The sequence below is a fragment of the Hemitrygon akajei genome, chromosome 5 (genome assembly GCF_048418815.1).
Source record: "Hemitrygon akajei chromosome 5, sHemAka1.3, whole genome shotgun sequence".
In the NCBI taxonomy this organism is placed as follows: domain Eukaryota; kingdom Metazoa; phylum Chordata; class Chondrichthyes; order Myliobatiformes; family Dasyatidae; genus Hemitrygon; species Hemitrygon akajei.
In genome coordinates, this window is record NC_133128.1 from 49,922,030 (window position 1) to 50,066,208 (window position 144,179).

General features: G+C 41.1%; 3 protein-coding genes across 4 annotated transcripts in view; all 3 read left to right on the top strand.

Moving 5' to 3' along the window:
• Nucleotides 1-4,096: 4,096 nt before the first annotated feature.
• On the top strand, nt 4,097-56,221 carry efhc2 (EF-hand domain (C-terminal) containing 2). Its single transcript, XM_073045510.1, has 16 exons — nt 4,097-4,145; nt 4,295-4,443; nt 4,639-4,827; nt 6,682-6,832; nt 7,163-7,386; nt 11,929-12,180; nt 15,833-15,940; nt 16,041-16,179; nt 31,929-32,094; nt 33,254-33,396; nt 34,875-35,071; nt 36,247-36,380; nt 41,105-41,302; nt 46,476-46,568; nt 49,987-50,089; nt 55,892-56,221. Exons 2-16 carry the CDS (start codon nt 4,402-4,404, stop codon nt 55,982-55,984), a joined length of 2,232 nt encoding a protein of 743 aa, XP_072901611.1. The 5' UTR covers nt 4,097-4,145; nt 4,295-4,401; the 3' UTR covers nt 55,985-56,221.
• A 15,728-nt stretch (nt 56,222-71,949) lies between these two features.
• LOC140727300 (heterogeneous nuclear ribonucleoproteins A2/B1-like) lies at nt 71,950-77,250 on the top strand. 2 transcript variants are annotated; one of them, XM_073044559.1, is made up of 2 exons: nt 71,950-71,988; nt 76,100-77,250. In XM_073044559.1, exons 1-2 carry the CDS (start codon nt 71,950-71,952, stop codon nt 77,009-77,011), a joined length of 951 nt encoding a protein of 316 aa, XP_072900660.1. In that variant the 3' UTR covers nt 77,012-77,250. The 2 variants fall into 2 exon arrangements, with proteins under 2 accessions (XP_072900660.1, XP_072900662.1); XM_073044561.1 differs by lacking the exon at nt 71,950-71,988 and having other exon boundaries at nt 76,045-77,250.
• A 32,529-nt stretch (nt 77,251-109,779) lies between these two features.
• Nucleotides 109,780-144,179, top strand: part of mao (monoamine oxidase) — a 301,102-nt gene continuing 266,702 nt past the window's right edge. Inside the window, exon 1 of the mRNA XM_073045512.1 lies at nt 109,780-110,213. Within this exon, the coding sequence (XP_072901613.1) occupies nt 110,165-110,213 (49 nt within the window). The 5' untranslated portion in view covers nt 109,780-110,164. The remainder of the gene's footprint in view (nt 110,214-144,179) is intronic.

The window sequence follows — 144,179 nt, forward strand, 5'->3', positions numbered from 1 at the left end:
TAGGAAAGATATCAATAAATTAGAGAGAGTGCAGAGACGATTTACTAGGATGTTACCTGGGTTTCAGCACTTAAGTTACAGAGAGAGGTTGAACAAGTTAGGTCTCTATTCATTGGAGCGTAGAAGGTTGAGGGGGGATTTGATCGAGGTATTTAAAATGTTGAGAGGGATAGATAGAGTTGACGTGAATAGGTTGTTTCCATTGAGAGTAGGGGAGATTCAAACGAGAGGACATGATTTGAGAGTTAGGGGGCAAAAGTTTAAGGGAAACACGAGGGGGTATTTCTTTACTCAGAGAGTGATAGCTGTGTGGAATGAGCTTCCTGTAGAAGTAGTAGAGGCCAGTTCAGTTGAGTCATTTAAGGTAAAATTGGATAGGTATATGGACAGGAAAGGAGTGGAGGGTTATGGGCTGAGTGCGGGTAGGTGGGACTAGGTGAGATTAAGAGTTTGGCACGGACTAGGAGGGCCGGAATGGCCTGTTTCTGTGCTGTGATTGTTATATGGTTATATGGTTACAATAAGTGTATGGGACATTGGAAAAAATGTTGAATTTCCCCATGGGGATGAATAAAGTATCTATCTATCTATTTATCTATCTAGACCGGCATGGATTAGAATAGAACTAGATAAAATAGGAGAAAATACACCAGAAGATTTTATATATAAATGGGAATCTAAATGGATACGGGAGAAGAAAGAATCTCCTATATTAAAACATTTGATTGACTTATGGAATAAGATAAATGTTGATGATAAGACAAAGAAATCTTTATTAGCAAAGAGATCTTTAATTCAAAATAGACATTCCTTTTACAATGGATAATCAACTTTTATATAATTGGTTTCAAAAAGGGATTAGATATATAGGAGATTGTTTTGAAAGAGGTATATTAATGTCATTTGATCAATTAAAGAAAAAATATAAAGTATCAAACAACACTCTTTTTTGTTACTTCCAATTAAGGGCTTATTTAAGAGAAAAATTAGGTCAAACAATGTTATTGCCGAAATCTAATGAAATAGAAATGTTAATACAAAAAGGAAAAACTAAAAAATTTATTTCTTGTATGTATAGCTTGATTCAAAAACAGGCAATTAAACAAGGAGTCCATAAGTCAAGACAAAAATGGGAAAGTGACTTGAATATTAAAATTGAAGAAACAAATTGGTCAAGACTATGTCTTGATAGTATGACAAATACAATAAATGTCCGGTTAAGATTAGTGCAATATAATTTTTTACATCAATTATATATTACACCACAAAAAATAAATAAATAAAATCCAAATTTATCTGATCAGTGTTTCCGATGTAACCAAGAAATTGGTACTTTTTTACATTCTACTTGGTCTTGTTCTAAAATTCAACCTTTTTGGACAAATTTAAGAGTTTTATTGGAACAAATTATTGGAACACAACTTCCACATAATCCAATATTATTTTTATTAGGCGATATTGAAGGGATAAAATCGAAACCCAAATTGAATAAATATCAGAAAGAATTTATAAAAATTGCACTGGCAGTAGCCAAAAAGGCTATTGCAGTTACTTGGAAATCGGATGCATACTTAAGTATAGATCGTTTGAAGAATGAAATTTCCAGCTGTATTCCACTTGAAAAAATTACTTATAATTTAAGAGATAAATATGAAACATTTATGAAAATTTGGCACCCTTATTTACAAAAGACAGGATTAAATATATAGGTGCTCTGAAGATAAAATAATTGGTTATTTGGGGAAATAAATAAATATATATACTAAAGTTATTACGAACTCCGTGGAGCATGTGGGGATCTTCCGACATCCAGGCACTCTTTCTTTCTTTTTCTATAGGGATGTTAGGGGAGAGGGGCTAAGGGGAGGGGGGGAAGGGTATTTTTTTTTCTTCTTTCTGTAATTATCTGAAAACTCAATAAAAATAGTTTTAAAAAAAAAGAAACTGCAAATGTGCCAGAAAACAAAATTTCCCATGGAGGAAATGAATGTATATCACCAGATCTCATGCCTGAGTTCACATATTTCTAACTTAACCTCTGTGACAATTAGACTTAAGTTTTCTTTTAAACATACATGTAATATATTGTTTGGAAATAACTTCCATTAGTGTATCTTTCCCTGGTCAGTTCCAAATAGAAACTTCCAGTTCTATGTTCTGAGGTATAATTTTAAAAGAGAAGATTACAATCATAGCTGCTACCACAAAACAAAACCTTGCCTCATATTTATTCTCCTTGTGTCATATGCTGATTCACGTAGACTTATACACCTTCCTTTCCCTACAGATGCTGCTCAGCCTTCTAAGTTCTTCCAGATTCCAGCATCTGCAATCACTTGCACCTCTTTTTAAGTTCAAGTCAAGTCTAGTTTGTTGTCATTTAACTACATACATACATGTATACTGCCAAACAAGACAACGTTTCTCCGAACCAGGGTGTGAAGCACAGTAGTACACATAACACATAATAACTTAACAAAGTAAGAATTGAATCTACAGATGAATTACACATAGTTAAACAAAGTAAAGTGCATAAATCAAATATTGTAGGGTACAGTACAAATTAAAAGGTGACACTTTGAATGCAATGCGGCAGGGAATTCAGAAGCCCAATGGCCTGAGGGAAGAAGCTGTTTCCCATCCTTACTGTTCTTGTCTTTATGCATCGGAGTCTCCTGCCTGATGGTAGAATGTCTCTTCCAATATTTTATTAATTTTCTACATAGAAGAATACAGAGTACAATAAGATATATAAGTAAAAAAGGGATTAAATATTATCAAATACTTGGAATCTCATTACCCTATATTCATGTAAATTAAATTAAATTGTAATAATGAAATGTGATAATTTTATTATACAAAAAAATCTAATCCCACTACCAACACTGAAGCTGTTTGGTAAAGAAAGAAAAGAGGGAAAAATCCTTATCATATAGTGAAATATGTTATTAGCCAACATCTGTACTTTAAGAGCAAATCAAAGGTTTTGAAAATAGTTCAAAAATGGTCCCCACAACATTTGAAAGTCTTGACTAGATTTAGAAATTGAACAACAGATCTCTAAATTTAAGCATGACATAATATCATGTAACCATTGAGCATGAGTAGGTGGAACGACATCCTTCCATTTAAGCAAGAGCGCCCTCCTAGCTATAAGAGAAATAAAAGCCAAAATGTGCAAATCAGATGTCTCCAAAATAATATCTTTTCCTACAACAATACCGAACAAGGCAGTCAAAGGGTTAGGCTTAAGATTTACTTTGAAAAGTACAAAGAAAGTTTGGAATACTTGCTTCCAGGATTTTTCAAGACTCGGACACGTCCAAAATATATGAATTAGTGAAGCTTCTCCATTGTTACATCTATTACAATAGGGAGATATATCCAAATAAAAATGAGATAGCTTATCTTTAGTCATGTGGGCCCTATGAACCACTTTGAATTGTAGGAGGGAGTGGCGGGCACATAATGATGAAGTGTTACCCAATTTAAAAATTCCATTCTAAGTTTCCTCAGAAATTGAAATGTAGAATTTCAAGGAGGATGCTTGGATGGATGGGTGGGATCCTTGATAATACTAAGTGCCCTGTGTACGCAGCAATCCAGATAAACGTACCCGATGGATGGCAGGGTGAACCCTATGATCCTGTTGACCTTTCTCACAGTCCTTTGTAGGGACATCTGGACCAGTGCTCTACTGCTCCAGTACCAGTTGGAGATGTAGCTTATCAGGACCCTCTCAGTGGTGCTGCTGTAAAATTCAATTTAGGTGGGGGAGGAGGAATCTCGCTTTCCTCAATCTCCTCAGGAAGTGGAGGTGCTGCTGTGACTTCTTGTTCAGGGAAGTGATATTGAGGGAGCAGGTGAGGTCGACGGCGATGTGAACACCCTGGAACTTGGTGTACTTTCCTCCCTCTACCGAGCAGCCGATCGCATACATCTATGCTCTCTCTCATGTCATCTTCCCTGTTCTCTTTTGTCTAATTACGTCCGAGGGACGCTTCTTCTTCAATAATGCTCTCACCCCGCGAGAGTGACAAGAAGCCTCAGTTCTTAAAACAGAAGAGATTCTGCAGATGCTGCCTGAATTGGGATCAAGTATTTTGTGTGTGTAGCCTCAGTTTATGGCCTCCTCTACCAACAATGTAAGTCTATTCGACTTCTAAGGAAAAGCTTGTGAATTGAGTTTCAAACGTAAGCAGGTGAACATGGGGTAAAACGGTCGCAGAAGCAGAGTTTCCAAAATCGAGTTTTAAAACTTCTTTTCCTTAATGGCGGCATGTTTGTTTCCTAGCAACACGAATACCTGCTCCTGGACACGTCAGCGTCACCGAGGCAACGGCGGAGCCCGATAACACTGTGCTCACCCTTCGCTCAGCTTCTCCGCTACTGGATAACAGTATGACTTTACCACTTTTACCGGGGAACACCTTCAACAGGAACGTGAGTAATGAATACCGAACGCTTTACGAATTATTTTGTTCATTAAAACTTATATTAGAACTGGGTTCCCCTACCTTGCGGGGAACCCAAATGCACAACATGGACATCTTTTGGGATGCGGGACCTCTTGCTGCCATAAATTTTTTTTAGTTTCCCTGGACGCTAATGCTAATAACTATTTCCCCCTTATTATAGTTAGGAAAAGAAAAGTTTCATAAATCCCATCACTTCGATTTTCCAAATGACGTCCCAATGATGGTGGGAGAGGAAAAGCCTGGAATTGGTGGGGAGCCATTGCTTGGTCAGAAGTTGAAGCCCAAGTTCAGTGTATTCCCAAAGGGACAAGGCAGCGATGCGCCATCGTGGGTCGCCTTTGATAAGCAGGTACGTTTCAAACCCATACTAGTTTCATTTGCGACTAAAACAACCCTTGCTGAAAATTTTACTCCGTGATATTCGCCCTCAGCAGCACTTCCAGTGCCCGCTTCCTCCATAACGGCATTGGTAGTAAAAACTGTAGTTAATACGCTGCCACCATTATGTTTTGTTCACTGAGCTTGAACACCTTGCCATTCAACTCCTCACATTCAAACCTTTTAGTTTAAACCTTGAATTAACTGGGTGTATAGGTCAAATGACTTCCTTTCCTTATTCAAAGCAACTCCTCAATTCCTCAGACTCTGCCAAGTTTCGCTCTGCACCTTTGACGTGCTTCATGGTAAGAGCCATGACTTGTCCCTACTTATAATGAAGAATGATCATTCTCTGATATATTGGAGGATTTGCAGTACTGACAGAAGCATCACACATTTATTTCCCTCCAATAAGTATGTATACTGTATGCAGATTAGAGTAAAACAGTCCAGCAAAAATCCTGAACAGCTTTCCCTTCATGTTTTCTTTGCAGAAAATAATGTGTTATGTTCTTTCTACATTTGCCATTGCTTTATTTCACTCTGACATATTCGTAGTAACAGAGTGTGTCTATCTGCAAATCACTGCACTGCCCCCCCAACAAAATCTGACTTTTAAAATTTCTTCTATTTGTTGATTTGTTATAAGAAGCAGGCTATGATAGCAAAGCCAGTGTTTATTGTCCACCTTGAAAAGATGATAGAAGGCCACATTCCTGAATTATTGCAATCTTTCTAGAAAATGGTGCATGTTTATTGTTTACAAGGGAATTCCAGCATCGATGAGGGTATGACAACATATTTCTGTGTGAGTATGGTGTATGATTTGAGAAGAAAGGGAAGTGGCTGTTCCCCTGTGTGCCTGATGTCTTCATCCTCTGGTGGTAGAGGCATTTGGACTAGCCTAGCTGAGTAACTACAGTATATCACGTCTGCCATTCCTGGGTGCCATCACATAAAGCTTTAAACATACATTCCTTTCACATTCTTTGATATGACCTTGAATTAATTATGTTATATCATTCTTTTAGAATAGTGATAACTTCTATATTTTCATTGGCATGGGTAAATCCATTATTCAGTCCCTACTTGAAATAAAGATTTCTCCGCACCCACTTCATACCCCTCCCCATTGGCTTCCTCTTCATACCTTCTTCTAAACTACTAAACCAGACCCAATGTATAAGAGGCCTTTGCATGAGATGTTGACTTTAACTTACCCTTCTGTCTATGTACCTTGGCTTTTACTGTGGCTAATCTACTGCTGAAACGTTTATTCATGCTTTAGCCACTTAACTATTTAGTAAACTGCATCTTTGTTACCTTCTCCTATCTTGTACCAATTTACACTCAACCATCAGGTAAGTCCTTGCTGACATGCTTTTCTTCTAGCTTCTAGTATGTTACGTTATCACTTTTGAGTTTTTCACTTCCTTCATAGACTCTTGTCCATCCTTTCTGACAATCTTTGCTGGTCCTTAGTCCTCATGCACTTTGGGCATGTTTTTAGCTCTCCATGTCTCACTTTCTGGAATCTTCTCCTTCATGAGTTTCCACCTTTTAAATGATCTTTGAACCAACTTTTTCACCAATGAAGGAACAAGATTAGGCCCTTCAGGCCTGTTTTACCATTTAATTGTATCATGCCTAATCTTACCTCAACTTCATTTCTCACTCTTAATAGCTCATTAAACTCTTAGTTAATCTCAAAATAAATGAAAATTTTCACAATCTCCATGGGGAGAATTTAGATTTCTACTATCTTATAAAACAGTATTTGAAGACATTGGATTCAGAACCAATTAACTGTGTGCTTGTCTAATAGGTACTTTGCTTTAAAGCCTATTTTCAAGAGAGTGTACAGGAAAGAAGAGAAGAACAGTATCGAATAAGAAAGTGCAAAATTTACTTTTATTTGGAAGATGACACAATACAAGTTATTGAACCAGAAGTAAAAAACAGTGGCATCAATCAAGGTACTGAAGTTTAGTCAAGTCTGTCACAGATGCTATTTTATCTGTGAAATAAAAATGGTGGCCAAAGAGACTGCAGCAACAAGTATTCTGTAATGATTTAAACCAGCTACTCAAACTAGGCAAGCAGAATTAAGATAACTTAAGTTTTATTTTAGTTATCCTGTCTAAGTTCAGCCAGGCCATTGAAGTTATCAGGAGCAAGTAATTGCTTAGACTGTAATTTAAGTGATCCAGAATAATAATTGAAGAGAGCTTAAGCATTACAAGTCTAAAATAGAGAAATAGAACAGAACAGGGCAAACTTCAGTTATGCTTTTATTGCCTTTTTAGGAACGATAATCCATCGTCATCGTATTCCTCTTCCACCTCCATATGATGATCAGTTCTACACAGTGGATCATTTCAATCTCTGCCAAGAAATTGTTTTCTATTCAAAGACATTCATGATTGTGGACTGTGATCAATTTACTAAAAACTTCCTCTGGAAAATGGGTGTCAAACTGAACCCCCCAGGCTGCATTCCTGAAGATCCATATATTTCAAAACGAGAGCAAGTAAGACCAACTTTTTATACAATGATTGCAAGAGTATGTTTGAAAAGAAAACCAACCAGCTATGTCAATAATTCTATTGAACAATATAGGTTGGAACAAAATTTCCAATGACTCTTAAACTGTTACTTTTGATGCTATTGTGTTTGATTTGACTTGATAGAGTGAATAAGAATTTCAACACAAAGCCAAGGAAGTTTTGTTCTATTTTGACACTTACATTTTTTTCTTTTGCTTTAATAAATTAAAATATATTTTAACAACTGTGACAAAATAGATTTTCTCACAATTTGCTACCAATGGGTGATGCAGCTTTTTTCTATTATAATTATATTTCTCTTCTCCCTTTAAATTCAACCAATCACTGCAGTACAGATATTTGGGTAATGGAAATTTGCCATTAAAGAATTTACAAGTCATTTTCCCAAAATTTTGAGATACGGAATAAAATCCACTCTTAGAAAAGCTATGTGAAAAAGTAAATGAGTGCAAAATTATTTATCGTTCGTCTCATCTTTCTTGATGCATGCATAGATGATGCAGTTTAACTTAATGGAAAAATTAAAGTATGGACCAATTTTTTTAGGAATACAACTCCATCACTCCCCACTCCCCACTGCCACCACAATGCTACACAGGAATTGTAGGTAGTTAATATGCCTTACACTTTCTATATACTTGAATCTGAAAAATTACTCCTGTGGAAGCCTTGTATCAATTGGATTTTCTCTCTTCCAGATTGCTGGGTTTAACAGCACTTCATTCCACTTCCACTCCAGTTCAGTTAAGACACTAGATGAAACAACCAGTTATAGAATGTGGAACAGTACGGTATAGGAACAGACCTTTGACTTGTGCAGGTCATGACTAAAATGCTGGTATTTATATAAATCAATAAGAAACAAACTTAAGTAAATAGAAATAAATGGCTTGGCATTCCTAGATTACAGTTTACTTCTGATAGCTGAACCTTTATTATATCCCCAGCCTTCCCCTTGAATCCCATTTTACCTAATGCTCATATGTGCAAGATTCAGTCTTTCCCTTAATTTTGCTTGCAATCCATGAGTCTGTTATAGAGTCAAAAAGTTATAGAACACTGCAGCACATAAGCAGTCCCTTTGGTCTATTTAGTCCATGCCAAACCATTAACCTCCCTAGTCTCATCAATCTGTATCTGGACCAAAGCCCTCCATACCCCTCCCATCCATGTATCTATCCGAATTTCACTTAAATTTTCAAGTCAACCCTGCATCCACCACTTGTGCTGGCTGCTCATTCCACCCTCTCACCACTCTCTGAGTGAATATATTCCCCCTCATGTTCCCTTTAAACATTTCACCTTTCACCCTTAACCTGTGTCCTCTACTTCTAGTCACACCTAACCTCAGTGGAAAAAAGCCTGCTTGCATTTACCCTGTCTGTATCCCTCATAATTTTGTATTGCTGTATCAAATTTCCCCTCAATTTTTTACATCCTAGGGAATAAAGTCATAGCCTATTCAACCTTTCCCTGTAACTCAGGTCCTCAAGTCCCAGCAACATCCTTGTAAATTTTCTTTGCACTCTTTCAATCTTAATTACATCTTTCCTGCAGGTAGGTGAATGAAACTGGACACAATACTCCAAATTAGGCCTCACCAACGTCTTATACATCCCAACACTTGTCCTCAATACATTGATTTATGAAAGCCAATGTGCCAAAAGCTTTCTTTACAACCCTATCTACCTGTAACACCACTTTCAAGGAATTATGGATCTGTTTTCCCAGATTCCTCTGTTCTATCACACACCTCAGTGCCCTACTGCTTACCATGTAAGACTTACTCCGGTTGTTTTCAAAGTACAACACCTCACAGTTGTCTGCATTAAATTCCATCTGCCAAGTTTCAGCCTATTTTTCCAGCTGGTCCAGATCCCACTGCAAGCTTTGATAGTCTTCCTCACTGTCCACTACATCCTCAGTCTTGGTGTCATCTGCAAATTTGCTTTTCCAGTTTACCACATTATCGTCCAGGTCATTGAGATAAATGACAAACAACAAATAGACCCAGCACCGATTCCTACAGGTACCCCTCCAGTCAGAGGGGCAACTATCTATAATCACGCTCTGGCTTCTTCCATGAAGCAAATCTCTAATCTAATTTACTACCTCATCTTGAATGCCAAGTGACTAAACCTTCTTGACCAGTCTCCTATGCAGGACTTTGCCAAATGGTTTGCTAAAGTCCAAATTCACTGTCTTGCCTTCATCCATTGAATTATCATGTCACACAGATTTCACATGGATTTTGTTTGAAGTAGGTGAACTCAGTTGGAATGCAAGGGCAGAATGACAGGTAGTTTTGAGATAGTCAAAATATCATGTTTGTAATTCTACTCCTGCACATAGAAGGGATGTGCACAGCTACAATAAATCTTGACTTTAATAGCCTATTATTACTTTGTGTCAAGGCTCACACAAAATAATTCTATTGTATTAAAATGCCCGAGTATTGACATCTTGCAAAAATATCATGGTAATACCTATAATATAAGAGCTTTTAGGAGAGGAAGAGGACTAGTATCTGTCAAATGAACACATATTATGTTTAGAACTCTTGAGTAAATGAACATCAAGTGAAGTCTTCAGCAAATGAGTATCAAGTGGATCTCTATAGCTAACCTCGTAAAAAGATGGCAACCATGTCAAAATTTATGAGTATTTCTGATTCAGAACTCTGTAAGATTGTAACAAAGAGTAAGCAGTCTACTTGCTGTCTTGACCCTTTTCCTACTGCACTTCTTAAGGACTCTATTAATAGTGTATTCAAATCTTTTAGGAAAATTATTAACACATTCCTTGAAACTGGGGTTTTTCCAGATACCTTCAAAATTGCAGCAGTCAAATCCCTACTTAAAAAGCCAATCCTTGATTTTGATGTACTAGCTAACTGCAGGCCTATAACAAATCTTCCCTTCCTGGTCAAGATTCTTGAGAAAGTCATTTTCATACTCAATAACTTTTTGAATGTGAACAATATTCGAGAAGAGTTTTAGTCAGATTTTAGAGCAAACTACAGCACGGAGACAACCCTTACCAAAATTACCAGCAACTTTAGGCTGAGGGCTGATGGCATCAGTTTTAATTCTTCTAGATCCAAGTGCTGCCTTCGATACAATTGGCCCCAGTGTTCTCCTAGATTGCCTAGAGAAGTAGGTTGGTCTCTCTGATGCTGTCCTTAATTGGTTTTGCTCATATATCTTAGATAGAAAATTTGTTGACTCTCTTGGAGGTCATATTTCTAAGAGATACAAGTTACCTTTTGGTGTTGTTCAGGGAAGCTGTCTTGGGCCCCTACTCCTTTCCTTGTACATGCTCTCCTTAGGGGACGCCATTAGAGAGCATAAACTTGCTTTCTACACTTGTACAGATGACACAGAATTGTATATTTCAGTTGAAACTGATGACGATAACACCCTATCTTCTATGATTTCTGGTATGGCTGCAATAAACAAATGGATGAGCAATAATTTCCTAAAACTAAATGAAGACAAACTTTTTGTTGATCCCATAGCCAAAAGAGATAAACTTCTTGATAAACTTGGGAACTCACCTTAGCTTGTAAAACAGAAATAACAAGCCTTGGTATTATCTCGATTCAGATAAGGAAGTGACCAGAGCAGCATTTTTACACTTCAGAAATATTGCAAAGGCATGCCTGTTTCTATCACAATGATGCTGAAAAACTACTTCACACCTTTGTATCAAATGGACTAGATACTGCAGTGCACTTTTTACTTGCCTTCCAATGCAATCTATTGATAAACTCCAATTCATTCAGAATGCTACTGCAAGACTTTTAAGTAAAACCAGGGTGAGCGAGCATATCCCTCCCATCCTGTCTACTCTGCGTTGGATCCTGTATCTTTCAGAATGGATTTTAAAGTTCTCTTTTTTGTTTTTAAAGTTCTTAATGGTATGGGACCAGAGTATAACACAGAATCATTTTTATTCTACAATCCTGCTCAAACTCTCAGGTCGTCTTCTACCCATCTCTTAAATTTTAACAGTCTCCCTTAAAGGATAATTTGTAGTTCAGCTATTTTGAATTATGCTCTTTAACTGTGGAATTCAATACCTAAAACTATAAGGGATGCAGACTCAGTTGACAATTGTAAGTGCCAGCTTAAAACCTTATTTATTTGATCTTGCTTTTAACTAATATCTTTTTGTCCTTTATTGTCATGTTTATTTTTATTTCTATCTTTATTTTCATGTTTGCAGTTTATCCCACTGCAAAGTACTTTGAACTACATCGTCTGTATGAAAAGTGCTCTATAAATGCTATTATTTTTATTAATGTGCTGGACAACTTACAGCAAAATTTTTTGTTTTAACCTCAGTGCACAATTAAAGAAATGAAATGTGTAAAATGGCATAAATTGAATGTATCCTTAAACACCAATGTAAAGAAAGTTAATTTTGAAGAGTCTTTATTATAGTCTCCAGGAAGGCTTTCTCACTGGTTTTTATTCATTGTGTACCTTCTGTATTTCTTGCAGATGGAGAAAAACATGCAACCTCTCCGGCCATATGAGAAAACTGATACACTTAAGCAGTTTCTAGACCATGATAAGCATGTTTTACGATTTTATTGCTACTGGGATGACAGAGAAACTCAGTTTGGAGACTTCAGAGAGCTTGTTCTACATTATTACCTAGCAGACAACACTATTGAAATCCGAGAGGCTTTCCCCCCAAATTCCGGCAGAGATGCCGTTGATGTGTTTCTCAACCGAAACAAGCTACCAAAGGTATAAACATAAAAAGTAGTCGACAGTGCTGGAAAATGGGCACAAGTTTGTAAAAGTGCATCAAGTTCAGACTGTTTATAAACTTTATTATGACTGTCCAGAGCTAATCACATTCATTAGTTCCTCAGTAGTGTGTCAAGTTTCTATAGCAGCCAATAGTTGAAGCTAACCTGGAGTATCAGTAGCCAACTTTTGCAACTCTGAAAAGGCACACATTTTAGGGCTTACAAACTACTGGAGATGAAAGTATTGGTGATTGCAACTTTCTTTAGCAGCCATGGCACATCACAGGAGAGAGCAAGTGTTGTGCTTTGCCAATTCTACAAAGGGACACTGATGAAAAGTAGAGAGGAAATAAAATGTCCGCTATGCATTGAAATATCTCCAGGCACATTCTGCAAATGCAGTATGAGTGAATTATTGTCGAGATGGAAGTGAAGAGCCCAAGCAGTATAATCCTGGAATGACTGTCTAAATGTTAAATGACCTTATGAATGTGGTCAGAATCAAACATTATATCCATATTGTATCAATAGTTTTCAAAGTGGCTCACTCAGTTACAATCAATAATTTCTCTCAAAAGAACTTTTGAAGGCAGAAAGGTAGTGCAGTGATTAAATTACTGCACTCATCCAATTCTGCAGAGTAACTGAAAATGATATGCTGAGTTCAAATCCCAACAGGTAGCAATAGCATAAGAAGTGGAAGAAGGAAGTCGGACATATAGACAACCCAGTTCTGGTTTTATTGATTGTAGCTGATTGTAGTTCCATGATGAATTTCTATCTACTATTTAAGTCTATGTTACCTTCATTGTATTGCTAACCAGACAATCTGGTCAAAAAATAATAGCCACCACAATATCAATATTTCACATAGAGTCAACATTCTATGTGCCATACATATGTCAAATAAAGTCAACAACTACCACGGAAACACAGCATGTCAGACAGCATCTGTGGAAAGAGAAAAGAAAATGTCCTTTTTTCAAACACATGCAAATTTGTACATTCCCTAAGGGCTGGACTCTGAGACTCTTTGACAGTTCTGGTACTTCTATGCATTTTGTTGTATTAGAAAGATTAATTTAAAAATCTGGAATTTCAAAAAAAAACATTTTCTTACAACGAATTAAGCAGAATTAGCTTCACATGCTCGATTTCCTCCCCTACTGCCCGTATTTGGCCTTACCCAGATAAATTTCCAGACCCATAACAAGGTGGTTCATTTTTAGCCATCCTTTGAAACGGCAAACCTTTCAGCTGTGTGAAAATTACTATAGCTGGATAAGAATTCCTATATCCTTCTCAGGGGTATTTAGAAGTGTATAATATACTTCTTTAAATTTACATGTGGTGAATCATCAACATGAGGGATCCACAGCCAAAAAGTGAGTACATGTTCCAGTTCTGCTCTATAGGACACTGATGAGGATTTAAATGAAGACATCTAATGGTGAAGTCTGAAAACAGGCCCATAAGAGGGTTGGTTGTCCATCAGGTTTGCCACACAGCCTGCATTCAATTACAAAGAATATGGCCAAATTCATCAGCAACTTTTCATAAAGGTTAGCATAAAATTAGTTGACCATTCCATTAGTACATAAATGGAGACATCATGCTAGTTCCTCAGTCCAGATATCATGCTACCTCAATTTCTTTTGCAATACAAGGAGTAACGGTGTGAAATCAGTTGTTGAGTCAGTCGTCTTCATGACTCTGGATATAAATATTCAGAACAGGTTGTGACAGTAATCCAGAAATCTATGCTGAACTGCCACACTTAGCTATTTGCAGAGCTAGTTTGGTATACTTTCTTGGGATCAAAGCAGTCATTGCTGTCAGTCCAGAGAAGAGCCACTGAAAATCAACCTCTATAGCTTTCAGTGGCCTACTCTACTCCGTGTAGACAACCTTCCATGTGCAGCTAATGAACAAATACGGCAAAGGAGCATTAGAGTGGATTTAGTGTTCTGTTTTTCAAATAACTTGGATGACCAAAGGTTGTGCTGGTGCACAGATATTGGAATTCAGTGGTGAATTCTATCATCATTGTCAGCCTTTGCTATGACATATATGGTAAATGATCCACTGAATTGTCGGAGTGTGGCATTGTACAGTTCCTACAAGAGCTATACTCTCATCTGCTCCAGTGAATAAGTGGATCATGACTTGGAATCCAGTCGCTGAACATGTGTACTGTAGCTCAGGTTAGAGTATTGCAGGTTCTGGAATGGAGGCAGCAGCTCCAGCAGAAAATTTGTTTGCAGTGAAGTATATTATTATGGTGAGAAGAATTTTTAAAAAAGGTGTTGGAGCAGTTACACTGTCATACTTCCTTTTAAAAACTGATACAATATTACTGAAACTCTACTATTGTTTGGCATCACTCGTGAAGTCAGGAATGGTGGAAAAACTACGGTCAGAGCCTGACAGCTCTGGATGTATTTTATTAAATGATTTTAAAATCCCCAAACCTAATAAAGTTAACTGAAAACATAGAACATAAAACAGTATAGCATAGTATAAGCCCTTCAGCCCATGATGTTGTACCAATCAGTTAGCCTACACAAAGATCAATCTACCCTTTGCCTCCCACATAGCCCTCCATTTTTCTGTCATTCATGTGCAGAACTAAGAGTCTCTTAAATATCTCTGATGCATCTGGCTCTACCACTACTAGCTGCACAATTTACACACTTACCACTCACCATGTTAAAAACAACTTATCTCTGACATCTACCCATACCTTCCTCCAATCACCTTAAAATTATGTTCCTTTGTATTAGCTATCACACCCTGGGGAAATGTCTCTGGTTTTCCATGTGACCTATGCCTTTTATCATCTTGTACACCCCCGTCTCTCATCCTCTTCCCTAAAGGGAAAAGCCTTAGCTTGCTCAACCTGTCCTTATAAGATGTACTCTCGAATCCAGGAAGCATCCTGGTAATTCTCCTCTGCATCCTCTCTAAAGCTGCCACATCCTTCCTATGATGAATGATCAGAACTGAACACAATACTCAGTGTGGTCTAACCAGAGTTTTATCGAGCAGGAACATTACCTTGTACCTCTTGAACTCAATCCCATGTCTAATGAAGGCCAACACACCATACACCTTCTTAACCATCCTATCAACTTGCATGGTATCTTTGATGGATCTATGGACATAGACCCCAAGATCCCTCTGTTCCTCCACACTGCTAAGAATTATTCCATTAAACCTGTATTCTGCCTTCAAATTAATCTTCCAAAGTGCATCATTTCATTTTTACTTTCCAGATTGAACTCCATTTGCCACTTCTCAGCCCAGCTCTGCATTCTGACACTGTGCTGTCATAACTTACAGCAACCTTCTACACTATCCACAACACCACCAACCTTTTTGTGTCATTTACTTTTCTTGTTATTGTTGTGTAGCTGATTACTTTCAGTGAAAGTGCTTGCAAAGTTTGTTAATTCCTAATTAATGATTAGGTTATTGTTTTTGCCCATCTTTGGTTAACCACGATTCCTCTTTCTGTTAGATTAGTGATATTATTGGCTCACCAGTAAATCTAGATTGAACTGTTCTCATGTTAGAACTGTACTTAGAAGACAAGAAAAAGTAAATTTTACTTGATAATGTCTTGAGCATTCTATCTTTGTTGAAAGAATATTCCAGATCGATTATATCATCCTGGTGAGATTACAGACCGAACACTACTGAACACCTTTGGACCAGTGGGGCCTGGAGGCCGTTATATTCTGGATAGTCTTAAGGTATCAAAATCAATATTTCAAGATTTATCAACTACAATGCCTTTTAAAAAGATTCTAAATTATTGACATATTGATTCACATTTATAATTATATTTTCTAGACGGGACATGTGCAGCAAGAGTTCTACAAGGATTGTGACTTGATGATTGGGACAGTGATAAATGTCTGGGGACGGAAGGTGGTTCTCTGTGATTGTGATGGATTTACAAAAGAATATTACCGGCAAAAGTATGGCATTGGTGAGCAAACTTTTATTTTCACCTTCATTTTGATTTATCTTCTCTAGTATCTCTCTTGCACTACTTCCATTGGGAAGGCAGTAGGCAGGCAGGATATGTATATTGTTTATTATATATTATAATAATAATTTATTATATATATTGTTTTGTCTCTCAGCCATGATAGCTGCAGAATTGTAGTAAAAATTTGAACAAATCTCTGATGCCTGTAAGGAGTTTTTAAGTTCCTCTCGTGACTGTGTGGGTACTCCATGTTCACTCCTACAGTCCAAAGGTGTAATGGTCGGTAGGTTACTTGGTCATTGTAAATTATCCTGTGAACCTATTCCATGCTGTATCTCAATAAATTAATAAATTGTTTTATAGCTAGTAAAGACTATGTTTAGAGAGGAAATACAGTTCCTTTCAAAAGTATTCTGCCATCAATCCTGACTAGATTTTACAGTAGGGATGGTGTGACTTGGCTGATGCACAGTATTAGATTTATACCATGAGTTGAGGCCAAAAATTTCCACTTTAGTCTCAGCCGATGACAGGATAGTTTTCCACATCTGTACAGTATCGTACAGTGACACTTTTCAGAGTCTTTATGGGAAAGGATTTGCTTTTTTTTAGCAGTATGTATAGCATAAATCCAATACTGCACATCAGCAAGGTAACATCATCCCTACTGTAAAGTATGGTGGAGGTAGCATTGTGCTATGGGGATGATATTGAGCAGCAGGGACTGGAAATCTGGTCAGGATTGATGGGAAGATGAAAACTGCTAAATACAGAGAGATTCCGGATTTAAAAACCTGCTAGCTTCTGTAAGAAAGCTTAAACTGGGGGGGAAGTTTGTCTTTCAGCAGGACAATGACCCAAAGCACCCTGCCAGAGCAACCATGAAGTGGCTTCAAATGAAGAAAATTGATGTCCTTGTGTGGCCCAGTGAGAATCCTGACCTTAACCCAATCAAATATCTCTGGCAAGACTTCAGTATTGTCATCCATTGCCCATTCCTAACTACCTGACACACCTTGAACAATTTTGCAAGGAGGAATGGGCAAATCTTACTCCACTACATTGTGCAAAACTACTAGAGACTTAGCCAGAAAGACTACTGACTGTAATAGCTATGAGAAGTGGTTCAACTGAGTACCGAGCAAAAGGGGGGGGATGAATACTTTTGAACTGCTGGCATTGAAGTTTTTGAACAATTAGTTTATCATGCTTTACAATTTTTCCTGTTCTTTGGGCTGTGTTGTGAAAAAAGGAGCAAGCGATTCACAAATAAAAACTCGCAGTTAAATGGTCAAAATCCCTGGTTGTAATACTCATTTACGTGAACGAAGGGTTGGGGGCTGAAGGTTTTCAGGGCACCACAAGTCTTATCATGAATTGCATGATGATTACCAGAATTTTACTGCATGAAGCAGCTTATGCTGACACTTTCCAATTGTAATGCCCTGGTTTCACAATCAAGCTGAGAATATCAGTCTGAATCTTATCAGATTTGTAATCTTTGTACATACTTTATGACAATTATATCACATCTATTTTTGGATGCTTATTTACATACTGCCAGCTTTGTGCTGTGTTGACTTTAATGGATGTGAAATAGGGCAGATGTAAAATAGACTTCCAGGCTGCACTTGCCAAGTTCCTACTGGGAGGATTAAGTAAAATCATGGGCCTAATTTACAATGCAATGCAAGGGAGAAATTATAAACAAGTTCTGTTATTCCAAGCAAAAATAGCAAATCACTGTGACAGTGCCTTGTTCCTCTTAGAAACTAGGTGGTATTGATAACTAGGGTACAATAAGCCTACTCTTCACTAAGGAATGGTGCTGACTAGGAAGAAAGTGTGAATGGACCCAAATGCAAGACACAGGAACTGAAGTACTAGGAACAGGATGGGACAAAACTAAAGGACGGGACAGGTCACAGACAAAGCTAGGGAAGCAGGAGCAGGATGAGGGACTGAGAACAAGGATCCTGGGTGTGGACTCTGAGCCCGAGACTGGACAAGGACCCTGAACCTGGGTCTTGACTCAGGCTCGGACCCCAAACCAGGCAAAGACGTGACAAGGCCTGGGTTCTGGGGTCTTGAGGCTTGAGGCTTGGGGTCTTGGAGCTCGAGGCTTGCATAACTCAGAGGCTGGAGCTTGGAGGTAGACTAGGAACTGTACATCAACATAGTGCCAGGACTTGCCCTTTGACAAGCCGGGACTCATCTTTAACAAGACACTAACATGAGACTGGACAGTACATAGACATAGAGCTGGGACTTATCCTTCGACAAGCTGGGACTCAACTTCCACACCAAGGAGGGGCAGGACCATCCATCAGGTAATGGCAGAACAGCCTGACTTACCCGACGAAGGAAAAGACAAGACAAGCCAGATCCCCCCGCAGGGCAACGGCAGAACGGCCTGACTTACATAGAACATAGAATAGTGCAGCACATTACAGGCCCTTCAGCCCACAATGTTGTGCCGACCCTCAAACCCTGCCTCCCATATAACCCCCCACCTTACCCCACGGGGCGAGGACAGGAAGAGACAAACATCAAAGAACAACAGACAGTTCCATCTCTGCATCGGGGTTGCTCCGAGTCGCAGTTACGGCCAGCAACCTTGGCTGGCTATGGAAACAACCAGATCCCTACCTAGCTCAGAGTGGCTGACGGTCACCCAGCTGGCCCGGGAAACGGCCGACTCCATACCGCAATGACAGCTCCGACTACCGACAGCAAGGCTCCAAGAAGCAATGGTTCTCCATCCCAGCCTAAAGATGGTAAGTGGCCATTCTAGCCTTCCACCAGACATTTACTCCCAGGGAAGCTTGACAAGACAACCCCCAACCACACTCAATCCCAGGGCCACATATTCCCAGCCCCAGGATGAGCATCAGGTGCTTATGGTTAAGTCCGACTGAAACAAGGGACCCGGAGTCCAGAGTCCACGGACCGGACCATGACAGAAAGTGGATAGTAGTGAAACAAACTGTACCTATACGTCTGCTGTCAATACAGTAAAGCTGTTACTTTTATATCAATGTATTTATTTCTCTGACTTGTGTACAGTTAAGGCAAGATCGAGAATTCATTGAAATGTCCCAAGGAAATTAACTTAAATGCTTGTACATGTCAAGGTAGCACAGCCTGACAGTTCTTTGCTTCTTTCTTAGAAACATAGAAAATAGGTTCAGGAGTAGGCCAGTCGGCCCTTCGAGCCTGCACCGCCATTCAGTATGATCATGGCTGATCATCCAACTCAGAACCCTGTACCTGCTTTCTCTCCATATCCCCTGATCCCTTTAGCCACAAGGGCCATATCTAACTTCCTCTTAAATATAGCCAATGAACGGGCCTCAACTGTTTCCTGTGGCAGAGAATTCCACAGATTCACCACTCTCTGTGTGAAGAAGTTTTTCCTCATCTCAGTCCTAAAAGGCTTCCCCTTTATCCTTAAACTGTGACCCCTCGTTCTTGCTTCCACTCTGATTTTGTAGATCCTAGGTGATTGATGAGGCCTATTTGTGAACTGCAGACTGGGTGGGGAGGTATGGATGGCTTGTGAAGTGGTATGGTTTTTCCACCATTTACACCAGGTTGCTGTGTGGTCCCATTGTATGAGTCTCAATGTCACCCTGAATGTTCCTTTTGCATTTTAACCAGCTAGGGTTTCTGACAACAAAGATGTTGCATTTTTCAAGGAAGCTTGAAGCTTGGAGAATATCCTTAGATCCTTTCCCCTATCACCCTTCCCATGAATGTTGATGAACAAGAATGTTGACATAGTAGTCAATGAAATGGAATTACATTTCCCCACTTCATTGCCTGCCTTGCTTCTGTTTGAATTCAAAACATAGAAGCATATAGCAATCAGAGTAGCACTGTGGCAAAATGGAGAGAGCCATTTAAAAGTTGGAGCCCTGTTACCAATTGATGTAGGAATATGGAGTGGATTCTGGTTAACTGGGACACAGCAGGTCAAGTACATTTTGGCCCAATTAAGCAGCTGCTCCAATGAGCTGAAGTTTCATGGAAATAGCTAAAAAGATACTTAAAAAAAAGACAAACAACTGTTTAACTGAGTCATGAATTATGTATTTAAATGAAATACAGAATGAATTAGAACAAACACTATCAATACTACTATAGTATTATAAAACTGTGTATTGGTTCCTATTAGGTATCAACAGAGTAATTAATTTAGTATACACTGATATGGTCTTTTGATTAACTGTGAATGAACAAGAACAGCATAGACACCTCGTGCAGATAATAGATGACCTTCATACATTGTTTGCTTCTTCCTAATTTTAAATTTCATTGTAACACTCGATGATTGATACCTTCAAATTCTTCTTAGTTCCTAACTTACTGAAGTAGTGGAATCGTTTCATTTTCATTTCTGGCTGTTTCTGGCATCTCCAAGCCTAAATACTTGAAACCACAGTGAGCAAACAGTTCTGAATTACCTTACTGCTTATTTCTCGCCAGCTATCAGTATCAAAGATCATTGCTTTTCAACACAACCACATGCAAATGACACCATTTTTTAAAAAAGCTATTTGCTCTAAGCACAGTGTAGTGTCTAATGGCCACACAAGTGCATGCGACTGCCATTAGTTAGAAATTGTTCGGCAACGGTTTCCTGTCCCAGTTAAGGAGCATAGCGTCCCAAATGAATGAAGGGAGTCCTGCCTATTTTCTCAGTTAGTTTTTGCTCTTTAAGAGTTGTCCCATGTAAGTGCATGCCCCAATTAACCAGTAGCACAATTAACTGGAATCCACTGTTTGCAAGGGTCAGGGATGTCTCGGATTGGGTCCATGGAATTCTAAAGTGGGAGAGTGAGCAGCCAGCAGGGTTGGTACATCAGCAACCACGACATAGGCGAGGAAGTCCTAAAGAAAGATCTTGGGGAGCTAGGTAGAAAGCTGAAAAACAGGACCTCTAGGGTAGTAATCTCTGGATGACTGCCTGTGTCATACGCCAGAGAGGGTAAGAATAGGATGATTTGGCAGATGAATTTATGGCTGAGGAACTGATGCAGGGGGCAGGAGTTCTTATTTATGGATTATTAGAGGGAAGGTACGACCTGTACAAAAAGGACAGATTAACTCAGAACTCAAGGGGGGACAATATCCTTGCGGCAGGTTTGCTAGAGCTGTTTGGCAACTAATTTGTCAGGGGGATGGGAACCAGAGTGATAATGCTGAGGATGAGGTAGTTGGTTTACAAACAGAGACAGTGTTTTGTGAGACTGCTAGCAAGGAGAGGCTGATGATAGGGAAAAAAATTGCAGTCAACAGGATGAGTTACAATGTAAAAGGCGGACAAAATCAAAAAGGGTGATTACAGGACTGAAGGTGTTATATTTGAATGCATGCAGTGTACGGAATACAGTAGATGAACTTGTAGCACAGCTACAGATCGGCATGTTATGACATTGTGAGCATCACTGAATCGTGGCAGAGGAGGTAGCATGGCTCTGTCGGTAAAAATGATGAGTGTTTGATGGCTCTGGGCCTCTACTCACCAGAATTCAGAAGAATGAGGGGTGACCTCATTGAAACCTATCGAATGTTGAAAGGCCTCAATAGAGTGAATGTGGAGAGGATGTTTCCTATGGTAGGGGAGTCCAAGACCAGGAGACACAGCCTCAGAGTAAAAGAGTGTCTTTTTAGAACAGGGATGAGGAGGAAAGTCTTTAGCCAGAGAGGGGTGAACCTGTGAAATTGATTGCTACAGGTGGCTGTGGAGACTAAGTTATTGGGAATACATAAGGCAGAAGTTGAAAGGTGCTTGATTAGTCAGGGCATGAAAGGATATGGGGAGAAGGCGAGAGATCAGGGTGGAGAGGGAAATTGGGTCAACCAGACAATCGGTCAAATGGCCTAATTCTGCTCCTATATCTTATGGTCTTAATTGTTGCAATTATATATTAGATCAATGCAGACAGACATTTAATGAAATATTGGGTGCTTGGAAAGTGCCTGCATATTTGAAAGAGACTCAAGATCAAATACCCTGTTGAGTTGCATTAACATGATTGGTACATCAGCTGTGCAGTGCTTGATTTATCTTTCTATTTAGTTCTCCAGTTTCTATTTCTCTCATGCTTTCTATCAGCTCCATCAAATGCATCATTGGAAAAAATTGACTCCTTCCTGAAATGAGTTCCAAGAATTTCTATCAGAGCACACTGCTACCAGTGTACCTCTATTATGCTAGGTTCAGCTGATATATTGATGTACAGGTTAATTTTTAAAGGTTTAAGCCACTTAACAAATAAATGTTCATCTGAGTCACTACGTGACATTACAGTGTAATGTTTGGGCTATATAAATAAGCTGGTAGCATGAACTAGCAGTGATACCATCAAAGAGAATGGGCACACTTATTCATATATTGTAGATCCTTTGCCATTTTCAGAGCTTCCTTGCTTTTCTAATACAAAAGCTGGAAAGCTGAGTTTAAAGGAATTTTTGCTAACAAAAAACAAAATCATACTCATACTTGATATTTTGGAAAACAGCACCAACATGTGCTGGTGACATAATCCAAGAAGAGGTATTCAGTGTAGGGGATATCATTGACCCTCCTGGTTTTGAATTTCCCTGAAATCAGTGAGCAACCCTCAAAGAATCCTCACAATTTGACCACAAATTGAAGATGCAAGGTAATCAAAGTACAATTTGGACACGAGTCCTATCTTTAGAACCTTTTACATCAACCTGGCTCCTCAATTCCTCATTTCTCTGACTGGGACTGACTGGACTGGACTGGACAGGCACTTCCTGGCAAAGTACTGGAGAGTTTAACATCGGTAGCTGAGCGAAGGGCGCTGAGTAGGCTACGGTCAATTATGGAAAACTCTGAACATCCTCTACATAGCACCATCCAGAGACAGAGAAGCAGTTTCAGCGACAGGTTACTATTGATGCAATGCTCCTCAGACAGGATGAAGAGGTCAATACTCCCCAATGCCATTAGGCTTTACAATTCAACCGCCAGGACTTAAGAACTTTTTAAAAGCTATTATTAATGCTTTTTGAGATAGTGATTTAGATGCATATCATATTTTTTACTGAGTTAAGTATTGTATGTAATTAGTTTTGCTACAACAAGTGTATGGGACATTGGAAAAAAAAGTTGAATTTCCCCATGGGGATGAATAAGGTATCTATCTATCTATCTAAAAAGAAAGAGCTTTCTTTTCTTTCATGGGTTACCTCATTGTCTTTTTAACTTTCATCCAGTGGTCAGTTGGTGGCGCTGTTGGTCTTAGAAGGACTATATAGACATAACTACAGCGTAATCTCAACAGAACACTGGTGTCTGGGGAATAATTTAAACATTTTAAAAATAAGATACCCATGGTATAATTGAAACTAATATTTACTCAGGTTCCATCTTGGGACATAATAATACCAGTGGTAATTCCAAAGCCACATATTGCAAGGTTGCATTGCACAAGAAAAAGAGCATTGAATGGCCTTTTCAATTTTTAGATTAGACTAGACAACTGGGTGACCCGATGGGGCACCCTTTGAGAGAAAGGTAGTGCAGTCTGATGTGATGTGCTTTGGAAATTAAAGAAGAAAAACTCAGTTAATTAAAGAATAAAGATGCGTGGCAAGACAAAGATGGCTCCTCATTTAATGAAGGACACTTTTGATGACAACATTTCTGGTTGATTTGCCATCCTTCAAGAGTACTCTAACGTTTTCATTTCTTTTTCCCTGGCTTAAAGCCACATACAGCTGACCATGCTGGAATACCAGTTTCCCCAGATAAATCAACACATTCTCCATTGTTTGGCCTTGCGCCTTATGTATGGTCATAGCAAAGCATGACTGTATCAGGAACGGGCTGTGCTGAAGAGGGACATCTTCCCCTTCTGATAATTGAGCATTATTCCTGGGATCATGACAATGTCATTATTGAATGCACCAATGTTTATCTCTGCTACGATTAGATTGTCATGCAGTTCTTCCACCATCATTCGCGTTCCATTGCAAGGCCTTGGTGGATCCAAGTTCCTCATTGAAATGATGGGAGATCCCCTCTTCAATTCCAGTTTATATGGGGACAATCCTGAGAGTTCGACCGAATCAAGGAAAATGAGTGGCGTTAGCTCCTTCACTTACGGCATTGAAGCAACAGTATTCTTTCATGATTCCAGGGAAGCGTCTAATGCATGTGAAGTTCATTTTTCGCATCATTTCATTGAGAGGAACCAAGATAGAATTCCTCGAGAACAGTTCTGCAGGATTGTCGAATGTCCGGTAGATGAAATCAATGCATTCTTCCATAGTTTTTGCTGGCAGAATCATATCTTCAGGTAATTCGATTTCATTGTTTTCATTTTTCTCAATCTTGTCTTCTCCAACATCCAAAAAGAACTCAGAATATCATCCTTCGCCCTCACTCAATCGCATGTTTCTCTTCAATTGAAACTTGATGAAGCTTCTCCATAAGTAGGATATTTTTACGCATGAATTCTCCACATCAGCATCATTTCTGCATTTCACAACTGGTAGAAGCTGATGGAAATCGCCACAGCAAATGGTTAAAATACCCCCGAAGGCTTCATTCTTGCCACATACATCACGAGGAGTCCGGTCCACGGCTTCGAAGCTCTCCCTCCTAATCATGGGGCACTCATCCCAGACAATAAGCCTCGCATTTTGGAGTAAATTTGCAGTATTGGTGCTTTTATTGATGTTACAAAGGGCATCTTCATTGACTTTGAGGAGTACTTTGACTCTTGAATGCGCTGTCCTACCACCAGGCGTCAATGTTACTGCAATACCTGATGATGCTACAGCAATAGCAACACCTCCATCTCCCCGAACTTTAGCGAGGATCAAATTGATGATAAATATCTTGCCCGTTCCTCTTGGTGCATCAGTGAAAATCATTGAAGAGAGATTCCTTTCCAAGCAGTCGCATACATATTCATATACTTCTCTTTGCTCTTTATTCAATAGGGGCTCCTTCTGTGAAACAAATTCCTGCTGTTCGTCTCTGTTGTATTGCAGTTCACGCAATAATTCCAGATTGCCAGCACTTTGAGTAATTGTACTGTTTTTGGTGTTGGCAAGTTATATTCTTAAAGTGTTTTGCCCAAGTTCTCAAGTTTCTCTTGGAAATACAGAAGAGCTTGTCCATGATGCCTCTCATCGATCATGATATCAGGATCATTGATAGTTCTCATCTCCATTTGTAAGAAATCTTCAGGCATTTCATTCTTGAAATGGTTCCATAATTGCTGTGGATTGTCGATTTCAATGTTTGTTAGCAAGACAACAAACAAATCTCTCATTGCTCTGGGTATTCTTGTTCTCTCTGCTTCTTCTATAGTTTGCTGCCAATGATCATCAGCTTGCAACAATCCTCTCTCTCTGCAGACAGCTTTGAATGATGGAAGGGTATCTCCATGATGTGTTTTCAATGATTTGAAAGATACTGGTCCCTTTATGTGATGAAGAAGTTGTCTCAAATAGTGGAGGTCACTACTTCGTGGAGAAACGGTATACACTCGACCCAGAACATTTGCTTCAAAAATCCCGGAGTACTCCTCCACTCTATTCCCCATTCTCCTTCTTTCCGATCTCTTATTAGTGCAAGTGTAGAATCTGGGAATATCCGCATAGTACAGGTTTCTTGCAAATGGATCGCGAGTGCAGATCCATGAATTCCGTTAAAGTGGTTCTTGCCATATCAGTAGTCAGTTGCACAGCAGCATTATCTCAAAGAATACTTGATGCTGTTGGGGAAGGTGCACTTGAAGGTGAACAACAGCTGGTTCCCTCTTGTGAATTGGAAATCCAAATATCGATCCGACAGCTTCAGAGGGCCCGATATAGCTGCCTATCAAATACTGTGTGATTTTTGTCATCTCTATTCACTGCAAAAACCACCTGATCACTCAAGGTGGAATCGGCCATGTGAGCCTCGTGAGGCGCTGCTGAGGCTGGCCGTACGCGTGCATCGTGGTGTCGTGTCGCGTCCCGATTTCCGTGATGGCGGATCGGCTCTCGGGTCACGACGGGGCAATTGATTTTGGCAAATGAACAATTTTATACAAATATATAACCCTGAACTTTGCCTGCATTCTGTAAGTTAGTGCATTTTAAGTAGATTTAGCCAAAAATAGAGTCGCTGTAATGCACCGTTTGCGCTAATTGGAGGTGACAAACAGAGCATGAGAGTTTTAGTATTATATAGATTCCATGTTGAATTTTTATTTACCTGTATCATGCTGAAACCTTGAGTAGCAAAGCATCCTTTTGACACCCTTTGTTGTTTGGGGTCGACCGCGGATGTTGTGTCCCAGCTGTCTATGTGATATGCAAACCAGGGTGGTATGATATGGAGAGCAAACCGTTGCCCTGGTAGCAGGCCCACCCAAAAGTGCCAGTAACTCACCTTTGCCCCTTCTCCTGTCGGTTGAAATGGATCTGCTGGGCTTAGTAGCTAAGATACATGTGAAGACCAAGATCTGGACTTGGTCGTTAGATGCTATTTGAGGTGCACGCAATTTGGAGACTACTCCCACCACCATCCCTGGCTAGAACAACCTTAAGGAACCAGCATCCTACTAAAATATTGTTTTCATAATAACAGGTTAACAAACTGCTTATAGGAAATTGTGAGTACAAATACCTGCTCCTCTTTGGTGACTACAGGTGGCAACACCATGTAATTAATGTTCCTTCGCTCAGAATATTCTTTGTATAAAAACACATTGAATTTTGCCTCGAATGAACAAACGAGATGGAAATAAATAAAGCTTACACAAAGTCACTTAAAATATCTAAAGAAAAATTCTGAGATTTTAAATGATTATGCTGTTAATATCAAAACCTGTTGCATTTAATCAGAATCAAGTTTATTATCACTGGTGTGTGTTGTGAAATTTGTTAACTTAGCAGCAGCAGTTCAATGCAATACATAATGTAGAAGAAAAAACATAAAAATAAGTAAGTAAATCAATTACAGTATATGTATATTGAATAGATTAAAAATCATGCAAACACAGAAATAATATATATTAAAAAATGAGGTAGTGTTCATGGGTTCAATGTCCATTTAGGAATCGGATGACAGAGGGGAAGAAGCTGTTCCTGAATCGCTGAGTGTGTGCCTTCAGGCTTCTGTACCTCCTACCTGATGGTAACAGTGAGAAAAGGGCACGCCCTGGGTGCTGGGGGTCCTTAACAATGGACGCTGCCTTTCTGAGACACTGCTCCTTGAAGATGTCCCGGTTACTTTGTAGGCCAGTACCCAAGTTGGAGCCGACTAAATTTATAACCCTCTGTAGCCCCCCCCCCCCATATCAGAGTGATACAGCCATTCAGAATGCACTCCACAGTACATCTATAGAAGTTTTTGAGTGTTTTTGTTGACATACAAATTCTCTTCAAACTCCTAATGAAGTATAGTCGTTGTCTTGCATTCTTTATAGCTGCATCAATATGTTGGGACTAGATTGGTCCTCAGAGATCTTGACACCCAGGAACTTGAAAATGTGCACTCTCTCCACTTCTGATCCCTCTATGAGAATTGGTTCATGTTCCTTTGCCTTACCCTTCCTTAAATCCACAATCAGCTCTTTTGTCTTGAGTGCAAGGTTGTTGCTGCACCACCACTCCACTAGTTGGTATATCTCACTTCTGTACACTCTCTCATCTCCATCTGAGCTTCTATCATCATTTAAAGAGACTTCTTATAATGTACTGAATACAATAAGAGAAAATGCTACATATATTTAGCTGATAAGGCAACAACTATGGCAGGGGTTCCCAATTTGGGGTTCACGGAGCCCTCGGTTAATGTTAAGGCTCCAGGGTGTAAAAAAGGTTGGGACCTGGGATGATCTATGGAGGCAGAAACAGTTTCAAACTGATGACATTTCATCAAAAGTGGGAATAGTTGAGATGTAGGATTATTATCTGAAATCATAAAGTGAAATATTGTTTATCCTGACAACCTGAGATAAAAGGAAAACACCCTAGAACTGTCCTTTACTCAAATTACTGTTTCAGATTAATAAGCAGAGTATAAAACAGTAGGCTGTACACTGATTTATTTCATGGCCTCACATGTGTCCAAACTTTTGGCCTGAGTAAAGATATAATGAAAGCACCACATGCCACATTGTGTAGAAAATTCATTGGCAATTTTACATCATATTTACTGTTGCAAATCTTTTGCTGTAGAATGTGTCCAAAATACAAATAATGTATTTTGAATACTTCATTACTAATTTTTAAGTTCAAATTTTTTTTGTGCTGAATATTGGAAAACAGTTGTTATTTGTGTTCCACAACCCATTATAGCTTCTTGTTATAGCAGTCTGCAGAAACATACCTTTGGTTCATTAGTACAGCATGCAGCACTGGTATCTTGATGAGTTTAATGCTAATTGTTCTTTGGCACGATGGCTGAAACAAATTGTTTATTTGATAATATTTTCTCAGTGATATTAGAATCTAATAGAAATTATTGATAATGGTTAACTAAATTGAGGAAGTCATTGTTTAGTGCAGAACCAGATTATTCAATTGTCAAGTTTCCTATATCTCTGTAATAACAAAGAACAAAGAACAATACAGCAGAGTACAGGCCATTCGGCCCACAATGTTGTGCCAACCCTTAAACCCTGCCTCCCATATAATCCTCCAGCACAAATTCCTCCATATACCTGTCTAGTAGTCTCTTAAATTTCACTAAGTGTATTTGCCTCCACCACTGCCTCAGGCAGTGCGTTCCAAGCACCAACCACTCTAAGTAAAAAACCTTCGTGTAATATCCCCCTTGAACTTTCCTTCCCTTACCTTAAAGCAGGGGTGTCAAACTCATTTTAGGTCACGGGCCGGATTGAGCAAAATGCAGCTTCATGCGGGCCGGATCAGTCGGACGCGTGCGAACGCAGCTTTCGTTGCCTCTGTTTTTTAAGCTTGCTCTCATGTGTCTCAGTCTCTGCTATAACTACAAAGTGTTTCACTTTACAAATTTCGTTTCTTATGAAGAAGACTGCCGAGCAAGACTGCTGAATAAACACTAAAAACCCTGAAAACCTGGTACCTGAATAAACTCAGCATTAGCCATATCATACGCCATAGGCGCTTCGATTACTGGGGCCAGCTTTAATAGTAATTAGATATTATCTCGCGGGCCAAAGATAATTCCACCGCGGGCCTTGAGTTTGACATATATGCCTTAAAGCCATGTCCTCTTGTATTGAGCAGTGGTGCCCTGGGAAAGAGGCGCTGGCTGTCCACTCTATCTATTCCTCTTAATATCTTGTATACCTCTATCATGTCTCCTCTCATCCTCCTTCTCTCCAAACAGTAAAGCCCTAGCTCCCTTAATCTCTGATCATAATGCATACTCTCTAAACCAGGCAGCATCGTGGTAAGTCTCCTCTGTACCCTTTCCAATGCTTCCACACTCTTCTAGTAGTGAGGCAACCAGAACTAGACGCAGTACTCCAAGTGTGGCCTAACCAGAGTTTTATAGAGCTGCGTCATTACCTCACGACTCTTAAACTCTATCCCTCGACTTATGAAAGCTAACACTCCATAAGCTTTCTTAACTACCCTGTCTACCTGTGAGACAACTTTCAGGGATCTGTGGACATGTACCCCCAGATCCCTCTGCTCCTCCACACTCCCTAGTATCCTGCCAAGTAATGTATGTCAATATTTGCTGATGAACCAACTTTTTTTTTCCCTAATTCCATTGAGACCAATATTTACTTTGGAGGTGATGTTTTAGTTTTTGCAAATGAGAACTTAAAAGGAAGGACTAGGTACTGTGCAAAATAACTGTAGTCACCTGCAAACTAGCTTAAGGAGGGTCATTTTGTTGCCTTGTATAGTGGCTTCATTCAGAAAATTATGTTCATTTATGACTACCTCTGGAACAAATTTGGAATGAGATTGCTTCCTTCCATGATGAGATCTGTAGTGGGTTGATTGTTGATGATTGTGTAATATTTAATTCCATTCACGACTCTTCAGCAAATGAAGCAGTATATACCTGCATTGCATCAATATCCAAAGGCATGGGCTGTGAAATAGCATGTATCTAGAACATACATTTTACAAAAGTACCATGCAAAGATTATTTCCAACAACAGAAACTCTAACTACATACCCTTGATATTCATTGGCACTACCATTTGCTAGGCCCCACTATCAAATTTTCTAGGGGTGGAAAATTGCATGTGTGTGCAACCATTGACCAGAAACTTACACTATAGCTTAACACAATCCAAGACAAAACTGTCCATTTCCTTGGTAACCTATCCACAACAATCCCAGCTCATTAACATGCCGTTACGGCAGTATATACTATTTCCAATAGTTATCCATCAAGGTTGCACTAACAATACTTCCCAAATCCCGAACGAAAAGAAGAATAAGTGCAGCAAGATCATAGGAAAGGCACAAACTGCTGGTTCCTTCCAAGTTGAATAATATGACTCAGAAATACGGCATAATGCATCATTGTTGGCCCTGAATCCTGAAATACTACTAAGAAGAAAGTCGCCACCAGAAAGACTGCAGTTGCTGTGGTCGTGATCTTTAAGTGATAGTTCTCAATTCTGACCATCAATTGCCACAATATCCTTTTGAATAACATTTATTGTTTTATTCAGCCTTTCTCTTTGCACTTCTGTCCACAATCTGTGAGTATTTACATTTACTACCCCCAACACCACCCAGCTCATCTGAGACTTGTGTCAATCATTCTCAGTCCTCACTCTTTATTGGTTTTCTCCACCTCTCCCTAGCTCTCAAACTTAAAACCTACTTGATTCCTAAATTTCTTACTTCTAATGAAAGATATTGATGGTACCACCTGATGCAATTGAGCTCCATGGTGATGAACTAAAACAGTAACCATTTCAATTGGGACTGGATGGTTGTTGAAATTATGTCTCAGTGAGAATTTTGAATGTGTTATCCACTGGCACCAGTTAATCACAGTATCATGTTCTCAGAGTGAGTTTGCCAGTTTATCCCCCAATGGGAAGCATAGCAATGTGTAGAGGTGTGCAATTTTGTGTGCTTGTGTATGTGCATAAGCATATTCGTGTGTTGGGAGGTCAGTGTATAAGAACAAACAAGTTAACATTTTTACATAGCAGCACACACAAAATGCTGGATGAACTCCGAGGCCAGGTAGCATGTGGTGAAGCAAATAAACTGTCGACGTTTCAGGCAACGATCCTTCATCAGAACTGGAGAGAAAGGGAGAGGTTCCTCCTGCATTTTGTGTGTGTTGCTCTGGATTTCCAGCACCTGTAGAATCTTTTGTGTTTAACATTTTTACATTTTTTTACATATTATTTGAAGTCAATTTTATTGTTAATCATCAAACTAATCAACATCAATTTATGCTGCAGCAAATTAGTTAAATGATGGATGTCATCTTAGGACACAATGTCTGAGAACTTGTGGTTCTGTTTTTACCTGTACTGAGACAAAATCAAACTTTCAAATACAATATGAAGATTAATTTGAGTATTTTGAAAGCTGAAAAGTACTAGAATGTGCATTATCCATAAATCAAATCATTAACTTAGTTATGAATGGAAATAATGGTGCATCTGTCATCTCTAATATTGAAGTATTTTTGAGATGATTAATAAGTTGAGTGTTAATAAGTGAAATCCACTAATTTTTCAAATTGTAATAACCTATCAAAAATGATCTTGTGTTATGTTAATTGACAGAGGATTTCACACCAGTCAAATACAAATCAGAGCCAACCACAAAGGTGAAAAAGGAAATTCCTCCATACAATGGTTTTGGATCTGAGGAGGATTCCTACAATTCTACGTTAAGCTTGGAGCCCAAACCTCCACGACGTGATATAATAAAGTTTATGGAGAAAGACAGGTAAAACCAAATGCTTGCAAGTAGATGGACCTGAGGCAATTGTTCATTTGAATTTAGATGATATCATGAGCACTAAGTGGGTTCCCTGTCAAGGGAAACTGTTTAAAAGGAAACATCCCCCATTCGTAACTGCTGAGTGTCTAGTGACTCTTTTAGGTAAATTAACTCTGAAGAGGCCTTTGCAGAAAAGCTACAAAAACAAACCGCTAGTGGAACTTGGAGGGGTCAGGCATCTTCTGTGAAGCAAAGGGATAGTGGATGTTTCATGTCAAGGATTCGCTTTTGCCAAAATGGCAGATGTCAGCTTCCACTGCAGAATGCAACATGCATGTTGTCTATTATACTACCACAAAATAGTCAATGTTATGGTTATGAGGAACATATCTATGTCTATCATTAGTCCAAAATGCATTAATGAATCATGGTTCATTCTTGATCAATTTTGGGAGTTTTATCACCAGTTCTCCATAATTTTGTTAAAAAAAAGGTGGTCTTTCTGCATCTTATCAAATTATGTTCTGATTTTCTTAATCACTATATTCTACTATTTGTTCAAAGAACTTTATTACCGATGTTTGACATGACTCGCCTTTTATAAGCCTGTTATTAAATCTATTTGCAGGATTATAGTGTTCACTTTATCTTTTATAATGGTCCTTAGAAAATTATACATTAATATTATGCTGAGTGGTATGTGGATTTCTAGTAAATCAGTTCTGCCTCTGAACTACATTAACTAAGTTAACAAGTTTTCACCATATACGAGCTGAAATTTTTCAGAAGTTTGTACATCTTTGATATCTAATGTTGACTCTCTAGGTGATCTGCAATACATACCTTCAGGGTGCCAGGTGCCTTTGTCCCACAGGTGCTTAAAACTGCTTCTCTACCTATTGTTCTCTAATAGCCCACCTTCACCTTTTTCATAAATAAATTTGCATTTTCACCACAAATAATTTCTTTATGTATTTACCATTTTGCTTTATATTTTCTCCTTGTGCTACCTGCCAATCATTTTTCATGCTTCCTTTTAATTGTTTCGTTTTAGTTTTAACTGTTCTGTGTTTAACACCTGTGACTTAGAATTATAATGTGCCATTTGAGATATAAAATCTGAAATATAATAAATACAGTGTCTTGTTTTTATGATTGTTTTCAGACAGGGATTGGAAAGCAATGTGCTCCGGTTTAGTGCCAGATTAATAACGAATAATGAAATTAATAATAAACGGAATTTTATCCTTTCCTATTATTTGAGTGACGACACAATTAGTATTTTTGAACCTCCAAAGGTGAACTCAGGTAAAAATATACTGTAGTTATATGCTTTTACTTGCGCATAAAGGGCTGTGTAATCAACATATGTTTATGTAAATTATATAAATACCATTATAAATATAACTAATGGATCCCTCCAATTGAGCATTCACTATAGCACATTCTGTAACAGCATCTTTGTTGAATCAACTCATATTTGATCTTCTTATTTCTAAATGTCAGAGATTTAGATTCTAAATCTGCTCCTCTGAGGACAATCACTTCTCATGATTCAGTGATGGGCTTTGCACCTTTCATTCGCAGCTCCTCTTGGAGCTTGTACTTTGTACATCTCAATGTCATCTTCCCCACCTCATCCCTACCACTTGATCATCCCCAACCCTCTTTATCCACAAGTACTTTAACTGGTGTTTCCAGAGAAGCAGAAGGTTAAGCTGCATTGATATGGTTGATGATCCTGGAAAGCAAGAAGCATGTTCCTGGAAGCAAATTTCTTGAAATTCCGGATTTCCATTATTAGGCATGAGTAAACAAACGTGTACAGGGCAAAATCATGTTTATTATTGAATTATACTCTCACTGGTCACTCTGTTAGGTGCACCTGTAAGCCTGCTCGTTGATACAAATATTTAATCAGCCAATCACGTGGCAACTCAATGCATAAAAACATGCAGACATGGTCAAGAGATTCAGATTGGGGAAGAAATGTATTGAAGTGCCTTTGACCACAAAATGCTTGTTGGTGCCAGAGAGGGTGGTTTGAATATCTCAGAAACTGCAGATCTCCTGGGATTTTCATGCACAACAAAAGAGTTTACAAAGAATGATGTGAAAAATAGAAGAAACATCCAGTGAGCGGCTGTTCTGTGGGTGAAAACACTTCATTAATGAGAAAGGTCAGAGGAAAATGGCCAGACTGGTTCAAGCTGACGGAGAGGCGATAGTAACTCAAATAATCACACATTATAACAGGGGTGTGTGGAAGAGCATCTCTGAATGCACAATATGTTGAATTTTAAATAGCTGGATGGCAGCAGCAAAATATCCTGTACCTAATAAAGTGGCCACTGAGTGTATTTGTGTAGCTCAATACAATTTCACAGGAGAGAGTTACTCTTGAATCAAAATTGTAGCAAGAGATGCAAAGCTAGTAGTGCTCACAAAATCTATGTTTCTGTTATTTATCCCACACGCATACTTTCCCAATTATGTAATATGGGGTTGGAGAATCCCAAATTATAACTGTGGCACCTCTTAGTTTTGCTGTCTGGTAGTGTTGGATGATCAGAAATTCTTTTAATTCCTTTGCTGTACACTGAATTTTGTCCCCAAGTTTCAACGTACATTGTCTAGTTTTCCTGAATTTTAATTAAAGCTTATTGATATTCATTATATCTGCTTTCTGTTTGTTTTGTAAGAAAACACACTTTAAACTAGGTTTTGAAGATTGTACTGTAGACCCTTTAAAAAAAATACATTCAAATAACATATTTTTCTTACAGGCATTACTGATGGTAAGTTTTTGGAAAGGAGACGAATAAAAAAACCTGGCCAGGAACTATATAAGAGCGGGCTATCTGACTATTTCACTCAGCAGGATCTGTTCGTTGGAGCCAAACTCTGCTTCTATGGGAATTACTTCTGCCTGGTAGATGCTGATGAGTATACTTTCAGTTACATGGAAAAGAATGCAGATGAAGTAGGTTAAATAACACTTTCACTTTTCTTTATTTACTTTCTACTTCCTTTAAAAGTAGAATTAACTGTAAACAAATGCGTAGAGATAATTTAAAGCAAATTAAACTCTACAGATATTATAACTTAGGAACATTTATTTTAAAGAATATTTTCGCCTTACATATCTTTATCAAAATCGTTAATCTTAAAGGGATGAATATTTCAAGCTAATATACTGGAACTGTCCTTGAAAGGACCATGATAATGTGGTCACCATCAAGATCATTGAAAGGATTATGATCATTGGTGGCTTTCATTACCCAAAGAGAGCCACACTGTAAGACTCTGAGATCTTCATGCTTTAAGTTATGTAAATATTAAAATGCAGCTATTGAAAAGCAAATTCTAATATAGAACTCTTTGATGCAGTCAAAGGACCTGTGCTGCCCATTACAATGCTACTCTCCGGTGTGTGCTCACATTTGCCATGACATCTAACTTTCTTACCTTTTACCTTGTGCAATTGTTCCTACATGATAATCATGAGGCAGAACAGAAAAAAGGCTGTAAAAAAAATCAAGCATTCACTTTCATAAAAAAATAAAAAGAATCAGAAGACAGTGACTTCTAAAAGGCAGAACTGTGCAACCAGTGTCTAGCTCCTTCAAAGCTGAAAAAGAGCACGCTAGTAACTCAAACCCTAAGGCACAAGTTGATGTGAGCACATCTACAAATAAATCCAACAGCAATTCAACAAGCTTATCACTGAAAGATTGAGGAAACCTGGGTGAAACTATGTAAATAGTGAACATTGCTTGAATACATTTTCTCATGAAGAATTGTTTCCTTTAAATACGTGCCATTAGCAGCAATAATTTTGTACACAGCAAGATATTGTAGTGTCACTGTGGTAGGATTCATGTGTGTGAGGGTGAGGATAAGTTACTAATGCTGGGAAATTGGGGAAAAAAGCAAATACTACTATTTGTTTTGAGTTCCTATACCTCATGTTTACTACTAGTAATATTAATTGGACAGTACATAAAATATAACTTATATTTGTTGTACTGTAGAGGGATTAACCAATAAAATGTATAGAATTTAATTAACATTTGCTTTAATTGATGAGTTTATTTTAATTTATTTTCTTTCATTCTACAATTTAATTTCAACTTCATCAAACTTCTCTTCTACTAGTACCAGAAGGCCAATATTTGCACAATTTTGACAAAGCTCAAAACAAGTGGTAATGTACATTCTCTTGAAATTAAAAGGATGCTTGCAGCTCATGATGATAATAGGACTGGAATAATCAATTATGATGAATTCAGGTGAGCTTCATGATACAATTTGGAATCAAATTGGCAATATTTTCTTGCATTAACATTTACATACTTAGTTGTTTCATAAGACCATAAGTCATAGGAGCAGAATTAGGCCATTCAGCCCATCAAGACTGTGCACCATTCTACCTTGGCTGATTTATTATCCCCTTCAACTCCATTCTCCTGCCTTCTCTCCATAACCTTTGATGGCCTGACTTATCAAGAACCTATTAAACTCCGCTTTAAATATACTCAATGACTTGGCCTTCATAGCTGCCCGTGGAAACGAATTCCAGAGATTCACCACCCTCTGGCTAAAGAAGTTCCTCCTCATCTCTGTTCTAAATGAACGCCTCTCTATTCGGAATTTGTGCCTCTGGTCCGATCTCACCCAGTAAAGGAAACATTCTCTACACATCCACTTTCAATGTTTGATAGGTTTCAATGAGATCTCACCTCATTTTACTAGACTCCAGTGAGTACAGGCCCAGTGCCATCAAATGCTCCTCATACATTAGCCCTTTCATTCCTGTCAGCCTCCTCTGAAGCCTCCCAATGGCAGCATACGGTTTTTTAGATAAGGGGCCCAAAACTACCTCCAGTATCAAATGCAGTCTGACCAATGCCTTAAAGCCTCAGCATTACATTCTTGCTGTTATATTTTTAGTCTTCTTAAAATGAATGCTAACATTGCATTTGCCTTCCTCACCACCGACTCAACCTTCAAATGAACCTTTAGGGAATCCTGCACAAGGACTCCCAAGTACCTTTGCACCTCTGATTTTTGAATTTTCTCCCCATCTAGAAAATAGTCTACGCCTTGGAGCTACCAAAGTACATGGCCATTCACTTGCCTACACTATATTCCATCTGCTACTTCTTTGCCCATTCTTGCAGTCTATCTAAGTGCTTCTGTAGACTCCCTGAATCCTCAACACTACCTGTCGCTCCACCTATCTTAGTATCATCTGAAAACTTGGCCACTAAACCATCAAATCCGTCATCAAGTCATTGATACATAATGTGAAAAGTAGCAGTCTCAATACCGACCACTGTGAAACACCGCTAGTCACTGGCAGCCGATCAGAATAGGCTCCATTTATTCCCACTCTTTGCCTCTTGCCAGTCAGCCAATTTTCTATCCATGCTACTATCTTTCCTGTAATGCCATGGGGTCTTAACTTGTTAAGTAGCCTCCTGTGCGGCACCTTGTCAAAGGCCAACATCCACTGACTTTCCTTTGTCTATCCTGCCTGTTATTTCCTCAAAGAATTTCAACAGATTTGTCAAACAAGATTTCCCTTTAAGGAAACCATACTGACTTTGGTCTATTTTATTATGTGCTTTCAAGTACTCCGAAATCTTATCCTTAATATTGGACTCCAATATTGTCCCAACCACAGAAGTTAGGCTAACTAACCTATAATTTTCTTTTTCCTGGCTCCCTCCCTTCTTAATGAGTGGAGTGACATTTGCAATTTTCCAGTCTCCCAGAACCATTCCTGAATATAGTGATTCTTGAAAGATCATTACTAATGCCTCCACAATCTCTTCAGCTACCTCTTTCAGAACACTGGGGTGTAGTCTATCTGGTCCAGGTGACTTAACTATCTTCAGAGCCTTTCAGCTTCCCAAGCACCTTCTCCTTAGTAATAGCAATTGCATTCATTTCTGCCCCCAGATACACTCGAATTCCTGGCATACTGCTAGTGTCTTTCACAGTGAAGACCAATGCAAAATACTTACTATTTCATTCCCACATTGCTACCTCTCCAGGATCATTTTCCAGTGATTCAATATCCACTCTCACCTCTCTTTTACTGTCTACCTATCTAAAAAAACTTTTCGTATTCTCTTTATGTTGGTTAGCTTACCTTCATATTTCATCTTTTATTTACAGCTTTTTTCATTGCTTGCTGTTGGTTTTTAAAATCTTCCTAATTTTTGTGATATTATATGCCCTCTTTTTTTTCCTTTTAATGGTCTCTTTGACTTCTTTTGTCAGCCACGGTTGTGTCATATCCCCCCCCCCCCCCCACCCCAAACCCTTAGAGTACTTCATCATTTTTTGGATGTATCTGTCCTGCGCTTTCCACACTTCCCCAGAAACTCCAACCACTGCTATTAAGCCATCATCGTGAATAGTATCCCCTTCCAATTAAATTTGGCCAATTCCTCTCTCATGCCTCTGTAATTCCCTTTACTTCACTGTAATACTGATAGATCTGACCTTAGCTTCCCCCTTCAAACTGCAGAGTGAATTCTATCATATTATGATCACTGCCGACTATGGTTTCCTTTAGGTTAAGCTCCCTAATCAAATCTGGTTCATTACATAACGACCAATCCAGAATTGTCTTTCCACTAGTGGGTTCAACTGTAAGCTGTTTTGAAAATGCATCTTACAAAGGCACTCTACAAATTTCCTCTCTTGGGATCCAGCACCAACCTGATTTTTCCAATCTACCTGCATATTGAAATGCCCCATGACTATTGTAACATTTTTCTTTTTATATAATTTTTACCACTGTGAAGCCACTCTCAGAGTCCTTCTCTCTTCTTCTATTCCCCACTCTGGCCTCTCGTGTTTTCTCCTCATCTGCCTATTACCGGTACCTCACCTTGGCGCCTCTCCTTCTTCCCTTTCCTCCATGGTCCACTTTCTTCTCCTATCAGAATTTCTTCTTCTCCAGCCCTTTACCTTTCCCACCCACTTGGCTTCACCTTTCACCTTCTAGCTATCCTCCCTCCCCCCACCTTTTTACTCTGGTGTCTTCCACTTTCCTTTCCAGTCCTGAAGAAGGGTCTCAGCCCAAAGTGTCAACTGTTTGTTCATTTCTATGAATGCTGCTTGGCCTGCTGTGTTCCTCCAGCATTTTGTGTGTGCATCCCTTTTTATATCCCTTTTCTGCCTCCCATTGTAATTTATATCCCATATCCTGGCTACAGTTTGGAGGCCTGTATATAATTCCCATCGAGGTCTTTACCCTTGCAGTTTCTCTACACACAAGGATTCTACATCTTCCAATCCGAGGTCAACTCTTCCTAAGAATTTGATTTAATTATTTATCAACAGAGCCACCCCACCACCTCTGCCTACCTGCCTGTCGTTTTGATACAATGTGTATCCTTGAATGTTAAGCTTCCACTTGTGATCTTCATTTAGCTAAGACTCAGTGATGGCCACAACGTCATGCCTGCTAATCTCTAACTTATCTTCTACCTTATTCTGTATACTATGTGTGTTCAAATATAACACTTTCAGTCCTGGATTCATCAGCCCTTTTCAATTTTGCCTTCATGTTTCACTTACCTAATCCCAATGGCTGCAATTTTGCCCTGTCTGCCTGTCTTTCCTCACAGTCTCACTACATACTGCTTCTACTTGTATACCAACTGCCCATCCTCAACACTATCACTCCGGTTCACATCCCCTTGCCAAATTAGATTAAAGCCTCCCCAACAACTCTAGGAAACCTGCCCAGAAGGATATTGGTCCCCTTGGGTTCATGTGTAACCCTTCCTTTTTGTACATGCCTTCCCTAGAAGGCAATGATCCAGAAATCTGAAGCCCTGCCTCCTCCAAGAGATCTTCAACCACTCATTCATGTGTGCTATCATTCTAGTCCTACCCTGACTAGCAGATGGCATGGGGAGTAATCCAGAGGTTACCTCCATTGAGGTCCTGCTCTTCATCCTCTTCCCTAACTTCTTACACTCACTGCGCGGGACCCCTTCCCTTTCTCTACCTATGTCATTGGTGTCAATGTGCACCACGACCTCTGGTTGCTTACCCTCCCTCTTGAAAATATTCTGCAGCTGTCCTTGACCCTAGCACCTGGGAGGGGCAGTGCATTACAGGCACTTACCATTTTACATGTGTAAAGAAAAAACCTTCCTCTGATATCTTCCTTAAATTTTCCTCCACTCACTTTAAAAGGATATTCTCTGATATTAACCATTTCTGCCTGAGGAGAAAGATGCTGGCTGTCAACACTCTTTGCCTCTTTGTACTGCTTAACTTGTTGAAGTAGGGAAATCATTTCATTTTCACTCCCAGCCATTTCTGGCATCTCCAAGCCTGAATGCTTGAAACTACATTGAGCAAAACATTTCTGAATTGTCTTACTGTTTATTACTCAGCAACTATTACTGACAACAATCACTGATTTTTGAACACAAACATGCAAGTGACACTAATCACAAACCGTTTTCTCTAAGCACGATGAAGTGTCTAACAGTCACACGACATGCGCGCAACAGATGCTGGTTAGAAAATGTTTGGAAACAGTCTTCTGTCCCAATTAAACAGCATGGTGTCCCAAATAAATGAAGGGAGTCCCAGCTATTTTCTCAATTTGTTTCTGTTCTTTTAAGAGTTGTCCTAAATAAGTGGCTGCCCTAATTAACTGATGGCCCAGTTAACCAGAATTCTCTGAATTTATTATCTTTATTTTATTCGGTTGTACTTTTCTTAGTGATCAGATCATTGTATTGTTTTCTGGCTAGTACCTGTAATGAGTTTGAGAGCTGTTTACTAATAATACTTGAAACTTCATTAATATCACCTAAGCTATGTAATAATACTTTTAAACTGCAACGCACCGTTCCAGTATTTTAAAAGTTTGAATTTCCTAAATTCTTACATATCATAGATTTAATAACTATGTAATAACCTCTGGATTGATTCCTCATTGTAATAACTCATTTTACATATTGTTCATGAAAAGGAATATTATAATTCAGATTGGAGAAGGACACCTTACTGAACATGAAGTGATTACAATGGGCCGGTATTATAGCATTCGGGAAGATCAAGAAACAGACGTTTGTCTTATATTACATTTGGTTCAAGAGGTGCTGAGAAAAAATGGCTTTGAAGATTTTCTCAAAATAACTGAGGCTTTCATTTATGAGGATCGACAAAGGTAACAAGCATAGTAATAAGCATTGCCATATTCAGATTTATTACTGACTTATACAGTGAATCCCCAAAATGTTCCAGAAGTTTATAACCTAATATGTAAATGCATTATCCATATTCCCCTCATTATGTCTTCCCATTCTTATTTTAGGATACTGTACTGTAAATATTTGCAATTCATGGAAACACATAACTTTTGTAATTAATAATAATTAGGCGATATTTGGAGATTTTAATACTTCCTGACACTTATCTATAAAATAGCTTAGTATTCATGCATACAGTATTTGATTATTTACAGCAAAGAAACTGTTAAACTGAATTTCATCTATATATTATGCAAGCTCTTTTTTCTTATAAGTAACTTACTTTCAAATTTGTTATACTATAAATTCACATTACTTAAAAAAAGAAAAAAAATTGCAAGTTACTATATTAAGTCAGCGAGGTCACATAGAAATGCGTTGGATTACGTAACGTACATTTTAATTTATTGCGCCATGACTTAACCTGTTTATCTTGTATTCTGCTTTTCCTTGTGTTGCAATCTTGAATCTTCACCCAAGGCCATTTCTAATACATTTGTTAATGAGTATGTTAACTTATTCGATCATAGAACTATCATAGCCAAGACTAAAAAGAGTAATTTAGCATACTTACTTAATTTTTGTACTGTGGACAAGACAGGAAGTGGACTTTCTAATGGATTTACATGTTTCTGGGAAATAGTAATTATTGTTTACTAATATTGTTAAGGGAACTCCACAATATGTGTTAAGTATTAAAAATATCCCCTAAAATAGTGGCACCCATCATTATAACAGGCACTGAGGCCAACAATTAATGTTAATTGTTAAATATACTAAACACATATAAGAAAAAAGACAGTCTGTTGGGGTCATCTACTGTATCCAGTGCTCGCGGTGTATATCGGTGAGACCTGACATAGATTGGGAGACTGGTTCACTGAGCAACTCTGCTCTGCCCGCCACGTAAAGTGGGATTTCCTTCCTGTTCCCATTCCGACATGTCAGTCCATGGCCTCATCTACTGGGTAGAGTTGCAGGAGCAACACCTTATATTCTGTCTGGGTAGCTTCCAACCTGATGGAATGAACATTGATTTCTTGAATTCCAGTGATTGCCCCCTCCCCCTTCACCATTCCCCATTCCTTTTTCACTTTAGCTCCTTACCTGTGCATCACCTCCCTCTGGTACTCATCCCTCTTCCCTTTTTTCCATGGTCATCTGTCTTCTCCTATGAGATTCTTCCTTCTCCAGCCCTTTATTTCCTTCACCAATCAACTGCCCAGCTCTTTACTTCTCCCTGACCCCATCTCCCAATTTCACCTATCACCTACCACCTTGTACTTCTTTCTCCCCTCCCCCCACCTTCTTACTGTGACCTCTCCTCTTCCTTTCCATAGCTGCTGCCTGGCCCGTTGAGTTCCTCCAGCATTTTGTGTGTGTTGCTTTGGAATTCTAGCATCTGCAGATTTTCTCGTGTTTAAGAAAAAAATGTTTTTTTTAGATTTAAAAGTAAAATAAATTATAGTGTTCAGAAAAATTAGAAATTATAATGCTGTACGCTAAGAGATTGAATAAGTTTTGAGAAGTATTTCAGACATCTGCAATTGAATACAAATCAGTGACTGTTTTTGCTCTGTTAGAAACACCAAGGAACTCTGGTGCTTGATCAGGTCGCAAATAACACAAGGCAAATGTATTGACAATATATTTAGTTGAAATAAGAAAGAATTGTCAGAAGATAAGTGAAAAAGTATTATTGAGTTTTAGAATAAAGTTAATACATTCTAAGCAGAAGTAAAGAAATGTGTTAAAATAATGTGGACCAGCTAAGTTATGGCTTGAGAATTGACTTTTAACTGAAGAGTTGATCTAATTGTTCCTCAAAATCAGTGAGGTTCTTGAACTATTAGCCAAACACTGATGGATTCATTAAGTACAGTTCTAGTTTACACCATTCATCCTTGCTTTTATCCTTCCTCAACTGCAGTAAATCTCTTTGCAAGGATGCTGGGAAGCTCATCCAGTTTTATTGGTCTCCTTCCCCATCTCTGGTCCTAATGCTCAAGGAATCTTAAAAATCTAAAGAAATATTTTACATAAATATCTTTGTCTCATTATCTTCATGTATAGCCTGTACTGGATGATACATGTGAACATATGACCATAGCTGGTTCCTTGAGGGCTAGCTTAAGTAGTTCAGTGGAATTATAAGCCCTGTATCGCATCAATTATTTACTTTTGGACATTTTAATTTTAGAATCATTTTATCCCAATCACAAAACAAAAATTTTAAAATAGCATAACTATGAAATCGAATGACTTCATGTCAACCAGAGTATTCTGCTCCTACTCTTGAGTAAACCTTTCCATCCACCATCACAAAAGCATAGGGAGATCAGGCTGTATGGCAATCCGCAAAATGCTCCATCTCCAACATACGTTTCCACATATAGTGGAAAGATGTGGAATCAGAGAGTCACGTTAATTGTCATTATCAAAATATTTTTATCTGTGGATGAAGGTGAATAGTTATATGAAGAAATCCTTGACAGATGAGTGTGGGCTTTACATCCATTCCCTTTGCTATTTCAGAAGCAACATTTTTAGTACGACAGCCTGGTCATCACTTTTCAGTTGATAGAAGTACAGATTAGAGAATCAAACTGAATGAGGCAAAAACATCCTGTAATAAAGTGGAAGCAATTAAACGTGGAAAGATATATGTTAAAAAAAATACTGTCTTTTCATTTCAGCAGCTAACTTAGATTTGTCTGAAGTGATAGAGGGAGCAATAAAACATTTTTAAATTATAAACCCAAGACATTTATATGCCTCTTCATTAAAGGAGAAGGAGATTTACACTGCTTAAAATATCAAGGAAAACTTGATTTTTAAATTTGGCCATCAAGAAGGTCTTAAAGATCTCTGCTTCATTCTCAATAAAAGGACCAACCAGTTCCCCTCCACCAGCACCCTCCTCTGTCTGGCAGATCTGGTCCTCACCCTCAACAATTTTTCCTTCAGTTCCTCCCACTTTGTCCAGGCTTGAGGGGTAGCCATGGGTGGTAATGGGCACCTATAGAGGCCTCAGCTACGCCTGCTTTTTCGTTAGCTACATAAAACAGTTCATATTGCAAGCCTTCCCTGGTAGTGCTCCAGACCTCTACCTGCACTACATTAATGGCTACATTAGTGCTGCTTCGTGCACCTATAATGAACTTGTCAATTTCATCAACTTTGCCTCTAACTTACACCATGCCTTTAAGTTCACTTGGTCCATTTCTGTCTCTTCCCTTCAGTTTCTTGATCTCTCTGTCTCCATCTCTGGAGACAAATTGTAGATCGACATCTTTTATAAACTTACCAATTCCCATGGTTATCTTGACTATACCTCTTCCCATCCTATCTTCTGTAAAAATGCTATTGTTCCTTTGTTTCTCCCACATTTGTTCCCAGGATACAGCTTTCATTCCCAGGACATCAGAGACATCCTCCTCCTTCAAAGAATGGGGGCTCCTTTCCTCCACCATTGATGCTACCCTCACCTTCTCCATTCCCTGGACATCCTCTCTCGCTCTATCTCCCTGCTGCCTTATCAGTGATAGAGTTCCTCTCATCCTTACCTATCACTCCATGTACCTCCACATCCAAAACATCTTAAGCCATCTCCAAAGGCACCCTACCACCAAACATATCTTTACCTCTTCCCCCTCTGCTTTCTGCAGAGATCGTTCCCTCCGTGATTCCCTGGTCCATTTGTCCCTCCCCACTAATATCTCTCCTGGCATTTATCCCTGCAGGTGGCCACAATGCTACACCTGCCCATTCACCTCCTCACCCACCTCCATTCAGGGCCCCAGATGAGACAACGCCTCACCTGCAAATCTGCTAGCTTCATCTATTAAGTCCAGTGCTCCCAGTGCGGCCTCCTCTACATGTCGGAATGGGAATTAAAATGTTTAACCACCGGGAAGTTCTGAGTTCTGTGGATGGAGCATAGGTGCTTGATGAAGTGGTTCCCAAATGGGGGACTGCTTTGTCAAGCACCTCTGCTCCATTCACCAAAAGTGGAACAGTCCAGTGCCTAAACATATTAATTCTGATTCCCATCCCTGTTCTGATATGTTAGTCCATAGGCTCCTCGTGTGCCACAATGAGGCTACCCTTGAGGTAGAGGGGTAACACATTATATACCATCTGGTTAGCTTCTAACATGATGGATGGCATAAATATCGATTTCTACTTCTGGTTTAAAAAAAAAACATTCTCTCCACCTCCCCTCTTTTCCCCACTTTGGCCACTTGTCTCTTCTCAACTGCCTATCACCTCCCTCTGGGTCCCCTCCTCCTTCCCTTTTCCAATAGTCCACTCTCTTCTGTCGGATTCCTTTCTCTCTAGCCCTTTACTTTTCCTACCCACCTGGCTTCACCTATCACCTCTAGCTATCCTTCTTCTTCCCCTCCCCTCCTTTTTATTGTGGCATCTTCCTCCTTCCTTTCCAGTCTGGAAGAAGGGTCTCGGCCTGACAGGTTGACTGTTTATTCATTTCCATAGATGCTGCCTGACCTACTGAGTTCCTCCAGCAGTTTTAGGTACACCAATTTAATGTTTTCTTAGTCCAATATTAGCAACAATTTACATTTACAAGTTGATTCTAATGAAATAAAATGTTTAAGATTTTTAAAAGAATTACCAAACAAAAATTTACAGCATATGTGTAATAAACGAATATAAGATTAAATTGAAATAGTTCGGGGATTACTGATGACACTGGGTTCCATCATGCTTCTACGATCTCAGATAAGTAATTCTCTTTATCTAGTATCCAGTATTGATAAGTTTGAAGGAAGACTGAAGCCAATGTTCCAGGCAACTGTTACTTGGAAATTATATAAGCTGATTTAGACAGTTAGCTGCCTTGGTATTGTGTTGGATACGGAACTAAGTTTCTATCCATTTAATCACTGATATCCCAACATAATAATAGCATGAGTATTAAAAATGTTAAGGAAATTCAGCCCATTCGTTTCTTTGGATGTGCGATTTCATCTTTAAGCATAGATTTAATAATCAAATCTCACCATTTTAACTCTTTCTTATTGAATTTTTGAGTATAATATCTATTTTTTTCCTCTAAATTTATAACAGAACTGGATTCTTGCCAGCCCAGGAAACCAGAAATATTTTGAAGGGTTTCCGGCTGCCTATACCAAATGAAATTCTTGAAGAAATGATTTCAAAGTAGGTAGAATGAAACATTAAAGATTTTGTACGTACAATACTTTGGATAAAATTAATTATCTGCTTACTTTAGTAGAATGATAATATTGCTTCTGAATGAAGAATAATTAAGGATGGTAATTACTTGCATTAGGACTTTGCTATTATAATAGGATTAGATATGCATATAAATTGATTTTTATGCTCATGTTTGGATTGGAATAGGATTTGGAGGCTCCAAAATTCGAGGAAAATATGAACTGTCATACACTTGGGAAAGATCTCTTCTGATTTTCAAATAGCTATCAATGTGAAATTGTTGGGAACTGTTTGCTGTTTGTTGAGCTTGACCAGGACTGCTCTCTTCCTCACCTCTTTAAAGTCTAGGTCCAAACATGAGCCAAAAAAGCTGATTTCTGAGGTGAGAATAATAACCCTTGAGTAAAAGGCTGCATTTCACTCAGCGTGATACCAAGTGCCCTGGAATCCACATACATCGACAAAATTACTTAAATTATTGGAGTCTTATATTATATGAAGAGGGTTTGTCCTGGTTATTGTAGGTCAGTCTGCTCCAGGGCACATCCACAGCACAATATCCTTGGCTCAGCTACATTTAACTGTAGTGATCAGTGATCTTTCTTTATTATTTGATCATTGCTTACATTATTGCAATGTTCAGTTCCATTGGCAACTCCAAAAACAGCCAAGTGTTGATAAGTACTGTAGGTCTGGTATTAGCACAAACTCGTAAGGCCAGTCAAACTAAGTAACAGACATCAGAGCTTCAGCTGTCACTGGACTCATTGTGGAATTAAACAATTCAATCTGATCACAGTAGGATTCCCCAGCATTACATGTCAGTGTTTAATTCTAACAGCAGGTTGGAGCAACTAGTAGGATTGTAGCCTCTCAGTTCCAGCAGCCAGGGTTCAATAGGGAGGAAACCTATGCTGTTAGTGGGAAAACATGCAAAGTTTACACAAGATAACACCAGAAGTCTGAATCAAACGCAGTCTGGGGCTGTGAGTTAGCAGCACTATGGACAAGGGAGAGCCAGTGGATGTAGTGTACCTGGACTTCCAGAAAGCTTTTGATAATGTCCCACATAGGAGATTAGTGGGCAAAATTAGGGCACATGGTATTGGGGGCAGAGTACTGACATGGATTGAAAATTGGCTGGCTAACAGGAAACAAAGAGTAGCGATTCACGGGTCCCTTTCGGAATGGCAGGCTGTGACCAGTGGGGTACCGCAAGGTTCGGTGCTGGGACCGCAGCTGTTTACAATATACATTAATGATTTAGATGAAGGGATTAAAAGTAACATTAGCAAATTTGCCGATGACACAAAGCTGGGTGGCAGTGTGAAATGTCAGGAGGATGTTATGAGAATGCAGGGTGACTTGGACAGGTTGGGTGAGTGGGCAAATGTATGGCAGATGCAGTTTAATGTGGATAAATGTGAGGTTATCCACTTTGGTGGCAAGAACAGGAAGGCAGATTACTATCTAAATGGAGTCAAGTTAGGAAAAGGGGAAGTACAACGAGATCTAGGTGTTCTTGTACATCAGTCAATGAAAGCAAGCATGCAGGTACAGCAGGCAGTGAAGAAAGCTAATGGCATGCTGGCCTTTATAACAAGAGGAATTGAGTATAGGAGTAAAGAGGTCCTTCTGCAGTTGTACAGGGGCCTGGTGAGACCCCACCTGGAGTATTGTGTGCAGTTTTGGTCTCCAAATTTGAAAAAGGACATTCTTGCTATTGAGGGAGTGCAGCGTAGGTTCACAAGGTTAATTCCCGGAATGGTGGGACTGTCATATGTTGAAAGATTGGAGCAACTGGGCTTGTATACATTGGAATTTAGAAGGATGAGAGGGGATCTGATTGAAACATATAAGATTATTAAGGGATTGGACACACTGGAGGCAGGAAGCATGTTCCCGCTGATGGGTGAGTCCAGAACTAGAGGCCACAGTTTAAGAATAAGGGGTAGGCCATTTAGAACAGAGATGCGGAAAAACTTTTTCACCCAGAGAGTGGTGGATATGTGGAATGCTCTGCCCCAGAAGGCAGTGGAGGCCAAGTCTCTGGATGCATCGTCCCTCATACCCTCTGTTCCAAATTGTCTCACCTTACTGTGCCACCTGACCTCTGCGATTGGATTTACAGCTTCCTGACCAACAGAAATCAGCAGGTAAGGATGGGACAGGTCACCTCGGATATTCGAATCACCAACACCAGCGCCCCCCAGAGGTGTGTCCTCTCTCCACTGCTGTTCTCCCTCTACACCAATGACTGCACCTCCTCCAACCCCTATGTGAAGCTTTTGAAGTTTGCAGACAACACTACCGTCATCGGACTCATCCAGAATAGTGATGAGTCTGCATATCGACAGCAGGTGGACCAACTGGCGCTCTGGTGCAGTCGGAACAATCTGGAGCTGAACACGCTCAAGACAAAAGAGATGATAGTGGATTTCAGGAGACATCCTCCCGCTATGTCTCCCCTCACAGTCCTCAGCAGCCCTGTGTCCACCGTGGAGAACTTCAGGTTCCTGGGAACCACCATCTCTCAGGATCTGAAGTGGGAGCAGAACATCAGCTCCATCCTGAAGAAGGCCCAGCAGCGGATGTATTTCCTGCGGCTCTTGAGGAAATACGGTCTGTCTCAGGAATTGCTGCTGCAGTTCTACACTGCAGTCATTGAGTCTGTCCTGTGCACCTCCATCATTGTGGGGTTTGGAGCCGCCACCAAGCAGGATAGAACCAGACTACAGCGCACAGTGAGGACTGCCGAGCGCATCATTGGAGCCTCCCTGCCCTCTATTGTGGACCTGTACTCTTCCAGGTTGAAGAAGAGGGCGGGGAACATCATAAAGGACTCCTCCCATCCTGCGCACGGACTGTTTGATCTGCTTCCATCTGGTAGGCGCTTCTGATCCCTCCAGACTAAGACTAGTAGGCACTGGAGAAGTTTTTTCCCTACTGCGGTCACTTTGCTGAACAGTTAACTGCCGGTTAACTATCGGCTAACTATTACTTGGATTGCTCTACCTGTATGTATAATCTATGTTTTCATTTATATTTATCATTATTATTGTTATGAGCAGAGAGACAACATCTGCCGGAAGTAAATGTGCATAGGTACTTGGCGATTAAAGTCTGATTCTGATTCTGATTCAAGAGAGAGTTAGATAGAGCTCTTATAGATTGCGGGGTCAAGGGATATGGGGAGAGGGCAGGAACGGGGTACTGATTGTGTATGATCAGCCATGATCACAGTGAATGGCAGTGCTGGCTAGAAGGGCCAAATGGCCTACTCCTGCACCTACTGTCTATTGTCTATCTGATGGTGTGCAACAAGGAAGTATACTGTAGTAATTCACACAGAACAATTATACTTTTTGTCTTATCACGTTTATTTCAAAACTCTTTTAAGGTTTCAAAGTGCTGATGGACAAGTGGCATACAGGAATCTTGTGTTGGGTTTGAACTGGAGAGAAAACCCTGTTCCACCTGTTGATGCAAAGGTTCCCATCAAGGTATGATATAGAGTGTCTTATGTGTTGCATCTGGCTGCCTTTCAGAACTTCAGTATCTAAACACTAATTTTTAAAAAAGAGTATTGCTATTAATTACCAGATTGTTGGCTTTCAGTGGTTTGTTTAATAATATTTTATTGTTATCTGACAAGTTTGAATGAACTTTGGTATTTCTATTTCACCAAAGCAAGATTTATATTTCCAGAGTCACTTTAGACAAATTTGCAGTCAACATTTTTTATATTGAACTGATCTTGGGAATTAAAAACTATTTATACAATTGTTACTTATTTAGTTACTACTGTATTTATTTTCTTTTGTATGGTACTTCTCTACACAAATCAAACAAATACCATATGCCTGATGTGGAATTCATAATGTCAGCTCCTCAAAGCTGTAGAATAACAAACCTAGAAGAGTAATGTTTTAAATAGTGTTATTTTGATTATACTGTATTTGCTATTTATAGAGATTCCATTTGAGGAAATAAAATACTTTAAATGCTTGCTCATTGGCTGTACTTTCCATGGATGCCGGTAAATTTTTCTTACATTGCTGATATTGTCTTTGACTTGTAGTTATCTGTAACATTTTACATTTCCGAAATGGATTTAATGGCAAAGGTTAGAACCTCCAAACTACAGGTCTAAGCTTCAGATAGTGAACTGAAAAGGTAGCACAACTAGAGAATTTTTGTAAGAGTTTTACATCGTGGCACTGGAAAATGAAATATTGTAACAGTTCACCGTTATTGAAGAATTCACCATGTCTTAGATTCATTTTGTGATATTGGCCTGTGTTTTGTGGTGGGCAGCAAAAGGATGATTTTGAAGAACATTGTCCACAATCCAGGAATTGACATGGCATATTTAGTTTTCCACTTCAATATCAGTTACAATGTCAATGTCAGTATTAGCTCTAAGGAATTTTTTTTTGGGGGGGGGCTAGAAGTTCTCACAAATAATATAGTGCTCTTTAATGACTTGAGTAATGTTTAATTAAATCCTGATTGTGTACATAGAGTGTGCTTCCACAAATCTGATGCAGGTTTCCCCACATAAGACACTAAGTAACATGGAGGTTGCTGAGCATGTGCATTGCATGTTTTGTGTGTCTGAATTACAATTTGCCTTTTGAGACTCACTTCCCCTTTAGCTTTGTGTTCACAAACAGGAAGTCCAAGGCATCTAATGCACTCTTAAGTCATTTTATTGATTCTCATTTTCTGATCTCCACCCTAATTTGCAACCTTTGTCCTTAGGACAAACAATTGCATATTCAACGGATCCTAACACCCATACACCCCATACAAGTCAACCACTTCTCCATAGATGCTCTCTCCCTGTAATATTCCTTTCCCTCCTGCTTCTAATCCATTCTACAAAACTTTCTCCATGAACTCACCCTGACACATGATCCAGCTGGATGATGACACTAAATGCAGTACACACCAAAAAATGTGAAATCCTTTTTTCCAAAGTTCAAAGTAAATTTATTTTCAAAATATGTATATGTCACCATATACTATCCTGAGATTCATTTTCTTGCAGGCATTCATAGTAGAACAAAGAAATGCAATAGAGTCAATGAAAACTACACACGAACCAAGACTGACAAACAACCAATGTGCAAAAGAAGATACACTGGCCAAATACAAAATAATAATAATGATGTCTATGGCCATACCTCAGATTTCACCAAGCTTGAACTGAGAAAAAAAATAAATACATAAATAAATAATACTGAGAACATGAGTCATAGAGTCCTTGAAAGTGAAGCGGACGGAAATTTGGTATCAAATCAGTAACAATGAAATGAGCTATACTTTAACACACCTTCTATACATGGATGATTTGAAGTTATATAGTTCTTCATCAGTAAAGCTAAAACAATTAATTCAAATAGAACTATTTTCAGAAGATATAAGCATGAACTTTGTACTGGATAAATGCAGAACATAAAACATAAAGAAAGGTGCAATAGAGCTGATAGATCACAAAACAGAGCCGCAGGATACAACTAATTCATGAATATGAAACATATAAGTATCTGGGATAGCAACAAGCAAAGAAAATAGACCATAGTGCGATAAAGAAAAAAAATTTCATGGAGTTTACTTCAAGGCTTAAGAAGCTCTGCCAAACAGAGCTCGACAGTAAAAATATAACTTACGCTATACTTATTTTAATATATTCTCTTGGCACAATATCTTGGTCTGAAACTGATCTTGAAAATTTATAAAGAAAAATAAGAACTGAAATTAGAAATTTCAGAAAACATTATGTACATTCAAATGCACTTGGGTAAACACTACCTTGGACAGAAGGGGGAAGAGGAATAACAGACGTTAAAAATCTACACAGCAGTCAGATAAACTTCTGAGAATATATTTTCATCTATGCGAGTATATGCAAATCTAATAAGAAGTATACACCACTAAACTTATAAGAGAGCACAGCCCTGGAAAAAGAAGAAATTATCACTATTGAAGAAAAAGTTACCCATGGAAGACATCCCTATGATCTGAGCAGACTACATGTTGACAAAGAAACATCGAATTCCTGGCTCAGAGTTGGAGACCTCTTCCCAGAAACAGAGGGGCTCATTGTGGCAATATAGGACAATGATCAAAAATACATAATACAAAATAAAAACCAACAAATTCAAGATGAAAAATGTAGAAAATGCCAAAGAAAACCAGAAGCAATCCAACACATTCCAGGATCCTGTAGCAGTTTAACTCAATCTGATGACTTACACAGGCACAATCAAACGGCAAGCACCATTCACCAAAATCTTGCTTTAAAATACAAACTCATCAAAAGAAAAGCCAGATCCAGTTTTGGAGTCAGAATACCAGTAATTATATTACGACCGATCCACTATTACAGACAAGACAATCCACAGTGACCGTCTGGATGTAATAATACAGGACAAACAAGCAAGAACGACTTCATAGATATAGCAATTCCAAACACACAAAACTTACAGAAATCAGTAAGTGAAAACGCCTGAAGTATGCTAATTTAAAAGAGGAAATTGAAAGTCTATGGCACATGAAATGTCCCAGTAGTAGTATCTACAACTGATATCATCCCAAAGTCACTACACAATAGCATTAAACAATTAGGGCTACACAGCAATATGTATGTAGATCTTCAGAAATCCACAGTACTAATCACCCCTAGAATAGCCCAAAAGTTCCTGGCAATTGAGAAATGAGTGTGCTTGGCTATGCCCATACCTCAGGTTTCATCAGCTTGAGCTGAGAGAAAATAAATAATAATAATGAATACATAAATACATAATTCCAAGAACATGGCTGTAGAGTCCTTGAAAATGAATCCATAGGTTGTAGAATCAGTTCAATATTGAGGTGAGTGAAGTTATTTATGCTGGTTCAAGAGCCCAAAGGCTGAAGGACAATAACTGTCCCTAAACCTGGTCATGTGAGAGAAACCCAAGACTCCTATTCTTCCTTTTTGATGGTAGCAGCATGGCCTGGGTGATGGGGGACCTTGATGATGGATGCTGATTTCTTGTGGCAGTGTTCAATGGTGGGGAGATCTTTTTCCGTGATACATTGGCTGTATCCGTCACTTTTGAAGGCTTTTCTGTTCTTGGGATTAGTGTTTCCATACCAGGCCATGATGCAACCAGTCAGGATACTCTCCACTGTTCATCTATTTCCAGTAGAAATGATTAATCCTTTTGCATCAGTGAGTTGTATTTTTGAATGAAAACCACTGACTTATTAGTATGGCTCTTGTATCCTGTACGGCCTATGCCATTTATCTGGGAGACAAACTTGATGAGTAAGAATATTACCTTGGCAGCTTTCCTCTTATGCTTATTGCTCTCCCAACTTCACCTCATAGCCCGCAAGCTTCCTTCAATTAGCAATGTTAAAGTCTTTAGATAGATAGATAGATAGATACTTTATTCATCCCCATGGGGAAATTCAACTTTTTTCCAATGTCCCATACACTTGTTGTAATTCCACCTGCTGCATTCTGCATGACTCTCCCAGAGACTTATCTAAAATAGACCTACAATATGTTTCACAATAAGTCATACTTGCTTGGACTCTGATGTATTCACATTAAAGAGCACATTTGTGTGTAGCTAAGGAACGAAAGTCTACTTACTGGTCAGTGTTAGCTGCTGAAATGAAGGACTTGTGTATGATTCACTGAAGAATTGAGGAGGTTCTACTGATATACAAAGGAGGGAGTGGAAATTCTTCCTGTTCATAAAGAAGAGCTTATTCAGGTGAGCTCTTGTGCACCCTTAACTGCACTGGTGGGAAGGCTGCAATGCTGGTAAATCACAGTTCCCAAGTTGCTACCTGTTTGTAACCAAAATCAAAGTAGGTGTGATTATGATTACAGTGCTTGAATGATGTTTCTAATGTGGTGAGCAGCATTCTGGGAGCAGATATATACTCTGGTGCCTTGGAAAGATCTGGTGGGTGGTCCTTTAGAGTAAGCACAACATTATCCCCATGGAGTGTGTAATTCAGCCATCAGAGCCTGGCCCTTTCCACTGAATTTCACATTTGTCAGTGACAGCATGAGAAAAACTCAGCCTATGAATACTTTGTTAATCAGAGAAGGATTATATTATTCTCAGGAATCTCCAGTGAATATATTCCAGATAAATTCAAAATTGCATTAATAGCACCATAATTATCTCTCTCTTTCACAGGTATTCCTTTCATTTTCTCCAGCTCTCCATCTTTTTTTCCAGCTTGAAGCAGGTTTAATGTATTTTTCATTATTATGATGGAAAACCAATTACCTGACACATTTGACTGTCTCTCTCTCCACAGACGCTGTGTGAACTGCTGGTTATTTTCAGCTTTTTCTGTTATTATTCTTCTGGTGGAAGTGCATGCTCTCATGTGGAGCATCACCGCAGAGGACTGATTGTCTTGAGCGTGCAAATTGATAAAAGGGTATTTATTAGTAATGGTGTACTTCCACCCACTTAAGACATGGGTCATCAGCAAAACTGGGCAACCATATTCAGACCTGTTATGTGAGAGATATTGTTTGCACTGGAAATCGAATGCAAAATTGGCATAGTGTTGTATTTTCAAGTTATATGTAGAATTTCTAGCTTCCCATATGTAACAGCAATGTGCTGTTGATAAGCGTGTTGAGCAGTAAGTCATGATAAATGAAGATATAAGCATTTTAAAACATGTGGAAATCGTTTTTCTGAGATAGAAGATGATACATCATGAATAAACTTTAAAAACTTAACAAAATGTATTAAATCTTTTGAATGTTTAAATATTTATCTGAGTGTAGATGATGTATAAATTTAAACTTTGTTTCAAAGACAAAGAAAATGCTAAATGCTAGGATTTAGTATACCATTAAGCACTTACTTGAGATAAAATGTTCCGATATTTTTAATGTACTGGGTTTAGTTCATACATACCTGAAGTTGTCATCAATTTGCTGGCTTCTGCAAAGTATGTTGAAAATCTCTGTAAAGTTATGAATCCAAAGGAGAGGTAAAAGATAATTGAAAGCAACTTCTAGATTTTTCCATAACTGTGCTCATGTATACTTGCACTCAGTCACTTGATGTGATGGCAACAAATAATGACAGTTTTACTATTTTCATAAAATATTACTCAGCTATTTAAAGGAACCCATCTTCAGGATCTGGAACAAGAGCTTTTGCATAGAGGGTGCTCTATACCACTGTGTTAATAGCACTTAGCATGGATAATATAACTTTCTACTGAGAACAATTGTCAAGTTTCCTTCTTTCTGTTTATCATTTCAGCTTTACACCAAGAATTCAGAGTTTCTGATTAAGCAAGTGAAGAGTATCAACTACATAGCTTTAATCGAGGATCTTTTTGGCAAACAGGAATGAAGTTACTTAAAGTGGGTTTTCTTTGCCTTATTCATTGAAAAAGTGCATGTTTTACTGCTGTTACTTTATGGACATGTGAAAAGAAAAATGTCTTTCAAGTTACTTACATTATCATAGTTTGAAATCAATCTAAATCAATAACAAAACAAGAATTTCACTTTGTACCTCATCTGTACAAGTAATTTGTGTCTAATGCAATAATTAACTGAGAATAAATGAGAGGATTTAGAAATTTCACACATTTTTCTGGATAGTGTTTTTTCTCACAAGAATAATTTTTTGGAACAATGACTATGTTCTCAAGATGGATTTTCATTTCTCTGTTTTTTTTTACTGAAGTAGACCTGCTCTTTGCAAGTTTTGAATTAAACAGTGAAATCAACAGAAATGGTCAAAAGCCTGATAAAATATTTATGTTATTAACCTATATACATGTTTGGGAGAAGGATCTCATCACCTTTAGTTTTTTCTTTTTTTCCTTTCTTTTTGCACTTTTTAACGTGAGAATACCAGGCAGGATAGTACAGGATGTGGGAAGGCATGGAGACCTCTAGTGTCCCTGACAACAAGACCTGCGAGAAGTGCACCCAATTGTGGCTTCTTACAGACTATTTTAAGGAATTTGAGCCGGAACGAGATGAACTGAGTGGGTGATGGACAGGACACACAGGGAGGTAGTTACACTCAGGTCACAGGTAACTGGGTGACTGTCTGAAGCAGTGCAGAGTATCTCTGTGGCCATTCCCCTCAATAACAGGCATACTGCTTTGCATACAGTTGGAAGGATGACCTAACAGAGTAAAGTCGCAGCAGTCAGGTCTCGAGCATGGAGCCTGACTCTATGGCTCAGAAAGGAAAGGGGAGGGGGATGGGAGCTGTAGTGATAGGGGATTCAATGGTTGGGGGAAAAGACAGGAGGTTCTGTGGATGAGGATGAGATTCCAGAACAGTACGCTGCCTCCTGGATGTCAGAGTCAGGGATTGAGTCCACTGTATTCTTGTGGGAGGCTGAGCAGCCAGATGCTGTGGTCTACATCATTACCAATGATATGGGCAGGTAGGGTGATGAGGTTTTGGAAAGTGAATTCAGGGAGTTAGGTGCTAAGTTAAAGGACAGGACCGCCAGAATTGTGATCTCATGACTGCTACCCATGCCACGTGCTAGTGAGCTCAGAAATAGGAAGATAATACACCTTAACTTGTGGCTAAGGAGCTGGTGGAGGAAGGAGGGCTTCAGATTTTTGGATCATTCGGCTCTCTTCAGGGAAGGTGGGACCTATACAGTCAGGATGGTTTGCACCTGGATTGGAGAGGGACTAATATCCTATCGGGAAGTTTTGCTAGTGTTGCAAGGGGGTGGATTGAAACTGGATTTGCACGGGGATGGGAGCCAGAGCAGATAGTGGAGCGGTTGTGAGGAAAGATGCTGTTAAGTCTACATACACAGTCAAGATCAAAATGTTGAGCATAGTGGGACTAATATTCTGAGTTGTGTATAGTTCAATGCAATGAGTATTGTAGGAAAGGCGAATGAGTTTAGAGCATGGATTAGCACATGGAATTATGACATTGGTTAGTGAGACTTGGTTGCAGAAGGAGCATACTGTCAGCTTAATGTTCTGGAGTTCCGATGTTTTAGATGTGATAAAGTGGGAGAGATTTAAGGGGGAGGGTGCAATTACTAGTCGGGAAAATGCCATAGCAGTGGTCAGATAGGACAAACTGGAGAGTTCGTCTACTGAGGCTATACAGGTGGGACTGAAGAATAAGAAAGGGATGACCACATTAATAGGATGATATTATAAACCACCCAATAGTTGGTGGGATTTGGAGGAGCAAACTTGTAGAAGGTAGCAGACTGTTGCAAGAAACATAAGGTTGTGATAGTAGGTTATTTTATCTTTCCACATATTGACTGGGACTCCCACACTGTAAATGGGCTGGATGGGAAAGAGTTTGTCAAATGTGTTCAGGAAAGTTTCCTTGATGAATGCATGGAGGTCCCAACCAGGGGAAGTGTGATAGTAGGGACCAGGGCAGGTGACAGGAGTTTGTGTAGGGAACACTTTGCATCCAGTGATCATAATGCCATTAGTTTCAAGGTAATTATGGAGAAAGATAAGTCTGGTCCTTGGGTTGAGATTCTAAATTGGAGAAAGGCAAATTTTGATGGTATCAGAAAGGAACTGGCAAGTGTGCATTGGGACAGATTATTTTCAGGCAAAGATGTGCTTGATAAGTGTGAGACCTTCAACAGTGAAAATTTTCAGAGTACAGAGTTTGTATGTTCCTGTCAGAACAAATAGGCAAGGCTAACAGGTTTAGGGAACCTTGGTTTTTGTGAGATTTGAAGCCATGGTTAAGATGATGAAGGAGGTACATAGCAGGTATAAATAGGAAGGGAAGTACAAGAAATGCAAGAGAACACTTAAGAAGGAAATCAGGAGGGTTAATATAGGGCATGGGGTTGCTTTAGCAGACAAGGTGAAGGGGGATCCCAAGGGCTTCTACAGATTGCAAAGGACAATATTGGTCCTCTTGAAGATCAGAGCCATTAATAATGCAAAAAGCCAAAAGAGATGGTGGAGAACTTAAGTGGATTTTTTGCATCTGTATTTATTTGGGAGATAGACACAGATCCTATAGAGGTGAGGCAAAATACAGTAAGGTCATGGACCATATGCGCGTTACAGAGGAGAAGGTGTTTGCTTGCTTCATTCAAATTAGGATGGATAAATCCCTGAGGCCTGACAAGGTGTTGCTCAGACCTTGTGGGAGGCTAGTGCAGAAATTGCAGGGGCCCTGGCAGAGATATTTATAATGCCCTTAGCAACTGGTGAGGTACCAGATGATTGGAGGATACCTTGTCATAAACCAGAAAATCTGCAGATGCTTGAAATCCACGTGTAACACCCTGGTTAATATCTTGCTGCTAATTCAGCAGGCCAGCCAGAATCTATGGGAAAGAGTACAGTCGACGTTTCAGGTCAAGACCCTTCATTGGGACTGGAGAAATAAAGATAGAGGATCGCTAATGTTGGTCTGCTGTTAAAGAAAGGCTCTAAAAATAAGCCAGGAAATTATGGGCTGGTGAGCCTGATATCAGTAGTGGGTAAGTTATTGGAAGGTGTTGTAAGGGACTGGATATGTAAGTATTAGGATAGACAGAGACTGATTAGGGATGAACAATATAGCTTTGTGCATGGTAGGTAATGTCTAGCCAAACTTAAGAGTTTTTGAGGAAGTTACCAGGAAAGTTGATGAAATCAATGCAGTGGATGTTGTCTATATCAACATTAGCAAGGCCTTTGACAAGGTCCTGTATGGGAGGTTGGTCAAGAAGTTTCAGTTGCTTGGCATTCAGGATGAGGTCGTAAATTGGATTAGATATTGGGAGAAGTCAAAGAGTGGTAGTAGATAGTTGCCTCTCTGACTGGAAGCCTGTGACTAGTGATGTGCCACAGGGATTGGTGCTATGTCTGTTGTTGTTTGTCATCCATATCAAAAATCAAAGTTTATTTATTTGTTATCTAGTGATACAGTGCAGAACAGGCCTTTCTGGCTCACTGAGCTGCACTTCCCTGAAACCTGCCGATTTAACCCTAGCCTGATCACAGGACAATTTACAATGACCAATTATTCTACTAACCGGTACAGCTTTGGACTGTGGGAGGCAGCCGGAGCACCCAAAGGAAACCCACGCACACACAGGAAGAACATACAAATTTTCTTATTGAAGATGCCAGAATGGAACTCCAAACTCCAATGGCCCGAGCTGCAATAGCATCAGGTTAACGGCTATGTGACCCAAATTTGCAGATGATACCAAGGTTGGAAGCATAGTAGACAGCAAGGAAGGTTACTAAAGCTTGCAGTGGGATCTGGACCGGCTGGAAAAGTGAGCTGAAAAATGGTAGATGGAATTTAGTGCAGGAGTGTGAGGTGTTGCACTTTGGGAGGACCAGCCAGGGTAGGATTTGCACAGTGAGCAGTAGGGCACTGGGAAGTGTGGTAGAACAGAAGGGTCCCTGCTGGGTTGAGTTTCAAGCTAGCAACTCGGCCTCATGAAAAAAAACAGACAAATGCTAAAGAAACAGCAAGGTCACCACCTGATGTGCCACAAGGTGTGGAGAGGAATAACATACATGAATATAACCAAGCGAAACAGCGTTCCCCTGGGGCCAACGTGCAGAACACATTACCAATGCCACACAACACACTGCACGTAGCAGATCGCACATGTGTTTAGAGAGGAAAGAGTGCTTTGAAAAAAGTATTCAGCTTCTGCCCTTTTGTTTACATAAATGAATTTACAACCCGGGAGTTTGATCAGTTTAACTGAGAATTTTCATTTGTGAATCTCGAGCTCCTTTTTCACAGTAGAGCCCAAAAATCAGGGAAAATTGTTAAACATGGAAGAATTGAAATGGCAGCAGTTCAAAAGTGCTCAGTACTTAGTCGAACCAGCTCTCACAGCTATTACAGCCAGTAGTCTTTTTGGTTAAGTCTCTATTACAAACTTTCACCATCATGAACTCCCACATCCCCCAATGATCCTATGATGGGTGATCAGCCTTCAGGAGAGTGAACCCACAAAAAGCATCCAATCCAGAGGGGGTACTTGGCCAAGTACTAAACATTTATACCTGGTTGCTGCGTTCACTGAGATCTTTAACCTCTCACTTCAGCAATGTGTGGTACCCACCTGCTTCATGCACCAGTGCCCAAGAAGAGCCTGTTGACCTGCCCCAATGATAATCGCCCAGTAGCACTTACTGTGGTAATATGGAATACTGCATTCAGGAAGAAGGTGCAAGAACATCAGGACTCACACCACCAGGCTCAGGAAGAGTTATTACCCCTCAACCATCAAGCTCTGAAAGTTCTCCCACAACAAATGGACTCACTTTCAAGGGCTCTTTATCTCATGTTCTCGATATTTATTGCTTGTTTGTTACTATTATTTCTTTTTGTGCTTGCACAGTTTGTTGTCTTCTGCATTCCAGTTGAACATTCTAATTGGGTGATTTTTCATTGATTCTATTATGATTATTCTATAGATTTATTGAGTATGCCAACAGGAAAATGAATCGTAGGTTTTTATTATGTTGACATATTTATTTTGATAATAAAATTTACTTTGAACTTCTATTAGCTTTGCACAATATGATGGAGCAAGATGTGCCTATTCCTCTTTACAAAATTGCTCAAGTTGGGGAGTAGCGGTAGACTGCAATCTTGAGGTCTTGCCAGAGAACTTTGATTGGGTTAAGGTCAGAACTCTGACCTGGCCACCCAGAGACATCAATTTTCTTCATTTGAAGCCACTCCGTTGTTGCTCTGGCAGTGTGCTTTGGAGCATAGTCCTAGGAAGGTGAACCTCCTCCCCAATTTAAGCTTTCTGGCAGAGGGAGCAGGTATTTTTTTTATCCAGGATCTCTCTGGATTTAGAAGCATTCATCTTCCCATCAATCCTGATCAGATTTCCAGTCTCTGCTGCTGAAAAGCATCCCCATAGGATGATGCTGCCTCCACCATTTTTTACAGTAGGGATGGTGTTACCTTAATGCTGCATGCATCGCTTAAAAAGAAGTCCGTAAAGACTTTTCAAAGCATCATTGTATGATACTGTAAAGATGTGGAAGAAGGTCTTGTGGTTGGCTGAAAGTACAGTAGAACTTTTTGGCCTCAACGCTGACTGCTATTTGCAAGGACTGTACTGAACTTCGAGGTATGTTCAGTGCCTTTGAGATGGTCTTGTACCCTTCCCCAGATTTGTGCTTCTCTATTAACATTTCCCTGATTTGCTTTTAATGCTCGTTTATCTTCATTTTGGTTTGGTCTGTTGAAAATCTACCATACTATTGGTTCTTACAAAGAGAAAGGGTATTTATTCTTATGAATTTATTGAAAACAGCTGTTTCTTCAGTTTTCTGCATCAACAAATTGGGTGAGTTGGTGAGGTAATATGCAGTAATGCACCAGAGGAAAGTCAGTGTAGTAATTACAAAGGGGATGAATAATTTTTCAACCTCGCAATTTTGTTTTTAATTTATTTTTGTAAATTGTTGACAGGTTTTGGAATTTTTCTTTTGTTTAGACATGATGCACAATGTTTTGTAGATTAGCTCAAAAATCCCACTTCAATATATTTTAAATTTTAAAAAAATGGAAGTAAAATGTGAAAGTAGCTGTGTAGGCTGATTACTTTTTCAAGCCACTGCATGGTTACAATTGCAGTAAGACAGACAGTCACAAAGGGAAAAAAAGTAATATACCCCAAGTCCCTAAGTGGCATGGCTGCAGATTGATTGCAAGTAGTCCTGGTCTAACTTGTTCTTGAACATCGGAGGGCAGCACCAAAGAGAGAGGCAACCCCCAACTTATTCCAGATTCCAGCACACCCACAGAGGGCTCTGCTCTCTCCCACATTGCCTTCGCTTTCTCCTTCCTTGGGTTACTGCACCAGGTGACCCTGCAACGAGGGCCTAGTCCCTGCCACAACCGAGGTAATGCCATCGGTCTCACCAATGAACCAGTGAACTGGCCTTGCAGTATTGTATATTACCAACATCCAACAAGGTCTTGTGATCGCAGTAAAAGCATCCAAGAAACACTTGTACCACGCACTGCCTCGACTCAACAACAGTACGTAAGACCCGGCAGCAAATCAACAATGGTACACAATAAGTCCAGCTCCAGTTTTAGAATAACACTGCACAGGTACAGTCCCTTCAGTACTAGCACAGTGTAGCCCCAGGTAGTCCCAACTCCCTGCATTCAGCCCATAGCTCTCCAAGTCCCACCCCTCTATGTACCTATTCAAGTGCTGCTTAAATGATACTGTTGTACCTATCTCAACCAGTTCTCTGGCAGCTCACTACATGTACTCAGCACCTTTTGTGTAGAAAAGTTCACCCTCAAGTCACTTTTAAATCTTTCCTCTCTCAAAATAAACCAATGCCCCCTATCCTGGGGAAAAAGACTGTTAGTATCACCTCATCCATGCGTCCCATAATCTTAAACATTTCTGCCGGGTCTCCCCTCATTCCCCTACAGTACAAGGAATAAAGACCTACCCTGGCCAATCACTAGGCCCTCTCATCTTGGGAACATCCTCATCAATCGCTTTGTACTACTTCCAGTTTAACCATGTCTTTCCTGTAACAAGGTGACCAAACTGTACTCCAAGAACTGCATCAAAATGTTCCACCTTCTCTGCTCAGTGCTCCAACTGAAGGCCTGCATGCTAAATGCCTTTTTCACCACCCTGTCTACCTGTGACTGCAGTTATACACCTTCGTTCCGCTGTTCTATTACACTCCCTAGTCCCCTACCATTCATAGTATAAGTCCTATGCTGCTTTAACTTTCCAAAATGCATCACTTCAGAGTTATCTGTATCAGAAATCTATTTGCCACTCCTTAGTCCAATCCTCTAGCTGATCAAGATACCTCTGTAATTGATGATAACCTTCTTCACTATCAAAACTGAGGCACTCCACTAGTTACAGGCCTCAATTCTGAGAAGTGCCACCTCCTTCTTTCCAATCTGAAATTATTAACCTGCTCAGTTGAGGAAAAACACCAGAGACACGAAATTACCTCTGAAACGGTTTTTATTCAGAGAGGAGTTCGCAGCCCCACGCACTTTAGCCAACTCCCAATTTGTTGGTTTATGAAGGTCATACTTATACCCAAAAGCAGGGTACTACATTCACAAATATGGTTACCGATTCGAATTCATCAAGCGATTGGCTATTGCATAGCTAAGCACGCGAAATACTCGGAATAAGCATAGACGCAAGCGTAATACTCGGAATGGGTATGGATGCAAGCAAAACACTCAAAATAGGTATTTAGCTCAAAATACTTTGCCAAACACGTCTTGTGGTCACAAGTTCCCTTTTCTTTGTAGTTGCCACTTGCTATCTGGAATCTTATCTTAGCTACTTCACCAATAACATATCCTCCCCCTGGCCCTGTCTACATATTTTGCTACACTTACCCCACGCCCACCCCTTCTACACGTACCACTTACCCTCTTCACATTCTCACTTCTACTTCCTACCTCCAAGCTAATTTAGAATCTATCTAAATATCTCTGTCTGGATTCCATGGGACCCTCTAGTCCAACTTACCATGTGCCAGATAGGCAATATCTGCTGCTTTTTCCTTGTCTGCCTATTTGGTTACATCTTTGAAAAACTCAAAGGTTTGTCAAAAGCAACCTTCCATGCACCAATCCATGTTGATTCCTCCTAATCATACTCTTTCTAGCAAATGCTGATAGATTCCGTTCCTCAGAATTGACTCCAGTAACTTCCCTACCACAGATGTCAGGCTGACTGGCTTGTAGTTCCCCAGTTTGTCCTTGCTACTATTCTTAAACAATGGAATAGATTTAAACACCTTCCAGTCTTCAGGAACTTCACCAGCGGCTAACATTGAAGCAAATATCTTGAAGAGCCTCTGCAAATTTCGAGTCTCCCATGAAGTCCGAGTATACATTTGGTCAGGCTCTGGGGATTTATCCACCTTAATGAACTGTACGGCTGCATCTACTTCCCCACAGGGAAACATCTCCACTTGTTTCCTTTAGCTCTTGAGCAATTATGATTTTCTCCCTTGGTAAATGCAGAGAAGAAATATTCATTACAATTACCCATCACTTGCAGCTTGAGACAGAGGGGGCCCTGCAGGTCTCTAAGGGAACCTACTCTTTCCTAGTCACCCTTTTACTTGTAATCTGTGTGGCTGTAGAATCTTTCCAGCAAGTTCTATTTCAGAACTTTTCTTAGTCCTCATGATTTCCCTTAAGTTTATTTTATTTTTTTGTAGGCATCACTTGTCTCTGACCTCCTAAACTCAGTGTATGTGTCATTCTTTATGTTGACCATAGCCTCAATATCTGTCATCAGCCAAGGTTCCCTACACATGCTAGGTTTACCATTCAGTGACATAGTGTTCCTGGGTTCTTGATATCACCCTTTTAAAAGCTTCCACTTGCCATTCATTCCTTTCACTTCAAACAGGTTCATCCAGTTGATCTCCACTAGATCCTGTCTAATTCCCCCCAAATTAACCATGGTCTAGTTTAGAGCCCTAACTTGTAAACCTGTCTGATCCTTTTCCATTGCTTTCTTAAATCCAATAGAATTATGGTCACTAGAGCTAATGTGCTCACCAACTTCAATTTCTACCTCAGTTACTTGCCAAAAGACCATACAAGACATGGGAGCAGAATTAGGCCATTCAGCCCATCGAATCTTCTCCACTATTCCATCATGGTTAATTTAGTATCCCTCTCAATCCTATTCTATTGTCTTCTCCCTGTACTCCTTGACACCCAGAGTAATCAAGAACCTATCAAGTTCCCCCTTAAAAATACCCAATCACTGGACCTGCATGGCAGTCTGTAAGCCACCAACCTCTGGCTAAAGAAATTTTTCTTCACCTCTGTTCTAAATGGGCACCTCTCGATTCTGATGCTGTGCCCTCTAGTCTTAGACTCCCCAACTATTGGAAACATCCTGTCCACATCCACTCTATCTAGGTCTTTCACCATTCTATAGGTTTCAATGAAATCCCCACTCATTCTTCTAAATTTCAGAAAAGTATAGGCACAGAACCATCAAACACTCCTCATATGTTAACCCTTTCATTCCTAGGATCATTCTTCAGACTCCCCTGCTTCCTGGACCAACTCCAATGTCAGCACATCTTTTCTCAGATAAGGGTCACAAAACTGCTCATATTACTCTGTGTGGTCTGACCAAAGCCTTATGAAGCCTCAGCATTACATCCTTGCTTTTGTATTTCAGTCCTCTTGAAATGAATGCTAACATTGCATTTGCCTTCCTCACCAGCACCTCAACCTGCAAGTTCATCTTTAGGGAAATCTATTACCAAGTCCCTTTCCACCTCTGATTTTTGAATTTTCTCCCCATTTAGAAAATAGTCTACATCTTTATTCCTTCTATGAAAGTGCATGACTGTGCACTTCCCCACACTATATTTCATTCTCCAATCTGTCCAAGTCCTTCTGCAGGCACTCTGCTTCTTCAGTACTACCCGCTCCTCCACCAATCTTCGTATCGTCCATAAGCCTGCCCACAAAGCTATTGTGAAGGAAAATATTGTGAGTTAAAGATTTTGATAGACAAAGGGTTAATATTGGCTTTTTGAGTATGGAAACCAGTTTGCTGCTTAGTTTGTTATAGATATGGCCTTGGCTTTCAGCAGAGATGACTGTTAGAATAAATACTTGCAGTTGCTTGACTCTAATTCTTGTAAGAATTAGACTCAAGGGTATGAGACAAGTTGTTTGTTAATATAAAGTTATACACAGGACAGAATTTTAAAAATTTTTGGCTGTAGTTATCACAAGACAACTGCATGTGAACCTAATTTATCTTTTCTAATTCTCAAGGTTAATCGAAGAGCCTTTACTTTGGCAGTCCATTTGTACATGTGTAAAAGGAGCTGTGCTCTCTGTAATATTGGTAGTTAGAGGTTCCACTCTCTATATCATGAATTAAAGCTCTCTTGACTACGAAGTCTGTTTCTAATTTACTTGCGATCAAATTTAATCTAATTTCCTAAACAAATTAATTCCCGAACAACTATCAAATCCTTCATCCAAATCATTGACGTGTAACATGAAAAGAAATGGTCCCAACTTCAACCCCTGTGGCACACTTCTAGTCACCAGCAACTAATTGGAAAAAGCCCCCTTTATTCCAAGCTTTTCCTGCTGCGAGTCAGCTAATATACTATCCATGCTGGTATCTTTCCTGTAATACCATGGCCTCTTATCTTGTTAAAAAAGCCTTCTGAAAAAACAGCATCTACTGACCCTCCTTTGCCTGTCCTGCCTGTTATTTCCTCAAGGAATTCCAACAGATTTGTCAGGCAAGATTTCCCCTTAAGGAAACCATGCTGACTTTGGCTTATTTTGTCATGTGCCTCCTTGTGCCCTGACACTTCATCCTTCATAATAGAACCCAACATCTTCCCAACCACTGAAGCCAGGCTAACTGGGCCTAATTTGTTCCCTAAGAACAGGTCCACTATTCTCCTCTTCCAAGTAGACCCTCTTTATATTGACTCAGGAAAATTTCCTGGGGGGGGGGGGAGAAATCACAAATTCCATCCCATCTAGGCCCTTAACACACTGAGTGGCCCAGTCAATACAGGGGAAATTAACCTCCAATGTAGCCCTATTGCTCTTACAGCTATGAGTCTTTTCTCTGCTTATCTGCTTCTCAAGTTTCCCCCGACTATTTTGGGGTCTATAATACAGACTCACTAGAGTTGTTGTTTCTCAGTTCTACCCATATGGACTCACTGGACGATCCCCCAAGAACGTCATCTCTAAGTACTGCTGTGACTTTCTCCCTTAACAAAAAGCCGCAGCCTTCCTTGCTTTCCTGTACCTCTGTCACACCTGCAGCTTCTGTATCCTGTGATATTGCCAATCCTGCCCTGCTCTCAGCCATGTTTCTTTAGCCACAAAAGACCTCAGAGTCAGTCTATGCTCTGTTCATCCATCTTACCTGTTAAACATCATGCATTGAAATAACTGCAGTTTAAAGTATGTCTTTTCCTAACTTCACTGTGTCCCAGGCTAATCTGATTACTAACTTGCTTTCATTTGCTATTGGTTTATCCCACAACTTGCACCTGTTTCACTCCTTCCACTCTTGTTTTGACCCTCCCATATAACATTCCCAACTTCTTAATTCTATTGATGCTTTTAACTTTTCATTGCTCAGAAATTCTGCAGTTTTATATTATTTTAATTCAATCTTTCAGTCAATTAATCTTTGAACATTCTGTAATTTGTTTTTATAATTGGATGTTTTCACTTTCATTGCTTACAGTTAATGGGCTGGAAGAGACAAAGCTTAGGGATTTGAAAAAAAGTACGCTCAGCACTTCTGTGGATGCACAAGTGTAAGCCCCTGTCTGTAAGCTCACTGTCACCATCGAGTCCAGGCTTGGTGAGATTCACCAGTGTTTACGTTAGGGAATCATGGTTGGATCTCAGTCAGGTTAGCCTAACACTGATTCTGAGACCACATTGATTTCATTAGTAACAGTAATAACAGTGAATTTAAAGGCAAAGGGAAAAGTAAAAAAAAAAATTTCTTTTGTTCGCTTTTCTTTTCAAATCTTTTTATTATTATTATTATTATTCAAAAATAACACAGGTACATCGAAGTAACACTTACAATGCCTAAAAAAAAAAGAAATTATTTTAAAGATTGAAAATTTTGTGAATAAAAAAAACCCTACTAGCAAGAAAAGAGAGGGGAAAAAAAAGAAACCCATTGGGGGTAAAACCCCGGAGCCATGCGTCATACAGAAAGCTTCTAAAAATAAACATCAAACTGCCAACAAGAAAAAGATATATCAAAAATAATTTGCACTTAGATCGTGGAGGAAATCTATCAGTTAACTGAAATGATAATAACGAGCAAATGAGCCCCATCTCTTCTCAAGATCAAATAAAGGTTCAAAGGTTTGACTTCTAATTTTCTCCAAGCTAAGACACAGCATCACTTGAGAGAACCATTGTGACAAAGTAGGAGCAGATATATCCTTCCATTTCAACAAGATGGCCCTCCTAGCTATCAATGTATCAAACGCAATAACATGTTGGTCAGACACAGAAATACCTTGGATATTTTGAGGAATTATTCCAAAAAGCACAGTCAATTTATTAGGTTGTAAGTTGATTCTGAGTGCTTCAGAAATTGTCGAAAAGACTGACTTCCAAAACTGTTTTAATATAGAACATGACCAGAACATATGTGTCAGTGTAGCTAGCTATCTCAGTTTTACATCTATCACAATACTTGTCAACATTGGGGAATATTTTAGAAAGTCTCTCCTTCGTCAAATGTTAACTATGTACAATTTTAAATTGAATCAGTGAATGACTAGCACAGATCGAAGAAGAGTTAACCAGCTTCAGAGTCCGCGTCCAATCCTCCCCTATAAAAGTCAAATTGAGTTCCTTCTCCCAGCCCTATTTAATCTTAAGTAAAGGATGCTTATCCCATTGTAATAATAAATTATAAATTCTTCCAATAGTACCTTTCATCGAAGGGTTCATATTCATAATAGTATCTAACAAGTCAGCCTCCAATATGTAAGGAAAATTACTTCAATATTTTTGTAAAATATGTCTAACTTGAAGGTATTGTAAAAAGTGTGAATACAAGAGAGAATATTTATCGACTAATGTCAAAAGACATCAATCTGCCTTCTTTAAATAAATCCAAAAAAGAATTAATACCTTTATTTTTCCAAAGTAAAAAAATCGAATCACTCCAGGAAGGTTTAAAAAAGTAATTACAATAAATTATACTACAAAGTTTAAATATTTCAAGATTAAAAAAATTGCAGAACTCGAGCCAAATTTGTAAAGAGTGCTTAACCACAGGATATAGGTTTAGCAACTTTAGCTAATTGTACAGGTAGAGCAACTCCTAATAACGAAGTTAAATAAAACTGTTTCACAGCTCTCAGTTCCTTTTTGTTCGTTTTTAATTACTTGTGTTTTTAGTTAGCCTCTTATATTTTTATATTTTAATTATTTCCTTCAGCTTTAATAGTTCTTCAATGTTTCTGAACGTTTGAGCATTGGTGGTTGTCCATTGTGTCTTGACAATGACAGGAACCCCTTGTGGGAGCATTTTTAAAGTGGAAAGGCTGTTGCGCTGGAACAGTTCCACCTCAGTAGTTCAAACAAGTGTCACTAACTCGGGTCTTGCTTGGTTGCAGTGGATGACCATGACGTCTTCTGTGCCCTGTCATGGCCTTTGCTCTCCATGGAGCATTGCAGAAACAGCTTCCTAGCTGTTAGAGCTCATCTGCCCAGTCCACTGGAGCTGACGTCACATGGTAGGACAGGCAAGTCCCCATCTCAGCAGGGTATGGGGCCCCCTCCTACCCATACCTGGTTTAGTGGTATACTGGGGTGTGGCCACTATCACCTGCAAACAACTACTTGGAACCACAGGTGAGCACTAAGGGTCTGGTGGGGCCCCAAAGGTGAGTGAGCTGCCCAGATTGGACACGACAAGCCCCTTCACCAGTGGTGCCACCCCTCCCTGGACACCCCATACACCCCGATGTTTGAACGATAGACAGAAAAATAGACCATAAAAGCAAATTGTTAGAGTGTGACTGATGGTAGCCCACAAGGATTTAATTTGCATCTATTTGCCATATCTAGTGGAATAGGAAAACACGTACCTAAATTTTTAGGCGGTACCGTGGTCCAGACCTTGCTGCCACAGTCCCACCGCTCAGAAGCACAACCTGCAGTCTCCGTGCTGCTTGGTGTGGAAGTAGAGGGCTTACCTGCTGGCTCAGAACATCTCCGAATTCAGCCCCGAAAGCTTCAGCAGCTGGCAACCCCTGACTATGGCCTTTTGGTTGGAAAAACCATGAACAATTTTCAGTAATTTGGGCATTTTTTGTGAGGCAAAAGTTGCACTGACTAAGATAGTCAGCATCTAGATGATATCATAGGTGTCTGAGATATTTTGGGCTGGCAGGGTGTGGGTCTGTAAGATTGGACATATTGTTTTAAACCATATGTCTACACATGTGGTTTACTGTCTTAAAGTTCATAGCCTAGTGTAAAGGTGCAATCCCAAATTTAATTCCCACAAGTCACCAAGTCACCATTCAGCCGTTTGAGATATTTGCTGTTAATCTCTCTCTCCTATTGGTCAGTCAGATTTCTGACCTGATCAATAAATTGTCTTAATAACTTTAGCTGATAGTGTCCCATTGAAGTATTTTGTAAATGTATTGCTAATCAATGAGGCCACACTCAGGTTGGAAGAGCAACACCTTGTAGTACGTCTGGGTAGCCTCCAGCCTGATGGTATGAACATGGATTTCTCGAACTTTCAACCCCCACCCCACCTTCACCATTCCTATTCCTATTTCCCTCTCTTACCTTATCTCCTTACCTGCCCATCACATCCTCCCCTTTCCCTTTCTCCCATGGTCTTCTATCCTCTCCTATCAGATTCCCCCTTTTCCAGCCCAGTATCTCTTTCATCTATCAACTTCCCAGCTTCTTACTTCATCACTCCCCCCTCCTGTTACTGCCTATCACCTACCACCTTGTACTTCTTCCTCCTTCTTGCTCTGACTTCATCTTTCCTTTTCCTGTCCCGATGAAGGGTCTCGGCCGGTAAACATTGCTTATCGGTTTCCATAGATGCCTCCTGGCCCGCTGAGTTTCTCCAGCATTTTATAGGTGCTGCATGGCATCTTCTCTGCTCAGATCGTGGCCACTGTTCCAGTTGATTCCCTTTGACTTTCTAGCAAGTACAGTACTGAACTCGGATATCTTTAGTCACCTATAATAATTCATCTCCACAATCTGAACAAAGATATGGAAAAATAACTTCTTTCGAAGTTTCGCTGTTGATTTTGCTTTAATGTTCAGTGCTGAAAGGCGACTTCTGACTTTGATGTGACGTCAATTTGACAAAATTCCACCTTTACAATTTTGACCTAAAATATTGCCACCAAAGTTTATAGAGCTACTACTAGAAACCCAGGATTTTTTTCTTTCGAAGAGATCACTAAGAATTAGATTGCTCCTTCTCTTCAATTGACAACACATTGCCCATTTGGCAAGACATTATTTCAGGAATGTATACAATTTATAAAGATATAAACAAGAGTGAAGAGCCGATGCTGCAGGATGCTGCTTAGAAAGCAGCTAAGAAAAAGGAAATATGCTATTGTATTCTGTGTCATGTATAAAGAGGTTGTTTTCTTTAGTCTTTGTAGACAATCATTATTAAAATATCAATTGGAACCACTCCTGAAAGCTATATCCAAATGCACACACTGAGATATATTGATAAAACTTTTGAAAAATTTGATGAGTTAAAAGCAAAAGTATTTCAGTTTTTTTTATTTGAAATGAAGGAAATTCATCAGTCTGTTTCCATATCTCGTAAAGCTGTTGCAAAAAGAATAGTCCGGAAGCTTCTTAATGACAGCATTAAAGAATAACAACTTGTGCAGCCACAAGTTGTAGAATTTACAATGGGGTTAGCTTCCACTGAGGCGATGAGCAACTTCCTGCGGAGGACAGAGAAGTGGACCAGATGTAAGGTTCTAAACCATTCCCATAAATAAGCCAGCTGGTCAGTGGGGGACGTGATGAAATGAGAAATAAACACTGTAAATTTAAAAGACGCTTGGCAGATCTGCACAGAGTTAATGTTTCAAATCGCGGACCTTCAGAACCAGGAAACTGAGAAGACAGTGAAGTTTAAACTCACTAAGGGAGAGAGATGTGAGAGAATGTCCATGATAGGGTGGAGATGAGGAGAGAGGAGCTGACACTAATTATTATTGACTAGGAGAGAACATTGACAGTTACTATTTCAATAGCAGGGCTGATGACGGAGATCAAAAACCAACGTATTTTATTTGTTTGTTTGGTTATTTAGAGATTTAGTGTGGAACAGAATCTTCCGTCCCAACTTGCCATATCAGTAGGCAACCACCTTTTAACCCTCGCCTAATCACAGGACAGTTGCCCACGACTAATTAACCTACTTACTGGTATGTATTTGAACTGTGGGAGAAATCCAGAGCACCCGGAGAAGACTCACCTGCAATGCCCTGAACTTTAGTAGCATCACACTACTGGCTACGCTACTGTGTTGCCCCACACAGTGACCTGACGAAAGCTCATTGACATGAAATGTTAACACTATTGGCTGCCTTTACGCATGCAAGCTAACTGGGTAACTCTCATGTTTTGGAACATAGAACAGGCCCACTACAGCGCAGTACAGCCCTTTGGCCCATAATGTGTGCAACCTGTTAACATATTCCAAGATCAATCTAACCCTCCCCTCCCAAGTACCCTCCATTTTTAGGCTCGTGGAGTCATAGAACACTACGGCATAAAAACAGGCTCTTCAGATTATGTAGTCCACGCTGAACTATTAATTTGCCTAGTCCCATTGACCTGCATCCTCCATACCCCTCCCATCCATGTACCCATCCAAATTTCTCTTAAATCTTGAAATTGAACCCACATCCACCATTTCTCCTGGCAGCTCGTTCCACATTTCCACCACCCTCTGAGTGAAGAAGTTCCCCCTCATGTTCCCCTGAAACACTTCACTTTTCAACCGTAAACCATGACTACCCAACCTCAGTGGAAAAAGCCTGTTGGCATTAACCCTATCTATACTCCTCATAATTTTGTATACCTCTATCATGTCTCCCCTCATTTCCTATGCCCTAGGAAATACAGCCCTAACCTATTCAACTTTTTCCTATAACTCAGATCCTCAAGTCCCAGCAATGTCCCTGAAAATTTTCTCTGCACTCTTTCAATTTTATTCATATCTTTCCTGTAGGTCACCCGAAACTGCACACAATACTTCAAATTAGGCCTCACCAATGCCTTATACAACTTCAACAATGCCAAAAGCTCTGTTTATGACCCTATCTACCTGTGATGCTACTTTCAATGAATTATGGATCTACAGTATCGATTTTCTTTCGTCTTTGTTTTTGTTTCTGATAATGACTTTATATTTAAGAATTTTTTAATCTGGATTTTACTGAGTTGGTTGAACCTCCCTCCCCTTTGACACACTCTGGCATGCTGCAATAAAAGCAGAAAGGAAGCTGGGGACATTCAGCAAAGCAAGCTGTGCCTGTGGAGAGAGAAAACTGACACACACAAAATGCTGGAGGAACTCAGCAGGCCAGGCAGCATCTATGGAAAAGAGTAAACCGTCGATGTTTCAGGCCAATACTCTTTATCAGGTCTGGAGAAACAAAAGATGCAAAGTCTGAGTCAGACAGAGGGGGAGGGGAGGAAGAAATACAAGGTAGTAGGTGATACGTGAAACTGGAGTGGGGAGGAGTGAAGTAAAGAGCTGGGAGTTGATCGATGAAAGAGATACTGGGCTGGAGGAGGGGGAATCTGATAGGAGAGGACAGAAGGCCATGGAAGAAAGGGAAGGGGAGGAGCACCAAAGGGAGGAGATGGGCAGGTAAGAAGATACGATAAGAGAAGGAAATGGGAATGGGGAATGGTGAAGGAGTGGGGGACAATCATCGGAAGTTTGAGAAATGGATTTGAACCTCTAGCATTTTGCGTCTGTTGTTTGGATTTCCAGCATCTGCAGAATTTCCCATGTTGTATTATTTCAGGTGGATAACATAACTGAAGAACTGTACAGCTTCGATACAAACAGAAACAATTAGTTTCTAAATGTTGAATCTGACACCAGATCCCAAGAGCTGTAAAGTGGGTGCTGTTCCTCAAGCTTACATTGTGCATTATTGGCACAATACAGGAGGCCACAGATAGACTGGCCGGGACAAGAATGTTGCAGAGAATTAAAGTGACAGGAAGATGAATGGAATTGAATTACTTAACCCCCTCTATATGTCCATTCAGCATTCTCCTTCTGGCTTCAGCAACAACTCTGACCCGCATCTGACAATTTACAATCTTCCTTGGTTTTCTCTTTCCTTAACCTCCCTCACTAAACTATAATTAGAACATAAGAATGTAACAAATTGGAGCGGGGTAGGCCATCTGGCCCATCGAGCCTGCTCTGCCATTTAATAAGATTATGGCTGATCTGGCTGTGGACTCGTTCCACCTACCTGCCTTTTCCTCTTAATCCTTCATTCCTGTGCTATTCGAAAATCTATCTAACTGTCTCAAACACAGGAGGTTCTGCAGGTGCTGGAAATCCTGAGCAACACACACACACACAAAATGCAGGTTAGGCAACACCTATGGAAATGAGCAAACAGCCAACACTTTGGGCTGAGACCCTTTGTCAGGACGAGAATGGAAGGGGGAAGGAGGCAGAGTAAGAAGGTGGTGGGAGTGGGAGGAGTACAAGCTGGAAAATGATGGGTGAATGTGGAAGAATGAATGATTATTTGTCTGATGGCACCAGTTGCCTTAAAGTTATGAAAGTATGACATCTCCCTACTCTTCAGGTGTTGCTAAAATTTGCACATAGACACCATAAAATCAGTCCAGACTAGCTGGTTGAAGGGTCACCAAAAGGTTAAAGTAGTAAGTAGTTAACTTGCATTTCTCTATTTGAACTTTGTAACCCAATGAATTTTTGTAACCTGATGTCCTAAGCTTAGACCTACAGCAGACAGTCTTTTGTAATCAGGATGCCGTGCTGAGTGCAGAAAAGAGGAACATGTATTCATATGACTCAGTTACTGTCTGTCCTATAATTTAAAATACCTTGTGCTATGGATGTACCTATTTGTGTGCGTGTTTTTTTTGTCTTAAGACTAAAATTACAAACATCTTGGTTCTGTGTTGTATACAAGAAGGAGCTCTCCATTGCTTATTTTGAGTCCTAGATGTCCTGATTGTGAGGTGGACTCCCCGTGATATATTTTGTAGATAAAGTGAGTTTGATCCTAGTCTTCTCGGAGTCCATGTTTATTCATCTGATCAAGATAGTTTCACTAACAGTGAAGCCAGGTGGGTGGGGGGGGGGGGAGATAGGTGGAAAGGTAAAAGGCTGGAGAAGAAGGAGTCTGATAAGAGAGGAGAGTGGACCATGGGAGAAAGGGAAGGAGCAGAGGCACCAGGGGGAAGTGACAGGCAGGTGAGGAGAAAAGAAGAGGTAAGAGGGAGGCCAGAGTGGGGAGTTGGAGAAAAGGCCAGATGGACGGGAGGGGGGAACTACCAAAATTTAGAGAAATCAATGTCCTGAATTATATTAACTGTATCTTAAATGTATTTAATGAGTTAGCCTCTGCAGTTTTCCTGGGCAGAGAATTCCACTAATTTACTACTCCCTGGGAAAAGCAGTTTCTTCACATTCCCAACCTATATCTACTTCTCAGAATCTTGAGGCCATGTTCCCTAGTTCTGGTTTCAGTTACCAGTGGAAATAATTTTCCTGAAAAAGGACTGAGTGGAGGTGCTGGCTGAGGCTTGGCTCAGCCGTTGACTTTCTTTAGATTCAGAGCGAACTTTATGCTGAGTACAAAGCATTTGAGTTGAAGTACAGTTATTTTGCAAACATTTCTTTCGAAGAGGATGGAGAACAGGGATAAGGAGCAGTACCGCAAGCTGTTCATAGGTGGCCTCAGTTTTAATACAGCAGAAAATTTAAGAAGCCACTTTGAGCAATGGGGAAAGCTTACCGACTGTGTGGTCATGAGGGATCCTCAAACCAAAAAATCAAGAGGATTTGGATTTGTGACATTTTCTACTGCAGTAGAAGTTGATGATGCAATGGCTGCCAGACATAAAATAGATGGTCGTGTGGTGGAGCCTAAAAGAGCAGTTGCAAGAGAAGAATCTGGGAAGCCAGATGCTCATTTAACTGTGAAAAAACTATTTGTTGGTGGAATAAAAGACGACACTGATGAACATCATCTTAGATTGTATTTTAAGAACTATGGAAAAATAGAAACCATTGAAGTAATAACTGATCGGCAAAGTGGAAAAAAGAGAGGATTTGCATTTGTAACATTCAATGACCATGATCTGGTGGACAAGATAGTCCTTCAAAATTATCATTATGTTAATGGACACAATGCAGAAGTGAGAGAAGCTCCATCTCGTCAGGAAATAATGGATGCCCAAAATAACCGGATGGGTCGAGGAGGTGGTGGTGGCAATTATCCTATGGGACGTGGTGGAAACTTCGGAGGTGGTCATGGTTTTGGCGATGGTCCTGGTTTCAGTGGTTATGGTGGAGGTGGTGGTAACTTTGGTGGTGGCCCTGGATATGGTGGAGGATTTGGCAATCAGGGTGGTGGCTATGATGGTGGAAATTATGGAGGAGATTTTGGTGGTGGTGGTAACTTCAATGATTTTGGAAATTACAATAATCAGAATTCTAATTTTGGACCAATGAAAGGTGGAAACTTTGGAGGTAGAAATATGGGTGGACCATATGGAGGAAACTACGGTGGAAGCGGAGGATTTGGTGGCCGCAACAGATATTAATTCAACAACAATCCATGCCAAGGGCATCACTATATAAGTAGGGGAGGATGAGAGCCCAGAGTTTACAGGACAGCTGCAGGTTATTCTCTCAGCAAAATTTTAAGGAAAAAATTTATCTCAGCGGAACATAAAAAGGCAGTGAGATGACGGAAGACTCCAGTGCACAGGCAGAGAAAACCATTTTGTCAATGCTTGGGATTGTTTATTGAGCGGACTCTTGATGTGGAGAAAGAACTGTAAAGATGTAAAGATGCCTTGGAGACAGATTTATAGCTTTTTAATTTTCTTTGCTGTAGTATCTTTGTAGTGTTCTATACAAGTTCCAATGTGGAATTGTTATGAGTTTGAGGGGATTTTGACTTTTAAATATTCTTAGATGCACTGAGAATTTTGAGAGCTATGAACCAGGATCATGGACTTATTATATACAGCCTTTCTATGTTAAATATCTGCAGTGTGTAGAGTTTGGAAAATGTTGTATGTCCACAGTAACTTTTAATGAAATCCCAAAAAAAAGGAGATAATTTTCCTTCCTCTATCTTATCTGTCCCTTTCATAAGTTTATATGCTTCCTCTCATTCTTCTAAATTCCAGTCAGTATAGGCCCAGGAAATTCTATCTGTATACTTAGGCCTACCCTCTCACCTCTGAAATCAACCTGGTTGATTTCAACCCCTCTGCACTGCCTCCAAAGCCAGTACATCCCTCCTCAAGTAAGGAGACCAGAACTGTATGCAGTTCTCCAGGTGCAGCCTCACCAGTACCCTTTACAGTTGCAACATATCCTCCATGCTCTTAAATTCAATCCCTCTGGCAATGAAGGCCTTTTTATCTGTAAACATTAAGATTACCTCAACAATCATGACATGTTACCAGAGATCTTCCTTTTGTACTATCCATCTGTCTGAAACACTCCCTGCAACTTAAGTCCTGAATTGTTTTGTTGCTTTGCCAGTTCAGGTGAACGATCTTCAACCTAAAACATTTAACCCATTTCTCTTTCCACAGATGCTGTCTGACCTGGTGACTGTTTCTGCAATTTTCTGTTTTCATTTCAGATTTAACCATAGGCAGTTTAAAAAAAATATTTTCAGTTACTGGAAATGTTGCATTAGGCCTTGAAGTCTTAAAACATTAGTAGGAAAATTCACCGGAAGTCTTGCTCTTGAAGAGAAAAATCCCTTTTGCGATAGGTGCAATGAAATCACACATTCAGTGGAATCCGGTTAATTGAGACATATCAGGATGAGTACATTTTGACCCAATTAAGTGGCTGCCCCATTCATCTGAAATGTCATGAAAATAGTTACAATGGTATAAAAAAGATAAACTATCGTGTAACTTGAGTATTTAATATTTCAATAGCATTTGAATAATATTGTACATACTGTATATAGTTTGATTAAGCATTCTCATTTATTTAAATAATTCATTGTTATATGTAAAAGTACATGAATGGCATACATCATCATGCCAACACATCATACTGTATGCCTTGCTTTAAGTGAAACGAGACTAAGACGTTCTCCTGGGCTCTCCTCTTTTTCTTGCAATTAGTTTGAGGTTCTTGGAGTTACAAAATATAACAGTGGTGATGAGGAACATCTAAATAAACCCAAGTTACCTGTTGAGGTTCAGTGAGATGGTAGAATGAAAAGAAAAGTTCAGTGAGAAATGGTTGAGTAAAAAAGTGAAGCTTGTGCTTCTTTGGGAAGAGACATAGACATTTGAGTTAGAAAAACGGCAGAAAACAGACAAATCCACAAGTTCATAAACAGTGAGAACTGGGTGATAAATCATAAATAATAAAAAACAGAAATGGCTGTCTACATCGGAAAGATGGACAGATTTGATTGCACAAGGTAAGTGGATATTAGGAAATTGAGCAGTATTTAAAAGCAGCAACTGTGCTGCTCCTAGTTTTGTTCCTTTCCCCCAGTTTAAACTTCAAATTTAAAATTTTTAGTTGCTGATTCTCGAAGGGGAACAATATGGCTTTGAGGAGTGGGAAGACCGGGAAGACAAGGGAAGACCTTGTCTGAACCTAGTGATAAAGGCAACGGAAAAGGAAAGATGCAAAAGGAAAGATCTGATGAAATGCCGTCATAGGCGGAGGATATGGTTCAAACACTAAATTTGATTAAAGACCAACTGGAAAAGAATAGTAATGAAATTATATCATTTATGGGAAAACTTAAAGATCTGGAAACTCAAGTAATTACACATGAAGAAGAATTGGAAGTAACTAAGCAAAAATTGCTTGAAACTACATCTTGTTTGGAAAGATATTGAAATAAGATTATAGACCTGGAAACTAGGTCTCATCAAAGGAATATACAAATTGTTGGGCTGCAGGAAGGAATTGAAAACGGAGACCTAACTCTTTGCTTTGGTAAGCTCTTTCATACCTTACTTCCTAATATACTATCGCAGCCGCCTACCATTGAAAGAGCTCACAGATCGTTTGCTTCAAGACATCAGGATAAGTCACGTTCTATTTTGGTCTGTTTTCATCTCTTTAAGATTAAGGATCAAATAATGCGACAGGCAAGAAAGCAGAGAGTTTTCAGATTTGAGAATTCTGAGCTCCATTTTTATCAGGATTATCCGAAGAAGGTAATGGAGCAAAGAGAAAAATTTGCTCTGGTAATGAAACAGGCATATGAAAAGAAATTGTTTCCTTCTTTGCATCACCCAACAAGAATGAAAGTTTTTCTTCCTGACTCTCCTCTGCGTACTTTTTTTGATCCTAAAGCTGCATTGGCGTTTGTTCAAACCATACCTGCTGTAACTGCCGATTGAACTGTCTGGAAGGTTGTTTGGTTATCTGCATTAGCATTTCTGAAAGAAGATTTATGAAGGCTGATTTATGAAGATCAGGGTACTTGTTCATTATTGCATATCATCGGTCTGTTTTGGAAAGAAGATTTATGGTTCAAGTATGACTGTTTAAATGGTTATTTGGACAATCGATTGAGAAAAAGAAGAGGACTTATTCCTTTAACCTAATACCTGGTTTGATGTTTTTTCTTTTGTTTCTTTCTTAATTAACTAACTGGGAGTTTTTCCTACTAATGGGGCTGTTTCCTTTTCATATATATATTCAGATACTATATTTGGTTTCTCTAGGTAATATATTTTAGATCTTAATAACTTTATTTTTTTAAAAAAATTTCAATATATTAATATTTTTATGTAACAATATTATAGCGTCTTATAACTGAATTTAAAGCTTGTTTTAGGGGATCTGATGTTAAATTTAAGATGGCGCTGGTTTTTCTTTTTAAGAGATAATAATTTTTTGGTTTTCTCTGTTTAAAAAAGATTAAATATAAACATGGGATAGTTTGTAGATGCTGGAATGTAAACACTTTCTATTGAGACTTGTTTCTCTTACAAGGTCAGTGGATTTCAATTTTTTAACTAGGGGGCGGGGTAGAGAACCTTTTTAAATTCTCTTTGGCCAGACAGAGCAGTCTAGACTTTGTTTTTCTATCAGAGGGCGCTTGCTTTTTTCTGAGCTGTGGGGGGATGGGGGTTGGGTTAGAGTTAGAGTTAGGGGTTTCTCCCATTGGGTGGTTCCGGAGCATGTGCATTTTCTATATGGTTGTACTCTTCATCGCCGCCATTTTTGATCATCCCCTATTGGTATGTGCTCTGCACATGTGTAAAGTAAATAAAATTATAGTATGGTATTTAAATGGATTAATGTAATAAGTTGGAATGTATGTGGTTGGAATTATCCTATCAAATGAAAAAAGACTTTTAAAATCATTAATCGATTCCAGCCTGATGTAATTTTTGCCCAAGAGATGCACATCAGGGCGGGAGATCAAGAGAGATTGTTTAGATCGTGGAATGACTTACAGTTTCACTCTACTACTCAAAGTAAAACTAAAGGGGTGTCTATTTTTATTAAATCCAATATTTTGTTCCTTTAAAAAGATATTAAGTCAGATTTTAATGGTAGATTTTTAATTGTTAAGGGAGTAATCTGTAGTAGAAAAGTTGTTTTGTTCAATTTGTATGGTCCTAACTTAGATGATCCTTTTTAAAAAAATGTATTTGCTCTATTGCCTGATTTAAATGAATATATGTTGATAATGGGTGGGGATTTTAACTGTTGTTTAAATCCCTTGATTGACAAGAGCTCAACCAATCAGCGACTTCCAAATTGCTCTGCGTCACTTATTAATTCCTTTTTGACCGATTTTGGATTGATTGAACTATGGAGATATTTACACCCTGATGACAGAGAATATTCTTTTTTTCACATGTTTATAGAAAATATTCGAGGATTGATTATATTATAGTCGACCCTCGCCTCTTGCCTAGTGTTAAGAATTGTGAATATGACGATATTGCTGTATCTGATCATGCGCCTTTGAGTTTGTCTTTCGAATTTGATGATGTCATCCTTGCCCGTCCACCTTGGCGCCCATCTCAGACATTATTACAAAATTCTGACTTCGTTAGTTTTGTTAGTTTTATTGAAACCCAGATAAAAGAATTTTTTCTTTTTAATGATATAGGGAGTATGTCTAAATTAATCATATGGGATACATGTAAAGCATTTTTACGTGGTCAGATCATTTCTTATTCAGCTAAGCTTAAAAAACAGACTAAAGTAGAATTAGATAAGATTTCAAAACAAATTAAAGATTTAGATAATATTTATGCGATTTCCCCTAATATTGACTTATTTAAACAAAGGGTGGAATTTCAATCACAATATAACTTATTATTAACTTATCCTATTGAAGGCTACTTGCTTAAGCTAAAAAGTCAATTTTATGTGTTTGGAGATAAAAATAACAAACTGCTTGCATCTCAATTAAAAACGGCCAGAGCCAAAAGGCAAATTTTGAAAATCCGTAGGAAAGATGGCACCCTGGCTTGGGAATATGAAGACATTAATAAGATTTTTCAAGATTTTTATACTGTACTTTATAAATCTCAATTTCCAGTGGATTCTTCTAAATTTCTTTACGAAAGATTGCTTTCCCTCAAATTTCTATTGAGGATCAAAAAACTCTTGATGCTCAAATTACTGAAGCTGAAATTCATAAAGCTATTTTTTCAATGCAATCCAGTAAAGCCCCTGGACTTGATGCTACCCTGTAGAATTCTATTAAAAATTTGGAAAATTGCTTTCTCTGTATATATTGGAAATGTTTAAGGACTCTTTTGTGAAAGGTGACCTACCCTCTACTTTTTATGAGGCTTCTATTTCTTTAATTCTTAAAAAGGATAAAGATCCTACTGATAGACCTATTTCATTACTGAATGTTAATGCTAAGATCCTGTCAAAGATAATGGCCAATCGGTTGGAAAATATTTTGGGAAAAATTATTTTTAAAGATCAAACAGGATTTTTAAAGGGTCGTTATTCCTTTTCAAATGTTTGGAGATTATTCAACATTATATATTTGTTTGCTTTTAAAACTCTGCAATGTGTCGTCTCTTTGGATGCTGAAAAAGCGTTTGATCGAGTCGAATGGAAATATTTGTTTACTGTTTTAGAGAAATTTGGTTTTGGTGTTAACTTTAATAATTGGATTAGAATGATATATAAAACTCCTATTGCCACTGTTATTACACATAATTGTAGATCCCCTTTTTTTCAGCTTTCACGGGGAACAAGACAAGGCTGTCCATTAAGTCCTTTGTTATTTAACTTAATATTAGAACCCCTTGCTATTGCTCTTCGTGAAGCTAAAGATATTCATGGGATTCTTGTGAATGACACCATTCATAAGATTTCTCTTTATGCTGATGATTTACTGGTTTATATATCTAATCCTGAGGAATATATCCCTGCTTTGCTAAAATTGTTTAATGAATTTGGAAGTTTTTCAGGATATAAAATTAATTTTAATAATAGTGAACTGTTTCCTTTAAATAAATCTGTTTCTATATATGATAATACTCCTTTCAAAGTTATGGATTCCTTTATATATCTAGGCATTATAATCACTAAAAAATATGAGGACCTTTATAAAGCTAATTTTGTTCCCTTGGTAGATTCTATGAAGTATTTATTTAGCAGATGGAATCCACTTACGTTTTCACTTGTTGGCCATATCCATATAGTCAAAATGATGATTTTATCAAAATTTTTATACCTATTTCAGAATATCCCTGTTATTTTGACTAAGAAGTTTTTTGATCGAATTGATTCTATTATCTCATCTTTTATTTGGAATGATAAAAGACCCAGACTTGGTAAATGTCACTTACAAAAATTTAAAAAGGATGGAGGTCTTGCTTTGCCTAATCTAAGAATGTATTATTGGGCTGTTAATGTGCAATATATGTCCTTTTGGTTACACTGGGTTGATAAGAACGAACGGTCAGTTTGGGTAGATTTGGAATTGAAAGCTGTGAAACAGTTTTATTTAACCTCGTTATTGGGAGTTGCTCTACCTGTACAATTAGCTAAAGTTGTTAATTTAAATGTATACCCTGTGATTAAGTATTCTTTACAAATTTGGCTCCAGTTCCGTGATTTTTTAATCTTAAAAAAATTGAACTTTGTAGTTTAATTCATCGAAATTATTTTTTCAAGCCTTCTTTGAGTGATCCAATTTTTTTATTTTGGAAAAATAAAGGTATTATTTCTTTTTTGGATCTATTTAAAGAAGATAGACTGATGTCTTTTGAACAATTAGTTGATAAATATTCTCTTTCATATTCACATTTCTTACAATACCTTCAAGTTAGACATTTCTTACAAAAATATTTAAGTAATTTTCCTTGCATATTAGAGGCCAACCTGTTAGATATTATTATGGGTATGAACCCTTTAATGAAGTGTTCCATTGGAAGAATTTGTAATTTATTATTACAATGGGATAAGCGCCCTTTCTTTAAGATTAAACAAGATTGGGAAAAGGAACTTAATTTGACTTTTATGATGGAGGACTGGATGCGAATCTTGGTTAACTCTTCCTCAATTTGTGCTAGCTATTCATTCATTCAATTTAAAATTGTACATCATTATTATTTGATGAAGGAGAGATTGTTTACAATCTTTCCTAACGTTGATAGCTATTGTGATAGATGTAAAATTGAGACAGCTACACTGACACATATGTTTTGGTCTTGTTCTATACTGGAACAGTTTTGGAAGTCAGTATTTTCTACAATTTCTAAAGCACTTAAAATTAATTTACAACCTAACAAATTAACTGTGCTTTTTGGAATAATTTCTCAAAATATCCGTGGTATTTCTTTTTCTGACCAACATGTTATTACGTTTGTTACATTGATAGCTGGGAGGGCCATTCTGTTGAAGTGGAAGGAGACTTCGGCTTCCACTCTGTCACAATGGTTCTCTCAAGTGATGTTATGTCTTAGTTTGGAGAAAATTAGAAGTCGAACCTTTGAACCTATGTTTGATTTTGAGAAAAGATGCGGTCCATTTGCTCTTTACTACCATTTGAGTTAATTGATAGATTTCCTCTATGATCTAATGTAAATTTTGGTACATTCTTTTTATGCTGGCGGTTTGATGTTTATCTTTAGAAGCTTTTTGTATGACGCACGGCTCCGGGGTTAAACTCCTAATGGGTTCTTTTTTTTCTCACTTTTTTCTTGCTTCAGTAGGGTTTTTTCCCCTTTTCTTTTTTTTGTGTCATCATATTTTTTAATTCTTAATATTGTTTTTTTTCCCTTTTGAGACATTGTAAGTGTTACTTCGATGTACTTTTGTTGTTTTGGATAATAATATTAATAATAAAAAGATTTGAAAAGAAAGAAAGAAAATTAAATGGAATAGCCAATGAAAAACAAGTATCAGTTTTGCTGAGTGCATTGGGTTTAAAGGTATACAGTTTGCTCAGAAGTTTCACTGCTCCAACCAAACCAGCCAAAATTAGCTTTGTTGATATTGTGAAGATACTGCAGGAACACTTAGAACCAAAATCATTGTTGATTTTAGACATTTCAGGTTTCATAAATGGAATTAAAAGGTAGGGTGTCCTTTTTAACTTACATGGCTGAACTGAAGAAGTTGTCTGAGCATTGTCAGTTCAGTGATGGGCTTAATGTTGCATTGAGAGATCATTTAGTATAATGAAGCTTAGAAGAAAGCATTAAAAACAGCTCCTAACTGAAGCACAACTTACATTTAAAAAGACCAGTTGAAATTGCTGTATCAATAGAAACAGCAGCTGGGGACACAACTGAGTTGTATCCAGGAATGAAAGTGAACATGAACAAAATTGCAAAGCCTAAACAGAAACAGGCCTGGCCAAACAAATTGTGGCATACCATTGTGTCAGGGGCTCACATACACCAGACCAATGTAGATTTAAAGGTGAAACTTGCAGAAAGTGCAACAAAGTAGGACACATACGAAGAGCATGTTAGGCAAATAAAAATAAATGGACTGCACAGGGAAGAGAAAAAGATAAAAAGTCAAGTTACTGTTTCAAAAGAGCACTAACCTGTATGCTGTTGATGAAAAATCTGATAATGACAAGGAGTGACATGGGACTGAGTAGCCTTGAGATTTATAATATAAAAAATAACAATGGACAAGCAATATGACTTGTATCAGAAGTGAATGGCAAATTAATTAAAATGGAATTGGACACTGGCTCAGCTGTTTCAGTCATTCCACAAAATGAGTTTGAACGGCACTTCAAAGATATTGAACTGAAGCCTGCAGATATCCACCTAAGAATTTAAACTAGAGGAATGATATCTCCTGTGGGAATTACATTTGTAACATTGAAATACAGCAACCAACAAGCCACATTGGGCTTAAACGTGCTAAAAGCAGAAAAAAAAACTACAACTTGATTGGAGATCCATCTGCCATTTATATGCTGCATCCCCTGCAACAGAGTCATCTGACAGCAAAGTATGAAAAGTACTAAATGATGCCAAAGAAGTGTTCAAGGATGGCATTAGAAAACTCAAACCTATCAAGGGTAAAGTAGTGTTGAATGAAAATGCCACACTCAAGTTTTACAAAGCCAGTCCAGTTCCTTATTCCATCTGTGACAAAGTAGCCAGTGAGCTAGATCACATGGAGGCAGAAGGAATTCTTTCCAAGGTTGAATGGAGCCCATGGGCAATGCCAGTTATCCCAGTAGCCAAGAAGAATGGGTCTGTCAGGATCTGTGGTGATTTTAAGGTCACCATTAACCCAGTACTGAAAGTAGATCAATACCCTCTGCCCAGGATAGAGGATATCTTTGCAAACCTTTCTGGAGGAAAACACTTCAGCAAAGTGGACTTAGCTGAGACCTACCTACAGATGGAGATGAAAGAGAGTCCAAAGTGTTTCTCACCATAAACACTCACAAATGATTTTATTGCTACAATAGGCTTATTTTTGGAGTAGCATCTGTACCTTCACTCTGGCAGAAAGCTATGGACCAGGTGCTGCAAGGCTGCCCAGGTATTCACTGTTACCTGGATGACATCACTGTTACCAGAGAGGATGACAAGGAACATCTCCAAAATCTGAAGACAGTGTTAAAGAGATTAGAAGATTATAGGCTCAGAGCACAATTCGACAAGTGTGATTTAATTACACCAAGCATCAGTTACTCTGGTCACACCGTTGATGCATAAGATTTACATATAACCTGTAATGAATTATTTAAACAAGTGAAAATGCTTAAGCAAATAATATGTTTACAAGATTACTCAAATATTACTGTAATAATAAATACACAACACTCCTCCCTGCTTAGCTATAAACTCTAAATATAGAATGCAGTGCAAATTTTATGTATATATATATATATATATATACACACACACATATAGTATACAATCTAATACAACAACTATATAGACATCCACACCATAGCAAATTGTAAATGATCCCATTCAGGCAGGCCTAACGATTTAGTTTCTGTGGAGATCTCTTACACTTGTGGGATAATGTCTTCTCTGACAAGATATGGGTAGAGGGTGGGTCACTCTGCTTGGCAGGAGAGAAACAATCTCAGGTTCTGGAGCCTCCTCCGTGGTGGTTGCAGGAGTTGACTCTGGGACTTCAGGAAGTGGTTCTAACGTCTCCTTTCTTCTTTCTTCTCCAAGGTGCACTCAGCATCTTCTGGGCGTGTTGACATCCAGAAGAGTGCGTGGCACTGCTTGATCTACACATCTATCCCAGGACACCAGAAAAAGCTTCTAGCCAATGCCTTCATTTTGACCACGCCAAGATAACCAGCATATAGCCTCCAACACTTAAACTCTCAGTTTGGGTGGTACAACAACTCTCAATCCCCACATGAGGCAAGTTCCGTCAAGGGCAGGTCCATCCTGGCGCTGGTAAAAATGGGGGAAGACCTGATACGTGGTGTATCTTCTGGTTTCCCTTTGGATCATCTCTGCTATAATAGAGACTTTGATATGTGTTAGGGAGAATGTGTCAAGAAGAGTATTATCTTTTGTAAATTTTTCTGGTATTACCTTTTCCAAGGGTGAAGGACTATAGGGAGCTTGCTAAAATGGCTGATAGTCTACACTCACTTAGGCACTATTCCTCCCCCTTCCTCTAGCTCATAAGCCCGGTCAGCAAGGACCCCAACATAAGGACACCCACACCTGTGAAACAGATGATGTTGGGCCTGTTCTTTTACCTTGCTCGCTTTGATAGAAACGCTAGGGAGTGTCGACCGTCTTGTAGCTTCAACAGTGCCAGTGCATCGAGACATCAGGGGCCTGTGAACACCGTGGGTTCCAGCTGCCAGGGATGTCTACTCTTCATCATGGACACCCTTTTAGAGTGACACGGGTGCTCAAGTGAGTGTGCATCGCTTACTGATGAGAAAGCAAAGAGCGACGAAACCTTGGTGGAGGCCGTCAATGGCAACAAGATCCAGACTTATGGGATGCAACGGGTGACACTCTGCTTCAGCGGGCGACGTTACACATGGGACTTCTCCTGGTTAAAGTGGTCAGACCACAGCTCGGCGCAGATTTCCCGTGTGCCCAGGGACTGTTGGTCAACCATAAGAACTGCCAATTTATGGATGTCAAGGACCCCCAGTAAGTTCCCCACCTCACCTTCTGGTTGCACTTTAGCCCCACCCTATTTATATACAGTCAAACAGTAATGAGAGGGGCATGGAGGGATGAGGATGTCCTTGTCAACTTGCTCTTGGGGCTGGTGAAAACAGCTATCATTGGGTCCTGGAAGCAGGTGGCAGAAGGATCTGCCCGGGCAGACTGCCTGGCAATACTTAGGGGGTATGTCCATGCCCGGGTAACCATTGGGAGGGAACACACACTGTCCACAATGACCATAGAGATGTTCCAGGACTGTTGGGGTCTGCGAGGGATTAGCGCCATCATTGACAGAGATGGAAACATTTTAGTGTTATGCCGTTTGTCTAGTAGTTGTGTAGTAATTGCGTTAGTCACTGGTTTGTATATGTTGTAGCACAGAATTTGTAATAAAAATATTTTATAAAAAAGCAGGTAAGTTCCCCAGGACGACTCTGCCAAGTGCATGCACCACTGCATGTGAGTTTACTCGACTGCTGGGCTAATTCCCAAACCTGACCAAGCCAAGCTTGGTTTTTGTGCGGGAGGAGGTTCTTGAGGTTTGATACGCCTGTCCGTTTTTTGTTCGTTTTTTTCTTGCGGGGAGATGGGATTTGATGATCATGCTGCCTTTCTTTTCTATCTTGGTTCCCTGGTTACCCAGAGCATTGAAGAATTTCAGAGTTGTATACTTTGATAATCAATGAACCTTTGAACCTTTTACACTCCAAACCAGACTCAAGGCCTCTCTGCCAATCTGTGCAAAATTTCTCTCTGCAGCAGTAAGGGAACTTTGTGCAAAGGTGACACTTCCATCTCTCCATGTGACATGACAACACCTATACTTTATGGTGAGGCGTCGCAGGCAAGCTTCACTGAACGAGGTGGATCATGTCTGACATCATCATTTCCTGTACCTTTTGCAAAGCCACCTCACACTGCTTTGTCCATTACCATTTCTTCCCGATCTGCAATAATGAGTATTTCACTCTATGTTCATCACAGTTTTTTACTTCCAATGCTTCACTGTGTTTAACATGTTGGTAGCCATCTCAGCTTTGTTTAAAAATACCTCATTGCCATTGTCATGTTTTGTAACTTCAAAACATCAAACTAATTCAAAGGAATTCACGGGAGTCTAAAATGTGAGTCTAACTTCAGGTTTACTTGAAGCACGCATCACTTGGTAACGTGATGACATATGCAATTATAGTATTTTTACATTTCACACATAAATAATGAAACAAACAAGAATGTTTAATCAAATAATATACATACAAGATTACTCAAATCTTATTGAAATATTAACTATAGAAACCTCTCCACCTCTGATCCCCTGATGAGGTCTGGCTCATCGACCACTGGTTTCCTCTTCCTGTAGTCAATAATCAGCACTTTGGTTTTGCTGAATTTACAAATATTCAGGGAATGGGGGAATACGGATCATGTACATGTAGATGGCATGTGATCTAATTTGGCAACACACACAATGCTGGTGGAACGCACCAGGCCAGGCAGCATCTGTAGGGAGAAGTACAGTCGACGTTTTGAGCCGAGACCCTTCCTCAGGAGGGCATTGTGTTTGGGACACACACTGTGCTGTGCTGTTTGATGTTCTATGTTCAATGCTGTCTACCATGGCAATTCATCTCTCAAATCCTCTCTGGTTCTTTGGAAATTACTTGAAATTTGTTGTCACTTTTCATGACTGTTGAGTCAGTCTTGTCATATTCCATTAATATCTCCAAATATAATTTAAATGTCGCTCTGCGTGGACTTTCCTCCGTAAATGAAAGGTATCAAATGAGACTTTTTATTGATTCTTACAAGAAAATGCCAGCTGGTGGTGTAGTGGCATCTGGACTTCGGGGCGAAAGGTCCCAAGTTCGAATCCGGCCGGCTCCCTTTCATGCTCTCCATCCATGCCTGGGTTGAGTGTCGGGATAGCAACTGGACCTCATAAAGAAAACCTGGAGAGGGAGGGGCTCCACAGGTCTCAGATGCCCAAGACACGCCGTACGATGAGCAATCACCAAAAAGATCGGTGCAAAAAGCTTGTCATGATGGTGCCCTGATGGCTCCACCAGGAGTTAAGGGTGCGCGCGCACGCACACACACACACACACACACACACACACACACACACACGCACACACACACACACACACATACACACACACACACATACACACACACACACACACACAAGAAAATGTAGACAATTCAATGTTGATATTTAGCTGTGCACTTAACCATCAATTTCTACCTTTGTAGACAACACTGAATTTATTTCTGATTTATACTGGAATATTTTAGTTCATGTGTGAAATATTGTATAATTGGTTTCTATAACAAAATCCAATTTTCATCTATAAAATTTGAATATTTTTAATTAAAGAGAAACTTATTTCTTACTTCAGACAGAACTTGTACCATAACATGTTCTCTCCAGAGATCATGTGGGTCCTTTGCTGCTACCTTTATTTTCCAGTGAACAGAACTTCAATTATTGTTATTCTATCTCAAAAGAAAGCCTCAGTAAATTGTGAATTAAATTAACTAAATTACAACAGACTCCAAAGTAGAGGACCATTTTTCAGGGCAATGCAAAATTATTCACACACTAAAGATTGAATAAAAAATAATAGGAAGTAAGACTCTTTGCATTTTAGTTAAAGTTTACATCTGTACTCTGCTGAAGGCTTCAGCATTGTGAGGAATCCACATGAATAGAGTCCCTTACTCAGAAGAGTAAATGTGGAAGAAAACCTTTGGGGTTTAATAAATAATAATGAAATTGGGTAGCTATTATCATTATCCTGAAAATTGTTCCTGCTTACTTAATACCCAAGTACATATGTCTGTAGACAACTTTAGAAGCAATTTTTTTAGATTAAGTTTAAGGAAGTCTAACTCTAAAGTGCTAAAGCAATTAACCTCTGCAGGAATGCAATAACAATTCAAGTTCAAGTTGAAGGTTTTTTTTTGGGCTTACGTACCTAGGGTATACATGCCATGAAAATTCTTCTACTGCACAGTATGTTGCACACATGACAAACCAATTACATGAACTTAAATTAACATAAAATATACATCACTAACACAACAAAAAACCCAAAAAACTATATTAGTGCAAACTTAGAAAGATGTAGTCCAAGGTGGAATTAGGGTTTCTCAGGTTAGTTCAAGATGGCAATGGAGAAGAGCTGTGGTTGAACCAGGAGGTTGTGCTTCTTTGGCCTCCTGTACCTCCTGCCAGGTGGCAGCAATAAGAAGAGGTTATGGCCCTAATAGTGGGGGTATTTGATTATGTCTGTTACTTTCCTGAGGCATCACCTCTTGTAGATGTCCTTAATGGTGGGGAAGCTATGCTTGTGATGGGATTGGCTGAGTCCATCTCTCTAGCATTTTGCATTCCTGTGTTTTGTAGTTTCCATACCAGGGTGTAATGCAACAAATCAGAATGCTTTCCACTGTAGAGGTTTGTCTAATATGCTGAATCTCTTTAAGCTTCTCGGAAAGTAGAGATGCTGGCATACATTCCTCAGGTTTGCATCTGGACCCAGGATAGATCCTATGAGACATTGCCACCCAAGAACTTGAAATTGCTCACCCTTTCACCACAGACCCTTCAGTGAAGCCTGACTTCCACTTCCTAAAGCCCACAGTTAAATCTTTGACTTGGCTGATGTCGAGTGCATTGTTGCTGTTCCTTGATACCATTCGCCACTTAAAGAGCTGACCTACCTCACTCCTGTGTGCATTTTCATCAGCGAGGTGTCATTGGTGAATTTGTAGCTGGAGGAGCTATACGTAGCCTCACACATAGATGTAGAGAGCAGAGTAGTCAGAGGTATAGAGAGAGAAGAGCAGGGAACTAAGCACACAGCCCTGAGGTGTGTGTGCATGTTGAGAACCTGTGTCACATTGATAATTTAGAATTAAAGGGATGTTTTATATTGATTGTATACCATCTGTGGATGGAGGTCTCTTTACAGGTTGGCAATGATGTAATAACAAAATATCTGTAGATCATCCAGGAAAATGCTCATTTATAATATGTAACCTCAAAAGTGGATAATAAAATCATATGTAGCACATAAGAATCTATCAGTCATTCTGGAATGTTTATCTTAGTGGCTTCCATGCATAAACTTGGAATAAAGTAAGAAAGAAAGGAATTCGCATTTTGACCAATTATCAAGATACAGAGCCTAAATGAATCACATCAATACGGACAATTTGTAATGACTGGTGCGCAGGTCTGAGCTGACTTCCATCACCAAACCAGAGACGCTACTATCACTCATTCATTCCATGTTCATATTAGCTACTTCTACTCACTACAGCACTCAAGCTAAAATTCTCTTTGTCTTTATGTTTCGGAGACCTATCACTCTGGTATGTACTCAACAGTTAGTGACACAGCAGGGACATCAATGTCTCTGAGCAGTTTGCCTGGTCCAGCCCGAAGTCTAGTCTGAAGCATTAAAAGACGGCTGTGTGGGGCAGGGTTGCCTAAGTTAGAAAAAACAACCAAAGAATTGATTCAAAAGAACATCCATCTCTGTAGACTAAGTAACTGACATCTTTTATAAACCTACTGATTCTCATGGTTATCCTGACTACACCTCTCCCCACCCTGTCTCCTGTAAAAATGCTTTTCCCTTTTCTCAGTTTCCTTGCCTCCACCGCATATGCTCCCAGGATGTGGCTTTCCGTTCCAGGACATCAGTGACGTCTTCCTTCTTTAAAGAACGAGGTTTCCCTCCCTCCACCATTGATGTTGCCCTCACCTGCACTTCCTCCCATTCCCAAACACTTCCTGCTGGGCCCTCTCCTCCTTCCCTCTCTCCCATGCTTCACTCTCCTCTCCTATCAGATTCCTTCTTCGCCAGCCCTTGACCTTTCCCACACAACTGGCTTCATCCATCACCTTTCAGCTGGCCTCCTTCCCATAAAACCATAACAAGACCATGAGGAATAGGATCAGAATTAAGCCATTTGGCCCAATTGATTCTGCTTCACTATTTCATCATGGCTCATCCAATCTTCCTCTCAGCTCCAATCTCCTGCCTTCTCCCCATATCCCTTCATGCCCTGACAAATCAAGAATCTGTCAACCTCTGCCTTAAGTATCCATAAAGACCTGGCCTCCACAGCTGCCTATTGCAAGAATTTCACAGATTCACCACTCTCTGGCTAAAGAAATTCCTCCTCATTTCCATTTTAAAAGGACATCACTCTATCTGAAGCAGTGCCCTCCAGTCTTAGACTCTCCCACTATAGGAATTATTCTCTCCACATCCTCCCTATCAAGGCCTTTCACCATTCAATATGTTTCAATTAGGTCATTCATCATTCTTCTGAGTTCTACTAAATACAGGCCTAGAGCCATCAACCATTCTTCATATGACAAGCTATTCAGTCCTGGAATAATTTGTGTGAACCTCCTTTGAAACCTCTCCAGTTTCAGTACATTCTTCCTAAGATAAGGGGCCCAAAACTGCTCACAATACTCTGAGGGCTTACCAGTGCTTTATAAAGTATCAACATTACATCCTAGTTTTTATATTCTAGTCCTCTTGAAAAGAATGTTAACATATACCTTCCTCACCACAGACTCACCCTGCAAATTAACCTTTAGGGAATCCTGCACAAGGACTCCCAAGTCCCTTTGCACCTCAGATTTTTTAATTTTCTCTCCATTTAGAAAATAGTCTATGCTTTGATTTCTTCTGCCAAAATGCATGACCATACACTTCCCAACATTTTACTCCATCTGCCACTTCTTTGCCCATTCTCCTCATCTGTTTAAGTCCTTCTGTAGCCTCTCTACTTCTTCAAAACTACCTGCCCCTCCACCTATCTTCATATTGTCTGTCAACTTTGCAACATCAAATCATTGACATATAATGTAAAAAGAATCAGTCCCAACACACACCTCTGTGAAACACCACTAGACATCGACAGCCAGCTAGAAAAAGTTTCCTTTATTCCCACTCTTTTCCTCCTGCCAATTAACCACTACTTTATCCATGATAGAATTGTCCCTGTGCTTGTAACTTGTTAAGCCGCCTCATGTATGGCATCTTGTCAAAGGTCTTCTGTGAATCCAAGTTCACAACATCAGCTGATTTTCCTTGGTCTATTCTGCTTGTTATTTCTTCAAAGAATTCCAACAGACTTGTCAGGCAAGATTTTCCCTTGAGGAAACCATGCTGACTGCAGCCTATTTTGTCATGTGCCTCTAAGTACCCTGAGACCTTCACTCTTCAAGAAAGGAAAGAGGCTGAAGAAAGGAAATATAGGCCAGTTAGTCTGACCTCAGTGGTAGGGTTGATGTTGGAGTCAATTATTGAGAATGAGGCAACATACCATCTGGGAAGCTTGTTCTCGCCCATAGAACCCCCTATCCATTCCTTTAACGAACAAATCACTTAACACCACAACATGGCTTTTCTACCCCCTGCCCTTCTGAGCCACAGAGCCAGGCTCAGTGCCAGAGACCCAACCACTATGGCTTTCCTCTGTTAGGTCAACCAGCCCTCTCCCCCACCCAATAGTGTCCAAAGTGATATACCTGTTGTTGAAGGGGATGGCCACAGGGGTACTCTGCACTGGCTTCTTAACTGCTTTTTCCTCCCTGACTGTCACCCAGTTTCCTGTGTCCTGCAACTTGAGTGTAACTACCTCTGTATATGTCCTTTCTATCACTCCTTCAGTCTCCCAAGTTCATCCAGTTCCCCTTAACACAGAATGTTAGAAGCTGCAACTGGATTCACTTCTTGCAGGTGCAGTTGTTGGGGATACTGGAGGTCTCCCTGCCTTCCTGTATCCTGCAAAAGGAGCATTCCACTACACTGCCCGGTATCTCTACTGTCCTTGGCGAGCAGATATAAAGAAGGGAAGGAGAAAAAAATCTTAACCTTTTCTTTTTTCTTTACTTTCTCTGACTGAAGCCTCTCTTCATTGAAGCCTTGAAGAGCTAAAGCCTTAAGATCACCACTCTGACTCTGAACTCAGATGACTGCCGTTGTGATGATGACCGCAGTGCTTGCCCCTGCCTTCCTTTAATTTGTTCTTGCCAATCAATCTCAAATGTGGACTGGTCTCTGGTCAAAGCTCTATAATGCTGTTGTGACCTGTGCTGCCTTTTTTTAATCGAGCAGTGGATCTGAGTGAAATCCCTCCTCTCAATCTTCTGATATCTGGATTGTTTGCTGGTCAAAGCTCTATTCCCCTCCCCTCACTTTTTTATTCTAACATCTTCTCCCTTCTTTCTCAGTCCTGAAGAAGGGTCTCAGCCCGAAACGTCGACAATCTATTCATCTCCATAAATGCTGCCTGACCTGCTGAGTTCTTCCAGCATTTTGTGTGTGTTTGCTTTGGGTTTCGAGCATCTGCAGAATTTCCCACGTTTAAAATAAATGAAATAATTAAGAAATTGTTTAACTGTGACATATTTCTAATAGGGTCCTTCCAATTTATTGCTATGACTTTGGTAGAAACTATGGAGAAATGCCATTTTTCAGCCACTTGAAAGAAAAAAGTTGGGTGGAAATTCTAGGTAAGTGCATTATTGGATAGAGCCCAGGGTAGCTGTAAACACCCAAGAAAATGAATGCCAAAGAAAATTGGTATTGAAAATCCAACACCAAGTTTGGAAATGGAGTTATAAATCAATGCAATTAACATCTTCAATGGAAATGTGTTTTCAGTGCATTTTAAAAATCATTTCTAATTGATTAAATAGAACTTAAACTTACTCAGTGACATTAGCAATTCTGCAAAAATATTCAGAACAAGAATCAAGTTCCTTGATTGTTGTTAGGCATCAAATATTCCATCATTCTAACAACATGCTCTGAAAATGTTAGATACTGAGTCACTTGTCACAGAATCCTCAGCCCCTGACTTGGTAAATTGATTTATTATTGTTACATGCATGAGGTACAATGAACAACTTTGTTATGCATACCGTCCATACAGATTACTCCATCACATTGGCCATTGCATGGGTGGGCCAGGGTTAGAGCGGCAGACTGAGGCTTTGACTCAAGTGCTTTGGTGAGAAAAGATGGAGGATAAGGTAGGTTTCTTTCTTATTACCCAGTTGGAGACTGGGTGGGACAGATAGGACAGTGGAGTGCTCCTCTTGTGAGAAGTGGGGTAACAGGGAGAACTCCAGTTACCCTGATGACTACATCTGCAGCTATAGCTTTTTATAGACCACGTTATGGACCTGGCCCTGGAGCTGGATAACCTTCAGATCATTCAGGAGATGGAGGGGCTGATCGACAGGAGATACAGGGAGGTAGCTACACCTAAGATGTAGGATGCAGGTAACTTGGTAACCGTCAGGAGAGGGAATGGGACTAGGCAGCCAGTGCAGAATGCCCCTGTGGCCATTTCCATCAATTTGGGGTGGGTGTGGATTACCTAGTAGAGGAAAGACACAGCATTCAGGTCCTTGGCATTGCATCTGACTCTGTGAATTAGAAGGGAAGGGTGGGTGGGGGAGGGGGAAGAGGCAAACAGTAAGGGAATTAATTGGTGAGGGGAACAAACGGGAAATTCTGAGGCCAAGAACAAGATTCCTGGTCCGTATGTTGCCTCCAGGTGCCAGAGTCAGAGACATCTCAAATAGAGTCCATAGCATTCTTAAGGAGATAGGGTGAGCAGCTAGAGGTCATGGTCCACGTTGATACCAACGACATGGGTGGGATGGGTCACAAGGTCCTTCAAAGTGAGTTTAGGGTGTTAAGTCTAAGTTAAAGTACAGGATCTCCAGGGTTGTGATTTCAGGATTGCTACCCTTGCCACATACTAGTGAGGCTAGAAAAAGGAGGACAATGCAGTTGAGCTCATGACTAATGAGACGATGCAGGAGGGAGGGCTGCCGATATTTGGATCATTGGGCTCTTCCAAGGAGGTGGGACCTGTACAAACAGGAAGGTTTACACCGGAACTGGAGGGGGACTGACGTCCCTCCATGAATGTTTTGCTAATGTTGTTCTGGGGTGGTTCCAGAGGGACGAGAACCAGAGAGCCAGTGCAGATACTGGAATGGTTGTGGGGAAAGTTGATGTTGAGCTTACATACAAAGACATGAACAGAAAGGGTGAGCACAGTGGGACTGATTTTCTGAGCTGTGTCTAGTTCAATGCAATGAGTATTGTAGGTAAGGCAGATGAGTGTACAGCATGGACCAACGTGTGGAAATATGACATTGAAGCCATTAGTGAGACTCGAATGCAGGAGGGGCAGGACTGGCAGCTCAATTTTCAAGGGTTCTATTGTTTTAGACGTGATAGAGAGGGCAGTATTAAAGGGGAGGGGTGGCATTACTAGTCAAGGAAAATGTCACAGCAGTACTCAGACAGGACAGACTGGAGAGCTCGTCTACTGATGTTATACAGATGTAAATGAAGGAATGACCATGTTAATCAGATTATATTATAGATCAGCCAATAGTCAACAGGATTTAGAGGAGCAAATTTGTAGAGCGATAGCAGAAATTAGCAAAAAAAATAAGGTTGATTTTTACTTTCCATATATTGACTGGAACTCCCGTACTGTGAAAAGGGCTAGATGGGACAGAGTTCAACAAATTTGTCCAGAAAAGTTTCCTTAATATATAGAGATCCCAACTAGAGAGAGCATGATACTGGATCTCCTATTGGGAATGAAATAGGGCAAGTGACCGTAGTTTGTGTCGGGGAACACTTCGCATCTAATGATCATAATTCCATTAGTTTCAAGATAATTATGGAGGATACGACTTAGGTCACACAACAGCAGATGGCAATTCATTGACTCTTCATTCAGTCCTGGAACATGTGGACAATGAAGATGAAAACATCAGGTTGCTCTTCATAGACTACACCTGAGCATTCAGTACTATCTTCCCCTCAAAACTAATAAATAAGCTTTAAGTCCAAAGCCTTAATACCTCTGTGCAACAGGATCCTCGACTTCCTCATTTGAAGACCCCAGTTAGTTTGAATTGGCAACAACATCTCCTGCACGATATTCCTCAGCACAGGTGCACCACAAAGCTGAATGGTTAGACCATTGCTCTGCTTAATTTATACTGATGACTGTGAGGCTAAGCACAGCTCCAATGCTGTATTTAAGTTTGCCAATGACACCACGGTTATTGTCTGAACCAATAGAAAGCAGCATAGAAGAGGGAGACGGAAAATCTCACTAAGTGGTGCTACAACAACAACAATCTCTCACTCAGTGTCAGCAAGGGGTTTAGAGGTGAATAGGGCCAAGCAGCTTTAAATTCCAACCCAGTCCATCGCAGGTAAAGTACCCCCCCCCCCCCCCAGCCCCATCATCATTGGGCACATTTCCAAGAAAGCAGCATCCATCATCAAGGACCCCCACATTCCAGGCCAGATTCTCTTCTTGCTGTTGCAATTAGGAAGAAGGTACAGAAGCCTCAAGGCCAGCACTACTATGTTCAGGAACATATATTCTTTCTTTTACTTTTAAAGTATCTGTAGAAGACCTTGGGATTTTCCTTTACCTTGTTTGCCAAAGCAACTTCAACCATCAGGCTCTTGAACCAGAGGGGATAACATCACTCAACTTCACTCGCCCCATCTCTGACATGTTGCCACAACCTATGGACTCACTTTCAATGACTCTTCATCTCATGCTTTTGACACTTATTGTTTATTTATTTATTATTATTTTGTTTGTTTTTCTTGTTTCTTTGTATTTACTGTGAATGTCCATAGGAAAATGAGTCTCAAGGTAGTATATGGTGACATATATGTACTTTGATAATAAATCTACTTTGAACTGCTTCTTGGATTGAGATTCTAAATTGGAGAAAGACCAATTTTGATGGTATCAGAATGGATCCATCTGGTGTAGATTGGAATAAGTTGCTTTCAGGTAAAGGTTTGCTTGTTAAGTGGGAGGTCTGAAAAGTGAAATTTTGAGAGTATAAAATTTGTATGTTTCTGTTAGGCAAAGCTAATGGGTTTAGTGACCTTAGTTGTTGAGAGATAGTGAGTCTCTGGTTAAGAAGGAAAAGGAGGTGCAGAGCAGGTATTGGCAACAAGGAACAAAGGAGGCTTTTGAGTTTAAGACATTAAAGAGAACACTTAAGAATGGGAGGGCTAAAAGAAGGCATGAGGTTGCTTTGGCAACCAAGATGAAGGAGAATCCCAGGGGTTTCTATAGATATATTAAGAGCAAAAGGATAACAAGGAGCAAAGCTGGTCTACTTAAGTATCAGCAGGGAGAGTTATTATCCAGGCATGGAGCTTGGCCTTCAGGGTGAGGTAGGAAATTGGATTCAATCTTTCCTTTGCAGAAGAAGCCAGAGAGTGGTGGTAGAAGGTTGCCTCTCTGATCGGAGGCCTGTAACTAATGGTGTGCCGCGGGGAACAGTGCTGGGTCGATTGTTGTTTGTCATTTATATCAAAGATCTGGATGATAATGTGGTAAACTGGATCAACAAATCTGCAGATGTTTTCAGATTGGGGGTGTAGTGCGCAATGAGGAAAACTATCAAAGTTTGCAACAAGACCTGGGCCATTTGGCAAAATTGGCTGCAAAGTGGTGGATAGATTTTAAGTATGAGGCATTGCACTTTGGGTAGAACTTACACAGTGAATGGCAGGTCATTGAGGAATGCAGTAGAATATAGGGACATAGAATACAGATCCATAATCCCTTGAATGTGGTGTCACAGTTAGATAGATATGATCATAAATGAAGCTTTTGGCACATTGGACTTCATAATTCGGAGACTGAGTACAGGATTTGAGATGTTTGCATTAGACACTGTTGAGGCAAAAGTTATTTATTTATGTAGCCTTACGAGGCAGAACAAGCCCTTCCAACCCAAAGAGCTGCACTACTCTATTTAATACCAGCCTAATCACAGGACAATTTCCAGTGACGGATTAACCCGTACATTTGAGTATTGTGGGAGGAAACCAGAGCACCCAGAGGAAACCCACATGGTGACACAGGAAGAATTTAGAAACTCCTTACAGACAGTGCTGGAAATGATCTCCGGACTCTGTAAAAGTGTTGCACTTATTGAGAAATATACCTGACATAATCACTATATATACCTGAAATATAACCACTATGTACTAGCTATTTACTACACTATGTAATCACTCCTATGTACTGAATATTACTATGTATTATTTTACTAGACACATTTTGCTATGTATTGTTTTACTAGATACCTTGTATTCTCTTAGCTATATACTGTGGCAGTTAAAGAACACCTGTTTAACTAGCAGCACTAATTAGCTGAAATGTACTCCATGTATTATACTCAGCCTTTGTTTATTAAGAGATAACGGTGGCAGACAGGATGGTATGAACAGGAAATGTAATGTGAGGGAGGTTAAGGAGGCTGACTGAGAAACAACCGTGGCCAGGAATGAGGCCCAAGATGTGAACTGGAAAGAAATACTGGTGGCGCACCGAGAGCTAGGCACGAGCGATTGATTAGTTAATGTATTGATGATATGCAACTAAAAATTGATTGGGTATGCTGATAAAACTGAAATGTAACTGAGATAAGAAATTACTATAAAGAATGCTGTACACCGGAGATCGGTGGGCTTTCGGTGACAAGTTCATTGATTGCCTCAGCCTTTGTTTGCAAATAAAGGTTTAAACTTCTCGAAGAATTGTCTGCGTCTCCCGGTCATTTCAAGTAACCACGACAAAATTGGCATCACGAACAGGATCAGAAAGAGACCCGCGAAAAGGATTCGGCGGGTTGAGGCCGCTTCCCGGTCTCTCGGGAGCCCTTACAGAGCTAACAGAATTACAGGTGCACCCAGAAAAAAGATAAGCGCTTTTTGCGACAATTTGGACTAAAATTCTGTTGGTTTTGGGGGTCTCGGGGACTCAGAGATGTGTAGCAACTGCCGAAGGGTCTCCCCGATCCAAAGAATCTGGCAGAATTGAGGGTTTGACGGGAGGCTCAGAAGATTGATCGAGAACACTGCAGTGGGGGGTAAGTACGAATAAGGTAATAAGAAGTTGAGTAAAGAAAATTCCACGTGCTGTTGGTAAGTCCCTGTGGATACTGCTTCGCATGAAGCAAAGGGCTGAAAGGGCAGGGAAAGTGAAGAGAAACTTCTGTGAGTACTGCCCGAGGTTGAGGTCTGCTCGGACAGAACGGAACAGAAGGTAAGAAGAATTTGATAAATTGCTTGAACACTGGTAGAATAAACTGTAGGGCCAGGTGTAAAGATAGGATCGGGGAAGTATTTGAACTGTGAGACTTTTTAAGAAATAATACCTAAGAGAAGAAGAAGATAACATGGCGGAAGAAAAAGGAACAGCAGTAGACATACTGTGCAAGAAATTTCCGGTAAGTAGAGGTGAGATCACTGCAATTTCAGAGAAATGGGAAAAAAGAACCAAAAACCTGCACATGAAATGGCCAAAAGAAGGGACATTCGATGTAAGCTTGTGTGAAGAGCTGGAAGCACTAATTAAAAATCATAAACCAAACGATAAGTCCAAGAAAAGGGAGGAAAGGAGAGAACAGGAAATGGAAGTATCGAAACTTTTTAGGATGGAGGGAGAGAGATTGAGAAAGACAGGCAGGATATTGATAATAAACGAAAAAGACACAAGGGAACAGGAAAAACAGTCGGGTTGGGGAGAGGAAAAGCCTAACAGAAACCCGGCTTCAGCTCCATACCCGGATCTGAAAGAAGTAGAAAGACCCCCTCCCTATTATGAGCAGGGAACACCCAAGCAGTGCCCCATGATATCAGGAACAGTAAGCCTGCAGGGGGAAGTAGAGATCTGGGACCCTGAGGAGGAAAGAAGGAAATATGAGAGGGTGAGAGAGGTGCTGAGGAATGAGATAGAGGGAGAAAAGATGAGGTTGGAACAGGATAGAAGGGAGATGGAAAGAAAAGTGGAAAGGCTACAGCAGCTGAGAGAGAAGAGGGATTATGAGGAGTATCGGTTATACTGTAGAGACAGACAGACTAGAAGAGAACAGGAATCATCTAGATGGCAAGAACGGAGTGAGTTGAGAGGAAGTTGGAGGAAGGTAGGAGACGAGAGTTTGGAGGAAGCATGAGAGAGAACAGAGAGGCAGATATTGGAGATGGAAGAGGGGACTAGAGGAGAGAAGGAGCAAGGGAGAAGGTATACCCCAGGGAGGTATGAGTGGCAGCCAGTAGAAATAGGGTCAGCAATAGATGAAGAATCAGGTGAGGAAGGAAGCTTGATTACATGGAACGGGGAGAAGGAAATGCTGCCACTGCTGGTAAAGGGATCAGGACAAGTACAGTATGTCCCTTGGGGATCCCAGGACCTGGAAGGGCTGAAAAATACTCTACCTAGTCTGCACGAGGGGGCAGGAAAGTGGATTAGCGCCTTCGAGGAGGAAACAACGGGACGATTGTTGGCTATGGGAGATTTGAAGGCACTGCTGATAAGGTTGATGGGAACTTCCAAGCTAAAAGAACTGATGGAAATGGCTGGCTTACAGAATGTGGACAGCCCACAGACTGATGGGACCAATTTTGATCCAGTGAGGCAGAGGGTTTGGCAGGCCCTCAGGAAACTTTATCCACCCAGAGTGGGCCCCAAAACCTTAAAGGGGGAACCACTGGGAGACACTGAAAACCCAGCAGCCTATGTAGAAAACCAGTTGAAAAAGTGGAGACTGGAGACTGAGCAAGAGGTGGAAAATAGCTTGTTTCTGAACTCACTGTTCCAACAAAGCATTCTAGATGCAATGCCTCCACAAGTCAAATCTAACTTGGAAGAAGTGGTTGGGCTGTCGTCGCTGACCCCACAAGCATTCAGCGATCACGTAGTCCACGCGGTGGAGAAATATCGGAGAGCCAAACGAAAGCTGGCTGAGCAGCAAGAAGAGGTGCAGTGAAAGCTATTGCAAATGCAGCTCGAAGAACTGAAAAAGAAGGAAAAAGAAAAAAGCAAAAAGATGCTGCCAGCCACCACCAGTGTGAGTACAGCCATTAAAGTGAATGAAGCACCATTAGATGGAGGAACCGGTCATTCTGTCAGTCAAGGGCCAGAAAACCCCATGCCAATAATGAATGTCTTCGGAGGAGCATTTCCACAGATGCCCTATCAGGGACAGAGTAGAGTTAAGCAACAGCCCAGACAGGACTGGAAGTCCCAAGGAGGGGGAGCAGAGGAGTTATGGGCAGACTGGTTAGAAAGCAGACTAGAGGGATGGGGTGCGTGGCTGACCAAAATGGCAATAGCTGCAGGTGCTGTATTGATAAGTTGTGCACTTATTCTGTGCTGTTTTCTTCCATGTCTCAAGACTTTGATAGTGCGTGCGACAGCAAAACGATTCCCGATGCTCCTGGAAATTGTTGAATCTGACCCCAGACAAGGAGAAAAACCAATGATGTACTGCTACAGTCTGCGCGACACATCAGATGGACTGGAGGGTGTTAATGATGTGGACACTAGTCTGTAAAGGTGTCTGAGTCTTTTTCCCTGTCTCAGCTACGGAGGGACAGGTTTTTGGCTCAGCAGCCTAAGGTAACAGAGAGAGATCATTTTGAGCTCCGAGTACGGAAATTGGAGTTGACCCAAATTTGGGATTAAAATGCTGGACTTTATTTTGGCTCTGGTGCACGGCCTCTTTCTGTGTGAGACCCTGTGGGTCTCAAAGGGGGAATTATATTGAGAAATATACCTGACATAATCACTATATATACCTGAAATATAACCACTATGTACTAGCTATTTACTACACTATGTAATCACTCCTATGTACTGAATATTAATATGTATTATTTTACTAGACACATTTTGCTATGTATTGTTTTACTGGATACCTTGTATTCTCTTAGCTACATACCATGGCAGTTAAAGAACACCTGTTTAGCTAGCAGCACTAATTAGCTGAAATGTACTCCATGTATTACACTCAGCCTTTGTTTATTAAGAGATAACGGTGGCAGACAGGATGGTATGAACAGGAAATGTAATGTGAGGGAGGTTAAGGAGGCTGACTGAGAAACAACCTTGGCCAGGAATGAGGCCCAAGATGTGAACTGGAAAGAAATACTGGTGGCGCACCGAGAGCTAGGCAAGAGCGATTGATTAGTTAATGTATTGATGATATGCAACTAAAAATTGATTGGGTATGCTGATAAAACTGAAATGTAACTGAGATAAGAAATTACTATAAAGAATGCTGTACACCGGAGATCGGTGGGCTTTCGGTGACAAGTTCATTGATTGCCTCAGCCTTTGTTTGCAATTAAAGGTTTAAACTTCTCGAAGAATTGTCTGCGTCTCCTGGTCGTTTCAAGTGACCACGACACACTCACCACTATGCTACTGTGGTGCTCTAAGTATGGTGTTTGGAGTATGGTGTGCAGTTCTGCTCTCCTACCTACAGGAAAGGTATCATTAAGTCTGAAATGGTCAGAGAATATGTACAGAAATGTTGTTGTGATTTGAGGACCTAAGTTATAGGGAAAGGTTGAAAGGTTAGGACATTTTTCCCCTGGAGCACAGGAGAATGAGGTGAGTTTTGATAGAGGTATACAAATTTGACAGGGTCTGCAGGACATTATTTCCTACAAAGCGAAACCCAATAGCATGAATGGCAGCAATGCTTCACTACCAGATGAACTCAACACCTTCTATACACGCTTTGAAAGGGAGAACACAACTACAGCTGTGAGGATCCCTGCTGTACATGATGGCCCTGTGATCTCCGTCTCAGAGGCCGATGTTAGACTGTCTTTAAAGAGAGTGAACCCTTCCAAGGCAGAAGGTCCTGATAGAGAACCTGGTAAGGCTCTGAAAACCTGTGCCAACCAACTAGTGGGAGTATTCAAGGACATTTTCAACCTCTCAATGCTATGGGTGGAAGTTCCCACTTGCTTCAAAAAGGCAACAATTATACCAGTGCCTAAGAAGAATAATGTGAGCTGCCTTAATGACTATCGCCTGGTAGCACTCACATCAACAGTGATGAAAGACAGCTTTGAGAGATTTGGCTTGGCTAGACTGAACTCCTGCCTCAGCAAGGACCTAAGAGAAGTTTGGATAAGTACATGGGTGGGAGGGGTATGGAGGGCTATGGTCCATGTGTGGGACAAAGCACAATAACAGTTTGGCACAGACTAAAGCCTGATTCTGTGTTGTGTGCTCCATGATTCTCTATGACGATAATATCACATGACTTTTTCTTGTGCCCAATTTAATGTGACGGGTTTAATTGAGTGTCTTGGCAGTGGTGACCTTCAAGATGTTGATGTTGGGGGATTTGTTGTCTACGTACAGTTAATTAGATTCTCTTCTTGGAGATGGAATCACCTGGCTTATATATATAATTTGCCACGTGTAAACTTAATCTAGGTCAGGCTGCATGTAGGCATGAACTGCTTCATTAGCTGAAAATTTGTAAGTAGATTTGAATATCATGTAAACATTCCCACTCTTAAGGTTCTGATGGAAGGTTATGAAGGAACTGAAGATGTGTGGGCCTTGGGTACTGTTTCAGAGAACACCTACGGTGATGTCCTGCAGTTGTGATGATTGTCCCACACTAACTTCAAGCTTCTTCCTTTATGCAGGTATGACCAAACCTCGGAATGCTTTCCCCTTGATGACACACTATACCATATATGTCAAACTCAAGGCCTGCGGGCCAAATCCGGCACGCGGTGGAATTATCTTTGGCCCGCGAGATAATATCTAATTACTATTAAAGCTGGCCCCAGTAATTGAAGCGCCTATGGCGTATGATATGGCTAATGCTGAGTTTATTCAGGTACCAGGTTTTCAGGGTTTTTAGTGTTTATTCGGCAGTCTTCCTCATAAGAAACGGAATTTGTAAAGTGAAACACTTTGTAGTTATAACAGAGACTGAGACACATGAGAGCAGGCTGAAAAAACGGAGGCAACGAAAGCTGCATTCGCACGCGTCCGACTGATCCGGCCCGCATGAAGCTGCATTTTGCTCAATCCGGCCTGTGATCTAAAATGAGTTTGACACCCCTGCACTATACCCATTGTTGCCTCAATATTAAGAGCATCACCTCTGCATTCAGCTCAATCAACCCACCTAGCTACCTTGGCTGGTTTCATGGAAAAGGAGCGACGAAACAGACAAGATCTATACTCTTTTGAGTTAAGACAGACCCGCATCCAGGAATACATTGGGGGCAGCCTGGCAAATCTTCCTCAACTGCAAGTAAACCCAGGGATCTACATATTTGGAGCAAATCACTGCTGTTCTTGTATTCAAATCCTCCTGCAAAGTGTTTAATGTGCTGGCCTTCATCAGTCAGAGCATTAAGTATGTAGCATCCGTTAGTCTCGCAAGACCATGGATCTGCGCCCTCTCCAGGGTGCAGGCCTGGTCAAGGTTGTATGGAAGACCAGCAGTTGCCCATGCAGCGAGTCTTCCCTCTCCACGCCACTGATGTTGTCCAAGGGAAGGGCAAGGGCCGATACAGCTTGGCACCGGTGTTGTTGCAGGAGTTGCCAGAGCAACGTCGGACTGCCTCAGGGACTCAGCTCCGGATTTGTCCTCAGGGTTTACTCCCGAAGCCTTTCCCATAAGTGGATATGGCCGTAAGGCAGCGGAGGTTTGAAATCAGAGTTTTCTCTCTCTTAGATGGACTGCCTTCCCAGGCTGACGAGCTCTATCTACCCGAAGCACTGGTTTTAAGGCACCAGGACCCGCCTTCGCCTCTTCTCCTGTCAGTAGAAACAGTTCCGCCGGGCTTAGAGGTTAAGCCACACGAGAAGGCCAGGAGCTGGACTTGGTTGTGTTGTGGTTGTATAAGTTGTTGGCAAGGCTGTACTGGGACACTCTGTACAGTTTTGGCCACCCTGCTATAAAAAAGACATGGTTGAACTGAGAGGAGTGCAGAAAAGTTGACAAGGATGCTGCCACAAATGTAAAACTTGAGTTATCGGGAGAGGTTGGCCAGGGTAGGTCTTTATTCCTTGGACAGTAGGAGAATGAGGGGGCAAACTTTTAGAAATATTGAACATTACGAGAGGCTCACATTAGGCGGATGGTGGCTGTCTTTTTCCCCAGAACTAGGGAGTGAAAGGGGAAATATGTAAAAGGAACAGAGGGGCACCTTTTACATGCAGAGGGTGATGAATACCCTATGGAATGAGCTGCCAGATGAAGTGGTTGAGGAATGTACGATAATATCATTTAAGAAGCACTTGGATAGGTACATGGAGGGATATGGGCTGAATGCTAGAAATTGGGACTAGCTGCTGGGCACTGTGGATGGGCCAAAAGACCTGCATTCATGCTGAATTGCTCTATGATTCTGATGACGTTCATTATACCACTTCCTTTCCTAATTTCCTGCTGTACTTGCACATTAACTTTGTATGATTGCGTATAAGGACCCAGGTCTCTCTAAACACTCGCACCTTTTAATCTCTCACTCTTTTATATAAAAAATGCTCTTCTCTTTTGCTTTCCACCAGACCCCACATTGTTCTACGTTATAGTCCATTGGCTTTGTCTATGCCCTTTACCTTATATAAGTACCCCTGTAGCTTCTTAGCATTTACCTTAAAGCTGCCATTCACATTTGTATCATCAGCAAACTCAGGAAAAATCTCTTGCATTGTATCCTGTTCCTCTTTTCAAAGCACAAATACCAGACATTGTGGTCAATGTGTGATATAGATAATGGTTCACTCTTATCCATTCTGTTAATATCCATTGAAAAATTTCTTACACTTTTTTCAACTATATTTCCTTTTTCAACCTGATCCTTTTCCATGCTGATTCTGCCCAGTCCTGATACTGTTTTATAAATGCCTTATTACCACTTTCTTAATAATACATTTATTTTCCCTAATTCTGACATCAGGCTAAATAACCTGTCTTTTCTTTCTTAAATAGTTTTGGTCTTGATCAGATGACCTTATGGGTCTTGAGTAGGAGTTCTTTGAGGAAATGACATGTGGATAAAGTGAAATGAGTGGGTGTGCAATATTAGATTTCCAGAAGCATTCAATAAGATGCTTTACCAAAGACTATTTTGGAAAAAATGAAAGCTTAAAATATGGGGGGGGGGGGGGGGGGTTCAAATTGGCTGGCTACAGGAGACAAAGAGTACTTGTAGATGGCCTTTTTCTTGTTGGCAAGGTGCTAATGAATGGCGGAGGCTTGACTTTTTACAATTCATGTAAATGACTTGAATAAAGGGACCTCCAAAGGTACATTTGCTAAATTTGCTGATGGTACTAGGATAGTAAAGAAAAAATTTAAAATGAAACTTGCAGACCTGAATCGATTTACAGTTTCCCTTTCCTGTTTATGGAGTTTTCCCACTGTTTTCTGCTTTTGTTTTAGACTGTCAGCAACTGCAGCTTTCTTTTTGTTACACGGAGTGACTGGGGACGAACCCAAGTGCTGGACACGGACACGGAAACAGGGTTGAGAGGAGCTTGCTCAGTCGCGAGCATGGAACGGATAACCAGGAGGAATCTTCACATGGAGCTCTGGCATAGACACAGAGATGGAGTTTCCATGGAATAACGAAATTAGAGCTGAATTTAGAACTAATGGTCCTAAGCGGCCAGGAAATGAAGTTATCACACGGGAATAGATCAACGAACTGGCAGCCCGTAGTTGTGACGCCAGGGTTCTTAAACTGCAGTCTCTGATGGAAACCAGGTGCACTGTAACTAAGAGAACAGCAGCAACTGGGAATCTAACGACTGGAATTAAGGCATAATCAAGGAGATAGGAATGAGATGGGGGACAGCTAGATGGGACTTTTATTTTTATTTACTGTTGAATTCACTGCCACTTCACTTGAAGAAGTTCTCAGTTCTCCAAGATTTCTGCCTGTCCCTTCCTTTCCTGTGATGGCTGCAGTGGCACTGACTACAGTATTTCTCTTTTCACAGATTCTTTCACTCAGAGAGATCCCGGTAGATTAGAGGAAGGTCAGTAATTGAGGAACTCAGTGAGGAAAAGGGAGCAAAGTGTAAATGAAATAGAGAATTAGATACAGAAAGAAAAGACAAGAAATCACAATTGAAAGAAAATATATTTAAACAACAAATGTATTTGAACTCCTTAAGATGCTTTCCAGTGTTTTACTGTTTTTGCTTGAGACAGGGAAGTTGGAGAGAGGACATAAGGAAATCACAATAAGGAAATTCCAATTGACTTTTCATTTCAGACAGTCTCACAAGCACCATGGCAACATTAGAAGCAAGAAATGTGATGTTACCGATGGCAACGCCTAAATTCAGCCTTATCTTCACCAAAACCATCACCGCATCGTGAACCCAGTCATTCGCAATTGCTTCCCAATCTTGTTACTTCAGGATGTAGCAACACTTCAACACATCTCCCCAAATACTACCATAGAAATCACATTCAATGTTAACCTGGTAGGACAATTAACGAGAAGCAGTGTAAATGGTAAGAGGAACAGATAGTAGAATTGGAATCAGTGGAATTGGTAGACAATCTTCTTCACCAGATTAAATAATTGACACCAGCATTTTTGAAGAAGTATTGTGAAATATGCGTTAAGATTTTTCTGGGTTGACGCCTTGAGCCACGAAAAACAGCCGTATGGAATAAGATTTACGGGACAGACTTGGCACCTGGTGCCTTTAAGCGACCGTCGATACTTGCATGTATTTAAACCGTTGAAGAAAGAGAGGGGAAAAACAAACTGCTGGAGGAACTCCATCCAGCATCTGGAGTTTTTCTTGTGAAAACCGATGAACGCGTACGAGGCGTCGTGAAACACTGCCAACATTACCGAGGACTTTCAGAGCATCGAAGTGAAATGATATCAGAAAAAAAAAAATGCCCGAGTGCTGAGCACACCGGGGGCTGCGGAATGATTTGGAGACAAATTCTGCATTTTCAGCACGTATCCGACAGGCATCCTGCACAGGGACAGAGAGCGGCACGATAAAAATCGGAGTGAGGGAGGCCAATAACAAAGGGGTAGCGGTCGAAGGCGGAACTGCACGCTGAGGTCGGAGTGACGATCCCGGGGCGGAGCTGCACGAAGGGACCGTTCAAAGGCTGAGCGCCGTGCGCTTCCCCTCTATCACCGCCACTCAACTGGACACCGCCGGGGAAGCTCGGGCTGAGGACGCAACATGACGAGCAGCAAATGCGATGTGATTGTCATTGGTGGCGGCATCTCAGGTCAGTCGCAACTTCAGTAGAAATGCGTTGCTCTTTCATTGTAACAAGGGTAAAAAAGTGCATGCGGAGCCTCTTCGAAAATCATGTGAGATGAGGCCAGTGCAGATGTGTTGAGAGTCATCTGTCAATAGTGTCATTACGGTTAACAAAGAGAGGTTTATTGGCAGGGTGAGATTAAGGTCAGTGCTGAGCTATTGTTAATATTCCCATGGTCGGGAAACGTGAACGTTTGGTTTGCGGAACCGCAACCATCAAAATAGCTTTGCCACTTCTGCATGGTTATCTTCTCACAGTGTTGATGAAGTAAAAACCAGTGTTCTGCATAAAACACCAGCGCATTACATCATTTTATACCAACATTAGCCAATGTGCGGTCACTAATCTCCTGCCTGGTCTGTAAGGTATTTAAATCATGGTTTAAACCACCGTCTTGAATCGTCGCTTGCTTGTGTCTCGTTCTCACTGTTAGCACATTTAATTCTGCGTTCAGCAGCAATGCCAAAAAAGTAATGCAATAAAATTATGTACTGTCATGTTATTCTTGCATCCCTACCATTTGCATTATATTCTGCTAATATTTGTGGGAGGCGGGAGGAGGGGTTGGAAGAGACTGGGATCGATACTGGGTTGTGTTGTTTTAATCTAGTTCTGGTGCTGTTGGTTTCACCTGCAGAGTTGGAGTCAGCTCCCGTAATCAACAGGTTTTGGAACGGAACGGGGGTGTGGAAAGAACAGAGCATGTTCAGTGGTTGATTTAGCACTGTACGTGAACAGCAAACGCAAGGGAATGCTTAGTGCGGCTCTCGTGTCAGGATCTATGGCAAAATTACTTTCAGCTGGTATTTCTGTGTTGAAGCCATTTACAGGAGTTTATGTTTCCAGGAGGCACCTGATGGATTCATCGTTATGTTTTCTGAAAGTTGTACTTGTAAGAACATTTGAGTTTTACAAGAAGCAGATTTGTTCCAAAAATAATTTTAATCCTTAATGCATGCATTGTATTAAAGCAGCAGTTCTACAACATTGTAAAACAGCTTTACTATTTCAGCACGTTTATCTTCCCACAATGTGAATTAAGTCAAGAACAGTTTCAGTATCACAATTTAATAAAAAAATGGATTACATCGTATTATACCAGCATTCACCAGCGTGCCGCCACTTATCTTGTGTCTGCTCTGTAATGTCTTTAAATCATGGTTTAAACCACCGGCTTGAATCGTTGTTTCCTTGCTGCAGAATTTGGCTTGAATTGTAATTATATTTTCATTTCTGGGATTTCAGTGTGTAAAGGATTGAGATTCAGAACTTGCATTTTGTCAGTTTATGATAAAGCCTGAGAATGTATCCAAATCCAAAAGACTGGACACCCTGGGACCGTTACCTGGTGCTTCAGAATGCAGGACTAGTGGCATGGACTTGCGTTTTTCTTGATTCCAGATCAGCTACCTTCATAGTGGTCTGGCAGAAAGGATGGTCTCAATAAACGCCCCCCCCCCCTTTCAAATATAATGTTAAAGCTTCCTTTTTATAGGATGTGAAGATTCACTTTGATAAAATACTTTTGTAGACATATGTTTGAGTTGAAATAACCTATGTCATCTGCAATTTGTCCCTGTGCAAATAATAATGAATTACATCTTGATTACATTATCTGGCCTCTGTATTGACTTTTGATGGGAATGAATAAAGATCACAGCAGAATTGACCCTGCTATTATAAAGAGCATCCTCACATTAGCCATTACTAACAAGAGAAAATCTGCAGATGCTGGAAATCCAAGCAACACACACAAAATGCTGGAGAAACTCAACAGGCCAGGCAGTTCCTCCAGCATTTTGTGTGTGTTGATGGTTTGTACCTGCATGTGTGCAGGACAAAGGAACACTCACACCACTGCTGGATGGGGAGTTTCAGGAATCTGGAGCCAACAATGATGAGTAGAACTCAAAGTGAGAGTATAGGACTGGTGGAACTGTAGTGGTACAGGGGGTGTCCATGGGGTGCTGGTCAGTGAGGCCTCTTTGTCCTGGATGATGCTGAGATTTTCTCAATGTTGCTGGAGCTTATACACATACCCATCTGAGAAAGTGCAAAGTAATCTGCTATAGTCCAGACGTGGCTTCTGCGTGATGGAAAGGCAGGAGAACATTCATATTCTATCCTGCTCCAGTATGTGTGGTTCTTGTACTGCTGGTGTGATGACGTTTCTGTTATTGATGTGGGGAATTCTGATAATCTCTTTAAAACGAGGCAGCAGTTAGATTTTCTTACGATCTGGGAAGACGAACTGCCACAAGTAGTACATTTTCGGCCGAGCCAGTTTGTTAATGAGGGAGATATGGTTCTCCTACATGGGGTTTTGCAAACTAATGGTGCCCAAGAAGCTGACTGTAGAAACAGTGCTAACTGTAGAGTTGATGATGAGTGGGTGGAGAGCAGATACATTTCTCCTGAACTCTATTTGCATTTCCATGGTTTCGAGGGCATCCAGCTCCAAGGCACAGATGGTTCCACTTGCATTTGGAATTCAGTTTCTGATCAAGGCAGTAATGAGATCGGAACAAAGCAGTTCTGATAAAACCCAAATTCATCGCTTGTGTGTGCACTTTGAGCAGGCGACCTTGATAATGTCAGTGAGAGAAGACTGATCAAAGGGTAAATGACCAGACTCAGGTTTGTCACATTTTCCATATGCAGTGCATCCCTGGACAAGTTTTCCATATGTTTTGAGTAGATTTTAATATTTGTTAATTGGTTTCCCAGAGAATCGGTTCCTTCAGGAGTACACCCTCAGTAATCATATTTTTCTTGGGTAGTCCTTTGAGATCACGGATGACAATTCTTCTCTGGTTTTGAGTTCTGAGGTGACTACTGAGGCATCTCTCCTCTGCAGATGAGTGTTGGTGGCTGATGAGCAGTACGGTCCTTCCATTGCTTAGGCCGAGCCTCTGTCTACATGGTATTGATAATATGATCCTCCGTGCTACTCTCCACTTTGGGTCTGAAGTTCTCAGAATGAGCAGGGATGTTACATATTTTCAAAGAGGCTTTCAGCACATCCTTGAATCTTTTCCTCTGTCTGCCCTGCTCATTTCCTTCCACGACAGGCACCCTTAGCTGTGTAAGCTGAGATGTTGACTAAGTCCAGGGGTCTCAAAAGAAGGACATTTGTCAAAATTTTGTTCAGTAATGGTGAGGACCTCATGGGCAAGGTACAAGTTAATCATAAGCTTGGCTCACTTGCTGAATTCTGCTAATCTTGTGGAATAGCAATGGTCTGCTCCTGCTCTCTATCTATCTATCTATCTATTTATCTATTTATCTATTTACCCACTCCGCCAATTGTAATTGGCTATTTTAGAACTACAGATCTGATTTGTTGCTATTATTATTATTATTATTATTATTTTTCACTGTGAATAGAATGATGTTTCCAGTGTAGGAAGTATGTAGTACCATCGTTGAAGCAAGACAAATCAGTTCATCAAACTGCAAGCTGAAGGGTCAGTGGAACATGAAGGCAAAATAATAAAGAGAACGCAGGAATGTCCCATGTCCTGTTTAGATTTCAGCCTGGGACAGGGAATGGGAGATAAGATGTAGGATGCTGAAAATGTATACCGAAAGCAAAAACTACTCACAAAGCAGACGAGAAGCATTCATTCATTTACTTATCGTGTGTATATTGGAATGCACTGTTTCCTTAACAACCTACGTAACCTAACGGTATGCCGGGGGCAGCCCCCAGGTGTCGCCACAAATCCTGGCGCCAATGTGGCATGCCCACCATGTTCACAGAGCAACACAAGCAACAACAACAGGAAAAGCAGTGACCAAACCTCCACAAAACCAGGCTGGTTCCTCCCTCCCTCCCAGGCATGCACCTCCAACCCCAAGACACACTGTCTTGGGCCTCCAATGAGTACACAGATAACAGGCTTCTAACTTTCCCAATGGGCAGGTTGACTTGCAGATCAGGCCTCAACTTCCAGGCTTCTAATTGACCTTCATGTTTTGATCTTTGGTACCAACCTAGGACTCGCCAGTGATGAAGGCTCTGAATGAAAACTTCAAACTCCAGGCCTTGAATGCCAGAATTACAGAAGGCCAGGACCCTGAACACTAGGCCTTGAACTCCAGTCTTCACTGGCTTGTGTACCTAGGGGGTCACTGGCCTTTGTTCCTCCTGCCCATATGGAACACCAACCCTGGAACTCACCAAGCAGGAGGCTACAAGCCCTTGTCCTTGCTGGTCTGCTGGCCCTAAATCTGCCCATGTATCTCTATGTAAAAATTTGCTTTGTCATACATCCATGTCACTGGCATTTGAACATGGAGTGGAGGCCCAGACTTCAACGCAACCTGTAATTCCCCCAAATCCCTGTCCCTAAAACCTAACCTGACCTGTAACTCTCCTGTCTGTCCCCAAAACAATCCCTGAACCTAAAAAAACATCTGAGCCACAACCTCGATGGAGACATAGCTTGGTGTCATCTTAACTGGAAATAGTCAATGGACAGCAGCAATTGACCAGTTGAACATTCTTTTAACCCTTCAGAAGCAGTAGTTGTGGAATGAGTTGGCTGTAAATATATCAAAGACTGGTTGTCCAGCTAAGGCCATTTTTTTTGGTAATAAAACAAAAACAATGTCATGCAGAAGAACTAGGCTGTTTCTCCACCTTTTTGTCAATAAACCACTTGTATATTATTTGTGTAACACCCTGGGAAAGGTTTCTCTGCTAACGTAATGGTCTTTCTGTAGAAGCACTGTTTGGGTTATGGTTAGAGATAATGGGTGCTTTGGAATGTGAGCTGGGTGTTTTATTCAGCAGGAGATGAAGGGAGAAGATGCTGGAGAGAACTGATCGTAGGATATGACCTGTTGGTGAGATCGTGATTCGGTGGCGCCAAGGCAGCGAAATCAACTGGGGATCAGAATTGAGCTCCTACTGGCTGTTTAATTATGATGCGCTCTTCTTGGTTTTTTCTTTTCTTTACTAACCCTTTAGTTCAGTAAGTTTCATAAATATAATTCCTTTAGTGGTATGTAGTGCGCTGTCTGTTATTTGTTGGCACTGAGTTGTAACAGGATTGCAAATTACACAGCATCCACACAAACCGGGCTTTGGGGTTGTAGAGCCATCTCAATGTCATGGGGGGGTGGGGGGGGGGGGGAGAGGCGGTTTCACTTGATACAAGCCCACGAAGTGTAAACTCTGGTAAGCTATGCAGAACAACTAATGTATGACTTCACCAAGGTGACACTTCTCATTTAGTTTACTCTGGCAGTAGTCAAAGTTCAAATCAAAATCTGTTATCAGAGCGCATACATGTCACCGCATATCGCCCTGAGATTCTTTACTGCGGGCATACTTGGCAAATCTATAGAACAGCAGCTGTAAACAGGATCAATGGACAACAAATTGTGCAAATGCAGATATAAATAAATGGTAGTAAGTAACGTGCATGAAATAACAAGAGAAAAGAGTTCTTAAATGAATGTGGTTATCCTCTTTTGTTCAGGAGCCTGATAGTTGAGAGGTAGTAACTGTTCTTGAACCTGGTGGAGTGAGTACTGAGGCATTTTTACCTTTTACCTGATGGCAGCCGCAAGAAAAGAGCATGACCTGGGTGGTGAGGATCTTTTATGATGAAAATTAGCATTTTTCTGGGGAGTTCCTGTGTGTCTTTGTGAGGCAGTGAACAAGCATGTCTAGACCCTTGGATCCTGTGTGTTTTGTCAGTATTTGTACATAAAAGTTGATTTTTCTTTGTGAAAAGCATTAGGTACACATAAGGAGGATTGGATATAGAGTGGTGGCAGATAAATGTGGATCAATTAAAACAACCTTTATATTGGTAAACATCTCGGAGCTAGGTACGAGTACAAGAAAATCTGTAGATGCTGGAAATCCTGAAGTCCCGACAAAGGCTCTCAGCTTGAAATGTTGACTGTTTGCTCTTTTCCATGGATTTTGCCTGATCTGCTGAGTTCCTCCAGTGTTTTGTGTTTCTTGCTTTGGAGCTGACTATATTGATTGAAAGTTAATTAAACATTTTGTACAGGATGGCTTTGAGAAGTACTCTACCAGCACCATAAATCCTTGAAATACATGATGGGGATGCTTAAAAAAAATAGTGTAGATTTGAGTTATCTTGGCAGAATTATTCTGTGGAATTGAGGAAGTGGGAAATGGAATGAATGCAGGTAAATTGAATTGGAAAGTTAAATTAACTTAATTGAAGAAGGAGGTGTTTATGAGTTGGAGCTTCTGTCGAGGTAGGTCTTTCAGAGATGCTAAATTTAAAAATTCCTTTCTGGGAGAAGAAAGAAAACAACAGGTGACTGGTTATAACAAAGATTTTGCTTCCTGGATACCTTTAGGTGTATCTTATGAATTTTGGGCTACTGATCAGGAAAATCACCATGTAATTTCCCTATCATTCACCATTTTTTGAAATCACTTATGTTTATTATTTCCATTCATAATTCAAGTCAATTAAAATGTTGCCTACAATGTAAGCTGGGAAGTTTCCTATCTTGTCCAGGCATGCTTGGGCATGCTTAGGCGGTGTGGCTGCTGCATGGCAGGACAGGTTTTAGTAATAATTATTGGGTTCAGGACTGTAAGGATGGAATTTGCTATCACCAGGAACAAAAATCTCTATGAAGGATTTTGATATTTGAGACAGATGCTTCCCAGAATAACTGATGCCAAGATTAAGGAAAGCATTTTTGTTGGTCCACAAATCAAACAGGTCATCAATGACAGGCAATTTGAAGAATTTCTACTGGGACCGGAGAAAATCACATGGAAGGCATTCAAGGAAGTTGTTGAAATTTTTCTCGGCATCTACAGAGCATCAAACTACATGCAGCTGGTTGAAAGCATGCTTCAAACATATAAAACCATGAAATGCAACCTATCACTAAAGATTCATTTTCTGCATTCTCATTTAGACTTCTTCCCTGCAAATCTTGGTGCTGTTAGTGACAAGCATGGTGAAAGATTTCACCAGGACATTGTGGTCATGGAGAAAAGATACCAGGGCAACTGGAATCCATCAATGCTGGCGAATTATTGTTGGACACTTAAGCGAGAAGCCTCAGACACTGAGTACAAATGAAAATCATTAACAAAATATTTTTAACTTAGTTGAACTTTTGCAAAACATCAGCACCATTATGCAATTAAACACATATTCAATAAAAGTTAATTTGTTACTTCTCCAAATTCCTACATGATACAAGTAGTCTGAAATTATATTTGTGTTCATCTTCAAGTAGTCTATCACAAACAAAATTCTGAGGAAGCAAAACTTCTGGAAAAAATTTGTTGTCCAGTGTTATTTTTATGACCAGTCTAGAAAAGCTCACTGAAAGTAACTACACCAGATGTGATATGGCTTCCCTATAGACAGATTGGAATTGTAGATTTGTAGGTGTGAGAAAGCTTTCCTCAAGAAGCGAACATGACCTTGAGATAAGATTCGGAATGCAGCAAAGAGCAAAAAAACTTAAAAGACAGATCAGAATGTGAGTGCACCCTCACTGAAGGAAGGTGTATGAGTACGGGATAATATACTCCCAAGGAAAACCCCAGAGGCATGAGAGTATTGAACCTGTTACAAACCAAGAGCTCCACAAAATCAAAACTAAACTGCTTAAGGATTAAAGATTAGATTAGCTTGTCACATGAGCATCAAAACATACTGTGCCGAATCAAATCAGCAAGGGTTGTGCCAGTAACATTGCATGCCCACAACTCACTAACTCTAACCTTGTGCCTTTGGAGTGTGGGAGGAAACTAGCAAATTTCAGAAGCCCACATTCATGGGGAGAATGTGCAAACTCGTGACTGACGGCAGTGGGAACTGAAACCCGACCTCAGAGCTATGCTGTAATAGCATTACGCTAACCGTAAGATATGTAATATGTGTGGAAAGAACAAACTTCTTTCACAGAGTCTGCCCCTGTGGCTCAGAAGGGTAGGGAAAGGAAGAAGGCAGCAGTAACAGGGGGCTCTATAGTTAGGGGGTCAGACAAGCAATTCTGTGGACGCAGGAAAGAAACTCGGATGGTGGTTGGCTTCCCAGGTGCCAGGGTCCGCGATGTTTCTGATTGCGTCCACGATATTCTGAAGTGGGGAGCCAGAGGTCGTGGTACATATTGATACCAATGACATAGGTGGGAAAAGGGAGGAGGTCCTGGAAAAAGACTACAGCGAGTTAGGAAGAAAGTTGAGAAGCAGGAAGTAGTAGTAAAAAAGTAGTAATCTCGGAATTACTACTATACAGTGAGTATAGGAATAGAATGAGGTGGAGGATAAATGCGTGACTGAGGGATTGGAGCAGGGGATAGGGATTCAGATTTCTGGATCATTGGGACCTCATTTGGGGCAGGAGTGACCTGTACAAAAAGGATGGGTTGCACTTGAATCCCGGGGGACCAATATCCTGGTAGGGAGGTTTGCTAAGGCGATTGGGGAGAGTTTAAACTAGAAATGCTGGGGGGTGTGAACCGAACTGAAGAGACAGAGGAAGGGGCTGCTGGCTCTCAAATAGAGAAAACTTGGAGACAGTGTGAGAGGGAGGATAGGCAGGTGATACAGAAGGGATACGCTCAGACCGATGGTTTCAGATGTGTCTATTTTAATGCAAGACGCATTATGAACAATCTGGATGAGCTTACAGCATGGATCAGTACTTGGAGTTATGATGTTGTGGCCGTTAGAGACTTGGATGGCTCAGGGGTGGGAATGGTTACTTAGAGTGCCAGGCTTTAGATGTTTCAGAAAGGACAGGGAGGGAGGCAAAAGTGGTGGGGGCGTGGCACTGCTGATCAGTGATAGTCACAGCTGCAGAAAAGAAGGAAGTCATGGAGGGATTGTCTACTGAGTCTCTGTGGGTGGAAGTTAGGAACAGGAAGGGGTCAATAACTCTACTGGGTGTTTTTTATAGACCACCCAAAAGTAACAGGGACATTGAGGAGCAGATAGGGAGACAAATTCAGCAAAGGAGTAATAATAACAGGGTTGTCATGGAGGGAGATTTTAATTTCCCAAATATTGATTGGCATCTCCTTAGAGAAAGGGGTTTAGATGGGGTAGGAAGGTTTCCTGGCACAATATATAGATAATCCTACAAGAGGAGAGGCTGTACTTGATCTAGTATTGGAAAATGAACCTGGTCAGGTTTCTCAGTGGAGAGCATTTTGGAGATAATGATCACAATTCTATCTCCTTTACGATAGCATTGGAGAGGGAGAGAAACAGACAAGTTTGGAAAGTGTATAATTGGAGGAAGGGGAAATGTGGCAAATGTTCAGGGGATATATTTGCATTGTGTTCTGCATAGGTACATTCCAATGAGAAATGGAAAGGATGGTAGGGTACAGGAACCTTGGTATACAAAGGCTGCTGAAAGTCTTTTCAAGAAGAAAAGAAAAGCTCACATAAGGTTCAAAAAGCTAGGTAATGATAAAGATCTAGACGATTATAAGGCTAGCAGGAAGGAGTTTAAGAATGAAATTAGGAGAGCCAGAAGGGGCCATGAGAAGGCCTTGGTGAGCAGGATTAAGGAAAACCCCAAGGCATTCTACAAGTATGTGAGGAGCAAGAAGATAGGATGAGAGAATAGGACCAATCAAGTGTGACAGTGGAAAAGTGTGTATGGAACCAGAGGAGATAGCAGAAATACTTAATGAATACTTTGCTTCAGTATTCATTATGGAAAAGGATCTTGGCAATCCAATTACAGCAGACTGAAAAGCTTGAGCATATAGACATTAAGAAAGAGGATGTGCTGGAGGTTTTGGAAAGCATCATGTTGGATAAGTCTCCACCGGATGCAATGTACCCCAGGCTACCATGGGAGGAGAGGAAGGAGATTGCTGAGCCTCGGCAATGATCTTTACATCATCAATGGGGACGGAATAGGTTCTGAAGGATTGGAAGGTTGCAGATGTTGTTCCCTTATTCAAGAAAGGGAGTAGAGATAGCCCAGAAAATTATAGACCAGTGAGTCTTACTTCAGTGGTTGGTAAGTTGATGGAAAAATCCTGAGAGGCAGGATTTATGAAGATTTGCAGAGGCATAATATGTTTAGGAATAGTCAGCATGGCTTTGTCAAGGGCAGTTCATGCCTTATGAGCCTGATTGAATTTTTTGAGGATGTGACTAAACACATTGATGAAGGTAGAACAGTAGATGTAGTGTATATGGATTTCAGCAAGGCATTTGATAAGGTACCCCATGCAAGGTTTATTGAGAAAGTAAGGAGGCATGGGATCCAAGGAGACATTGCTTTGTGGATCCAGAATTGGCTTGCCCTCGGAAGGCGAAGAATGGTTGTAGACAGGTCATATTCAGCATGGAGGTCAGTCACCAGTGGTGTACCTCAGGGATCTGCTCTGGGACCCCTACACTCTGTGAATTTTATAAATGAGCTGGATGAGGAAGTGGAAGGGTGCGTTAGTAAATTTGCTGATGCCACAAAGGTTGGGGGTGTTGTGGATAGTGAGGAGGGCTGTTAGAGGTTACAGTGGGACATTTATAGGATGCAAAACTGGGCTGAGAAGTGGCAGATGGAGTTCAACCCAAACAAGTGTGAGGTGGTTCATTTTGGTAGGGCAAATATGATGGCAGAATATAGTATTAATGGTAAGACTTGGCAGTGTGGAGGATCAGAGGGATCTTGGGGTCAGAGTCCATAGGACACTCAAAGCTGCTGTGCATGTTGACTCTGGTTAAGAAGGCATATGGTACATTGGCCTTCATCAACTGGGATTGAGTTCAAGAGCCAAGAGGTAATGGTGCAGCTATATAGGACCCTGGTCAGACCCCACTTGGAGTACTGTGCTCAGTTCTGGTTGCCTCACTACAGGAAGGATGTGGAAACCATAGAAAGTGTGCAGGGGAGATTTACACAGATGTTTCTGGGATTGGGGAGCATGCCTTATGAAAATGGGTTGAGTGAACTCTGCCTTTTCTCCTTGGAGTGGCGGAGAATGAGAGGTGACTTGATAGAGGTGTATAAGATGATGAGAGGCATTGATTGTGTGAATAGTCAGAGGCTTTTTCCCAGGGCTGAAAGGGCTAACACAAGAAGGGACAGTTTTGAGGTCCTTGGAAGTAAGTACAGAGGAGATGTCAGGGCTAAGTTTTTTTACACAGTGAGTGGTGAGTGCGTGGGATGGGCTGCCGGCGATGGTGGTGGAGGCAGATATGACAGGGTCTTTTGAGAGACTCTTGGATAGGTACATGGTGCTTAGAAAAATAGAGAGCTACGGGTAATCCTAGGTAATTTCTGAAGTAAGTACATGTTTGGCACAGAATTGTGGGCCAAATGGCCTGTATTGTGCTGTAGGTTTACTATGTTTTTTTAAAGAAGTGACAAAGCAGAGCCATCTGTGTGTAGACAGCCAAACAACTGATGAGAAATCGGGAACAATGGTTTTTGAAAGCACTTTGAGAATAGTGCTTTTCGATTGGATGATGATGATGAACTGACGCACTTAAAATAGTCTGCTGACATTTTAGAGATATAAGCAAGCATTGCATAATATATTGGCACAAATCCACCATAAAGTTATACCAAACATATCCTAAGTTTATGAGCTTGTAAAGATGGAGCCATTTAGATGCTGCCTGGCCTGCTGTGTTCCACCAGCATTTTGTGTGTGTTGTTTGAATTTCCAGCATCTGCAGATTTCCTCGTGTTTGCTCTTTAAATTCACTACTGCGAAGCCTCTGCCGGTGATGCCTACACTGAAGAAGTTTAAATCTTCTCTTCGGGAGTTCAGTGAAACCCTCTCGCTGCTCCCCATCTATAATTCCTTCGGCCCTACAACTTTTCAATCATATTTTGACCCAGACCCGCTATTACAGCCATATATCCTTCTTTGGAACGTGTCTCCACTGCCAACTGACTCCAGTTGGCTTCAGGATCCGTTTTCGAGCTTCTCAATTTGGACCTTCTGAGGATCCCAGGTACTCACATTTAATTGACTCTGCCTCCCGTTGTTTCTCCTGTCGAGGTCTGAGGGCGACACTCTCCACCATGAGAAGGTACCTGGCGTCCCTATCACAATCCCTTCCACGCCTCCGGGACACCTTTCTCTCTATTTGCAATGGACCTGTCCGTTATTTCATCCTCTGTCAGATCCATGCGTGCAATCGCCGTTTCTTTGACTTTATCATGTCCTGCAAGGATCACAAGATCTTCCATCTGCAGACCCCAGAGCATGGTCTTCGTATCGAGTCCCCGACCCCGGCCGCCGATCTCGGCTGCCCCAGCGACCCAGGGCATATTCAAAACTTGGACTCCAGCACCATCACCGCGGGTTTCAACGACCATGGACAGCTTCAAAGCGATTGCACAACCACCGACTGTAACTCCAGCCTTGAACTCCAGGCCGGGTCTTCACATGCTGCGATTGTGTCTCCCGTCTCCCCTTCCCCCACCACCACTCTGCAGTCCCCTCTCCCTCAGATCCCATTGTCAGCTCCTGGGCCCTCAGAGGCTCCTTCTTCCTCTCACCCCAACCCTTCCCTCTCCACTGACACTACCAGCCTCCCTCCCCCCTCTGATCCCATCTCTCATCCTTGCCGGGTCTTTACCATTCCCTCCGACCTTCAACTCTCTGAGGCAGAGCGCTCTGTCCTCAGTAAGGGCCTCAGCTTTGTCGCACTTCGCCCACGCCTCAGTGAGTTCCGCCTACGCCATGACGCTGAACTCTTCTTCCGCCGTCTCCGTCTCCAAGCTTACTTCTTTGGCAAGGACTCTCCTACCCCCACCGATGACCCCTTCTCCCGTCTTCAACCCTGCTCCTCTTCATGGACACCCTGCTCTGGTCTTCTGCCTGCTTTGGATCTCTTTATTGCTAATTGCTGAGGGAACATCAACCGTCTCAACTTCACCACACAGTGTTCCAATTCCAACCTCACTTCTTCCGAACGCTCTGCTCTCCACTCCCTCCGCACCAATCCCAACCTCACTATAAAACCCACTGTTAAGGGGAGAGCTGATGTTGTCTGGCGTACTGACCTCTACCTGGCCGAGGCACAGCGACAACTCTCTGATACCTCCTCTTATTTACCCCTTGATCATGACCCCACTAAGGAGCACCAGGCCATTGTCTCCTATACCATCACCAACCTTATCAGCTCTGGGGATCTCCCATCCATTGCCACCAACCTCATAGTTCCCACACCCCGCATTTCCTGTTTCTACCTCCTACCCAAGATCCACAAACCTGCCTGTCCAGGTAGACCTATTGTCTCAGCTTGCTCCTGCCCCACTGAACTCATTTCTGCATACCTTGACACTGTCTTCTCCCCCCTTGTTCAATCTCTTCCCACCTATGTTCGTGACACTTCTCATGCTTTGAATTTTTTCAATGATTTTAAGCTCCCTGGCCCCCACCGTCTTATTTTCACCATGGACGTCCAGTCCCTATATATCTCCATCCCCCACCGAGATGGTCTCGAAGCTCTTCGCTTTTTTTTGGATTCCAGACCTAACCAATTCCCCTCTACCACCACTCTCCTCCATCTAGCAGAATTAGTTCTTACTCTCAATAATTTCTCCTTTGGCTCCTCCCACTTCCTCCAAACCAAGGGTGTAGCCATGGGCACCTGCATGGGTCCCAGTTATGCCTGCCTTTTTGTTGGCTTTGTGGAACAGTCCATGTTCCAAGTCTATACTGGTATCCATCCCCCTCTTTTCCTTTGCTACATCGACGACTGCATTGGAGCTGCCTCCTGCACGCATGCTGAGCTCGTCGACTTCATTAACTTTGCCTCCAGCTTTCACCCTGCCCTCAAATTTACCTGGTCCATTTCCGACACCTCCCTCCCCTTTTTTGATCTTTCTGTCTCCATCTCTGGAGATGGCCTATCTACTGATATCTACTATAAGCCTACAGACTCTCACAGCTACCTGGACTATTCCTCTTCCCACCCTGTCTCTTGCAAAAAGGCTATCCCCTTCTCTCAATTCCTCCGTCTCCGCCGCATCTGCTCTCAGGATGAGGCTTTTCATTCCAGGACGAAGGAGATGTCTTCCTTTTTTAAACAAAGGGCCTTCCCTTCGTCCACCATCAACTCTGCTCTCAAATGCATCTCACCCATTTCCCACACATCTGCCCTCACCCCATCCACCTGCCACCCCACTCGGGATAGGGTTCCCCTTGTCCTTACCTAGCACCCCACCAGCCTCCAGGTCCAACGTATAATTCTCCGTAACTTCCGCCACCTCCAACGGGATCCCACTACCAAACACATTTTTCCCTCCCTCCCTCTTTCTGCTTTTCGCAGGGATCGCTCCCTACACGACTCCCTTGTCCACTCGTCCCCCCCCCCCCCCCCATCCCTTCCCACCGATCTCCCTCCTGGCACTTATCCTTGTAAGCGGAACAAGTGCTACACCTGCCCTTACACTTCCTCCCTCACCACCATTCAGGGCCCCAGACAGTCCTTCCAGGTGAGGCGGCACTTCACCTGTGAGTCGGCTGGTGTGGTATACTGCATCCGGTGCTCCCGGTGTGGCCTTTTATATATTGGTGAGACCCGACGCAGACTGGGAGACCGTTTCGCTGAACACCTACACACTGTCCGCCAGAGAAAGCAGGATCTTCCAGTGGCCACACATTTTAATTCCACGTCCCATTCCCATTCTGATATGTCTATCCATGGCCTCCTCTATTGTCAAAATGAATCCAAACTCAGGTTGGAGGAACAACACCTTATATACCGGCTGGGTAGCCTCCAACCTGATGGCATGAACATTGACTTCTCTAACTTCTGTTAATGCCCCTTCCTCCCCTTCTTACCCCATCCCTGACATATTTAGTTGTTTGCCTGTTCTCCATCTCCCTCTGGTGCTCCCCCCTTTCTTTCTCCCGAGGCCTCCCGTCCCATGATCCTTTCCCTTCTCCAGCTCTGCATTGTTTTCGCCAATCACCTTTCCAGCTCTTAGCTTCATCCCACCCCCTCCGGTCTTCTCCTATCATTTTGCATTTCCCCCTCCCCCCGCTACTTTCAAATCTCTTACTATCTTTCCTTTCGGTTAGTCCTGACCAAGGGTCTCGGCCTGAAATGTCGACAATGCTTCTCCCTATAGATGCTGCCTGGCCTGCTGTGTTCTACCAGCATTTTGTGTGTGTTGTTGTTTGAATTTCCAACATCTGCAGATTTCCTCGTGTTTGCCATTTAAATTTATAGCTTTTTTAACTTCTGCTGGAGGCAGTCTTCCCCTGAGAGGGCAGATATGACTGTTAATTTTGTGTGAAGACTTAAAGTTCAAAGTAAATTTATTTTCAAAGTACATAGTGTATGTTAGCATATAACATCCTGATATTCATTTTCTTGCAGGCATTCACAGTAGAACAAAGGAATTCAATAGAACGAAAGAAAAACAACACACAGTGACAAACAACCAATATGCAAAAGAAGACAAATTGAGCAAATAGAAACATATTAATAATAAATAAATAATATTGAGAATGTGAGTTGTCGAGTCCTTGAAAGTAAGTCTTTAAGTTGTGGAATCAGTTCAGTGTTGAGGTGAGTGAAGTTGTCCAAGCTGGTTCAGAAGCCTGATGTTGAAGGGTAATAACTGTTCCTAGATCTGGTGGTGTGGGACCTCATGTTCCAGTACCACCTTCCCAATGGCAGCGTTGAGAAGAGAGCATGGCCTGGTTGGTGGGGATCCTTAATGATGGATGCTGCTTTCTTGTGGCAGAATTCCTTGTAGACGCATTCAGTGACGGGAAGGGCTTTTCATGTGATGCACTGGGCTACTTTCGGTTAGCTTTTCTGGGCATTGCTTATTCATTATCAGGCCATGATGAAACCAGTTAGGAAATTTTCCATTGTGCATTATTGAGGTTTTTCCAAAGTTTTAGATGCCATGCCAAATCTGCTATAATTTCTAATAAAGTAGAGATGCTGCTGTGCCTTCTTTATAGTGGCACTTACCTGCTGGCTACAGAACAGATCTCTGAAATGACAATGCCAAGGAATTTAAAATTACACACTCTCTCCACCTCTAATCAGCTGTTGAGGATTGGCTCATAAATTCCATTTTTCCCTTCTGTTGTCAATAATCAGCTCTTCAGTTTTGCTGACGTTGTTGTGGTGGCACCATTCACCCAGATCTTCAATCTTTCTCCTTTAAGATTTCATCAGAAAGAAGCATTATCAGACCAGCAGTACAAGAACCACGCAAACTGGAGCAGGATAGAAGATGAATGTTCTCCTGCCTTTCCATCACACAGAAGCCGCGTCTGGACTATAGCAGATTACTTTGCACTTTCTCAGATGGGTATGTGTATAAGCTCCAGCAACATTGAGAAAATCTCAGCATCATCCAGGACAAAGGGGCCTCACTGACCAGCACCCCATGGACACCCCCTGTACCACTACAGGTCCACTAGTCGTATACTCTCACTTTGAGTTCTACTCATCATCGTTGGCTCCAGATTCCTGAAACTCCCCATCCAGCAGTGGTGTGAGTGTTTCTTTGTCCTGCACACATGCAGGTCCTGCAGTGATGGTAGACGGTGGCCAATGACCTTTCCTGCCAACCTGCCAGTTCACTGTAGTTTTCGTATATCGGGAGAGGAAGTTGTACCAAACCAGACAGTAATGGTTAATGTGAGGCTGCTCTTTATGCTAGTAGTGTAAAATTGCATGAGTAAGATCTGGGAAAGATGGAATTTTAACAACCACCACAAGTAGTACATTCTCTGCCGAGCCATTTTGTTAATGAGGGAGATATGGTTCTCCTACATGAGGTTTTGCAAATTAATGATGCCCAGGAACCTGACGGTTAAAACAGTGCTAGCTGTAGCGTTATTGATGATGAGTAGGTGGACAGGAGACTCATTTTCTTCTGATTTCCATTTTCATGGTTTTGAGGGCGTTCGGCTCCAAGGCACAGATGGTTCCACTTGCATTTGGAATTCAGTTTCTGATCAAGGCAGTAATGAGATTGGAACAAAGCAGTTCTGATAAAACCCAAATTCATCACTTTTGTGTGCACTTTGAGCAGGTGACCTTGATAATGTCAGTGAGAGAAGACTGATCAAAGGGTAAATGACCAGACTCAGGTTTGTCACATTTTGTTTATACAGTGCTTCCCTGGACAATTTTTTAAATATGTTTTGAGTAGATTTTAATGTTTGTTGATAGTTTTCCCAAAGAATCTGTTCCTTCAGGAATATACCCTCAGTAACGATCTTCTTCTTGGGTAGTCCCTTGGGATCACAGATGACAATTCTTCTCTGGTTTTGAGTTCTGAGGTGACTACTGAGGCATCTCTCCTCTGCAGATGAGTGTTGGTGGCTGATGAGCAGTACGGTCCTTCCACTGCTTAGGCCGAGCCTCTGTCTACATGGTATTGATAATATGATCCTCCGTGCTACTCTCCACTTTGGGTCTGAAATTCTCAGAATGAGCAGGGATGTTACATATTTTCAAAGAGGCTTTCAGCAATCCTGTCAAAATTGATGTCAGTAAATGGTATTTTTTGTTTTTGAATACATGTATTGAAATGGCAGTGAGGTTTTCCAGAATACCGACAATGAATGCTGGTATAACTACCACAAAATCTGAGCCACTTCATTTCTTTACTACTTAGAATATTGATGGGAATGATATAGAAATTAACTGCTTAAAATTAATGTTCTCCCAAGACTATTCCACTAGTTCCACGTATCTCTACATTGTGTCATCCTTGATGTAGGTACAGCCCAGGAAAGAGAGGATGATTTAGAACTGGAGTTCACAACCTTTTTTATGCCATGGACTCTGACCATTAACCAAGGAATCCATGATCCAAGGTTAGGAACCCCTGATTTATAAGTTTACCTATAATTTTACAGACTGGCAGATCAAGTCCAAGAGTTTGTAGAAATCACAAACTTAGAATGTGTCAGATCTCCAGATGTGTAGCACAGAGTGTGCCAACTTCCCACATACCTACAGAGTTTGTTTCCTTGAAAGTGGCATCACAGGCAGATGGGGTCCATTTTGGGTCATTGGCCTTCATAAATCAAAGTACTGAGTACAGGAGTAGGGACGTTATGTTGAAGTTGTACAAGATGTTGGTGAGGGCCAAATTTGGAGTATTGTGTGCAGTTGTGGTCACCTACCTACAAGAAAGATATCAACAATTTTTCTTTTGAAAGAATCCACAGAAAATTTGCAAGGATGTTGATGGAACTCAAGGACTTGAATTATAAGGAAAGTTTGAATAGGTTAAGGCTTTATTCCTTGGAGCATAAGGAATGAGAAATTTGATAGAAAGGTATACACAATTGAGGGTATAGTTAGGGTAAATGCAAGCTGGCATTTTCCACTGAGCTTGGGAGAAACTTGAACTAGAGGTCATGAGTTAAGAGTGAAAGCTGAAATATTTAAGGGGAGTCTGAGGAGAATCTTCTTCACTCAGTGTGGAATGGGCTGCCCATGGAAGGAGTGGATGTGGGTCTGAGTGCAACATTGAAGAGAAGTTTGGATAAGAACGTGGATGGGAGGGGTATGAAGAGCTGTGGTCCAGGTGCAGGTCGATGAGACTGGGCAGAATAACAGTTCATCCTGGACTAGAAGGTCCAAAGGGCCTATTGGTGGGCTGTAGTGTTCTATAACTCTACCATGTCTATTTCTAATCTTTTATGGATAAAATCTTGAAAGCGTATTGATTGGGGGAAAAATGTCACATACAGATGGGTGTATAACATTCGGGAGTCAAAGCAAATTTTTGTCAAAGACCTAGCTTAAACTGATGGGAGTATTTGCTAACAATGTTATTTCTGTGAATGCAATTTTGGATTTCAGCAAAGCTTCTCACAACGTGTTGCACATAGCATTTTATCTTGCAAGGCTTTGAAATGTGGGGAGCAGTTTCAGAGGCAGAATGAATGTGTACTAAACTAGAGAAAACCACTGGGTTTTGAAACTTGGGTATTAATGGCAGATGTCTCGTGTAGTTTGTATGCGGTTATCAGCACTCCCAGTGTACTTGTATGATATGAAGCTGCTAATAAATGAAATAACTGGTTTTAAAGAACACCATATCAAGGTATCACAGCAGCTACAGTGAAGAAGAGACCCTTTGGCCTGTTGAATTTATATTGAGGTTCAATGACCTTTTTAGTATTGTCATAATGTGGAATGCTGATGTTTGAAAACTGGAGGGCTAATCTTATGAAACCCCCCACGACTCCTCCCCATCACCACCACCTATGTCTCTATTAAGTAACAATGTGGAAAGCACAGAAATTTTCCATTCAGCATTGAAATACTAAAAAAATCAAATGCCTTACAGCATTAGTAATATTTGAAATGTTTAGGAATGTAAAATTTGCAGCTAGTAGCTGTCTAGGAGCATTGGCTCTGTCATCACTATGCTCTCTGTGATACATTGTGTCCTCTGGGTTGTATTTCACTTTTAAGCCAATCATTTTTTTAAAAAAGTCAATTTGCCATTCAGCAAATTTTTATGGAAGACTTTGTGTCAAGGTCTGCACAAACAAAATAACCCTTATTGTAGAGACACTGAAATTTACCCTTTCTGGTGATGATATTGTTTTCAATTTTCAAAAGAATTGTTAGTCCTGTGCTGCAGATACAACATAAACTCAACTGGTTTTGCCAAATCAAAGTATTCCACTGAATTTCTGTTCATCTGCTTGAAACTATTGCACCACAATTTGGTAAAATCCTTTCCATGCTTTCCAGTCTGATGTAATTTACAAGGTACAAGCAAAAAAAAAATGCTGGAAACACACAGCAGGTCGGTCAGTGTCTGAGGAAAGAAGAGTGTTTAGATTTGGAATCCTTCATCAGACTTCCAGCATCAGGAGGGAGGTGACAGATTTTTGTATCAGCCCACTTGTATATAAAAGTGCTTATCTATTAGATTTAGGGTGGTAATTCTTGTGTCACAAGTAGCAAAATGCTGGTGGATGCTGTTGTACTCGAGCATGTTTCTCAACAAGGCTTTCTGCTGTCTGTGTCCTTCAACCTTATGGAAAGAAAAGTTTGGTTCATAAAGATTGTTTTAATCAATGGCATTGTGGAATTTCAGGATCTGAATCTGTCTGTGACTTGTGGAGCGGTGAGAAAACAGTTTCTTGTTCAGGATAATATGAACATCTGTTATAAACAAAATCTGCAAAATACTTAAGTAGTTTGCACTTTATTCAGTCTTTCTGCTTTTATTTCTCAAAGATTTTGAAGACCATCTCTTACAGTTGCTATGAGAGATTGAAAAGTATCCTGAAAAGGTATAATATTGTTAGCAGTTGACGTGGATTTCTTCAAAAATTTTAATTCGTCTTGAACATCCTGGTTAAAACAATGATGATAATTTTATGATAATCCTGCAGTGTTCCAGTACCCTGTGTTTATCACAGTATACAAGTGATTCTCAGTACAACAGTCCTCATTGCTTTTCATAAAATTTACTATGGTATTTATGTTATTACAAGCTTTGAGAGTTTTGGTGTCATTGCTTAGCTTGTGTCTACCCATATACACTGTAGGTTTTGTCTCAGTAACATAGTACTTGCACTAAATCGGTTATACTTAAAAATGTAAAGTACAAATGCAATGAACAAGGCAATTTGCCACTTTTAAGAAAAAGACAAGCAGTCATAATATAATTTAAATATGAGATCATAGACATCGGAGCAGGAGTCGGCCCCTTGAGTCTGCTCTGCCTTTCAATAATGGCTGATTTTATTTTGCACCTCAGCCCCATTCCCCTGCTCTCTCCCTGTAACCTTTCGTGTCTTCCTCATCAAGAACCTATTAACCTGCATTTTAAATATATCACACTTTATTAATTCAACAGATTCACCACACTCTGGCTAAAGATAATTCATCCTTATTTCTGTCCTAAAGGGACGACCTATTCTGAAGCTATGGCCTTTGGTCCTAGAGTTTTCCATAATTGGAAACATTCTCTGCACATCCACTCTATCTTAGCCTTTCAGTATTCAATAGTTTTCAATGTAATCTCCCCCTCCCATTTATTCTAAACTCCAGCAAGTACAGGCCTAGAGCCATCAAACACAAAAGTTGTTCAGTGAGAAGTTAACAAAAGTGTGTTAACCCTTTCACTCCTGGAATAATTTCTGTGACCCTCTCCTATGCCAGCACATTCTTTCTAGAAATGTAGGGCTCAGACCTGCTCATTAGACTCCAAATGCAGTCTGACCAATTTGTTATAAAGCCTCACCCTGTCTTTTGTGGAATATAATTAATATGGAACAGTGTTTTAAATGGGATGTACAAACAGCCTGGCATAGATATATATGCAAGTTGCTTTTAATGCTGGCACAAAATGTACTGAAACTATTTGGGGAAATGATTATGGAGCAAAACTAAATGGCTGTAACTTGTGATTAAATTTTGCAGCAGCTTATTGAAATAAACTTGAAATATGCAGCATTAGGAAGTGAAGAAATTCACATTTTCACGGTTTACTCAAGCAATCAGAAGTGATCGTAATGATTTGAGTTTTAAAACCACTTCACAAGTTCAGTGTACAGTCACTACGGGAACAATGACTCCACCACTTCAATGGTAAAGTTAAACTTCTATTTTTAATTGGTTAATGATTTACTAAAAATATAGCCAGTACAATCTTCATAAAACCACATCAAAGGTGTTTTTTCAAATATACCATCAGATGTGATTCTTGGTCTTTAAGTGTTAATATTTCTCCATTGTAGTCAGTATTGTTTTGACGACTAATCTGTCCTTCTCAGAAACAGTTTTCTTCTCCCTTTAGCTGCTGTAAATGAATAAGGAAGTACGTATCTGGGGCTCGTGCATGAATGAAGTGGGAAGTCAGTAACAAGAGTAGCATGTCTTGGCCAGTTGTGGAAATGCTTTTAACACCTCAAAATAAATTTTATTCATAAAATTATTTACAAGAATAATCTGTGTGAAGCAGTTTCATTCTTTCATTCATAGGCAATGCATTAAGCAGAGTTCTATTACACTTCTGAAAATCAATTACACTTTTGCCGGTCACGTGGTCCCCTGGGTTGGGACACTGCTACAATAATTAGGGTATTCCACACCCAACCAGGCTGTACTGCAACAGAAGAAACCTCTACTGTAGTCCTTCCCTCACTGAGCCCTTGCCCTAGCAGTGGCTGCATTAAGCTTCAGCAGGTTTCTCAGCTTGTACACCTGCAGCCTGAAATGTGCCAGCGGCAGCATTCCTCTACGAACATGTCACTGAGCTGCCAGGCCAGCAGCTTCAGGGAAGGCTGAAGCAGCACTGAACGTTGAAACGTTGACTGCTTCTTTCAACAGACGCTGCCCGACCTGCTGAGTTCATCCAGCTTGTTTGTACATGTTAAAGCAGCACTTGATTGTCAACAGCACTTCGTGTGTATCTGTCTGTCTGTCTGTCTCTAGGAACAGCCCATAGACCAGAATCCTCTGTCACGCAGCTGCTTGGGACGGACCATGACACAGGCCCTTGCATCCTCCTTCAGTTGTGGATTTTTTTAAAACAAAATCAACTTTATTCGTAATGGAAAAATATTTACAAGAATAAGCTGTTCAATGCCTTTTCATTCTTTACATTTATAGTCAAATCTCCTGTCCTGTTTTATTACATTCATACACATCAATAGCACTGCTGTCACTCCTGTGGCACTCTGGGTGGTGTATCACCCCAGTAATCGAGGGGGGAGCTGTCTCACACAGCTCCGGAAGAACCCTACACTGTGGTCCTTCCCCACTGAGCCCCTGTGGCGGCTGCACCAAGCTTCAGTGCTTCCCTCAGCACGTACTCCTGTGCCACGGCAACATTCCTCCACGGACATCTCGATGTGCTGGCAGATCAGCAAGTTTTGGGAAGACCAAAGGTAATTTTTCACTGAGTTGATGATGTGTCAGCAGCACTTGATGCTTGTCTCCATGTGTGTCCCTGGGAACAGCCCGTAGATCAGTGAGTCCACTGTCACGCAGGTGTTGGGGATGATCCACAAAAGAGGGTCTTGCATCTTTCTCCACATCTCCTTCACAAGCTCTCAGTACACAAGGAGGTGAGCTACCTTCTCTTCTCCACTACAGCCACCCCGTGGGCAATGATATTCTAGATATGCGGGAAGGAACTGACTGGGAGGGCCCATCTCACCACCAGCCAGGCAAGGCCTTGGTGAGATGTGGTGATGAGCATTCTGCCAGGTGGTCTGGACAGTCTGCTCAGGGATCCACCCCGCTGTGTCCATTGAATCCTTCTCCTGCAGTGTCTGCAGGATGTTCCGTGCTGACCACTGCCTGACGGACTTGTGGTCAAACGTGTTGCTCCAGAAGAGCTTTTCCACAAAGGAAAGGTAGTGCGACAATGTCCAGTTGACTGGGATACTGTGCGGCAATGGGCCAGTCCCATCCTGTGCAGCAACAGGGACGGGTAGAACCTTGGCACTGAGTGGTTCTTAGTGCCCAGGTATTTAGGCTCCACACAGCCATGCATGAAATTGGTCATCAGGGTGAAGGCAATATTGGGTATGCTTTTATCCTTGTTGTCCAGGGACCCATTTGATAGTTCAATCTACAATCCCCTTTGAACTTGAAGACCACTGTAGTTAATCCTAAGCTAGAGGAGCAGGGGACGGGCCACACTTGCTCCAAGTACGACCACCCAGAGAGAACCTTACACCTGCCAACCAGCTTCTTCCTAGTTTTGATGGGGAGTGTCCTCCCCTGATTCACAGGAAGCTTAAATGTTGCACACCATGCCGTAACATATTCGGAGATATAATCACTATTGCTTGTTTTTTATTTTTTGTGGGTTTTTTGTTTATTTTCTTTACACTTTGTCTTTAATTATGCCTGTTTTTCACTGATTCTGTGTGTTTTCTTGTTCTACTGTCAAATGCCTGCAAAAAAAAATCACCTCAAGGTAGTGTATGGTGATATACGTACTTTTGGTAATAAATATTGCAAAGTACACATATATCGCCATACAACATTTATGACTAGAATATAAAAGCAAGGATGTAATGTTGAGGCTTTATAAAGCTTTAGTGAGGCTTCTCTTGGAGTATTGTGAGCAGTTTTGCACCCCTTGTCTTAGAAAGGATGTGCTGGGACTAGAGGAGGTTTACGAAAATGACTCCGGGTTTGAACAGCTTGTCATATGAGGAGCACTTGATGGCTCTGGGCCTGTGTTTGCTGGAATTCAGAAGAATGAGGGCTGACCTCATTGAAACCTATGGAATAGAGAAAGGCTGTGATAGAGTGGATGTGGAAAGGATGTTTCCTATGGTGGGAGAGTCTGACCAGAGGACATAGCCTCAGAATAGAGGGCATCCCTTTGGAATGGAGATGAGGAATTTTTCACCAGAGAGTGGTGAATCTGTGGAATTCTTTACCACAGGCAACTGTGGAAGTCAAGTCTTTATGTATATTTAAGGCAGAGGTTAATAGATTCATGATTGGTCAGCACATGAAGGGATACGGGGAGAAGGCAGGATATTGGGGCTGAGAGGGAAAATGGACCAATCATGTTGCAATGGAGCAGACTTGATGACCTAACTCTGTTCCTATAACTTGTGGTCTAAATTTACTTAGAGATTTGAGTCTAAACACCACATTGTTCTAAAAAATGAAATGAATGCAGAGCCATCTTCCTTAAAATTGCCTACAAAAGCAGAAATGGCAGAAGTACTCAGCATATCAGCCAGCATCTGTGGTCAGAGAATTGTGATGTTTGATTTGTTTGCTCATTTCTCATACTATGCTGTTTTCACTATTATTTCTTGAAAGATGCTGCGTGGATCACGTCCTTCTGGCCCAATGAGCCACACCACCCAGTAGACCCCCTACTTAACCTGACCCGAGCCTAATCACAAGACGATTTACAATGACCAATCACCCAACTAATCAGTGTGTCTTTGGACTGTGCCAGGGAGGGGAAACAGAAAACCCAGAGGAAACCCACACACCTGTGGGAAGAGATATACAATCTTCTTACGGAAGATGTCGGGACTGAACTCCAAACTCCGACACCCGAGCTGTAATAGCGTCGCGCTAACCACTACACTACTGTGGCGCTCCAACAATAGATTGTGGCAACCCACTTTCTGCGCAGGCAAACCGGCTCACAAATAGCCAGCGCGCGGGGAGAGACTTTGGTAATGCACCTCTGATGTCATTTCTGCCCGGAGAGGGCGGGCGCTAGGGATTAAATGCCAGCACCGCGAAGTTTGAATAAACTAGTCTCGAAACGACTTAGTCTCTAGCTCTGTATGTAGTACATCGCTACATTGGTGACCTCGACGGTCCAAACGGGATTTGGACCAAAGATGACCGACTCTTCATCTGTTTACGCAGTTTCGCTAAAACTGCCGACTTTCTGGACGCTGTGACCACGCGTGTGGTTTAGCCAAGCAGAAGCCCAGTTCCAGATTCGGCAGATATCTTCTGATTCCACGCGTTACTACCACGTGGTGAGCGCTCTTGACCAGGAGACGGCCGCCCAGGTTGCGGATTTCATACAGTCGCCCCTGGATGAAGGCAAATATGAAGCATTCAAAGCGCTGCTCATTGGGACCTTTGGCCTCTCACGGCGTGAGCGGGGTGCCCGCCTGCTTCACCTGGATGGTTTGGGAGACAGACTGCCGTCAGCATTGATGAACGAGATGCTGGCCCTGGCTGACGGACACAAGCCCTGCCTCATGTTTGAGCAGGCATTCCTAGAGCAGCTGCCTGAGGACATACATCTGCTGCTGGCCAACGCAGATTTCAGTGACCCCCGGAAGGTGGCGATCCGGGCAGACGTGCTGTGGAAAGCCAAGAGGGAGAGCGTGGCATCCGTCGATCAGATTACCAGGCCACGCGCCCAACAGTAGACCAGACCAGGCCCGGCAGGGGGGCGCACACAACACAGAGGCAGGAGTGAGGAGGCCAGTGTACAGTGGTGTTTCTACCACCAGTGGTGGGGCACAGAAGCCCGCCGTTGTTGCCCGCCTTGCAAGGGCCAGGGCCAGGGCCATTTGCCGCTAATGACTATGGCGGCTGGCCACCAGGACAGCCTCTTATACGTCTGGGACAAACAGTTGGGACACCGCTTCTTGGTTGACACCGGAGAGGAAATCAGCGTCTTGCCCCCGACGGGGTACGACACCCGCAACAGGAAGCCAGGACCCACCCTGAGGGCCGCAAACGGCAGAACGATACGGACACAGTGCAGCTGCAGTTCGGCGCCAGCCGGTTCACGTGGGACCTCACACTGGCCGCCATGGCCCAACCACTCCTGGGGGTGGACTTCTTGCGAGCTCACAGCCTGCTGGTTGACTTGCAAGGGAAAAGACTGGTACATGCCGAGACTTTCCAGACGTTCTCCCTGGGTGAAGTCAAGTTGCTGGCCCCACACCTGGACTCCATCACGCTGTCGGACAACGAATTCACCAGAATCCTGGTGGACTTTCCATCGATTCTGGCACCGCAGTTCACGGCAGCCATGCCCAGACACGGGGTACGGCACCACATCCCGACACAGGGACCACCCCTCCACGCCCGCGCACGAAGGCTCCCCCCGGAAAAGCTCCGCCTGGCGAAGGAGGAGTTCAAGAGGATGGAGGAATTGGGGATCATATGGAGGTCCGACAGCCCATGGGCCTCCCCCCTGCACATGGTGCCCAAAGCAGCCGGGGGTTGGAGACCATGCGGCGACTACCGCAGGCTGAACGAGGCTACAACTCCAGACCGCTACCCCCTGCCGCACATACAGGACTTTGCAGCAAACCTGCGTGGGGCAAGAATATTTTCCAAAGTAGACCTCATCCAGGGATACCATTAAATCGCGGTGCACCCTGAAGACATCCCCAAAACAGCATTCATCACCCCGTTCGGCCTGTTCGAGTTCCTCTGAATGCCGCACAGACGTTCCAGCGGCTAATGGATGCGGTGGGACGCAACCTGGACTTTGTGTTCATCTATTTGGACGACATCCTTATAGCCAGCAGTAGTCGTCAGGAGCATCTGTCCCACCTCCGCCAGCTCTACTCCCACCTGAGTGATTTCAGCTTCACGATCAACCCGGCCAAATGCCAGTTTGGTCTCGATACCACTGACTTCCTGGGCCTCAGGATTACCAAAGACGGGGCAACACCTCTGCCCGCCAAGGTAGACGCTATCGGCCACTTTGCCCGGCCCAACATGGTCAAAGGCCTGCAGGAGTTCGTTGGTATGGTGAACTTCTACCACCGCTTCCTCCCCTCAGCAGCCTGTATCATGCACCCTTTGTACACCCTGATGTCGGGTAAAGGCAAGGACATTACTTGGGACGAGGAGGCCGCGGCCGCTTTCGTTAAAGCCAAGGAAGCCTTGCTAGATGCCGCAATGCTGGTACACCCCAGAACGGACGTTCCGACCACCCTTGTGGTGGACGCATCCGACACAGCAGTCGGTGGGGTGCTGGAGCAGCTCATCGAGGGCGCTGGCAATCCCTGGGGTTCTTCAGCAAGCACCTACGACCACCCAAACTCAAGTACAGTGCTTTCGACTGGGAGCTGTTGGCACTGTATCTGGCAATCCGGCATTTCAGGTACTTCTTAGAAGGCAGGCCGTTCGCCGCGTTCACAGACCACAAACCGTTGACCTTCGCATTCACGAAGGTGTCCAATCCCTGGTCGGCTCGCCAGCAGCAACATCTGTCCTACATTTCCGAGCACACGACGGACATCCAGCATGTCTCGGGAAAGGACAACGTCGTGGCGGACGCACTCTCCAGACCAGCTGTTCCGGCCCTGTTCCTGGGGGTGGACTATGCAGCACTGGCGGAGGCGCAGCAGGCAGACAACGAGATGCCCAGCTACAGGACTGCAGTCTCGGGTTTGCAGCTGCAGGACTTTCTCGTAGGCCCAGGTGATCGGACCCTCCTGTGCGACGTGGCTAACAGCCAACCTCGCCCCTTCGTCCCGGCAGCCTGGAGGCGGCGAGTTTTTGACTCCGTACATGGTTTAGCGCACCCATCTATCAGGACAACCGTCCGGCTGGTCTCCAGCAAGTTCACGTGGCATGGACTTTGCAAGCAGGTCAGTGAAAGGACCAGAACGCGCGTGCAGTGCCAAACAGCCAAGGTGCAGCGGCACACTAAAGCCCCGCCACAGCAGTTCGAACCCACCCACCGGAGGTTCGACCACATTCATGTGGATATCGTGGGCCCCTACCAGTGTCCCGAGGAGCGCGGTACCTCCTAACGATGGTAGACCGGTTCACGAGGTGGCCAGAGGCAGTCCTGCTCACCGACACATCTGCCGATCCCTGCGCCCGAGCACTGATTGCAACCTGGGCAGCACACTTCGGGGTACCGGCCCACATTACCTCCGACAGAGGCGCCCAGTTCACCTCTAGCCTGTGGTCGGCTGTGGCCAGCCTGTTGGGAACGCAGCTACACCACACTGCTGCCTACCACCCACAGTCGAACGGACTGGTGGAACGCTTCCACCGTCACCTGAAGTCGGCTCTCATGGCCCACCTGAGAGGACCTAACTGGGTGGACAAGCTTCCCTGGGTCCTGCATGGAATTCGTACAGTGCCCAAGGAGGATCTACATGCCTCGTCGGCCGAGTTGGTGTACGGCGCACCCCTGGCCATCCCAGGGGAGTTCATACCAGCCCCAAGGGGGCAAGAGGAAGAACCCACAGCAGTCCTGGACAGACTACACGAAAGGCTCGGCAACCTGGCCCCCGTGCCGACTTCACAGCACGGACGGACCCTGACCCATGTACCCAAAGACCTGCAGAACTGTAAGTTTGTGTTTGTACGAAGGGGTGGACACCGGGCACCGCTACAGCAGCCGTACAAGGGGCCGTTCAAGGTAATCAACAACAACGGGTCCACGTACGTTCTGGACATTGGGGGGAAGAGGAGGTTTTCACGGTGGACCAACTCAAACCAGCCCATGTGGACTTTGCGCAGCCGGTCGAGGTTCAGGCACCGCGGCGCAGAGGCAGCCCTCCCAAACAGAGGCTGATCCAGACTGTGGACATTGGGGGGTGTATCACCGGTTCTGGGGGGGGGGGGGGGGTTATGTTGCGACCCACTTTCTGCGCAGGTGAACCGGCTCACAGATAGCCAGCGCACGGGGAGAGACTTTGGTAATGCACCTCTGATGTCATTTCCGCCCGGAGAGGGCGGGCGCTAGGGATTAAATGCCAGCACCGCGAAGTTTGAATAAACTAGTCTCGAAACGACTTACCGACTGCGTGTCATCTCTAGCTCTGTATGTAGTACATCGCTACAAGATGTTCATTTCTGGGATCTGACTGTCACCAACATTAATGTTGGCCATTCCTAATTGCCCTTGAGAAGATGGTGTCTTCTTGAACCACAGGAATCAATTCTAGTGACGGTTCTCCCAGAAAGCCCTTGGACAGAGGTTTCTGTAACGTTTAGAGCCTGGGATGATGAAAGACCAGCCAGAATGGTGTATGACAGGAATCTGCGGCAGAGTGATGTTCCCATGTGACTAATACCCCTTGTCTTCCTTGATAGAAGACGGGTTAGGGAAGTGTATTGATTAGCCTGTGTAAGCAACTTTATAGACTGCACACGTTGCAGTGACTCTGCTGGTGGTGGACAAAGTGAATATTTAGCGAGGTTGAAGGATGCCAACTGAACGAGCTGCTTTGTGTTGATAGCGTTGAGTTTCTTGAGAATTGTTCACTCAATTAAGTAAGGGAAAAGTATTTCAGTATATTCCTGACATGTACTTTGTAATTATTGGGTCAAAATACCCAATAACAGCTCTGACTGCTGTTGCAGCTATGGTATTTCTGCAGTTGGTTCGATTGAATTTCTGGTAATTGATGTCTCCCATGATATTAACAATGGGGACGTCGTAATGCCATTGAATCTCAAGGGGAGGCGGTTGGGTTGTCTCTTATTGAAGATAGTTAATGCTTGCTATTTTAGTCATTTCCCACTTCCTGCATACAGCCTTGGGCTGTTACATTTCTGAAGGAGCTGAGCATCCCCGCTTCTGATTTTGTAGTGGAAGGAAAGTCTTTTGTTAAAGCAGCTGTAAGGACACTGCCCTGGGAAGCTCCTGATGTGATGTCCTGGGGGTGTAACAACAATGAATGTACTTGAAAGTCATCTATTAACCTTGAAACCAAAGAGTGCTGTTTGAAAGCTATTGGTATAGCATGCATGCTGCAGTACAAAGGCAAGTTTAAAAAAAACTAAATGCTAGAAATCTGAAATAGAAACAGAAAATGCTGTGAACACTCCACAGTTCAATTAGAGTCAACATTTATTTTGTAGATGTGAACTTCCCACTATTCAGGATATTTACAAAGACAGCTGTGTAAAAAGGACCCAAAGGATCACTGGGGACCCGAGTCACCCCAACCACAAACTGGTCCAACTGCTGCCAACTGGGAGACGGTACCGCAGCATAAAAGCCAGGACCAACAAGCTCTGGGACAGCTTCTTCCACCGGGCCATCAGACTGATGAACTCATGCTGACACAACTGTATTTCTATGTTATATTGACTGTCCTGTTGTACATAATATTTATTATACATTGCACATTTGAACGGAGATGTAAGATTTTTAGTCCTCATGTATTTGAAGGATGTAAGTAATTAAGTCAATTCAATTCATTGTAAGCACAAGCAGGTATTTGCACAGGTGGAATAGAAATCTTGCTTGCAGCAACATCACTCATAACATTTAGGCACACAACATTCATAAATGAAATAATAAATTATTCAAGATTTCACTACTATGGACTTTGTTTTACTTCGTTCTAGTTGTGTTCTTTCTTGTATAAGGTGATTATAGTGTTACCATTTTGAGATAGTGATAAGAATCGTGGAAGATCTGAGTGGATGAAATAGTACTTCTTGAACTTGGTGTTGGATTTAAGGCCTCTGTATCCGCTACTCTGGAGTAGCTGTGAGAAGATGGCCTGGGGATCTTTGAGTCTCATTCAAAAACATCATCGTGTTGGACAGGCAGTACTCGTGGAAACAAATTATATCTGACATTTAGCAAACACCCAGACTGAATCTCTGATGTGTGATATGTTGAGTATTTCCAGTATTTGTTGTTTTTATCGCAGTAAGCAATTTTCAGGAAGATGGCCCTACATTTCTTCTCATTTTGTGAACAAAGTAGTTTTTGAATACAGTGATTATAACTTAAACTATGAGTAATGTGGTGTGCACCAGATTACTACAATATTTAAGCTTCTTGTGAATCAGCTTTTTTCTATGGTTCTTGTTCGGATAACACATTTTGCACAACTAGCCAAAATGTGTTACTGTTGTTGCCAGGATTTCATTTCAAATACAGGTAATTCCTTTCAAAGAATTTCCCTCACTTCCATGTGTCCACAAAACCAACATTTCACCTTATTATGATGGCAATAAGATAAATTTCAATCATATCTAATTTTGCCTTGATAACAAGTTTGTTTGTTTCTCAGAAGGAAGTGTGAATTTTGGTCCAATTTGTTATGTTCGTTTGCATTCAGTGGGGGAAAGAGCAGATCAAAAGGCTTCCATTCGGGGCAGAAATTTGTCAGGTCCAGCCAAGTCCTGATGATTTTTCCAATTAGTTCAAATTGCAATTAGTGACAATTTTGAAAAATTACCTGGTGTTTATATTTTATCTACTGTTCTGGATAACCTCACATTTTTCCATATTGTGCTCCATCTTGAATTTATTTAAATTTGATTTAAATTTATTTAAATCTTGCATCCATCCCACAATGTGAGGGAGTAAAAATATTTGTGTTATGACTCTGTTGCAATGTACAGACATGTGAATTTAAAAGTCTAATGGCTTGCAGAAAGAAGCTGTCCTGTAGCCTGTTGGTCCTGGCTGTAATGTATTACATTACAATACTGTAAGTATTGTATGTAATTAGTTTTGCTACAACAAGTGTATGGGACATTGGAAAAAAAAAGTTGAATTTCCCCATGGGGATGAATAAAGTATCTATCTATCTATCTATCTATCTATCTATCTATCTATCTATCTATCTATCTATCTATCTATCTATCTATCTATCTATCTATCTATCTATCTATCTATCTATCTATCTATCTATCTATCTATCGCTGCGGTACCGTTTGCCAGGCGGAAGCAGCTGGAACAGTTCATGGTTGGGGTGAGTGGTACCAAACCTGTCACAGACGTTATGGGCTGAAGGGCTTGTTTCATTTGCAATAACTCTGACTTAATAGATCTGTATGTTTTTGACACAAGAAGGAAGGTGGCATTGCTCAAGCTGCTTCTAAGAACAAGTGCCCATTCGGTGTACCTGCAAACAATCATGAAATTAGCCAAAAAGGTGTTTGAGCAGTGGGAGCAAACTGGCAGGGCCAGCTCTATTGATTTGAGATTCATAAAAAGCAACCTTTCATTGAAGTTGGAGGTCAAAGGTGCACACGACGGGTGCAGTGGGGGAGAAAGAGGCTGTATAGAGATTGTGAGCTCTCTGATTTAGGGTAAGATCTGGATACTCAAATCAGTGGTTTTAATGCCAAGAATAAGTTCTGTGCTAGCAGGGCCAGAAGATCAACCAGGACCACAGTAGCAAGAGCTTGGTAATGTTCTTCCAATTGTCTCCTCCAGATGTGAAAAACCTCACTTATTCAAGCCTTTCAAAACAAACTTTCCTCACAGTCGCACACAAAGGAGTGAGCAGCGCACACAGAAACTTTTAAGGTGACCCATTTAGTGATTGTATCATGGATCCATTCACTTGATTGTAGCAGACCGTTCTTCAGAAAGGAACGTGAGGAATTATTTTCTGTCTTCTGAGTGTTTTATTGATTACTGTGTTAAAGATTGTGAGTGTGGAGAAGCTAACTTTGGACTGGGGATTATGATTTCACACACTTCTTGAGGAAACAGTCCCTGTATCAGGGTGTCCTTCATTCCCCACTTAGTCAATGCCTCCTGTATTCACTGGGCCAGACGAACAGGGCAGCTGCTGTTGGATGGTTTTGCTGGGGCTTACCTCAGTAGTCTTCCTTGTTTAGTCGCTGCTGGTTTTCAGCTTAAGACTGGTCTGTTTGGTGCTCTTCCTTCAGCACATGTTGAATCCGCAAAAGGTGACTGGTCCAGACCGTGTTCCTGGCTGAGTACTAAAGGTCTGTGGGGACCAGCTGGTTGGAGTATTTATAGACATATTCTACCTCTCAGTTCTGTGGTCTGAGGTTCCCACCTACTCCAGAAAGACATCTATTGTACTGGAGCAGTACACAGTGCATAAAGATGGAGCCTTAATGGAGGTTGGGTGTATACTGCAGAATAGGCCCAGGCACAAGGAATCTCATAAACTGGTACTTGTTGTGATAGGTCTGCAGACTGATGTTAGAGTTGAAGAAATGGTGGTAAATTTTGTTCTCTGGGATTGCTCCATTTGAATAATGCTGGGAATGGAGAAGGCCCCAATGAAGGGTCTTGGCCTGAAATGCTGAATGTTTATTTCCCCTTCCTCATGGATCCTGCCCGGCCTGCTGAGTTCCTTCTACGTTTTGTGTGTGTTTCTCATGGAAAAGCTCTGTCACGTTGGTCTCCTTGAGGATGAATGCCTTATTTATGCTTCTGGGACATGTGGCTTTCACCATCAGGAAGATTTTCTGTTGATTCACAACCACTTGTATATTTAGGAACTACTTCCTACTGGGGGGGGGAGGGATGATTTGGATGCCCTGAACCACGTGAGTGGAAGTGTCATCTGCCAGTGATGATGCCAACATTCAGTGAACCTGCAAATGTGGGTGTCGGAATATGATGGCTTCTCACTCTTGTCTACGTCAATACTTCGGCCGGGTGATACTGCAACGATTTGACATCCTCTTTTGTGACTAGTTGCAGCCACAGTGACAAGGATGTAGAGAGTCACTGTGACCGAGTTTGCGGACCAGGCAGAAAAATGTGGTCAAAAGTCATCTTACAG

Bases quoted from the DNA above. Each gene is read 5' to 3' on its own strand.
- efhc2 (XM_073045510.1), top strand. From the start codon at position 4,402: ATGACTTTACCACTTTTACCGGGGAACACCTTCAACAGGAAC. The intron at 32,095-33,253 runs GTAAAACCAAAT...GATTGTTTTCAG, and splicing joins AAGTTTATGGAGAAAGACAG to ACAGGGATTGGAAAGCAATG. The intron at 46,569-49,986 runs GTAGGTAGAATG...AACTCTTTTAAG, and splicing joins CTTGAAGAAATGATTTCAAA to GTTTCAAAGTGCTGATGGAC.
- LOC140727300 (XM_073044559.1), top strand. From the start codon at position 71,950: ATGAAGGAAATTCATCAGTCTGTTTCCATATCTCGTAAA. The intron at 71,989-76,099 runs GCTGTTGCAAAA...AAGAGGATGGAG, and splicing joins CTGTTTCCATATCTCGTAAA to AACAGGGATAAGGAGCAGTA.